The 144,179-nt window shown below is 48.4% G+C and overlaps 3 protein-coding genes across 5 annotated transcripts in view; 1 reads left to right on the top strand and 2 right to left on the bottom strand.

Annotated features, from left to right (window-relative positions):
* Positions 1 to 7,979, bottom strand: part of SPHK2 (sphingosine kinase 2) — a 79,359-nt gene extending 71,380 nt beyond the window's left edge. Inside the window, exon 1 of the mRNA XM_075328641.1 lies at positions 7,806 to 7,979. The gene's annotated coding sequence lies outside the window, so the exon portion shown is untranslated. The remainder of the gene's footprint in view (positions 1 to 7,805) is intronic.
* A 31,983-nt stretch (positions 7,980 to 39,962) lies between these two features.
* LOC142256376 (uncharacterized) lies at positions 39,963 to 100,353 on the bottom strand. 3 transcript variants are annotated; one of them, XM_075328018.1, is made up of 3 exons: positions 42,460 to 46,726; positions 42,272 to 42,362; positions 41,413 to 41,493 (listed from the first exon to the last, which is right to left on the bottom strand). In XM_075328018.1, exons 1-2 carry the CDS (start codon positions 44,726 to 44,728, stop codon positions 42,289 to 42,291), a joined length of 2,343 nt encoding a protein of 780 aa, XP_075184133.1. In that variant the 5' UTR covers positions 44,729 to 46,726; the 3' UTR covers positions 41,413 to 41,493; positions 42,272 to 42,288. The 3 variants fall into 3 exon arrangements, with proteins under 3 accessions (XP_075184132.1, XP_075184133.1, XP_075184131.1); XM_075328017.1 differs by having other exon boundaries at positions 39,963 to 41,493; positions 42,272 to 46,726; XM_075328016.1 differs by adding an exon at positions 100,269 to 100,353 and having other exon boundaries at positions 41,438 to 46,234.
* A 60-nt stretch (positions 100,354 to 100,413) lies between these two features.
* RPL18 (ribosomal protein L18) lies at positions 100,414 to 110,155 on the top strand. The gene is made up of 7 exons (XM_075327572.1): positions 100,414 to 100,515; positions 102,629 to 102,715; positions 102,808 to 102,915; positions 104,457 to 104,555; positions 106,043 to 106,166; positions 109,528 to 109,597; positions 110,028 to 110,155. Exons 1-7 carry the CDS (start codon positions 100,513 to 100,515, stop codon positions 110,101 to 110,103), a joined length of 567 nt encoding a protein of 188 aa, XP_075183687.1. The 5' UTR covers positions 100,414 to 100,512; the 3' UTR covers positions 110,104 to 110,155.
* The last annotated feature ends 34,024 nt before the right edge of the window (positions 110,156 to 144,179 follow it).

Raw genomic sequence — 144,179 nt, 5'->3', positions numbered from 1 at the left:
CCCTCTCTCCCATAGTCTGTACACAGTATCCCCCTCTCTCCATAGTCTGTACACAGTATCCCCCCTCTCTCCCATAGTCTGTACACAGTATCCCCCTCTCTCCCACTAGTCCTGTACACAGTATCCCCCTCTCTCCCATAGTCTGTACACAGTATCCCCCTCTCTCCCATAGTCTGTACACAGTATCCCCCTCTCTCCATAAGTCTGTACACAGTATCCCCCTCTCTCCCATAGTCTGTACACAGTATCCCCCTCTCTCCCATAGTCTGTACACAGTATCCCCCTCTCTCCCATAGTCTGTACACAGTATCCCCCTCTCTCCATAGTCTGTACACAGTATCCCCCTCTCTCTCCATAGTCTGTACACAGTATCCCCCTCTCTCCCATAGTCTGTACACAGTATTCCCCCTCTCTCCCATAGTCTGTACACAGTATTCCCCCTCTCTCCCATAGTCTGTACACAGTATTCCCCCTCTCTCCCATAGTCTGTACACAGTATCTCCCCTCTCTCCCATAGTCTGTACACAGTATTCCCCTCTCTCCCATAGTCCTGTACACAGTATTCCCCTCTTCTCCATAGTCTGTACACAGTATTCCCCTCTCTCCCATAGTCTGTACACAGTATTCCCCTCTCTCCCATAGTCTGTACACGTATTCCCCCTCTCTCCCATAGTCTGTACACAGTATTCCCCTCTCTCCCATAGTCTGTACACAGTATTCCCCTCTCTCCCATAGTCTGTACACAGTATTCCCCTCTCTCCCATAGTCTGTACACAGTATTCCCCTCTCTCCCATAGTCTGTACACAGTATTCCCCTCTCTCCATAGTCTGTACACAGTATTCCCCTCTCTCCCATAGTCTGTACACAGTATTCCCCTCTCTCCCATAGTCTGTACACCAGTATTCCCCTCTCTCCCATAGTCTGTACACAGTATTCCCCCTCTCTCCCATAGTCTGTACACAGTATTCCCCTCTCTCCCATAGTCTGTACACAGTATTCCCCTCTCTCCCATGAGTCTGGTACAGCTAGGTACTTCCCCTCATAGTCTGTACACAGTATTCCCCTCTCTCCCATAGTCTGTACACAGTATTCCCCTCTCTCCCATAGTCTGTACACAGTATTCCCCTCTCTCCCATAGTCTGTACACAGTATTCCCCTCTCTCCCATAGTCTGTACACAGTATTCCCCTCTCTCCCATAGTCTGTACACAGTATTCCCCTCTCTCCCATAGTCTGTACACAGTATTCCCCTCTCTCCCATAGTCTGTACACAGTATTCCCCTCTCTCCCATAGTCTGTACACAGTATTCCCCTCTCTCCCATAGTCTGTACACAGTATTCCCCTCTCTCCCATAGTCTGTACACAGTATTCCCCTCTCTCCCATAGTCTGTACACAGTATTCCCCTCTCTCCCATAGTCTGTACACAGTATTCCCCTCTCTCCCATAGTCTTTACACAGTATTCCCCTCTCTCCCATAGTCTGTACACAGTATTCCCCTCTCTCCCATAGTCTGTACACAGTATTCCCCTCTCTCCCATAGTCTGTACACAGTATTCCCCTCTCTCCCATAGTCTGTACACAGTATTCCCCTCTCTCCCATAGTCTGTACACAGTATTCCCCTCTCTCCCATAGTCTGTACACAGTATTCCCCTCTCTCCCATAGTCTGTACACAGTATTCCTCTCCTCCTCCGCAAGCCTGTACACAGTATTCCCTCTCCTCCGCTAGCCTGTACACAGTATTCCCTCTCCTCCGCAGCCTGTACACAGTATTCCTCTCCTCCGCAGCCTGTACACAGTATTCCTCTCCTCCGCAGCCTGTACACAGTATTCCTCTCCTCCTCCGCAGCCTGTACACAGTATTCCTCTCCTCCTCCGCAGCCTGTACACAGTATTCCTCTCCTCCTCCGCAGCCTGTACACAGTATTCCTCTCCTCCTCCGCAGCCTGTACACAGTATTCCTCTCCTCCTCCGCAGCCTGTACACAGTATTCCTCTCCTCCTCCGCAGCCTGTACACAGTATTCCTCTCCTCCTCCGCAGCCTGTACACAGTATTCCTCTCCTCCTCCGCAGCCTGTACACAGTATTCCCGTCTCCCATAGTCTGTACACAGTATTCCTCTCCCTCCTCCGCAGCCTGTACACAGTATTCCCGTCTCCCATAGTCTGTACACAGTATTCCTCTCCTCCGCAGCCCGTACACAGTATTCCCGTCTCCCATAGTCTGTACACAGTATTCCTCTCCTCCGCAGCCCGTACACAGTATTCCCGTCTCCCATAGTCTGTACACAGTATTCCTCTCCTCCGCAGCCCGTACACAGTATTCCCCTCTCTCCCATAGTCTGTACACAGTATTCCTCTCCTCCTCCGCAGCCTGTACACAGTATTCCCGTCTCCCATAGTCTGTACACAGTATTCCTCTCCTCCGCAGCCCGTACACAGTATTCCCGTCTCCCATAGTCTGTACACAGTATTCCTCTCCTCCGCAGCCCGTACACAGTATTCCCGTCTCCCATAGTCTGTACACAGTATTCCTCTCCTCCGCAGCCCGTACACAGTATTCCCCTCTCTCCCATAGTCTGTACACAGTATTCCTCTCCTCCGCAGCCTGTACACAGTATTCCTCTCCTCCGCAGCCTGTACACAGTATTCCTCTCCTCCGCAGCCTGTACACAGTATTCCCCCCTCTCCCATAGTCTGTACACAGTATTCCTCTCCTCCGCAGCCTGTACACAGTATTCCCCTCTCCCATAGTCTGTACACAGTATTCCCCTCTCCCATAGTCTGTACACAGTATTCCTCTCCTCCTCCGCAGCCTGTACACAGTATTCCCCTCTCTCCCATAGTCTGTACACAGTATTCCTCCCTCCGCAGCCTGTACACAGTATTCCTCCCTCCGCAGCCTGTACACAGTATTCCCCTCTCTCCCATAGTCTGTACACAGTATTCCTCCCTCCGCAGCCTGTACACAGTATTCCTCCCTCTGCAGCCTGTACACAGTATTCCTCCCTCCGCAGCCTGTACACAGTATTCCCCTCTCTCCCATAGTCTGTACACAGTATTCCCCTCTCTCCCATAGTCTGTACACAGTATTCCTCCCTCCGCAGCCTGTACACAGTATTCCTCCCTCCGCAGCCTGTACACAGTATTCCTCCCTCCGCAGCCTGTACACAGTATTCCTCCCTCCGCAGCCTGTACACAGTATTCCCCCCTCCGCAGCCTGTACACAGTATTCCTCCCTCCGCAGCCTGTACACAGTATTCCCCTCTCTCCCATAGTCTGTACACAGTATTCCTCCCTCCGCAGCCTGTACACAGTATTCCTCTCCTCCTCCGCAGCCTGTACACAGTATTCCTCCCTCCGCAGCCTGTACACAGTATTCCCCTCTCTCCCATAGTCTGTACACAGTATTCCTCCCTCCGCAGCCTGTACACAGTATTCCTCTCCTCCTCCGCAGTCTGTACACAGTATTCCTCTCCTCCTCCGCAGTCTGTACACAGTATTCCTCCCTCCGCAGCCTGTACACAGTATTCCTCTCCTCCTCCGCAGTCTGTACACAGTATTCCTCTCCTCCTCCGCAGTCTGTACACAGTATTCCTCTCCTCCTCCGCAGTCTGTACACAGTATTCCTCTCCTCCTCCGCAGTCTGTACACAGTATTCCTCTCCTCCTCCGCAGTCTGTACACAGTATTCCTCTCCTCCTCCGCAGTCTGTACACAGTATTCCTCTCCTCCTCCGCAGTCTGTACACAGTATTCCTCTCCTCCTCCGCAGCCTGTACACAGTATTCCTCTCCTCCTCCGCAGTCTGTACACAGTATTCCTCTCCTCCTCCGCAGCCTGTACACAGTATTCCTCTCCTCCTCCGCAGCCTGTACACAGTATTCCTCTCCTCCGCAGCCTGTACACAGTATTCCTCTCCTCCGCAGCCTGTACACAGTATTCCTCTCCTCCGCAGCCTGTACACAGTATTCCTCTCCTCCGCAGCCTGTACACAGTATTCCTCTCCTCCGCAGCCTGTACACAGTATTCCTCTCCTCCGCAGCCTGTACACAGTATTCCTCTCCTCCGCAGCCTGTACACAATATTCCTCTCCTCCTCAGTAGCCTGTACACAGTATTCCTCTCCTCCTCCGCAGCCCGTACACAGTATTCCTCTCCTCCGCAGCCTGTACACAGTATTCCTCTCCTCCTCCGCAGCCTGTACACAGTATTCCTCTCCTCCGCAGCCCGTACACAGTATTCCTCTCCTCCGCAGCCCGTACACTACACAGTATTCCTCTCCTCCTCCGCAGCCTGTACACAGTATTCCCCTCTCTCCCATAGTCTGTACACAGTATTCCTCTCCTCCTCCGCAGCCTGTACACAGTATTCCCGTCTCCCATAGTCTGTACACAGTATTCCTCTCCTCCGCAGCCCGTACACAGTATTCCCGTCTCCCATAGTCTGTACACAGTATTCCTCTCCTCCGCAGCCCGTACACAGTATTCCCGTCTCCCATAGTCTGTACACAGTATTCCTCTCCTCCGCAGCCCGTACACAGTATTCCCCTCTCTCCCATAGTCTGTACACAGTATTCCTCTCCTCCGCAGCCTGTACACAGTATTCTTCTCCTCCGCAGCCTGTACACAGTATTCCTCTCCTCCGCAGCCTGTACACAGTATTCCCCCCTCTCCCATAGTCTGTACACAGTATTCCCCTCTCCCATAGTCTGTACACAGTATTCCTCTCCTCCTCCGCAGCCTGTACACAGTATTCCCCTCTCTCCCATAGTCTGTACACAGTATTCCTCCCTCCGCAGCCTGTACACAGTATTCCTCCCTCCGCAGCCTGTACACAGTATTCCCCTCTCTCCCATAGTCTGTACACAGTATTCCTCCCTCCGCAGCCTGTACACAGTATTCCTCCCTCCGCAGCCTGTACACAGTATTCCTCCCTCCGCAGCCTGTACACAGTATTCCCCTCTCTCCCATAGTCTGTACACAGTATTCCCCTCTCTCCCATAGTCTGTACACAGTATTCCCCTCTCTCCCATAGTCTGTACACAGTATTCCCCTCTCTCCCATAGTCTGTACACAGTATTCCTCCCTCCGCAGCCTGTACACAGTATTCCTCCCTCCGCAGCCTGTACACAGTATTCCTCCCTCCGCAGCCTGTACACAGTATTCCTCCCTCCGCAGCCTGTACACAGTATTCCCCCCTCCGCAGCCTGTACACAGTATTCCCCCCTCCGCAGCCTGTACACAGTATTCCCCTCTCTCCCATAGTCTGTACACAGTATTCCTCCCTCCGCAGCCTGTACACAGTATTCCTCTCCTCCTCCGCAGCCTGTACACAGTATTCCTCCCTCCGCAGCCTGTACACAGTATTCCCCTCTCTCCCATAGTCTGTACACAGTATTCCTCCCTCCGCAGCCTGTACACAGTATTCCTCTCCTCCTCCGCAGTCTGTACACAGTATTCCTCTCCTCCTCCGCAGCCTGTACACAGTATTCCTCTCCTCCTCCGCAGCCTGTACACAGTATTCCTCCCTCCGCAGCCTGTACACAGTATTCCCCTCTCTCCCATAGTCTGTACACAGTATTCCTCCCTCCGCAGCCTGTACACAGTATTCCTCTCCTCCTCCGCAGTCTGTACACAGTATTCCTCTCCTCCTCCGCAGTCTGTACACAGTATTCCTCTCCTCCTCCGCAGTCTGTACACAGTATTCCTCTCCTCCTCCGCAGTCTGTACACAGTATTCCTCTCCTCCTCCGCAGTCTGTACACAGTATTCCTCTCCTCCTCCGCAGTCTGTACACAGTATTCCTCTCCTCCTCCGCAGCCTGTACACAGTATTCCTCTCCTCCGCAGCCTGTACACAGTATTCCTCTCCTCCGCAGCCTGTACACAGTATTCCTCTCCTCCGCAGCCTGTACACAGTATTCCTCTCCTCCGCAGTCTGTACACAGTATTCCTCTCCTCCGCAGTCTGTACACAGTATTCCTCTCCTCCTCCGCAGCCTGTACACAGTATTCCTCCCCTCTGCAGCCTGTACACAGTATTCCTCTCCTCCGCAGCCTGTACACAGTATTCCTCTCCTCCGCAGCCTGTACACAGTATTCCTCTCCTCCGCAGCCTGTACACAGTATTCCCCTCTCTCCCATAGTCTGTACACAGTATTCCTCTCCTCCGCAGTCTGTACACAGTATTCCTCTCCTCCTCCGCAGCCTGTACACAGTATTCCCCTCTCCCATAGTCTGTACACAGTATTCCCCTCTCCCATAGTCTGTACACAGTATTCCTCTCCTCCGCAGCCTGTACACAGTATTCCCCTCTCTCCCATAGTCTGTACACAGTATTCCTCTCCTCCGCAGCCTGTACACAGTATTCCCCTCTCTCCCATAGTCTGTACACAGTATTCCTCTCCTCCGCAGTCTGTACACAGTATTCCTCTCCTCCTCCGCAGCCTGTACACAGTATTCCCCTCTCCCATAGTCTGTACACAGTATTCCCCTCTCCCATAGTCTGTACACAGTATTCCTCTCCTCCGCAGCCTGTACACAGTATTCCCCTCTCTCCCATAGCCCGTACACAGTATTCCTCTCCTCCGCAGCCTGTACACAGTATTCCCCTCTCTCCCATAGTCTGTACACAGTATTCCTCTCCTCCGCAGCCTGTACACAGTATTCCCCTCTCTCCCATAGTCTGTACACAGTATTCCCCTCTCTCCCATAGTCTGTACACAGTATTCCCCTCTCTCCCATAGTCTGTACACAGTATTCCCCTCTCTCCCATAGTCTGTACACAGTATTCCCCTCTCTCCCATAGTCTGTACACAGTATTCCCCTCTCTCCCATAGTCTGTACACAGTATTCCCCTCTCTCCCATAGTCTGTACACAGTATTCCCCTCTCTCCCATAGTCTGTACACAGTATTCCCCTCTCTCCCATAGTCTGTACACAGTATTCCCCTCTCTCCCATAGTCTGTACACAGTATTCCCCTCTCTCCCATAGTCTGTACACAGTATTCCCCTCTCTCCCATAGTCTGTACACAGTATTCCTCTCCTCCGCAGCCTGTACACAGTATTCCCCTCTCTCCCATAGTCTGTACACAGTATTCCCCTCTCTCCCATAGTCTGTACACAGTATTCCCCTCTCTCCCATAGTCTGTACACAGTATTCCCCTCTCTCCCATAGCCTGTACACAGTATTCCCCTCTCTCCCATAGTCTGTACACAGTATTCCTCTCCTCCGCAGCCTGTACACAGTATTCCCCTCTCTCCCATAGTCTGTACACAGTATTCCCCTCTCTCCCATAGTCTGTACACAGTATTCCCCTCTCTCCCATAGTCTGTACACAGTATTCCCCTCTCTCCCATAGTCTGTACACAGTATTCCCCTCTCTCCCATAGTCTGTACACAGTATTCCCCTCTCTCCCATAGTCTGTACACAGTATTCCCCTCTCTCCCATAGTCTGTACACAGTATTCCCCTCTCCCATAGTCTGTACACAGTATTCCCCTCTCCCATAGTCTGTACACAGTATTCCCCTCTCTCCCATAGTCTGTACACAGTATTCCCCTCTCTCCCATAGTCTGTACACAGTATTCCCCTCTCTCCCATAGTCTGTACACAGTATTCCCCTCTCTCCCATAGTCTGTACACAGTATTCCCCTCTCTCCCTTAGCCTGTACACAGTATTCCTCTCCTCCGCAGCCTGTACACAGTATTCCTCTCCTCCTCCGCAGCCTGTACACAGTATTCCCCTCTCTCCCATAGCCTGTACACAGTATTCCTCCCCTCTGCAGCCCGCACACACAGTACTCACCCAGCTGTGACCCTGCAGCGCAGACACCTCGGCACATCAGACGGAGCCGCTCGTTACACGCTGCGGATTACACGCCATGTGACTGAGCACAAAGCCCGCACTGTCCGGACTCCTGGGGCCGCCTCCGGCTCACACTACTTTGACTCAGCTTCTACTCAAACAGGAAGTGGTAAGAGAAGCCGAACTCTTCTGAATGGGCGGAGTCAGTGGTGACGTCACGGCCATATGATTAGTCACGTGAAGAAGTTGTGAGTGGCGCTGGATTGTGTTGCCGCACGTGGTCGCACTCGTGGTCTGGTCAGTGCCGGCACAGACTCTGCCGGTATTGCAGCTGTGTGCAGAGTACTGCGGCTGGACATTCTGGAACTTGTAGTGTAGCTGGAGCAGACCTCTGCTGTTGTGTTACCCTGGAGTGTGCCATATGGGGAGTCTTGTGTCCTACATAAACTGGGGTTATTCATCCCTGCCCTTTACAGCTAGTGTACACCAGTGATATGTGCCTTGTTTACAGTGCAGCGCTCCAGATCCTTCTCATGTGAGGAAAGAGGCTCTGCAGCAGCTGAGCTGAAAAAGCGAGTTTAAAGTGTCCACTTTAGCCCTTTAAAGGGAGTCTGCCTCCTGTATAATCCCTATTAACCTGCAGATTTGGGGTTAATCTGCAGGATAAAAGCATTCTGAACTCGCTCGGTGCTTGCACATTAAGGGTATGTGCGCACGTTGCTTTTTACCTGCTTTTTACCTGCTTTTTTGTTGCTTTTTCTTCTGCGCTGTTTAATGCCAAAATGGATGTGTTCTTCTATTCAAGCAAAGTCTATGGGAATTTGGGTTTCTTGTTCACACTATGTTGTTCAAAATGCTGCCTTTTTGAGGCAGAACTTTGGTCAAAAACTCAGCTTTTCAAAGAAGCAACATGTCAATTGTTTTTGCCATTTGGGTTTTGCACTGCAAAGCTGAGTTTTTGCCCAAATTTCTGCCACAAAAAGGCAGCATTTTGAACAACATAGTGTGAACAAGAAACCCAAATTCCCATAGACTTTGCTTGAATAGAAGAACACATCCATTTTGGCATTAAAGAGCGCAGAAGAAAAAGCAGCAAAAAAGCAGGTAAAAAGCAACGTGCGCACATACCCTAAACCCCACTGACTGACAGACGCTCCGTATTAGAACTAGTCAGTGCGGAGGGGCTGTTACTGCTCTTCATACACAGAGCGGTGACTGAACCCGCGCCGGTGCCTCCCCTGTGACTGAAACCTGAATGCTGCTGGGAGGATTAAAGTTAATTTCCTCCGGGCCGTGGGGTTCGATGTGGAGGCAGCGGCCAGGTTCAGAACACTATTAGCCTGCAGATTAACCCTATATCTGCAGGTAAATAGTGCTTTTACAGCTGACAGGTTCCCTATAAAAATGTCCCATTTTAATGTACAAGTCTGCAGTTATTTTGTCAGTCTATGTGACTGCAGCTCTGTGAACCCTCACGTCACTCGCACTGTGTGCTGCGAGAATTCTCCGGTTTCTTGCCTTCTTCGAGAAGCCATACCTATCTTTATAATTGTAATGGATCCATGTAAACCCTATGACACACAGATGGTATCTCATGTGTTATGATCTGGTCACCATGGATGATCACAAAAATCCCATCAGCAGAACAAACACAAGAGTAGTTGGAACCTGAGCTGACCACAATCCCCTATCTGTCAGACCACACTAGAAATAGCCGTGGAGCGTTCCTAAACACACCTAGACACCACGTCACAGCCGGAGAAATTTACTACACCTCACAGATAGAAGTGAGGAAACCTATCTTGCCTCAGAGTAGTCCCCAAAGAAATAGCAAGTCCCCAACATATAAAGCCAATGGTCATGTAAGAAAACACAATACACAGATAGGAAATACAGTGGAACCTCGCTTAACGAGTAACCCAGTTAGCGAGTATTTAGCTGAACGAGCAAAGCTTGCTGTAAATTTGTAACTCGGTTTACGAGAAAGCTTTGCCATATGAGCAAAATACTCACCGCACGCACTTCCGGTTCTGTACATCCACCACTCTCTGACACGCTCTTGCAGCCCACACAAACACACACAAGCACGCACAAACACACACACAAACAAACACGCACACACACATATTATGCTCACCTTACCTTCCATTCCCTTGTCGGCTTCCTGGAACTTCTAGTTCGCCCGTACAGGATGTGTATCGGGTAACCATCACGACCGATGCCGGGCCATCCGCTCCTAGCGCGCTGATGTCAAAGGCAGGAGCTGCTTGCCTCTGATTGGCCAGCGCGCTGCCTTTGAGTAGCAGCTGACAAGGGAAAGTCCACCCTCGTCGCGAGGCTTACCGATACACATCCTGTAGCGGTGAACTACTAAAACCATGAGGCTGGCGATGGAACGGAAGGTACACATATGCTCACCTTACCTTCCATTCCATTGCCTGATGTTTTTTTTTCATGGACCCATAGACTTGTATTGGTCTATAATTCAAATGAAAATCGGACATGTGACGAACAGCCGGGGGGTCACTCAGAAATCCCCCGTGCTGACCACCAATGTCACGATCGGGGGGTAACAAGCGAAAGTCACACCCCTCCTTTATACCTCCCGACCGACAGACAGAGCACGTGACGCGCTCTCTAGCGCCCCTCTTATAGTCAGGCCAATTATGGAATTGCCCGACAATAAGCAAGGAGGCCGCTATTCTACTTATGCCGATTATTGAAGGGTTCCCGGTGAGAGTAGGGTATATATTCCCCCAACCTCCGCGGACGGAATATATAAAAACCTCTCCAAAGCTCACTGGCTGCCCCACAATGATCCTTGGCACAAACTCGCTGCCACCCACCGATTCACAGTAACTATTAAGCTGAACACACATACATGGGATTCAAGATCGAGATAACAGAACAGCCCAAGATTAATTATATAATTTAATCAGCCTAAGGCACACTAGAAACTACAATATATACAATAGGGGTTCTACAGAATATACAGTTTTGTCAGAGTACAGTTACAGATAAAGCATGGTTTACAAACAGGCATACAGTTCAAGCAGGTACCTTGTGCGTCTGGCCACAGGGGGGCACCGTAGACCAGGTTTCCAGGATCTCCCTCACAGGTCTTTCCCGACCGGGCCCCCGAGCAAAGAACAAGCTAAAATGTCCGAACTGTGGTTATCAATCTGGTCAAAAACCCTGTCCCCTCCTACCTTAGTGACCTCAGAGGGAGCACTGCTCCACCCCTGGCTGGAGTCAGGATAATATACAAAAAGGGGATATTGGCCATAACTTTGCCTGGGAACGTCGTAGGCGGGCGCCAATGCTCTCATCGTGACAGTTATGAATTTAGCTGCAGAACGAGAGGACTCATGGCTTGTCTGCTAGTTCCCCACTGGCCGATATCACGCCTGGGGTATTTCCCAAGGTCCCACTCCCATAAAAAAGGTGTGCCAGCATCGTCCGCATGCGGAAACACCATTTTTATGGTTGCCATATTTATTGGAAATATGGCTCACGAGATATTAACCATATTTTACCGGAGTCGTTCTGTCTGGTGGCTTCCATAGCCTTATAATGAGATACAAACTCCTGTTACAGGGTCACGGCATGGGGTCATCCTGTGTCCATTGTTCACAGCTCATCTAATCTCCATATCACAGGAGATGGCCTTCTGCTGGGTAAGGCTATGTGCGCACAGTGCGTTTTTCGCGGCGTTTTTACGCGTTTTTCGGGTGCGTTTTTGGCCTCAAAACTGCAGGACTTTGCTTCCCCAGCAAATTCTATGAGTTTTAATTTTTGCTGTCCGCACACATCTGTTTTTTTCAGCTGCGTTTTTGTGGTGCCACAAAAACGCAGCATGTCAATTATTCCCGCGTTTTTCACTGCGCTTTTCATCCATTGAGTTCAATGGGATGTTGAAAGACGCAATGAGAAACGCAAATAGCTGCGTTTTGGTGCGTTTCTAAGACCAAAAACGCAGCTATAAACGCAGGAGGTGGGTAGTAAAGTGACGTGTACAGGAAGAGGATTCCTTCTGTCAGTATATACAGAAGCGTGAATCCTCCCGGTACCGTTACCGCCACTTCCACCTCCCGTCCTGTGCATGTATGCTGCCGTGCGGCGCCATGTACAGGCAGGAGGTGGAAGCAGCTGCGAAAACAAAAGTTAACAGTAGAAAAAAAAAAAAAAGTTATACTCACCTGTCTGCAGACTCCCGGTGCCATGCCCGCTCCCATCTCCTCTCACGGTATCGCCGCTCCGGCTGTGTGCAGACGGCCGGGAAACCTCCGATGGATGCAGGACCTGGCGATGGATCACCTGATGCAGTCACCTGACGCATCAGGTGATCGTAAGTATCGCGGTGACGCGGGCGCCCGGCCGGTATCAGCGGATGCGTCAGGAGACTTCATCCCTGATTACCGGCAGCTGCTGCAGCGATCGGACGGGATCAGACTCCCGCCCCATCGCTGCAGGAGCTGCCGGTAATCAGCACATAAGTGAGTATTATTTTTTTTATTTTTTTTTGCACCGATGCATCAGCTGATTGTATAATCGGCTTTTATACAATCAGCTGATGTGTGATGGGATTCAGGCACTTGATCCTGACACATCATCTGATCGCTTTGCCTTCCAGCAAACCGATCAGATGATATTGGATCCTGACTGGACGGCGCGGGACCCTGACCCAGGATTACTGCGGAGGGGGGGTTCTTTATTTCAATAAAGATGGAGTCACTAATTGTGTTGTGTTTTATTTCTAATAAAAATATTTTTCTGTGTTGTGTTTTTTTTATCTTTACTAGAAATTCATGGTGGCCATGTCTAATATTGGCGTGACACCATGAATTTCGGGCTTAGGGCTAGCTGATAATATACAGCTAGCCCTAACTCCATCATTACCTAGCTAGCCACCCGGCATCAGGGCAGCTGGAAGAGTTGGATACAGCGCCAGAAGATGGCGCTTCTATGAAAGCGCCATTTTCTGGGGTGGCTGCGGGACTGCAATTCACAGCAGGGGTGCCCAGAAAGCATGGGCACCCTGCACTGTGGATTCCAATCCCCAGCTGCCTAGTTGTACCCGGCTGGACTCAAAAATTGGGCGAAGCTCACGTCATTTTTTTTTTTAAATTATTTCATGAAATTCATGAAATAATTTAAAAAAAAAGGGCTTCCCTATATTTTTGGTTCCCAGCCGGGTACAAATAGGCAGCTGGGGGTTGGGGGCAGCCCGTACCTGCCTGCTGTACCCGGCTAGCATACAAAAATATGGCGAAGCCCACGTCATTTTTTTTGTTTGGGGGGGCAAAGAAATCCTGCATACAGTCCTGGAAGGAGGATGCTGAGCCTTGTAGTTCGACAGCTGCTGTCTGCTCTCCTGCATACACTATTGGATGGAGGATGCTGAGCCTTGTAGGTCTGCTCCCCCTGACTCTCCCTCAAGCATACAGTCCTGGATGGAGCATGCTGAGCCTTGTAGTTCTGCAGCTGCTGTCTGCTCTCCTGCATACACTATTGGATGGAGTATGCTGAGCCTTGTAGTTCTGCAGCTGTCTGCTCTTCTGCATACACTAGTGGAGAATGAAGAACACATTGATGAAGGAAATAACATCAGACCTTTTTTTTTTGTTTACTGATAAAAAACGCATAAAGACGCAGTGAGCAAAAACGCAGCAAAACGCAGCAAAAAAACGCACCAAATCGTGGCAAAACGCGTGCGTTTTTTGCCGCGTTTTTTTGACGCGGGTGCGTTTTTGTGCGGTTTTAGCGGCCAAAAACGCACAAAAACGCAGCGTCAAAAAAACGCAGTGTGCGCACATAGCCTTAGTGGAACACAGACCAGTTCCTCTGACACCTATCTGCTAAACAAACCAGTTATCCCTGTGGTAGCTTTTCTGATTAAAGGAGCTGTGTGACAGGAAAGGGGGGGTGACACCAGGAGAGGGCTTACAGACATGACTTGAATATCATGATTTATCGTCATATCTCCGGATTTACCTCACACCTCCCCCCTTTTGAGGGCGCTAGGGGGCAGCACACTCCGGTGTTCCCCCGTGCGCCCGTCCGTGACCTCTCCTTGTCGGGACAGTCCGTCTGCGTTACCGTGGTCACGGCCCCTTTTGAGGCGAATGGTGAAGTTGTACTGCTGGAGCGCAAGGCTCCATCGCAACAATCTCCCATTCGTCCCAGAGACGGTGTGTAACCAGCTGAGGGGATTGTGGTCTGTCTCCACGATGAAGTGGCGCCCGTATAGATAGGGTTGCAGACGCTGCAGAGCCCACACTAAGGCTAGGCATTCCTTTTCCATCGTGGAATAGGCCACTTCCCTTCGCAACAGCTTCCTGCTCAGGTACAAGACTGGGTGCTCTTGGCTCGCAGAGTCCACCTGGCTGAGCACCGCACCGTGGCCGAAGTCACTTGCGTCGGTCTGTACTACAAACGACCGCGTGAAGTCGGCTGCCTGTAGCACGGGCGGGCTGGACAGGGCGTCCTTTAGGGCCCGGAAGGCTGTCTCGCAGTCCACTGTCCAATCGACTGCAGAGGGCAGCTTCTTCTTGGTGAGGTCCGTCAGGAGCTTCGCCAGTCTACTATAGTGTGGAACAAACCTCTTATAGTACCTGGCGGTCCCCAAGAAGGACATCACCTGCTTCTTGGTCCTGGGGGTGGGCCAGGATGCGATGGCCTCCCCTTTCTCAGGTTCTGGCTTCAGAGCTCCCCCGCCTACCCGGTGTCCCAGGTACTGGACCTCGCTCATGGCCAGCTGACACTTTCCCGGCTTGATGGTCAAACCTGCCTGGTGGATCCGCCTGAGCACCTGTGCTAGATGCTCTAGGTGATCCTCCCAGGTGGGGCTGAAGACGGCAATGTCTTCCAGGTACGCGGCCGCGTACCCTTCAAGTCCCTTGAGCAGGGTGTTGACCATCCGCTGGAAAGTGGCATGGGCATTCTTCATTCCGAATGGCATCACCGTGGACTCGTACAGTCCAAATGGGGTAATAAAGGCAGAGCGTTCCCTGGCCTTGCGAGTCAGGGGGATCTGCCAATATCCCCGGCTCAGATCCATGATGGTCAGGTATTGAGCCCCGGCCAACTGATCAAGCAGGTCATCGATGCGTGGCTTTGGGTACTGTGATAACACGCTCGGGCTTCTCCCTTCCAGCTAAACCATACAAACATCAAGCACTGCTCCAACTCACAAGTGTCTTCTACACAGACAGGCTTACTGTGTTGCCCAGATGGAGACCCTCCCCCAACTACTCAGACTCCTTTTACATCAGTCCTTCACCTCCCATTAATCCATTAGCAGCCAGGTGATCCTGACCAGGCTAAGTCACCTAGGACCGATACCGGGGTGAGATATACCTGCCCTCATTCACTAATCCCACATGAGTCTCACAGTACGCATCGGCGACCGTAACAGCATTGAGCCCCCTGTAGTCCACGCAGAACCGAGTGGTTCGGTCCTTCTTAGGGACGAGGACTACAGGCGAGGCCCGAGCGCTGTTGGATGCCTGGATCACCCCCAGCTTCAGCATCTCGTCAATCTCCTGGCGCATGTGTTGCTGCACCTCCAGGGAGACTCGATATGCTGAACGCCGGATCGGGGGATGATCCCCAGTGTCCACGTGATGGACGGCCATCTCAGTCCTTCCGGGCTGGTTGATAAACAACCCCCGGAAGGGGTGTAGGGTGGCCCACAGCTGGGACCGTTGGTCCTCCAAAAGCTGGGGGCCAACCTCCACATCCTCAATGGGCCCACCTGCCCTAACCTGGGCTGGCATATTCAAGAGGGTTTCCGCCTCTCCCTCCTCGGGCAGGTTGCATACGGGGAGTGCACATGCCTCCCGCTCCTGATGTGCCTTCATCATGTTCACATGGAAGGGCTTCCGCCTTCCACGGGCAGGGTCCAGGGTGACCAGGTACGTTACAGGGTTGAGCTGCTGGTACACGAGGTATAGGCCTTCCCAGGCTGCTTGAAGCTTGTCCTGTGGTACGGGGACCAGTACCCACACCTTTTGACCCACTTGGTAGATCCTCTTACAAGCGTTCTGGTCGTACCAACGCTTCTGATCGGCCTGGGCTTGAGCCATATTGTCGTGTACTAGCTGCGTCAAGGCCTGCATTTTGTCCCGGAAGCGCACGACATACTCAATAACCGACACTCCAGGGGTGGCCACATCACCTTCCCAAACCTCTTTCACCAGAGCCAGGGGGCCCCGCACACGTCGCCCGTACAGGAGCTCAAAAGGTGAGAATCCCGTTGAGGCCTGTGGAACCTCCCAGTAAGCAAATAACAGGTGTGGAAGATACCGCTCCCAGTCACGCTCATGGGAGTCGACCAACATCTTAAGTATCTGCTTTAAGGTGCCATTGAACCGCTCGCACAGGCCATTAGTCTGTGGATGGTACGGGCTGGCCACCAGATGTTACACCTGGACTTGCTTACAGAGGGCCTCCATCAGCTGTGACATGAATTGGGTCCCCCGGTCAGTGAGCATTTCCTGGGGAAAACCCACTCGGGAGAAAATCTCCAGCAATGCGGTGGCCACCTTGTCAGCCCGAATGGATGACAAGGCCACTGCTTCAGGGTACCGGGTGGCATAGTCCACTACCGTCAGTATGAAGCGTTTCCCGGAGCTGCTGGGGATGGCCAGCGGGCCGACCAGATCCACAGCCACCCTCCTGAAAGGCTCATCGATGATGGGCAAAGATACCAGTGGGGTTTTGGGGCATGGCCCCGCCTTCCCCACTCTCTGACAGATGTCACACGAACGGCAGTAGGCAACCACATCGGCCCCCATTTTTGGCCAGTAGAAATGCTGGTTTAACCTGGCCTTGGTCTTAGCGATCCCTAGGTGTCCAGCCATCGGAATCTCATGCGCGATCCGCAACAACTCCATCCGGAACGGATAGGGTGCCACCAACTGTCAGTCCCTGGGCCACGCCTCCGGTGAACCCTGCTGGACTGTGACCCGGTACAGCCGTCCTTGGTCCCAGACCACTCGCTCCGGGTCCGAGTCCAAGGGAGGCTGTGCCGCCTGCTCCTTAAGAGCTTTCAGGCTGTCGTCAGCTTGTAACGCTGCCTGAAACCCCTGACTAGATGTGGCCAGAATCGACGAGACTGTCACATCTTCGGTCAGTACCCCGGGACCTGTGTCCTGGCCTCCGTCTGACTCGGCTGCCACTTGGTCAGAAGGGGAAGAGCTATCGGATCTCCGGGAGGCCCCTTGGCTTCCAGCACTCCCACTGCGGGTGACAGCGGCCACAGCCGCTGCGACAGAGGGTCGTGCCTGCTCCTCCTCCGTTCCTGACCAAGTCGCCGGTTTAAGCAGACCTACCTGGCTTCCTGACACCCCGGTTGTGGGGGAACCCTGCACCGAGATCTTACCTGGGAGTACTTCCGCTCCTGGACCGGCCCCAATCTCACCTGCCCGTTCCCCCCCTGCAGCAACAGAACCCCGCTGTGAAATCTCTGGGGACATTTGCTGTGGTAGTCCCCACCCCACACACTGGTTCTCCCCCTGCAGCACCCTGCTCTCTGCTTATCCTTGCAGAGGGCAACAGATCCCAGCTCACTGGCTGACCCCTTGTAGAGGCATTGTCACACCCCTCTCCAACCCCCTCCCCTGTCACAGCTGCAGCTGTGTCTGTGTCTATGGTGTCTGTGCAAGCAGAAAAATCAGAGTTCACTCCCTCCTCCCTTACATTATTCATAGATAACACATTAACATTGTCAGGAGGCATGTCGGTACTGGCTGAAAGATCAGCCCTTGGGGGGGCCCAAACTGGGAGGTTATCTGCCCCAAATCTGTCCCAAGTAACACGTTTGCGGGGATCCGATCAGTTACCCCCACCTCCCTCACCCCTCGTCCTGCGCCCCAATCCAAATAAAGGCTGGCGACTGACAGCGCCGGGTCAATGCCTCCAATCCCGGAGACAGCGAGGGTTTTTCCAGGTACCAAGTCTTGGGGGGGACACCATCTCAGGCCGTACCAGAGTCACCTCAGCGGCGCAGTCTCGCAGTCCCATGGTCACAGATCGGCCGACGGTGACAGGTTGGAAGTTGGCCAGGGACCTTCCACCACCCCCACCCACACAATACACCTTGGGCGGCCCGGGCCGGGGCCTTGGGACGCTGAGGGCACGTGGCCTTGAAGTGTCCTGGTTGATTGCACTGGTGGCAGTGCCTTGGTTCTGCCACGGGCCTGGAGAGGGGCGTTGAGGGGGAGACCCCCTGCAGTCTAGGGGCAGGTGGGGCAGTCGCAGCATTCATCTTACCAGCTCTCCAGGTGCTGCTGGCGGCCGCTCTCCTGGCCTCCGGGGCCTGATTGTTGGTGTAGTCATCTGCCAGGGCAGCTGTAGCCGCGGACCCCTTTGGCTTCTGGTCTCGGATGAACTGGCGGAGATCCTCAGGGCAGTTCCACAAGAGTTGCTCCGTGATGAACAAGTGCAGGATCTCCGGTCCGGTGGTAAGCTGCAGGCCTTGGGTACAGTGGTCGGCAGCTCGGGTCCCTTCTGTAGGCTCCGGAACTTCTTGCGGTAGGACTCCAGAGTGAGGTTGTACTGTTGGATCAGGGCCCGCTTGATGGTGTCGTAACCCTGATCTGCCTCAGCAGGCAAGTCCCCAAGGATATCCAGGGCCTTACCCCTTAAACGGGGGGTCAGGTATTTGGCCCACTGATCCTTGTCCAGATGGTGCTGCACTCAAGTCCGTTCAAAAGCAGTCAGGAAAGAGTCCAAGTCTCCATCCTTCTCCAGCACTGGGAAGTCCTCAACACGGACCTTTGGAAGTTTGGTGTCTTGAAGGTCACGTGTGGCTGATGAGGGCCAGAGCTGAGCTAGCCGCAGCTGGTGGTCATGCTCTGCCTGTTGCCGTCGCTCTTCACGCACTGCTTGCCGCTCCGCAGCTTCATGCTCTGCCTCCCGCTCTCGCTCTGCGGCCTCACGCGCTGCTTTGCGCTCTACCATGAGGTCCTGGTAGCCCTCCCGGTCTCCGGCCTGGAGTAGAGCCATAGCCAGTTGTAGCAAGGGATCCGAGCCTGCCAGGCTCGGTGGATTGGCAGGTTGGTGATCTGCGGCACGCCGCAGAGCCTGGTGATTCACTGTCCCTTTTGGAGCGGAGGACTGGCATCTGGCTCCCTGAGGACATTTGGGTGAGTTGCTCCTCATCTTGTCCGGAAGTGCCAGGTTGTGCGATGTCCTCTGCAGAGCTGTTCTCTGGCGTCAGGCTCTTGGAGGGCTTGTGGACAACCTCCTCATCATCTCTGGCCTGAGCATCGGCCATTCCTGGTGTTATCAGCCATTCTTGCAGACTTTGGTCACTGACACAGAACTGCCACCTGATGCGCCCACACACCTTACAGTATATGCACTCTGACACTAGTGTTGGTCTGGTCTGAAGACCCCAGCAGCCACAGCTGCTACTGGCAGTCTTTAGTGTCTGGGAGTATGGGTCTCACACTCACACTATTATCTCGATCCCACCGCTGCCACCAATATGTGACGAACAGCCGGGGGGGTCACTCTGAAATCCCCCGTGCTGGCCACCAATGTCACGATCGGGGGGTAACAAGTGGGAGTCACACCCCTCCTTTATACCTCATGACCGACAGACAGAGCACGTGATGCGCTCTCTAGCGCCCCTCTTATAGTCAGGCCAATTATGGAATTGCCCGACAATAAGCAAGGAGGCCGCTATTCTACTTATGCCGATTATTGAAGGGTTCCCGGTGAGAGTAGGGTATATATTCCCCCGACCTCCGCGGACGGAATATATAAAAACCTCTCCAAATCTCACTGGCTGCCCTACAATGATCCTTGTTGCCACCAACCGATTCACGGTAACTATTAAGCCGAACACACAGACGTGGGATTTAAGATCGAGATAACAGAACAGCCCAAGATTAATTATATAATTTAATCAGCCTAAGGCACACTAGAAACTACAATATATACAATAGGGGTTCTACAGAATATACAGTTTTGTCAGAGTACAGTTACAGATAAAGCATGGTTTACAAACAGGCATACAGTTCAAGCAGTTACCTTGTGCGTCTGGCCACAGGGGGGCGCCGTAGACCAGGTTTCCAGGATCTCCCTCACAGGTCTTTCCCGACCAGGCCCCCGAGCAAAGAACAAGCACTTTGCACACTACGACATCGCAGCTGCGATGTCGGTGGGGTCAAATTGAAAGTAACGCACATCCGGCATCGCATGCGACATCGTAGTGTGTAAAGCCTAGATGATACAATTAACGAGCGCAAAAGCGTCGTTATCGTATCATCGGTGTAGCGTCAGCGTAATCCATAATTACGCTGACGCAACGGTCCGATGTTGTTCCTCGCACCTGCGGCAGCACACATCGCTGTGTGAGAAGCCGCAGGAGCGAGGATTATCTCCTACCGGCGTCACCGCGGCTCCCGTAGGATATGCGGAAGGAAGGAGGTGGGTGGGAGGTTTACATCCTCCACTCCTATTGGCCGCCTGCCGTGTGACGTCGCAGTGACGCCGCACGACCCGCCCCCTTAATAAGGAGGCGGGTCGCCGGCCAGAGCGACGTCGCAGGGCGGGTGAGTCCATGTGAAGCTGCCGTAGCGAAAATTTTCGCTACGGCAGCTATCACAAGGATATCGCAGCTGCGACAGGGGCGGGGACTATCGCGCTCGGCATCGCATTGCGGCATGCATCTGCATTGCGATGTCGCAGCGTGCAAAGTACCCCTGGCTTCTACACTTTCTCTCTGCTGACATTCCCACCATCATCATGGGTGACTTCAACATCCCCACTGACACTCGCCAACAAGCTGCTTCCAAACTACTCTCCCTTGCTTCGTCTTTTGGCTTAACTCAGTGGTCCACCTCTGCCACCCACAAAGATGGACACACACTAGACCTTATCTTCACCCGCCTCTGTCCCCTTTCTGACTTCACAACTTCCCCCCTCCCCCTATCTGACCACCATCTTCTGACCTTTTCAGCCCTGTCCTCCTCACCTACCCCCCCTGTCCAGCACCTAGCACATCCCCGCAGAAACCTTGCACACCTCAACATGCACACCCTCGCCGACTCTATCCTCCCACTGTCCTCCATATCGTCCCTCCACAACACAGACAGCGCCACCACTTTCTACAACACCACCCTCACATCAGCTATTGATTCAGTCGTTCCCCTTGTGCATGGCAGAGTGAGACGAATCAATAGACAGCCCTGGCACAACAGCCTCACTAAAAAACTTCGGCAAAGGTCTAGGGCTGCAGAGCGGCGGTGGAAGAAAACGCACTCCCAGGAAGACTTCACCACATTCAAAAATGCAATTCACACATTTCGTTCAGTCCTCACCTCCGCTAAACACGATTACTTCAGAAACCTCATATCCTCTCTAACACACAACCCCAAACAGTTATTCAACACTTTCAACTCCCTCCTTCGCCCACCACTGCCCCCTCCAACCTCCCTCATTTCTGCAGAAGACTTTGCCACCTATTTCCAAGAAAAAATCGCCCTAATAAGGCAAGTCTTCTCTGCTCAGCCACCACAACCCCTTCATGTAACTGACCACTGCCCCTCTCCCATAAACTTCCTCCCCACCATCACCGAAGGAGAGCTTGCACGTCTTCTCTCAAAAGCGCACCTCACCACCTGCGCACTTGACCCCATGCCATCCCACCTCCTTCCCAACCTCACCACCATCCTTATTCCAGCCTTAACCCACCTCTTCAACCTATCTTTAACGACTGGAACCTTCCCCTCTGCCTTTAAACATGCAACAGTCACACCTATCCTAAAGAAACCTTCCCTCGATCCAACCTCTACTACCAGCTATCGCCCCATATCACTACTCCCACTTGCCTCAAAACTCCTGGAACAGCATGTCCATGCTGAACTTTCCTCCCACCTCTCCTCTAACGCTCTCTTTGACAACCTACAGTCCGGCTTCCGTCCACATCACTCTACCGAAACTGCCCTGACTAAAATCACAAATGACTTGCTTACTGCCAAAGCGAACAAGCACTTCTCTATACTCCTACTTCTAGACCTGTCCTCAGCCTTCGATACCGTTGACCACTCCCTCCTATTACAGACCCTCTCTTCCCTTGGTGTCCGAGATCTTGCCCTCTCTTGGATCTCTTCATACCTCTCAAATCGCACTTTCAGTGTCTCCCACTCTCACACAACCTCTTCATCCCACCATCTCTCTGTTGGCGTCCCTCAAGGCTCTGTCCTAGGACCCTTACTTTTCTCTATCTACACCTTTGGCCTGGGACAACTCATAAAGTCCCATGGCTTCCAATACCACCTATATGCCGATGACACCCAGATCTACCTCTCTGGTCCAGATGCCACATCTCTGCTGTCCAAAATCCCGAAATGTCTATCTGCTATATCCTCCTTCTTCTCCTCTCGCTTCCTAAAGCTCAATGTGGCCAAAACTGAACTAATCATATTTCCTCCGTCTCACCTACACTCTCCACCTGATCTATCTACTACAATAAATAACACCATGCTCTCGCCAGTACCCAAAGTTCGCTGCCTCGGAGTGACCTTTGACTCTGCCTTGTCCTTCATACCACACATCCAATCCCTCACCACCTCCTGCCGTCTTCAACTCAAAATATTTCCAGAATCCGCCCTTTCCTCAATTTGCAATCTACTAAAATGCTAGTGCATGCCCTCATAATCTCCCGCCTCGACTACTGTAACATCCTCCTCTGTGGCCTCCCTGCCGACACGCTCGCCCCTCTCCAGTCCATCCTTAACTCTGCTGCCCGACTTATCCACCTCTCTCCTCCTCTCTCATTCGCTCCTCACGCAACCGACTCCAAGACTTCTCCCGAGCATCCCCAGTCTCCTGGAACTCGCTGCCTCAACACGTCAGACTATCCCCTACCCTTGCAAACTTCAAACGGAAACTAAAAACGCACCTGTTCAGAAATGCCTACAATCTACAATGAACTCGGTGCCGCCCGACCACCATGCGGAGCTGCCGCCCGACCACCGTGCGGAGCTGCCGCCCGACCACCGTGCGGAGCTGCCGCCCGACCACCGTGCGGAGCTGCCGCCCGACCACCGTGCGGAGCTGCCGCCTGACCTACACCCCACCTATTGTCTCCTCCCCATAATCCTATAGAATGTAAGCCCGCAAGGGTAGGGCCCTCTTCCCTCTGTACTAGTCTGTCTACTGTAACTTGTATACGTATTTTGTATGTAACCCCCTTCTCATGTACAGCACCATGGAATTAATGGTGCTCTATAAATAAATAATAATAATAATAATAATAATAATAATAATAATGAGATACAAACTCCTGTTACAGGGTCACGGCAGGGGGTCATCCTGTGTCCATTGTTCACAGCTCATCTAATCTCCATATCACAGGAGATGGCCTTCTGCTGGGTGAGTGGAACACAGACCAGTTCCTCTGACACCTATCTGCTAAGCAAACCAGTTATCCCTGTGGTAGCTTTTCTGATTGAAGGAGCTGTGTGATAGGAAAGGGGTGGTGACACTAGGAGAGGGCTTACTGACATGACTTGAATATCATGATTTATCGTCATATCTCCGGATTTACCTCACAGGACATGTCTCTATATTTTGGTGCCGATCACTTGGACTTGAAATATACAGACGTAAACAGCAGAACAGTGTCATGCCGTGCTCGGCTTTGTACTTGCTGAGTGTTATGGCAGCATGGGACTCTGTTCACACTGCAGAGTCTATCAAGCAATCCGAGTGTATCCTAGTTATAATGTGCGGGATCCTGTTTCTCGTTGCTGAATATCACTCAGCTTTGCTTCAGCAATACCGGTCCTTTTGTGGTGATCCAGAGCCTGGTGATCTGTCATGTGCTTTCCTGTGTGGTGTAAAAATATTCCTGTTAGTTTATTTCCTCCCTGTGTATATTTCTTCCTTGGCACTTATTGTCTCTCCCCTGTGGCTGATTGCAGAGTGTATGTGTTTGGATTGTTTCCCCTGTCTCTGCTATTTGTGGGGTTTGCTACTCCGGTCCTGGCTCTCTCCTGGGGTGGAGGAAAGGGGCTGTTAGATCAGGATTCAGACAGGAGTTAGGGTACCTTCACACTTTAGCGATGCAGCAGCGATCCGACCAGCGATCTGACCTGGTCAGGATCGCTGCTGCATCGCTACATGGTCGCTGGTGAGCTGTCAAACAGGCAGATCTCACCAGCGACCAGTGAACAGCCCCCAGCCAGCAGCGACGTGCAAGCGACGCTGCGCTTGCATGGAGCCGCCGTCTGGAAGCTGCGGAGACTGGTAACTAAGGTAAACATCGGGTATGGTTACCCGATGTTTACATTAGTTACCAGCGCACACCGCTTAGCTGTGTGTGCAGGGAGCAGGGAGCCGCGCACACTGAGCGCTGGCTCCTTGCTCTCCTAGCTACAGTACATTACTAGCTACTAGCTGCATTACACATCGGGTTAATTAACCCGATGTGTAATGCAGCTACATGTGCGGAGAGCAGGGAGCCGCGCACACTGCTTAGCGCTGGCTCCTTGCTCTCCTAGCTACAGTACACATCGGGTTAATTAACCCGATGTGTACAACAGCTACATGTGCAGAGAGCCGGAGCCGGCAGCACAGGCAGCGTGAGAGCGGCTGGTAACTAAGGTAAATATCGGGTAACCACCTTGGTTACCTGATGTTTATCTTGGTTACAGCTTACCACAGCTGCCAGACGCCGGCTCCTGCTCCCTGCTAGCTTCATTTGTCGCTCTCTCGCTGTCACACACAGCGATCTGTGTGTCACAGTGGGAGAGCGCCTTTGAAGAAAATGAACCAGGGCTGTGTGTAACGAGCAGCGATCTCGCAGCAGGGGCCAGATCGCTGCTCAGTGTCACACACAGCGAGATCGCTAATGAGGTCACTGCTGCGTCACAAAAAGCGTGACTCAGCAGCGATCTCGGCAGCGAGCTCGCTGTGTGTGAAGCACCCCTTAGAGTTATGCTGGCGGACTAGACTTTGCTACCATTAAGCCAGGGATGAAGGCCAGCTTAGAGGTACCTGCTTCAGTTACCCTAACACTCCCGTGACACACAGACCATAATGCATGTGAGAGGTATCCTTAAAAATCACAGAACTCACATGCAGCGTTGGATACCACGCTTCACGCCATCCTGTGCCTCCAGTTCACTCCACTAATGTGCAACTAAGGAAGGTCCGTAGTGGACCGAAAACATTATTTATTTCATGCACATTGAATAAACTTGCATCACTTTCAAGTTCGGGAGTGCCTTGTTTAATTACATTGTAAAATAGACACATGTCCATCAAATTCAACACAGGTAGGGGAGATATAGGGAGCGGGTAAAATTGCAACTATAATGCAAGAACCAATCTGTCGTAAAAAAGGATATTTTCCCTCCCATTTAGAAGAAGAAATTTATACATTTAGGGCTCATGCGCACCTGGCGTTTTTTTTTGCGTTTCTGCAGCGCTTTAAGCTGCAGCGTCACATTGTCAAAATGCATGCGTTCTGCTTCCCCAGCAAAGTCTATGAGAATCATGCAAAATTCGTGCGCACAATGCTTTTTTAAACGCAGTGTTTTGAGTGTCAGAAATTTGACAAAATCTCTGCGTTTAAAAGAGCAGCATGCCAATTCTTTTGTTTGTTTTGGCAGAGTTCTACACCGATTGAAATCAATGAGTTGTAGAAAAACGCTACCAAAATGTTAAGCACTGCGTTTGCACTGCATTTTTGTTGCGATACGCATGTTTATTTGACATAACAAACGCAGGTCTTTCGGTCTGTCTCTCTCTCTGTCGGTCGGTCTCTCTCTGTCTCTCTCTGTCTCTATCTCTCTCTCTGTCGATGTTGGTCTCTCCCTCTCCCCCCCCTCTCTCATACTCACCGATCCCCGATCACCAGCACAGCGCTGCATGGCGTTCACACTGTGGCAGCTTCTCCTCTTTTGAAAATGCCGGCCGCTCATTATTCCATCTCGTATTCCCTGCTTCCCTGCCTGCTGGCGCCTATGATTGGTTACAGTCAGACACGCCCCCACGCTGAGTGACAGCTGACTCACTGCAACCAATCACAGCCGCCGGTGGGCATGTCTATATCATGCAGTAAGAAAAATAAATAATTAAAATAAAACAACGTGTGGTCCCCCCCAATTTTGATACCAGCCAGGGTAAAGCCACACGGCTGAAGGCTGGTATTCTCAGGATGGGGAGCTCCACGTTATGGGGAGCCCCTCAGCCTAACAATATCAGCCAACGAGATCCCAGGTAGGACGGACCTCATTTTCAATATTTCCTCCTATACCTTGTCCCCCCTCGAATCACAGGTTTTACAAAAAGGTTTAACCTTTTGTCCTACTCCTCACCTTGATACATTCAAATTGGAACAGGAATTAAACAAATTTTATAGGTCGGTAAGACTTAAGGTACACTTTAGTTAGCTTCCCTCTGATCGTGATATTGCACTTTCGGATACCCGTGATATCAAAAAATTCTCCTTTAGTGATCTCAATCTTACTATGCCAAGCAGTTTCATGCCACCTAAGACTTATCACCCTGCAGAGACATTTGTCTCTCTTGTCAAATCGGATATTGACAATTTCATTAACACTGTTAAAAATGGTGATTTACACATTAAAAATAATCTTACTCCAGGTGAAACCCAGGCCTTAAAGTCCCTTAGGAACAATACTTCTATCATAATCAAACCAGCCGACAAGGGCGGAGCCCTTGTAGTGATGGATAAAAATTATTACATTTCTGAAATTATGTCACAGTTGGCAGATACGTCCACATACATGCCTATTCCCCATGATCCCACTAATGACATCAAACAAATTATTTTGGAGAAGATCCATCACTACTCATCTTTAGGCGTTATAGACGCCAAATTAGCCACCTATCTAAATAAGATTAGTCCGGTTGTTCCTGTTCTTTACACCTTACCTAAGGTGCATAAAAATTTGTGGCATCCACCTGGACGTCCCATTGTGGCGTCTATAGATTCCCTGTTATCTCCTTTGGCTATAACTCTTGATCACATTTTGTCACCCTTAGTGACCAAGACTCCTTCATACCTTCGTGATACAGGTGACTTTCTACATCAATTACGCTCTTTGGGGCCACTTCCTCCTAATTCTTTTCTCGTTACTCTTGATGTGAACTCTTTATATACATCTATTGATCATGTATTAGGCATGGAAGCTGTTACTTGGTTTCTTGATCACTATAGTGAATTTTCTCCGATACAGAAGGGATTCTGTGTAGACCTATTGAATATAGTGCTTACCAAAAATTATTTCCTGTTCCGTGACCAATTTTATTTCCAGAAGAAAGGCACGGCCATGGGCTCAAATGTCGCGCCACCGTACGCGAACATCTATATGACGCATTTTGAGTCCATGTTCGTCCACACTCACCCTTCATTTCGAGATCATGTCCTTATGTACAAACGATATATAGACGATATTTTCATTATCTTTACAGGTTCCCAGACACAGTTTAACGACTTTTTTGAGTATCTTAATACACGAGTACAAGGTCTATCCTTCACTCAGCATATTGATCATTCCTCCATCAACTTTCTGGATACTCTTATACAGATCGATTCCAGGGGTATTGTCACATCTGATTTGTATACAAAACCTACCGATCGTAATAGTTTGCTCTATTACACGAGTAGCCATCCACGTCACCTTAAAAATTCTTTACCTGTTTCTCAATATAAAAGAGTATCTAGGATAGTTACATCGCATACTCAACGTCAGATTAGACATGATGAGATGACACATAAATTTTTACAACGTGGTTATCCCCTACCTGTCGTTCATTCTGCCTTACAACAGAGTTTACAAATTACACATAAGTCTAAAAGAGATGGTCCATTTATTTCTTTTGTGAATACATTTCATCCCTTTCATAATATTATCAAGAAAATTATATCAAAACATTGGCAGGTTTTATCAAGATCATATCCTCAGATACCGGAGTTTTCCTCTTTACCTTTATTCAGCTATAAACGCTCCTCCAATCTTCGTGACTTATTGGTCAGGGCTGATATAGGGTCTACGGCCCTCAAGTCCCGTCAGACATTTCTAGCTACCCCCAAACAGGGGAATTTTCCTTGTCTCCATTGTCCCCACTGTTCCAATGTTATTAAAGGCAACCAATTCACACATCCCCGTACTGGCAAAGTTTTTCACATTAAGGAATTTTATACTTGTGACACTTTATACGTTGTCTATTTAATCAAATGTCCATGCGGTCTCGGGTATCTTGGTGAGACTACCCAACATATCCGAGACCGTATAGGAAAACATAAGTCCACTATCAGGTGCAAGCTGACTATGTTGCCTATTCCATTCCATTTCATTCAGTGTGGACACTCGATTTCACAATTGAGGTATCAAGTTTTGGAGCACGTTCCCATGTTGAGACGGGGGGGAGATAGGGTTAAAAAATTAAAAGAAAGGGAATCCTTTTGGATCCATATGCTCAATACCCTCTCTCCTCACGGTCTCAACAGGGAATATGAGAATTACTGACTAGGAGGTATGAGGTCCGTTCTGCCTGATGACCCTATTTTCTTATGATTTTTCTAAAGTGTTATTGTTGGAGGAATCGGGGTGCGCATGCATATGGACTCATGCATGATAATAAATATTGGAGTCAAAATCTCTGTAAGGGTTAAGTTTGTGCATGGGCCCATTCGTATGTGCACTCTGATATATGCACATGTTATGTATATCATATGTGTATGTATTTACATACTTTACATTAGTAGATGCCGGTTCTTTCTATATTTTTTCTGGTTTCTATATTACATCCTGCCATCTTTCTTGTTTTCTTACAGACACGCACTTAATAGCGTCTCGCCTGGAGTCTCAAGGTGTCTGAGCGCTTGTAATTACAAAAAATGCCTCTGCGCATGCGCGTACTTCCGGACTCTTCTGCGCACGCGTGGCGTGCGTCTCACCCTGCGTTCCACGACATAGGAATGATTACCACGACTGCGCATGCGCGCACTTCCGGATTCTTCTGCGCACGCGTGGCGTGCGTCTCATCATGCGTTTCACGATGCAGGAAATGATTACCATGACCCGCCCCTCTTCCACATATAAACCCCTCTCACGGCTATATGGTTCCTCATTCACCGCTGATCACCAGCTGCACAGGTAATGCATGGCGTCTGTTTTCACCCTTTGGTATGTTTCTATGGGACTTTATCTTTGTGACTTTATCTTGTGGTTCCTTGTGCCTCACTTTAGTGAGATGTTCTAACAGTTCTTTTTCCTTTCCCTTATATATAGCGATTTTTCCACTTTATCACTGCCCCACTGGGATATAGCAGTCATTCCCTCTTTCTTCCCTAATTGAGGTAATACTTATGTAATGATTGATCTGTTTATATGGATGTGGTTTTCAATCCTTAAGACCTTATCATTTGTCCCATAGATATACCTTCTACCTATATTGTCAAATATTGAATGTTCTCATATATGGAGCCATAAAATACTGTGAGCTCTCATTAGGTATGTTATATACTGTCATTACTAGACTTTGATTTAGATTCCATTTCCAATTTCATATTTGGTTGCTTTCTCGTTCTTTCCTTAGATATACTGTACACAAGTAACATTGAGGTTCTTCCTAAAATAGAGCTTTTTTTCATCTATTAGGTAAAATAAATTTTCCTTCTTCAATTTTTTTGGTGTCACATGCGATTACCAATATATGTATATATGTATGAGAATATATATGTTTATGGTACTGACGTATATTTTTACTTTTATTGAAATTTTCAGTCTATGAAGAAGGCATTAACCGAAACGTTGTTTAATTAATGGATATGCAATAAAGAACCAAAAATTTCTTTCATCACAAATGAGTGCCGGAGTTTTTTGATTATCTAACAATATCAGCCAGCAGCCGCCCGGAATTGCCGCATCCATTAGATGCGACAGTCCCAAGACTCTACCCGGCTCATGCCGAATTGCCCTGGTGCGGTGGAAATCGGGGTAATAAGGAGTTAATGGCTGCAGCCCATAGCTGCCACTAAGTCCTAAGTTAATCATGGCAGGCGTCTCCCCGAGATACCTACCATGATTAACCTGTAAGTTAAAGAAAATAAACACATACACCCGAAAAAATCCTTTATTTGTAATAAAAGACAAAAAAATACCCTCTTTCACCACTTTATTAATCCCCAAATACCCCTCCAGGTCCGACGTAATCCACATGAAATCCCACAACGCTTTTAGCTCTGCTACATGAAGCTGACAGCGAGTGGCCACAGACCATGACCGCTCTCTGTCAGCTCCACGCAGCAACTGAAGTGAGTCGCGCGATCAGCGATGACGTCACTCAGGTTACCCGCGGCCACCGCTCTCAGGTGGAGGACTCCAACTGATGGCACCGCTAATCGCGCTGCTCACTTCAGTCACTCAGGGGATTTGCAGGCACAGGGGAGTCCTTCACCTGTGATCGCAAATCAGGCTGCGACACAGAGAGAAAGAGAGCCACCCGATGTCAGTGAACTCGGGTGAGGCTCTGACGTCACTGCTGCGGACTCCTGTGTCCTGGCACTGACCTCGGAGGTTCATCTGAGTTCATGATAGCACACAGAGACAGATCCGCGGGATGACAATGAAGTCGGGTGAAGTCCATCCGAGTTCATTCTCATCACCCGGCTCTGTCTGTGTCTGCTGTCAGCGGGCATGTAGGAGAGCTGAATTGCCGGGAGACCGCACGGACAAAAAATGCATCCAAAACGCAGGTAAAATGCATGCAAAATGCATCCAAAATACTTGCGTTTTGGATGCATTCTTTTTGTCAACACGCAGCGTCAAGTCTGTCAGAGGGTGCATTTATTTCTGCACTGGTCATTACGCAACGTGCGCATGAGCCCTTAAAGTGAACCTGTAGTTTCCGATAATAGTATTAATTTACACTTCAATAGCGTTATGCAGGTGCCCAGCTGCAGAGCAGAAAGTGCGGCTCCAGGGAGAAAATGAACTTTGTTTCTCTTAGGAGTTGCAGGCTTTCAGTCATGTAGCCACAAAAGGCCAAGAAGTACCAAGAACTGCATGTAAACAGTCCTAGGAGTGCGTGACTGATAGGTGAGCATCTTAGGTTTTTGTTTTTTTTTTAATCCAATCAATTTTTATTGTAGGAAGTTACATTACAAAAAGGAGAAATTCAGGTATCATTGGCAATAATACACAAAGAAAACATCGCTGTAACATGTGGTAGTATCACCTTTGATTATGATTCACATTTCCTGTCACACCACCACCAATCATGTCTGATGCAAGTTGCAACTTTTTTTAGGTTAATCAATACCCAATACGTATAGAGTCGACCTACCAATTTACTCTTTAATCCTCAAATCGAGGGATCCAAACAACCAGAACCAGAGAGTAAGAAAGGAAGATAAGAAAAGGGAGGGGAGAGAGAGGTGGGGGAGATGGGGAGAACCATGGATGGTTGCAAGGAAGCAACCAGGGAGGGGGAGGGGGGAGGGAGGGAATTGGATGGCGTTTCGGGGTAGCCCGAGCAGTAACAACAACAGAGATTTAAACACCTTGAATATTGACATGTGGTATGGGTGAACTCCCTGCGTAACACTCTCTTTGAACCTATTTGACCCATTTTTAATTATCAACAGTTTGCCCTGGAGACAGATGCCTGACAGGGGATGCATATACAGAGTTTAGCCACGTGTCCCAAATCTGAAGTTTTTTGTTTTTGGCGCGGATGGAGTGAGCCAGACAGAACTCGTATTGGCATTGGAGATTAATTCGGTTATATAGTTCAACTAATGTAGGCGTCTTTGGGGATTTCCAGTGCAAACTTATGCAATATCTGGCAGCTACTAGAATGTGAACTAATAAACCCCTGGATTCCCAAGAGAACTCCTCTATACCCACGTTTAGCACTGCCAGACCTGGATTCGGATTAATAGGATTGCCTGTCAGCTCACCCATCAGGCCAAACACCTCCAACCAGAACGAGAAAACCTTGGGACAAGCCCACCAGCAGTGACCAAGAGTACCCCTTTGGAGGCAGCCCTTCCAACAATGTGGCGAATAATTTGGGAGGAACTGTGCTAAGTTGGCTGGGGACCGATACCATCGCAGGTGTACTTTTTTCAGTTGCTCCAGATGATTTATACACTTGGAATATTTTTGGATATTTGCTGATGCCGTGTGCCAGTTTGAAGGAGAGGTAGAGACACTCAACTCCACGTCCCATTTATTCATATAAGGAGATTTTTGCTCTTCGGGGGGGTTATTGAGCCATTTGTATGTCGAGGAGATACCTTTGGATTTAATTATCTTTTTAAATACCAAAGCCTTTGTTGTAGGTAACAGAGGATTCGACTTTGGAGGAAATTTAGAGGCCAGAAAATGACTAATTTGGATGTGTTGATAGAAACAGCCCTTTAAAGAGGGGTGTTCCCGTACTATTTCATTAAAGGGGTTAGCACCCAAATCAGAGTATAGATCCGCCAGCACTGTAATGCCCGATCCCTCCCACCTGGCCAGATTCAAAAAGGGGATTTGAGATTCCAACGACTTGAGGGAAATCTCTGAAAGAGGAATCTGAATCTTATGAATCAAGTCATTTCGCCAGACCTCCAGGGAGGCTGACATGGTGGGAACACACGGGGAGAACCGTGAACGGCTCAAATATTCTGCTTCCATCATTCTTCTGACCGAGCCCTGGCGGGACAGGAAATTTTCAATCTGAGCCCATCTATGTGAATTACCTGGACGCCACCATTCCTTTAGTGATTCAATTAGTAAGGCTTTATAATATGCCGATATGTTTGGGGTGCCCAATCCCCCTAAGTCATATGAGGGGTATAACACTTTACCTGCGACCCTAGCCCTTTTATTACCCCAGACAAATTTGTTAGTCAACGATTGAAGTTTCATCAGGGTTTTGTGAGAAATTTTGATGGGAAGGCATCTGAGCACATACAATATTTTGGGTAAGAAAACCATTTTAAAGGACTGTATCCTGGCCATCCAGGACAATGCTATTTTTTCATACCTTCCCAATTCCTTTTCTAAATTTTGGATCAGAGGTTCCAAATTTTCTTTAATTAACATCTGCGATGGTGTCAGCTTAATACCCAAATAAGGTATCCCCCTGTCGCACCATTTGAATTGAAAGGCCCCCTCCAGCGCACTCCTGGCCTCCGCCGGTACATTAAACGGCAGTATCAAAGACTTTGCCGCATTAAGCTTATAATACGACACTTTAGAAAAGTTTGATAATGTGTTCACCACTGCTGGAATCGACACTGCAAGGTTAGAACAGGAAATTATCACATCGTCTGCGTATAAACCAAGTTTATGTTCAAATTCCCCAACTCTTATACCAGAAATGGCTATGTTTTTTCGTATAGCTTCCGCCAGAGGTTCTACCACTAAAGCAAAAATAGCGGGAGACAATGGACACCCCTGGCGGGTGCCATTACTTATTTGAAATTTAGATGACAGAAACCCCGATGCCAACACTGACGCATTTGGGTAAGAGTAGAGGGCTAGAATGGATGACTTGATTTTCCCCAAGAACCCGAATTTTGTTAGAACTCTCTCCAGGTATCCCCAGTGCACACTGTCAAAGGCTTTTTCAGCATCAAGAGACAGGAATGCACTGGGTTCACCCGATATCTCCACCAGTCCAATCAAGTCAAGCATCCATCTGGTGCCATCCTTAGATTGCCTGCCTGTCACAAACCCAACTTGGTCTGGAGCCACTAAGGTCGGGATCACTTTATGAAGTCTATCTGCCACTAGTTTGGCATAAATTTTAACATCACAATTTAGGAGTGAAATGGGCCTAAAATTACCCGGGGTGTCTGCAGGTTTCCCTGGCTTGGGTAGCGTGATAATAATCGCTTCTAAGTTGTCTGGGGAAATTGACCCTTTATTTTGCCAAAAATTGAAGGTTTTTGACATAAAGGGGGACAGAGTGGATGTAAATTGTTTGTAATATTCGTATGGCAGCCCATCGGGGCCCGGGGCAGAGTTAGACTTAGTCATTTTGATGGCACCTAGGATTTCATGTGTAGTAAAGGGAAGATTAAGTTCCTCTAATTGCTCATCTGAGACCCGGGGAAGATCCAGGGTGTCTAGGAAACCCTGTATATCCACTTGAGTCGGCTGTGACGTATTGGAATCATATTTTAGATTATACAGGGCCTCATAGTATTTCGCAAATGCTTCTGCTATTTCAATGGGATGTCTAGTGATTGTTCCGTTCGGGTCCCTCAGGAATTCTATTTTAGATTGGATCTCACGTTATTTCGTCCTTCTTGCCAATAAGGACCCCGCTCTATCCCCCATAGCATAAAATGTCGATCTATTTTTTTTAAGATTATGTTCGTATTTTTGCAGGAGTAGGGATCGTAGTTGGAATCTATGGGTTACAATTTCTTTAGTCAAGTTAGGGGTTGCTTTGGCTTTATTCAGGGATTCAAGGTGATGAATACAGGTTAATATATATTTAATATCTGCGTCTTTTTGCCTTTTTTGGATGGAGGCTATTTTTATGAGCTGCCCTCTGACTACTGCTTTATGAGCAGCCCACAGGGTCTCGTCAGAAATTTCCCCATTATTATTAAGTTTAAAATATTCTGTTAACACTGACTCTACTTCATCATGTACCTTCTGCCTACCAAGCAAGCTGGTATTCAGTCTCCACCTAGGGGAATTTTGAACATTAAAGCTACCGTGAACAGACAAAGAGATCGGCGCATGATCTGTCCAAGTAATTAAACCAATATCAGCTGCCACACAATTACTTATAGATTTGCTGTCGACCAAAAAAAAATCAATTCTACTGTATGAGCGGTGCCTGGAAGAGAAGAATGTATAGTCTCTTTCTGATGCGTGCAAATATCTCCAGATGTCATGAAAATGGAATTCATTGATGAGATGCTTAAGTTCCTTAGCATGTGGGATGCTGGTGTTGGAGCAGTCCATGGAGCGTATTACAGGTATATTAAAGTCTCCACAGATGATTTCCGCCCCTGTGGCAGTATCTTTGAATGCTTGGAAAAATTTCCTAGCAAAGGTCAATTGTGATGAATTTGGGGAGTAGACCGTTGCCAAGGTATAAGGGACGCTGTTGATATAAGAAGACAAAATAATATATCTTCCATCCGCTCCATAACTGACATTTATCAATTTAAAGGCCACTGAGTTCTTTATTAAAATGGCCACTCCTCCTCTTTTTTTTGAGTCATTAGCAAAAAAGGTGTGTTGGAAGCTTGGATGAAGTAGCCGTTTATTATCTGTGGAAAGAAGGTGGGTCTCCTGAATGCACGCTATATCACAGTTAGATGCCTTCACCTCTCTCCACATCATTGACCTTTTTGCTGGGGAGTTGAGTCCGTTCACATTAATAGACAATATCTTAATTCTCATATTGGAGCCGCAGGGGGGGGTTTGAATACCTAGGAACGCCATCAGGGATGAGAGGGGCTAGACCAGCAAGGAATTGAGAGAAATTTCCAGAAAAAAATAAGGAACATTTGAGAGAAGAGGAACAAAAACAAAAAAATTCCAACAACACCGGTTTGCCCCGAGTAGGGTGCCCGGTGTATAACCGCTCGCCATAGGCGAGAACATCAGGGGGGCTACGTGACATCCCGTGTCACAGGAGCAGGGGCAGCAGGTGCCATAAGCAGGAAGTAGTCCCAGCTAAGCTACTGACCATTCAGGGTTAATCCTGTCTGGAGGGCCTCTATGATTCTCCTGCCCACCAGGGTTTGGTGGGTGGGCTATTCCCCAGTCATCCAGCAATTTGCCCAGCTGAGAAGGAGTATGACATATGTGAGTGCCTCCATCTTTGAAAATTATCATCTTCACCGGAAACCCCCACTTGTACTTGATGTCTTGATCTCTAAGGAGTTTAGAAAGGTGGGCAAATTCTCTTCTTTTATTAAGAGTTGCAGCAGAAAGATCTGGGAAGATTTTTAGTCCCATGAAAGTGTCTGGCAGGGCTGGACTTCCTCTCAGTGTGTGAAGCACAGCTTCTTTTGTTTTATAGAAATGAAGTCTAGCCAGGACATCTTTAGGCAAAGCTGGATCTATGCCTTTGGATTTAGGGACTCTATGAATCCTGTCCACTATCAGGTCTCTGGTGTCCCATCCAGGCAGTATAAGCTGCAGAAACTTGTGGAAGTATTCCTGGAGGTCTTTATCTGCTACTGATGAGGGAATCCCTCTGATTTTTAGGTTATTTCTTCGGGATCTGTCCTCTATATCACTGATTTTAAGTTTTAGTGCCTCCACCTCCTTTTCCAAAGCTGTGTTAGCATCTATCAGGTTGTTAGGTGATGTTGCAAGTTCAGCCATTTTAGTTTCTACATGCTCTGTGCGATCACCCAGAGACCTGATCTCTTCCTTCAGCTCTCTTACTATTTCTCTGAGATCAGCCTGCAGGGAAGTCCTCAGCGTTTTCAGTAGAGATTGCATTGTTTCCTCTGTCAGAGGAATGCCTGTGCAGCCTCTCAAGCAGCCTGTATCTCCTTGTGAGGAGTGGGAAGAAGCTGAGTGGGAAGCCAGCGCCATATTGCTTGGTGAGGAGAGATCCCTATCCCGGGGGTAGAAGTCTGTCAGTTTGGCTGGAGTGCCAGTTTTTTTAGGTCTCCCCTTAGGCATAGCTGGGGGCTGGGGTTACTCACACCTCCTGTAGCTGGTAATCCTGTTATCTGTGAGCTGATAAGAGCCGGTTTATCCTGCTGTCAGCACAGAGCTCTCCTGCAAGCAGCCATCGCCATCAGCGTGCAGGCCACGCCCCCCCCGCATCTTAGGTTTTATGTAACGTTTACTGTTAATTTAATTGTAACTTTTATATCAGAACTCGCACATTTTCCTGCTAATCTGTGGGTAATTCACAGTAAAATTCACAAAAATTGGTCATTCTTGCAAATTTGGATTTCACCATTGAGCTCGATTGAGACATTTCAGGATAAAATTGGACTGAATTCACAAAGGAAAGTGACATCTGCAGATTAAAGAATCCGAAGCCAAGTCAGTTTCCACATAGATAGTATCTGCTACATGTGGATGAGTGAGCAGGGTTATAAAGAAACAAACCGCCCCTTCACAAGTCACTGCTCGGAGGCACCGGTGGCACGGGAGCACTGAAGGAAAGCAATTTCTAAATTTAAAAGCTTTTTATTTCCTGACATCCTGCACAGTGAAGGGATTTTCCAAAAAGCACTCAGATCTCAGAAAACTCCTTCTAAAAAGAATTACCCAATGTTATACCTTTTGTCTCCTCTACATCCCTGTATAATGATTTGTGATAAGCTGTAACTACTGTCACTGTTATCTGTAGAATGGAAATGTCCCCTCATAAAATAGGATATAGAAAACAGAAGTACAGTACAGCTGAAATGGCACTGCTCAATAATTACCATGGGCTTGCAATAAACAACTTATTTTTCTTCATATTAAAGAGAATCTGTCATCAGAGAAGCATGGTGTAGGGTCAGAGACCCTGATTCCAGCGATGTGTCACTTACTGGACTGCTTGGTGCAGTTTTTATAGAATCCCTGTTTTCTCTTCTGCAGATGTGGTAGTGGTCAGAATGTTGAGCTCCGTATAACCCCTCCTGCACCACTGATTGGCAGCTTCCAGTGTACACTGTACATGTTCAGCTAGCTGTCAATCAGTGGTGGGGGAGGGGTTACACACATTAGCTGGATAGGGCTGAAAGTGAGACCAAGACTATAGAGATAAGCAAACCTGAGGTTCGATATTCACAGTTTGGGTTTGGAAGCTGACTACTAGAGTTGAGCGCGGTTCGTGGTTCGAGGTTCTCCAGTTCTAGGCTCGAGTGATTTTGGGGGCTGTTCTAGATAGAACTAGAACTCGAGCTTTTTGCTAAAGCTCGATAGTTCTAGATACGTTCGAGAACGGTTCTAGCAGCAAAAAGCAGGGCTTTTTACAGCTACAGTGTGCAGGAGCCATCGCTGGCAGCCTGCCAGAAGCTGGTAACCAAGATAAACATCGGGTATCCAAGCAAAGCGCTTTGGTTAGTAACCCAATGTTTATCCTAGTTACAAGCAGGAAGCCCACACTTCCCCGCTCAGCTCGCTCCGCCCCCTCCTGCACGCGGCATGTACACATACATACACTCACTCACACGTCCCCAGCCATGCAGTCCACGACACTGACGTCCTCCTGGCACTCTGCACACATGGTGCCGCTCGGCTTACCTGCGGTGATGAAGTCCCGACCTCAGCGCTGTCACTGTCCTCCATGGCCGCCGCTTGTCACATCACCTTCTCTCGCTTCCGACCCAAGACTGACTAGCGGTGACGTCACGGGCCTCTCGCGATACTTGGCTGTGAAGGCGGCGGTCATTGAACTCAGTGACAGGTGCTGTCGGCAGTGCAGGAGATCAGCACAGGTAATGTACCTCGCTGACAGCAGCACTTGTCATGCCCTGCAGTGACCTGGGCTGACCCATTGATGTTAGCTCAGGTCACTGCACTGCTCTCCCAGCTAATTGGAACATCCTGCTCTGCATTGACTGGGACAGTGTGGATCGTCATGGCAACCCCTTGGATTATACCAGACCTGGTTTTGTTTGTCTTTCTATTAAATTGGTTAAAGAGGGAATGTATTGGGGAGTATTTTTTCAAATAAAAATGTGTTTGTCGTCTATTTTTTTTTATTACTGACTGGGTTGGTGATGTCGGGTATCTGATAGACGCCTGACCTCACCAACCCCAGGGCTTGATGCCAGGTGACATTACACATCTGGTATTAACCCCATATATTACCTCGTTTGCCACCGCACCAGGGCGCGGGATGAGCTGGGGCAAAGCACCAGGATTGGCACATCTAATGGATGCGCCACTTCTGGGGCGGCTGCGTCCTGCTATTTTTAGGCTGGGTAGAGTCCAATAACCATGGACCTCCCTAGTCTGAGAATATCAGACCCCAGCTGTCTGCTTTACCTTGGCCGGTGATCCAATTTTGGGGGGACCCCTACGTGGTTTTTTTTTAAAATTTAATTTAAAATAACAGCGTGGGGTGCCCTCAGTTTTGGATTACCAGCCAAGGTGAGGTTGCCAGCTGTGGTCTGCAGGCTGCAGCCGTCTGCTTTAACCTAGCTGGCTACAAAAATAGGGGGAACCCTACGTCATTTTTTTTTTTTCATTTTTTTGGCTAAATACAAAGCTAAGCACCCCTTAGTGCCACATGAAAGGCACCAAAGGGTGCAAAATTACAAAATGCAGGAGAGTGGGACATTATGTTTGCCACATTGGGGTTTTTTTTGCCTTCCTCTGGATCAACATGTTAGGCTACGGGTTGAACTAGATGGACTTAGAGTCTCCCTTCAACCTTAAAAACTAAAACTATGATACTATGTGTCTTTCTGCCATTATAATGACAGAAAAGACTGATATGAAGTGTATAAGCACAAGAAAATCACCAGAGCGCTCTACGCTGTGAAAAGCAGTAGAAAATGGCACTGGAGTGAACATGTGACCGCCTCATGTAGGATGAAGCTATGGATCCTGGGTAAATTTATGCATTTACCCTCCTTCAGTTTTTTTGCAGTACACAAAAAAAACGGAAGGCACATGGATGACAAACAGATGACATACGGACCGTCTACGGAACGGAAACGGATGCCACACGGATGCACCCGTGAAAAAAAACGGACTGTTTTTGCAGACTGCAAAAATGGATCGGTCGTGTTAATGTAGCCTTATTCTGATCTGCCGTTTATAAACAGCAGGCAGAAATAAGTGAATAACGCCCCCCGGCGTCAGAAAATCTCCGGGGTTTCAGGGCTAGCTCAGACCCTGGAGATCCTGATTCAGGACGGTGTTTCCGGTACCCGCTCACGTGATCACAGGTATACACCGTACACCGATGATCACGTTACAGTAAATGACAGCGCCGGTAAAAAATTATTTATCTCCCATCTGGCATGAACAAACATGATAAATCTCCTCCCCGGTCCCCCGGTGTCGCCAAAGTGCCCCCCCTGCTGCCCTCCCAGAAATTCAAGATGGCTGCGCGCACAGCAGCGCGCCGGCCGCATTCACCCTACTCCTCTGATTTCTGTCGCATGTGCCTTGACACATGCGACAGAAAACTCCTCCCCAGGCCCTGCCAGGTCACCAAAACCACCATTAATTGAATAAGATCCATAGTATCATGAATTTTAATATCTCTGAACCATGATCCCAAAATCTACATTGAAGCCTACAAATGATCATTGGTTATCAGTAAACCCATAAATAACAATCCAATTGGACACGTCTTTATCTGAAAAATTGTATATAAATCTTTATTATCAAAATTAATTTTTGTGAGGGCACACAATATGGATAGACAGTGTTGTTAAAAACATGTGTAAACCACCATATTAAAAACCAACAGGGCAGTGTGGTCAGTAAGTAATATCATTCAAATGAAGCATAATACAGCGGTCATGGTTAAACATCACAGGCTCAATTGTCCCCAAAGGGATAGTGATCAATGCATTACAATTTGTATAACAGCTTAAGATGGTGTTCCCCAGGTCACATACACTGGGAAACTTCAATCCATAAAGCACAAATGTCACGTCTGCAAATAATCCTGACAACCAGCAAAATAGTGCAATTTATTGGCAACATATATAGAGGTAGTCAATATTTAACCTCATTATTATAGATAATGTGATCATTTTTATCAGCCAAAATTGCAAACATAGTTGCGGGTAGTCATAAATCAAACATGATTATAGATATTACATCCAAAAGGGGGACATGCTTGCAGTTAATGAAAGTACATCTAGTTAATGCACATAAATGTAGTTAGATAGCACAGCCAGATACATCAATCCATATATGCAACCACGGCTATAACAGATTTCTAGCAGTCAATCAAGAATACACAATTGTATGTCAGAATTATAAATAGCATCATATGCCATGGAGTTTATCATAGACATTGAGCCAGGAAATAATATAGGCGTAAGCCCAGGATTTAGAAAAACCTTAGAGTGTTTGTCTGAAGATACAGACCCGCTGTAGCCATGGTACCAATCCCGACCACACTGCCCTGCACCTCGACGCGTTTCGCAGGAAAGCTTCGTCCAGGAGGTGCAGAGGCAGTGGGGAAGGCACTTTTTAAGGACACCAGAATATGACGCACCTGTGTGCATCGGCGCACGCCATCCGGCCAGGCCACCATCACCACGGCTCCCGGCGTCCCGGAAGCCAGACCGCGCATGCGCGCGCGGAGTGGATCCGATAGGACGCCAGGAGTCACGGGGAGGGAAGGACAGACCCGAACAGCGCGCGCACCACAGTGCTGCTACTACGGCCATATCATGTAAGGGCAACCTGAGGGCAAACCCTCTCCAATGGGTAAATATTGTCAGTATAGTGCATTAGTCCACACAGGAGAGCACAACTGTACAATAACAGACATCATGCAATGTATATAAATATATATGATGTAAAGCATGGTTATTGTACCAATTTTCTAAGGAACTATTTTTGCAGATTTTTGTACATATTATAGAGTCCTCACACCCTGTCTACAACAGCGCAGACAAATGCAAATACATAAACACCAATGCGACAAATGACATTAATAAATCATCTTTGCTTGATCTCAGATGTCCTTGAGCATATTCATTTATGAATTGATATTTGTGCCAATCCACACAGCCCTGTAAATTAAGAAATATAAAAAACACACATTAAAAACAGTGCTGGAGACAAATCACCGCAGTCATTGTTATATACAGCGGAGAGCTACAGGAAAGGTCTGAAACTGATAGCATCATTTAACCCTTTCGGTTTGATTGTATCCAAAAGGGTAATCCACTTGGCCTCTTTCTGAGCAAGTAGGTTTTTGAAATTGCCTCCTCTCGTCCCTGGATATACCTTATCAATTCCCCTAAATTTCAGGAGTCTCCAGTTATTCGCATGAAATTCCCTAAAATGCTTAGGGATATTTTTAAGGGCTTCCACATCTTCCCTACTGACGGCTTTGCTGGCATTCTTGATATCTCTTATGTGTTCCATAATCCTCACTCTGAGTTCTCTAGATGTCAGCCCCACGTATATGAGCCCACATGGGCATATAGCCCAATAGATGACTCCTGTCGTGCGACAGTTTATGTAATGTAGGATCCTATACGTGGTGCTGCCATCATTGTTAGAGAAGTCACTAACCCTCATAAGCTGTGAACAAGCGCCACAATCGCCACAAGGGTAAGACCCCCATCTTGGGCCCTTTATACTGCCCAAAAAGTTATTAGGAGGGGGGACATAGTGGCTGCGGACAACTAAATCCTTGATGGTTTTGGATTTTTTGGGGGTTATAGCTGGTCTGGGTGTTAAGACACCAGCTAGATCGTTATCTGACAGCAGGATAGGCCAGTATTTGTTAATGATATTCGTCATTTCACGCCATTGGGCGTGGTATGGGGTGATATATCTTACCTTATGATCTTGTTCTCTTATTGCCGTTTTAAGAAGCTGGGATCGTGGAGTTTCTTTTGCCCGTGTATAGCCCTTATGTATGGAGTCCTCCCTGTAATGACGGGAACGAAAACGCCGTTTTAGGTCATTTGCTTGATGTTCAAACAACGTGTTAGTTGAGCAAATACGTTTAGCACGTAGGAACTGACCTATTGGGACAGCTTTGATGGTTTGTGCCGGATGTGAGGACCTCGCACTCAACAAGGAATTGACAGCAGTTCCTTTCCGATGAACGTCTGTTATCAGCATGCCGTCACATCCTTTTGATACTTTGACATCCAGGTATTCAATACTTTCGCTGCTGAAATTAAAAGTAAGTCCGATGTTTAGCCTATTGTTATTAAGTCCATCCATGAACTGTTTTAGCTGTTGGATCTCCCCCTCCCAAATCATAAATACATCATCTATAAAACGCAGCCACATGTGGACTGCGCCAGTTGGACCAGACGGAAATTCAATGGACCGCTCCCACCATCCAAGAAAGAGGTTAGCATACGAGGGCGCACAAGACGCCCCCATTGCGGTCCCCCTCTCCTGGAGGTAGTAGCGGTCCTTGAATAAAAAATAATTGTGGGTTAACACAAATTTTAAAAGTAAGAGGAGGAGATCCACTAGCTGTTGGTCCATGTCTGTCATTCTCAAATAAAACTCAGCTGCACGAAGTCCATCCTGATGCGCTATAGAAGTATATAGCGATTGGACATCAGCGGTGACCATGACCATGTCGGCTTCCATGGTCAGATCTTCTAGCCTGTTCAAGAATTCCGTGGAGTCCCTTATGTAAGAAGGCAAAGTACACACACTGATCTTAAGGTAGTGATCTAGGAATCTACATATTGGCTCACACAAGCTATTATTTCCCGATACTATAGGTCTTCCGGGAGGTTGTTCTATACTTTTGTGTATCTTAGGTAAGAAGTATATTGTGGGAGTCACCGGATGTTCTTGTATAAGACCCTCAAAGACTGATTTGGGAATAATCCCCTCATCATAAGCCTTCTGGAGTATGGCCAAAAGCTCAATGCTAAATTTAGTTGTTGGATTCCCCTCAAGTTTAGTATAGCAGGCTTTATCATGTAGTTGTTTATAGGCCTCCTGCTCATAAGCTTTTGTGGACCAAATAACCACGTTTCCACCCTTGTCTGCCTGCTTAATCACTATATCCTTCATCAATTGTAGTTCTTTTAATGCTTGTCTCTGATGGCTACTTAAATTGTCATGAGTTCTTTTTGATGGTAGAGATCTAAATTCTTGAACTACCATCTTGACAAATAGCTCTATAGTGGGGCAGGCCGACAAGGGTGGAAAGGTGGTTGATTTCTTTTTAGTGTACGAGGGGAATCTTGTAAGATCAGTTGAGCTTTGTTCTGCCAAAAGGGACTCCAGAATCTTAATTGCCTCCTGTTCCTCCCTAGAAAATCCAGTCAGATTACCCGTATCCTTTTTCGCAAAGTATTTTTTAAGCAGAAGTTTGCGTCCAAACAGCTGGATGTCCTTTATTCCCGTGAACAGATCGAAATTGGCCACGGGAGAAAAGGACAACCCCAGCTGCAGCACCTCAAGCTGGGCCCCAGTCAGAATTTTATCTGTTAAATTTATTACCTTTAGGGTATCCTTGGCATGGGGACCATCTTTCCTCCAATTTTCCTGATTATGTCTGGTTTTATAGGAGTTTCTGGTTTCCACGCCTCCTCGATAGGGTACCTGCCCATGGGCCTCGCGGTTTGAAATTTTTGAGCTGCCAGCACTTTCTGCTGATGAGACTGATTCTGCCAGGGACTGATTAGAAGACCTATGGTTAACCGGACGTCGACCATTCCTTTCATGATACCATTTGAAGACCGTGTTGTTTCTATAATCTGTTAGGTCTCGTTGAAATTTGCGCGCTTTCTTGGTCTTAATATCAGTTTCCCACTGTTTAAATTCTTCCTCCAACTCAATATCGAATTGAGCCAGTGATTCCTTGGATAATTTTTGTTTTATTTCAAGATTGAGCATTTCTATGTCCTTCTCCAGCTCATCAAGGCGTTTTTTGTCATGACCTATTAGAAGTTCAATCATCGTACGTGAGCACATCCTGCATGCTTCTTCCCACCTTTCTTTAAAATTCTCATCTTCAACTGGGAAGGCCGGAAACACCTGGACCCGGAGCCCCCTAGGTGTTATATCCTTACTCAGGTATTGCTCCAAAGAGGCCTTGTTCCACCAGGTTTTCGTTCTTTTAAGCAAGTAGGATTTTAATTTAACCTGTAGCTCTCTGCACTGCATAGAAGGTGACTGTACCGCTGTCTCTCCAGCACTGCCGAACACGTCTGCCAACTGTGTAGCCCAATTAGCATCTCTGCTGCGATAGTCCATTGCTAGACCTAAATTCACCAAAAAAATCAACAAAACCACCATTAATTGAATAAGATCCATAGTATCATGAATTTTAATATCTCTGAACCATGATCCCAAAATCTACATTGAAGCCTACAAATGATCATTGGTTATCAGTAAACCCATAAATAACAATCCAATTGGACACGTCTTTATCTGAAAAATTGTATATAAATCTTTATTATCAAAATTAATTTTTGTGAGGGCACACAATATGGATAGACAGTGTTGTTAAAAACATGTGTAAACCACCATATTAAAAACCAACAGGGCAGTGTGGTCAGTAAGTAATATCATTCAAATGAAGCATAATACAGCGGTCATGGTTAAACATCACAGGCTCAATTGTCCCCAAAGGGATAGTGATCAATGCATTACAATTTGTATAACAGCTTAAGATGGTGTTCCCCAGGTCACATACACTGGGAAACTTCAATCCATAAAGCACAAATGTCACGTCTGCAAATAATCCTGACAACCAGCAAAATAGTGCAATTTATTGGCAACATATATAGAGGTAGTCAATATTTAACCTCATTATTATAGATAATGTGATCATTTTTATCAGCCAAAATTGCAAACATAGTTGCGGGTAGTCATAGATCAAACATGATTTTACATCCAAAAGGGGGACATGCTTGCAGTTAATGAAAGTACATCTAGTTAATGCACATAAATGTAGTTAGATAGTACAGCCAGATACATCAATCCATATATGCAACCACGGCTATAACAGATTTCTAGCAGTCAATCAAGAATACACAATTGTATGTCAGAATTATAAATAGCATCATATGCCATGGAGTTTATCATAGACATTGAGCCAGGAAATAATATAGGCGTAAGCCCAGGATTTAGAAAAACCTTAGAGTGTTTGTCTGAAGATACAGACCCGCTGTAGCCATGGTACCAATCCCGACCACACTGCCCTGCACCTCGACGCGTTTCGCAGGAAAGCTTCGTCCAGGAGGTGCAGAGGCAGTGGGGAAGGCACTTTTTAAGGACACCAGAATATGACGCACCTGTGTGCATCGGCGCACGCCATCCGGCCAGGCCACCATCACCACGGCTCCCGGCGTCCCGGAAGCCAGACCGCGCATGCGCGCGCGGAGTGGATCCGATAGGACGCCAGGAGTCACGGGGAGGGAAGGACAGACCCGAACAGCGCGCGCACCACAGTGCTGCTACTACGGCCATATCATGTAAGGGCAACCTGAGGGCAAACCCTCTCCAATGGGTAAATATTGTCAGTATAGTGCATTAGTCCACACAGGAGAGCACAACTGTACAATAACAGACATCATGCAATGTATATAAATATATATGATGTAAAGCATGGTTATTGTACCAATTTTCTAAGGAACTATATTTGCAGATTTTTGTACATATTATAGAGTCCTCACACCCTGTCTACAACAGCGCAGACAAATGCAAATACATAAACACCAATGCGACAAATGACATTAATAAATCATCTTTGCTTGATCTCAGATGTCCTTGAGCATATTCATTTATGAATTGATATTTGTGCCAATCCACACAGCCCTGTAAATTAAGAAATATAAAAAACACACATTAAAAACAGTGCTGGAGACAAATCACCGCAGTCATTGTTATATACAGCGGAGAGCTACAGGAAAGGTCTGAAACTGATAGCATCATTTAACCCTTTCGGTTTGATTGTATCCAAAAGGGTAATCCACTTGGCCTCTTTCTGAGCAAGTAGGTTTTTGAAATTGCCTCCTCTCGTCCCTGGATATACCTTATCAATTCCCCTAAATTTCAGGAGTCTCCAGTTATTCGCATGAAATTCCCTAAAATGCTTAGGGATATTTTTAAGGGCTTCCACATCTTCCCTACTGACGGCTTTGCTGGCATTCTTGATATCTCTTATGTGTTCCATAATCCTCACTCTGAGTTCTCTAGATGTCAGCCCCACGTATATGAGCCCACATGGGCATATAGCCCAATAGATGACTCCTGTCGTGCGACAGTTTATGTAATGTAGGATCCTATACGTGGTGCTGCCATCATTGTTAGAGAAGTCACTAACCCTCATAAGCTGTGAACAAGCGCCACAATCGCCACAAGGGTAATACCCCCATCTTGGGCCCTTTATACTGCCCAAAAAGTTATTAGGAGGGGGGACATAGTGGCTGCGGACAACTAAATCCTTGATGGTTTTGGATTTTTTGGGGGTTATAGCTGGTCTGGGTGTTAAGACACCAGCTAGATCGTTATCTGACAGCAGGATAGGCCAGTATTTGTTAATGATATTCGTCATTTCACGCCATTGGGCGTGGTATGGGGTGATATATCTTACCTTATGATCTTGTTCTCTTATTGCCGTTTTAAGAAAACGGCCGCATTCACCCTACTCCTCTGATTTCTGTCGCATGTGCCTTGACACATGCGACAGAAAACTCCTCCCCAGGCCCTGCCAGGTCACCGCCTATAACCCCACCGGTGTTCCCCGGTGTCCCACGGTACCTGTGCAGCGTTGATCCCCCCACGGCCCTCTCCTTCACAATAGACGCTGCCGCATGCACAGAGCGGCTGTCAGCTCAGCTTCCTGTGTTCAGACACAGTGAGTGGTGGTTATGCATCTGTAAGCTAAATGGGTGGCACGGTGGCTCAGTGGTTAGCACGGCAGTCTTGCAGCGCTGAGGTCCTGGGTTCAATTCTCACCAAGGACACCATCTGCAAGGAGTGTGTATGTTCTCCCCGTGTTTGCGTGGGTTTCCTCCGGGTACTCCGGTTTCCTCCCACACTCCAAAGACATACAGCGCTATGGAATTAATAATGCTATATAAATGAATAAATTATTATTATTACTGCAATGCCCTGCTCATGAGGTAAGGAACATAATTGATCAGGAGAGCTATATACTACATTTCCAAATGGAGGGATTTGCTTTTATAGTTTCCCTGCTGAGCGACTACCAAACATGAGAGTCCATTATACGCCACAAGAAAACACATCTAAATAGCGAGCTCTGTTGTTAAGTATTCATTCAGCTGGATAACTGGACTTAAAGGGGTATTCCATCTCCAAGATCCTATCCCCAATATATAGTAGGTGGAATAGCAATAATATCAGCAAATACCAATATTTGGAAATGTAGAATAGTTCTCCTGATTAGGCATGCCCTTACTTCATGAGCAGGGCATTGCAGCTTTGGTAGCAACCATTACGACATGGACTCTGCTGCTGTGGACCCGGAGAGAGTGAGTGCAGATTCATTGCACCCACACTCCTCACATGAAGGGTCTGCACTCCTAGAAAATGGGGGATACGTTCCCTGAGTGTCTCCCCCCCATATTCTAGACGGTCCAGAGTCGTCGTGGGACCCCTTTATTTTTTTTCTTACAATAAATTGGTGAAAGAGGAAATGTTTTGGGGACTGTTTTTTCAAATAAATTTCTTTTGTCGATTTTTTTTTTTGTTAGTACTGACAGTTTATGATGTTGGGTATCTAATAGACGCCATGACATCACAAACTGCTGGGCTTGATGTCAGGTGACCTTACAGCTAGTATCAACCCGATTTATTACCCCGTTTGCCACTCCACCAGGGCACGGGATGAGCTGGGGTGAAGCGCCAGGATTGGCGCATCTAGTGGATGCGCCACGTCTGGGGTGCCTGCGGCCTGCTATTTTTAGGCTGTGAAGGCCCAATAACTATGGATCTTCCCACCCTGAGAATACCAGACTACAGCTGTCCGCTTTACCTTGGCTGGTGATCCAATTTGGGGGGGACCCTACTTTTTTTGTGTAATTATTAATATTTATAAAATAATTATAAAAAAAGAGCCTGGGGGGACCTCCACATTGGATCCCCAACCACGGTAAAGCTGCCAGCTGTGGTTTTCAGGCTACAGCCGTCTGCTTTACCCTAGCTGGCTATCAAAAATGGGGGGACCCAACATCATTTTTTTCAGTTTACCTCATCCTCACTACAATCCTGAAGTGCAGTTTCTTCAAATTCATTTAAAGGCACTTGGAACGCTGAAATTGCTGCCTGAACTTGACTGCAGGTAAACTCCTATTGGAACACTTGATGAGCTGGGGCACCTCATGCTCACTACAATCCTGAAGTGCAGTTTCTTCAAAATCATTTAAAGGCACTTGGAACGCTGAAATTGCTGCTTATAATTTAAGCCTCTATTAAAAACCTTTTTGCTTATGGATTGAAAAAAACTCTCCAGGTATCTGAAAAATCATATTGCAGTGATAGTTTCAATTGGCATTAAATATCATATGCCTTGAAGCATCACTTAATATGCTAGATTTAATAATTGCTCTACTACCGGCCGGGGTACTGCAACCAGACACCTGGTATCTGTTTGCTGCACTATCAATTACTTATTCTTTATTTTTACTTTTATTTTTATTTCTACCATATGTGGTTTATTCTTCTTTCTTTTTCCTTGTTCTATTGTGTGAATTGTTTTGAATAAATTTGTGTCTAAAACAAGGATAGCAATAAAAAGTATAAAATATTAATAAAAAAACCTCTTATCAGCGCTGGTTTATTGGGGATTTTTTATTTTAAAAAATCTCAATTAAAATTCATTTCTGATTCCAGGCAAATTAAAGGGGATTTTTTGCCTACAAACCTAGCTGCAGATTTAATGGTTATTGGGGTCAAGCGCTAACAGTTGTCTGTAGACTACTTGGTATATCCATCCAGGACTGTATGCAGAAGTTTTTTGCCCACCAAAAAAATGACGTGGGCTTCGCCATATTTTTGTATGCTAGCCAGGTACAGCAGGCAGCCACGGGCTGCCTCCAACCCCCAGTTGCCTATTTGTACCCGGCTGGGAACCAAAAATATAGGGAAGCCCGTTTTTTTTAATTATTTCACTTATTTCATGAAATAATTAAAAAACAAATGACGTGGGCTTCGCCCCATTTTTGTGTCCAGCCAGGTACAACTAGGCAGCTGGGGATTGGAATCCGCAGCACAGGTTAGCCCGAGGTTTCTGGGCGCCTCTGCTGCGAATTGCAGTCCGCAGCCGCCCCAGAAAATGGCGCTCTCATAGAAGCGCCATCATCTGGCGCTGTATCCAACTCTTCCAACAGCCCCGGAACCGGGTGGCTTGTTGGGTAATCATGAGTTAATACTGGCTTTGTTTTACTAGCCAGTATTAAGCCAGAGATTCTTAATGTCAGGCACCTTTGACCCTGCCATTAAGAATCTCCAATAAAGGGTTAAAAAAAAACACCACACAGAGAAAAAATACTTTAATAGAAATAAATACACAGACACATTAGAGACTCCATCTTTATTACCCCCTGTCAGCCCTCCACGATCCATAGTCTTCTGTCTTTCTCGTTCAACAAATGCAGCTCTGCTACATCACTGCTGCATGGCGGAAGACGCTGCTTCCCGTGCAGAAATCACTCTGTGAAGGCTGCACGGGAACCAGCGTGCAGCCTTCACTCCGTGAGTGATTAGTGCTGCTGGCTGTCAGCGGTAACACTGACAGACGCGTTACCATAGCAACGGTGCTCCCGGAGCCGCGGTTAGCGGTGACGTCACCGCTAACTGCGTTGCTATGGCAACGGTGATCTCCGTTAATGACCGGCTGTGTCAGCCGGTCCCTAACGGAACGGGGAGTCGACCGTGTGCTAGAGCATGTCGCCGGTACACGGCGATACACAAATGTGCACCGTGTACCGGAGAGATGCACTCGCAGGTCCTACATGACGCGTCATAGTCATGTGACCAGTCTGTAGCCAATGAGATAATAGCCACATGACTGGTCACATGGCTATTTTGACGTCACGATAGGTCCTGCATCACTGCTGGCAGTGCTGGTCACCGGGAGGATTCAGCGATCATCGGATGGAATAGCGGCAGGAGACAGAGTGTAGGAGGGATCGCGGGGACCGGTAAGTGTTATGGCAATGTTTATTAACTGTTTGTGTACATTTATCATGCATTTTTATGTGTTTGTGATTGCCTCCCATTATATCCTATAGGTTCGAGTTTGGTTCGTCGAACCGAACTCGAACGGAACCTCCGTTCGACGAACCGAACTCGAGCCGAACCACGACCGGTTCGCTCATCTCTACTGACTACCAAAAAAAAACCCAACAAAGTTTCGGTTTGCAGTTCGCGTGAGGTACGAATGCAAACCACTCAAGTGTGCAGCGCTGTGCTTGAGTGTGAATGATACTCAGCCCTGTACGAGCCACGTTCACTGTTTGATCGGCACACAATGGGGGTAAAATCAGCGTGATCAGATGCAGTGTGCACACAAAATAAAAATGAAAAACCCTGCCCACCCGCTCCCAGAAGTGATCTGTTTATGGCCGGCTGCATGTGCGTGGAGACACGAGCTACCCAATTACTGACTTCCACTGAGGTTCGGGTCACAAACCGAACGTTATCTAAGGTTCAACTGTACCCTCCAAACTGAACCCTCAAAGGTTGGCTCATCTCTAGCTGCCACCAATGGACTCAGGAACATTGGAAACGTTGTATGGAGTGACGTGTGTGTCATTGTATTCTTGATGTGGCTGTAAATTTGAATAAAGAGGTGTATTCACATTCAGTCTGCAGAATGCACATTTGTCAGATGTTTTTGCCATATCCTGCTGATTAAAATTTATTTACATGAGTTCTTGTGGTTTTGGTACAATTAAAGAACAGCAAAAACAGGACAGAAAAATGCCTTATTAAAAAATATTTCCTTTATTGTTCCAATCATCACACTTCAGGACTGTTTATGGCTCTCTAGCTTGTAGAATAAACTTTAAGAATAAATACAGTATGTTATATACAGAAAAACCATAAATAGTGCAAAATGGATTAGATAATATTCGTTGCAGGCATTCTAGGCATTGAAGGGGTGGTTCACTAGTTAATTTTCATAAGCACATCGATATGTTGAGAAACAAGGTTTCTCTCAAATGCCTTGTGTTGCCAATACTGTCTGTGAGCGGTGCTGTGAGGGCCGGGGAGGACTGGTAGGCCCAGGAGGTGGATCCACTGGACCGAGCACCCCACCTGGAGGGCAGGGTACACGGTAGCTGGAGCACTAACGTGGCAGGAACGGGTGCAGATATCAGGAAGCAAAGACAGCACCAGGTCACTAAGGTCACAGCGTACTTTAAGGCAGTAATAGGAAACAGGAACAAAGACCTGAGCACTTAGCTCACAAGACAAGGCATAGAAACACAAGCGATGATCAGGCACCGCCCACATGGAGAGGCCAGTCTTATATACTCAGCATGAGCGGGAATGGCAGGCGTGACCGGTGGACGCATGGACTGGACCAGTGAGGAAGGAGCGGTGGTGCGACACAGGTGTGACTGGCTCAGTGGTTACGGAGCGGTGCCTGGATGGTGAGACCGGCTTAGTAGGTAAGGAGCGCTGCTGGGACACCGGGAGCGTGACAGTACCCCCCCCTTGAAGCCCCCCTCTCCTCTGCCGAGACATGAAGGCACACCGAAGAGGGGCAGCAACGTACTTCCAACCAGGACCGGGCCTCAGGACCGCAATCCACCCAATCGATCAGGAAGGACTGCTTACCTCGGACCGTTTTCATGGCCACTATGTCCCGTATCGGGGAACCCATGTCAGCGGCAAGGGAGGCAACGGAAAGGGAAGGACAGTCAAAAGCAGGACTGGAATCTTGGACGACCGGATCCGACCGGATCGGGCGTCTCGGACCGGGTATCAGCGATAGTCTCATCCTCAGTAGCCGCTGGACTCAAAGTCTCATCTCTAGAAGGCGGTGAAATCAAAGTCTCATCTCCAGAAGATGGTGGAATCAAGGTCTCGGATGCCTGGGGCGGTGGAACGTCACTGGATAGCGTAGTCTCTTCTTCAGGATCCTGCAGCTTGACTGAGTCAAGTGCTAGGGGCTGAGGAACAGGCTGCAAGCAGGTTCCGTGGCACAAGGGACTCCAGCGGGTAATCGCGCCAGAGCGCCAACCAATAACAGGGTCATGGAGTTTCAGCCAGGGCAGGCCCAACAGGAGCTCAGGAGCCATCCTCGGGATCACATAGAAGGCGATGGTCTCTGTATGCGAAGTGCCAACCTGGAGGTTCACGGGCTCGGTGGTAAACCGGACAGGTTCGTAGAGCGGTTTGCTGTCCACTGAGGCGAACCAGAGAGGCTTCTTCAGCGGGGTGACAGAGACCTGGTATTTGTCTACCGTGGCCTGGTGAATAAAGTTGCCTGCTGCCCCGGAATCGATGTGGGCCTCTGCCGAAAACCGGGTCCCCTCTGTAGTCACCTGAACTGTCTGTTTACCTGGGACTGAAGGGATTCCGGTGGCAAGGGTGGCAGTTCCCACCATCCCTTGGACCTGAGGTCTACCTGGTTTCTCCGGGCAAGTTCGAAGCATATGTGACCCGTCTCCACAATAGAAGCACAGGCCCCGGGCGAGCCGTTCTGCATGGCATTGCTTGGCTTGGGTCAGACGGTCCACTTGCATGGGTTCTGGTGACGATTCGCGGAAAGGCAGGGACGAGGGTGCGGTAGGTTTCTGTGGGGGCAAGACGTGGCGAGGTGGTCGCTTCTCCCGGACTACCTCTTTGGTACGCTCCTGAAAACGGAGGTCAATCCGGGTGGCCAGGGAAATCAAAGCGTCCAAGGTTCGTGGAACATCACGGCCGGCTCGTTCGTCTTTGATGCGGCCAGAGAGACCCTCCCAAAAGGCCGCCGTTAAGGCCTCATTGTTCCAGGCCAGGTCCGAAGCGAGCGTGCGGAACTGGATGGCGTATTGGCCGACGGTCAGGGTCCCTTGGCGTTGTCGGAGAAGCGAAGAGGTCACTGCGGTAGTTCGTCCGGGCTCATCGAAGGTACTTCGGAAAGCTTGCAGGAACTCCTGGATGTCGGTGATCATCGGGTCCTCATTTTCCCTCAGGGGGTTAATCCAGGCCAGGGCTTCGCCTTCCAGGTGTGACATCAGGAACGCCACCTTGGCCTGGTCTGAGGCAAACAAGTGCGGGAGCAACTGGAAGTGCAGGGAGCACTGGTTCAGGAAACCGCGGCAGGACTTGGAATCCCCTGCATAGCGAGGCGGAGCAGCAAGGCGAAGTTGCGAGGCTCTGGAGGAACCTGGTTCAGACCTGGAGACTGGTTGCTGCGTGGACGAGGCGGCGGTCTGCAGCGTATGCAACCGGTGGTCCACGGACGTCATGAACTTCAGCATCCGGTTCAGGGTTCCACGCTGTTGCGCCAGCTCCTGGCGCAGCTCAGCCAGCTCTGATTTCTGTGTCTCAGCGGGATCCATGGCCTGTGCTCCAGCGGGATCCAGGCCTGATCATACTGTGAGGGCCGGAGAGGACTGGTAGGCCCAGGAGGTGGATCCACTGGACCGAGCACCCCACCTGGAGGGCAGGGTACACGGTAGCTGGAGCACTAACGTGGCAGGAACAGGTGCAGATATCAGGAAGCAAAGACAGCACCAGGTCCCTAAGGTCACAGCGTACTTTAAGGCAGTAATAGGAAACAGGAACAAAGACCTGAGCACTTAGCTCACAAGACAAGGCATAGAAACACAAGCGATGATCAGGCGCCGCCCACATGGAGAGGTCAGTCTTATATACTCAGCACAGCCTCAGGTCATTTCCTGTTGCAGCAGTGCTGGGGCTATAAGACCAGGTGAGTGGACGCGGCCCGTTCCTATATAGAACATTAGTCAGAATCAGACTCCTGAGACCAGGAACAGGACTCTGGGGAGCATGAGCAGGAATGGCAGGCGTGACCGGTGGACGCATGGAATGGACCAGTGAGGAAGGAGCGGTGGTGCGACGCAGGTGTGACTGGCTCAGTGGTTACGGAGCGGTGCCTGGATGGTGAGACCGGCTTAGTAGGTAAGGAGCGCTGCTGGGACACTGGGAGCGTGACAGGTGCTATTACAGTCCGCTCTAGCCCATTGCGTGACCCACGAGCTCCGTGACCTCTGACATACGGTGATATCAAGTCACCTTCCAGTTGACCTGACACCACCAAGGTCGGCCCCAGTCTTGATGAGTGATTGGGCTGTGGTCGGCGTTTCACCGCTCATCACAGCTCAGCATCTCCCTGCTCTGTCCTCCTTCACTGCACAGCACCGCAAGCAGGAGCGATGCTGGCTGTGATTAGCAGTGAAACTCCACCCACAGCCCAGTCACTCACTCAGACTGGGGACAGGCACGGTGATGTCAGGTCAACTGGAAGTTGATGTGACATCACTGGATCTCACAGGTCCTGGAGCCCAGGGTCACACGATGGGAAAGAGCGGACTACAATAGTGCCGCTCACAGGCACTATTGGCAACACAAGGTATTAAAGAGAAACCTTGTTTCTCAACATAATATCGATGTGCCTATGAAAATTAACTAGTGAAACACCTCTATAATTACCATAGAAAATGTAGCAGTTTTACACTGAACAAAACATAAATGTAACACCTTTGTTTTTGCTTCCATTTTTCAAAATCTAAGACTTTTTCTATGAACACAAAAGGCCTATTTCTCTCAAATATTGTTCACAAATCTGTCTAAATGTGTCTAAATCTGAGACCCCCTTTATATGTCCGTCAAAAAGACATACGTTGCACGGTCTGTGGTATTGATACGTATGTGTGTGCATGTGTCCGTTTTGTGTGTTCAGTGTGTGTTGTCCCTGTGCTATCCATGTGACATCCGGAATAGCACATGTGTGGCGCCCCAGGACCTGGTCGCCACAACAGCATTGCCCCTCCAAAGGGTTAATGCTGAGCCTGGAGGTAATTGGGAGGTCTATTGGCCAGTAAGTTTAACATCCAACGCAGTTCCTCCCTCAGGCCAGCAGGGGAAGCTCTAAACCTGGAATTCCAGGGAGCATTCCTTAAGCCTAACCTGAGGGAGGGGTTAGAGTTCAGTCTGTAGAGAGAAGTCAGAGCAAGCAGACGCCGAGTAGTGCTGTCCTGTGGAACTGGGGCCTAGAGCTGGAGCAGCTTGGCCCAGTGAAACAGGGGGAGCAGAGAGGCACAGAAGAGATTCGGACATCGGAGTCTGTGGCCACAAGGGCCTAAAATACTCCCTGGTAGCCGAATCCGAAGGGCAGGAGAGCTGCAAGCACCTGGCCCATAAACAGCCCGAAGGTACAGCTGCATCATCAGGGCCCGGTGTGGACTCCAGCAGAGAAGCACCGGAGAGGGTCTGTGCAGCCTGCCACAGAGGGAAAGGGACGTACCACCGGTCCCAGCAGAAAGAGGGCCATTGCTAAATCCAGAGAGCAGGGTCCTATCACAGTAAGAAAAGGAACAGGAGTAGGCCTCATACTCATCTGGCCAAAACGACATCTCAGTTACTTCCAGGCCGGCCGGAGCCCTCTACCACCTGTAATGGTCTCCCAGGACTAACCGTTTGTGAAGTAAAAGAGGAGAAGGTAAAGAGACTGTTGTTTATGCCTGTTTCTTTCATTGCCTGTCGGCCCTGCACCGTGTTATCCACACAACACCATAGACTCTCACGAGCACCAACAGTGTCCCCGGGGCACCGCTCCACCTGTGGGGAGCAGTATCACCATTGCTGCCATATCATCACCCCGGAGGCCTCACACAGCAGCGCGGCTTAATAGCCGCATACCACAGGTGGCGTCACGAACACAAACCCCAAGTCACCAGCCATATTTAACTGACACCCACCAGGGCCACGGAGTCGGGCCCCGCCACCACTGACTACCTCCGGACTAGTCCGACCCGGCACCGGGTGTCCCATAGCCCTGGGGTGGGCGAGTCACATGGACAGCGTATACTTCTATACTCATCTTCCCCCGCGTTGCGGTCTCCAGCACTGCCACAGCTTCTGGTTCCGCGGTGCAGTGAACATTCATGAGCATAATGATCGGGCCTGGAAGCAACAGCAGCGACAGACAGCAGTGCTGGAGACAGGTGAGTGTAGAATATCATTTTATTTCAATGACACGTGTTTTCTCCAGTACGTGTCACACGGTTCACATCAGTGTGCGGGTCGTGTGACATCATTGCTGATAGAGATACACGGACATGCAAGTGCGCCACACGGACATGCGGTTTGTGAGAAAACAGATGTGTGCACAGATCCATTGATTTTAATGGGTCTGCATATGTCAGTGTCTCCGCTACGTATGAAAACGGACGTCATACATACTGGAATCACGGATGTGTGAAGGGGCCTTAGGGAGCACTTCTACTTTGCTGAAATCCATCCACCTTACAGGTATGCCTTAGGCGGGCCACACTAAAAGGCCTCTCTAAATTGTGCTGTGTGATAAAACTGCACAATGTCACAGATGTTGCAAGTTTAGAGTGAGCGTGCAATTGGCATGCTGATTGCAGGAATGTCCACCAGAGCTGTTGCTCGTAAATTGAATGTTCCTTTCTCTACCATAGGCCGTCTCCAAAGGTGTTCCAGATAATTTCGCAGTATATAAATCCAAGCAGCCTAATAACTGTAGACGATGTGTTGCCCAGCCCAGGACCTCAACATCCAGCATCTTCACCTCCAAGATTATCTGAGACCATCTAGCTGGACAGCTGCTGCACCAATCAGTGCATAACCAAAGAATTTCTACACAAACTGTCAGGAACCGTCTCAGGGAAGCTCATCGTCCTCATTGAGGTCTCCACCTGACTGTAGCTCATCGTCATAACCGACTTGAGTGGGCAAATGCTCACATTCAATGGCATCTGGCACGTTGGAGAGGTTTTCTCTTCACAGATGAATCCTGGTTTACACTGTACAGAGCACAGTGTGGTGGCATCATGTGGGTGAGCAGTTTGCTGATGTCAACATTGTGAATGGAGTGGTCCATGGTGGTGGTGGGGTTATGGTATGGGCAGGGGTATCTTATGGACAATGTACACAAGTGCATTTTATTTGTACCATGTTGAATGCACAGAGATACCGTGACGAGATCCTGAGGGCCATTGTTGTACCATTCATCCACAACCATTAACTTATGTTGCATCTTTGAGATTAGTTCATGAAAAATGTCAGCAAAAACAAAAATGTTGTGTTTATATTTTTTGTTCAGTGTACAATGCCTTTATTTAGCCCCTTAAAGAGGACTAACCAGAAGCATTTTTCTATATGAAGTAAAGGCAGTGCCATACAGGCACTAATGCGGGCGTCACACGGGACGATAAATCGTGCGATCGCATAAGCGATCGTACCCGCCCCCGTCGTTTGTGCGTCACGGGCAATTAGTTGCCCGTGGCGCACAAAGTCGTTAACCCCCAGTCACACGTACTTATCTCCCGGGCGACGTCACTGTGGGCGGCGAACATCCTCTTCCTGAAGGGGGAGGGATGTTCGGCGTCACAGCGACGGCACACGGCAGCCGGCCAATAGAAGCGGAGGGGCAGAGATGAGCGGGACGTAAACATCCCGCCCACGTCCTTCTCCCGCATTGCCGGCGGGATGCAGGTAAGCTGTGTTCGTCGCTTCCGGGGTGTCACACGGAGCGATGTGTGCTGCCACGGGAGCGACGAACAACCGGAACACAGAAGGAGGAACGAGATTATGAAAATGAACGCCGTGTCAACAATGAACGAGAAGGTGAGTATTTCTGCTCGTTCATAGGTGTCACACGGTACGATATCTCTGACGATGCCGGATGTGCGTCACTAACGACATGACCCCGACGACATATAGCCAGATATATCGTACCGTGTGACGCCCGCGTAAGATGCTGAACCCAGGCATAACTGTTTAGAAAAAGCAGAAGCTTGTTGATTAAATATCTTTAATCATAGTTGCAGAAATTCACTACACTTTGATTGATGTGTGCAACATGGATGGGTCTTTCTGGGTCGGGTCCTCGCGTTTATTCCTCCTCCACCGACGTCCTCTGTCATGCCTCCTTTTCTTTATTTGAATTTTGCACCACACCACTATTGCTGTTCTTGGCAGCACGGTGCGATATTCAAATAAAGAAAAGGGGGCATGCTGGAACACGGCACTGCACCGAAACGCGCGTTAGGGTCGTGGCACTGCTCCCTGACAAAGATAATATAATTGTCTTTGACCATGACTTATCTCTGCACTTTATAAAATTATTTTGCTGCTTTAATGTGCACTGATTCACTTTGTTACTGGTCAGCACTGGATTTTTGACCAAAATATGTGTATTGTGGTTCTGCAGCCCTTGTTGTTTCCTTCACTTTATGCACTAGTCACTTATTTGTGATGACATTTTTTACTGCAGCGTTAGCTACCTTGTCGTCATCCATAATATAATTTTCCACACACAATGCATCTGATAATGTTATTGTTATTATTCTATTGTAAAGGCAGCATTTCTTGCATTACTTGCATCTTTACAAGCACTGAATTATATATCATTGGGAATTTGAATTTTCCCTGCATCTTGTGAGCAGTGGCACCTTGTGGCCATTTGCAAAATAATTTTTCTCTTTCTGTAAATTTAATAATTCAATAAATTCAATTTTATATTTATTTAGGTCTCCAGTGCACATTCTTTCATATACAGTTAGGTCCAGAAATATTTGGACAGTGACACAAGTTTTGTTATTTTAGCTGTTTACAAAAACATGTTCAGAAATACAATTATATATATATAATATGGGCTGAAAGTGCACACTCCCAGCTGCAATATGAGAGTTTTCACATCCAAATCGGAGAAAGGGTTTAGGAATCATAGCTCTGTAATGCATAGCCTCCTCTTTTTCAAGGGACCAAAAGTAATTGGACAAGGGACTCTAAGGGCTGCAATTAACTCTGTAGGCGTCTCCCTCGTTAACCTGTAATCAATGAAGTAGTTAAAAGGTCTGGGGTTGATTACAGGTGTGTGGTTTTGCATTTGGAAGCTCTTGCTGTGACCAGACAACATGCGGTCTAAGGAACTCTCAATTGAGGTGAAGCAGAACATCCTGAGGCTGAAAAAAAAGAAAAAATCCATCAGAGAGATAGCAGACATGCTTGGAGTAGCAAAATCAACAGTCGGGTACATTCTGAGAAAAAAGGAATTGACTGGTGAGCTTGGGAACTCAAAAAGGCCTGGGCGTCCACGGATGACAACAGTGGTGGATGATCGCAGCATACTTTCTTTGGTGAAGAAGAACCCGTTCACAACATCAACTGAAGTCCAGAACACTCTCAGTGAAGTAGGTGTATCTGTCTCTAAGTCAACAGTAAAGAGAAGACTCCATGAAAGTAAATACAAAGGGTTCACATCTAGATGCAAACCATTCATCAATTCCAAAAATAGACAGGCCAGAGTTAAATTTGCTGAAAAACACCTCATGAAGCCAGCTCAGTTCTGGAAAAGTATTCTATGGACAGATGAGACAAAGATCAACCTGTACCAGAATGATGGGAAGAAAAAAGTTTGGAGAACAAAGGGAACGGCACATGATCCAAGGCACACCACATCCTCTGTAAAACATGGTGGAGGCAACGTGATGGTATGGGCATGCATGGCTTTCAATGGCACTGGGTCACTTGTGTTATTGATGACATAACAGCAGACAAGAGTAGCCGGATGAATTCTGAAGTGTACCGGGATATACTTTCAGCCCAGATTCAGCCAAATGCCGCAAAGTTGATCGGACGGCGCTTCATAGTACAGATGGACAATGACCCCAAGCATACAGCCAAAGCTACCCAGGAGTTCATGAGTGCAAAAACGTGGAACATTCTGCAATGGCCAAGTCAATCACCAGATCTTAACCCAATTGAGCATGCATTTCACTTGCTTAAATCCAGACTTAAGACGGAAAGACCCACAAACAAGCAAGACCTGAAGGCTGCGGCTGTAATGGCCTGGCAAAGCATTAAGAAGGAGGAAACCCAGCATTTGGTGATGTCCATGGGTTCCAGACTTAAGGCAGTGATTGCCTCCAAAGGATTCACAACAAAATATTGAAAATAAAAATATTTTGTTTGGGTTTGGTTTATTTGTCCAATTACTTTTGACCTCCTAAAATGTGGAGTGTTTGTAAAGAAATGTGTACAATTCCTACAATTTCTATCAGATATTTTTGTTCAAACCTTCAAATTAAACGTTACAATCTGCACTTGAATTCTGTTGTAGAGGTTTCATTTCAAATCCAATGTGGTGGCATGCAGAGCCCAACTCGCGAAAATTGTGTCACTGTCCAAATATTTCTGGACCTAACTGTAGGTTCTCATCTTTTTTACATGTTGCATACATCAATCAAAGTGCAGTGGATTTCTGCAACTCCGATTAAAGATATTTAATCAACCAAGCATCACATCTTTCTACTACAGGTATTCCTGAATTCAGCATCTTAGTGCCAGTATGGCAATGCCTTTACCTGCTGATTGCTGCTCTTTAATGATGAACACAGCACGTCATGCGCAGGTGTCATTTCCCGCACCATGACATGCTATGTGCATCATGGCTTTCAACTGTCACTGCATGTAAATACACAGTGACAGTTCCGTTGCGATAGCTGTCATTGACAACTGAGGCACGGGAAGAGGTGTGGGCACCCATGTTGGTGGTCCCTGCACTCAGATCGCTGTGATTGGTCAGTCAATCTGACTGATGGATCACACCATGATCGTGCAGAGAAAAGCTGAACATCTGCAGGAGCTCAGCACAGCTGATAGACTATCTCCTGCAGTAACAGCTATGGACGGTGAGCGCCCCTCCATCGGTCCCCTCTTGATGAAATCACGGGGAGCCAATGGTTGTCATGACACCCAGAGGTCAAACAATGCCCTCCTGGTGTGCCATGTATTTTGGCCTGTTAGGCGAGATTACGCTGACAGGCAGCAGTGTAACTAGAGTTCAATGGGCCCTGGTACAAAATTTGGACCTGAGCAACCCTCACCCCTTCAGCTTTCTCATGCTCTGCTATCCATCTTCTCCTTTAGTACACGGCTTTTCCATGCTCTGCTATACATTTTTCCCTCAGCACCCGGCTTTCCCATGCTCTGCTATACATCTTTCCCTCAACTCCTGGCTTTCTCATTAGCTGTAAGCCATACTCATCAACATTAACAGAAATAAACACTTGAAATAGATCACTCTGTTTGCAATGACGCTATATAATATATGCGTCATATATCAAGGTGATGCACTGTCCCCATTGCTGTTCTGCATTGCCTTGAACGCACTTAGTCAGATAGTTACTGGCTACAGATACAAGTTCAAGAGTGTAAGTATCATCATCCACCTCTACATGGATGACAGCTAGCTGTATGCAAAAAATGAACCAGATATTGAGTCACTGATCCATCTGACAAGGATCTACAGGGAAGACCTTGGGATGTCCTTCGGACTGCAGAATTGTGGATGGATGGTTATAAAGAGAGGAAACGTCGTCAAGACTGATGTAGTGGAATTACCAGTAGGGCACATAGCAGACATAAAGACCAGCTACAATGACCTTGGCATCCCACAGGGCTATGGTAACTATGATGAAGAGACAAGGAAAGCCACAACCTTCAAATACCATCAAAGGGGAAGACAGATCCTGAAGAGCCATCTCAATGGAAAGAATAAAAGCTGTGCCATCAATATTCTCAATAATTTAGAATATCAATAAAAAGTTAATTTATTTCAGTAATTCAATACAAGAAGGTAAACACATGTATTATATAAAGTCATTACACACAGAGGGATCTATTTCAAGTGTTTATTTCTGTTAAAGGGAACCTGTCACCAGATTTGGGGCCTATAAGCTGTGGCCACCACCACTGAGCTCTTTTTTTACAGCATTCTAACATGTGTGTAGAACATAAACACTTTAGAATACTCACCTAAAAGGTCGCCCCGGTGCAGACTGGTCAGATGGGTGTCTCCGGGACCAATGCCTCCTCTTTCAGCCTTGTTGGTCCTCCTTCTGAAGCCGGCGTGCATGACGCATCATACGTCTTGCACACAGGCCGGTATTGAGGTCCTGTGCAGGCACACTACAATACTTTGATCTGCCCTGAGTAGAGCAGATCAAAGTGCGCCTGTGCAGGACCTCAGTGGCGGGGAGTGTGTATGACGTAGGACGCGTCATGCATGCCAGTTTCAGAAGAAGGAGAACAAAGACGACCGAAAGAGGAGGCGCTGGTACTGAAGAACGGAGACACCCATCTGACCAGTCTGCACCGGTGCGACCTTCTAGGTGAGTATTTATAAAGTGTTTTTTATGTTCTATAGAGTGGCCTGGGCTCTTATATACTGCATTCTAACATGCTGTATAAAAGAGCTCAGTGGTGGTGGCCACAGCTTATAGGCCCCAAATCTGGTGACAGGTTCCCTTTAATGTTGATGATTATGGCTTACAGCCAATGAAAACCCAAAAGTCATTATGTCAGAAAATTAGATTATTCTATAAGACCAACTGAAAAAATGATTTTAAACTCAGAAATGTTGGCGCCTACTGAAAAGTCTGTATAGTAAATGCCTCAATACTTGGTCAGTGCTCCTTTTGCATAAATTACTGCATCAATGCGGCAATGTGGCATGGAGGCGATCAGCCTGTGGTACTGCTGAGGTGTTATGGAAGCCCAGGTTGCTTTGATAGCAGCCTTCAGCTTGTCTGCATTGTTGGGTCTGGTGTCTCATCTTCTTCTTGACAATACCCCATAGATTATCTGTGGGGTTTAGGTCAGACAAGTTTGCTGGCCAATCAAGCACAGTGATACTGTGGTTATTAAATCAGGTATTGGTACTTTTGACAGTGTGGACAGGTGCCAAGTCCTGCTGAAAAATGAAATTTACATCTCCAAAAACCTTGTCAGGGAAGCATGAAGTGTTATAAAATTTCCTGGTAGATGGCTGTGCTGACTTTGGTCTTGATAAAACACAGTGGACCTACACCAGCAGATGACATGGCTCCCCAAACCATCACTGATTGTAGAAACTTCACACTAGACCTCCAGCAGCTTGGATTGTGTAACTCTCCACTCTTCCTCCAGACTCTGGGACCTTGATTTCCAAATGAAATGCAAATTTACTTTTATCTGGAAACAACACCTTGGAGCACTGAGCAATAGTCCAGTTCATTTTCTCCTTGGCCCAGGTAAGACGCTTCTGGCGTTGTCTATTGGTCATGAGTGGCTTGAAACAAGGAAAGCGATACTTGTAGCCCATGTCCTGGATACGTCTGTGTGTGGTGGCTCTTGAAGCACTGACCCCAGCAGCAGTCCACCCCTTGTGAATCTCCCCCAAATTTTTGAATGGCCTTTTCTTAATAATCCTATCAAGGCTGTGGTTATCTCGATTGCTTTAGCATCTTTTTCTACCACACTTTTTCCTTCCACTCACCTTTCCATTAATATGCTTGGATACAGCACTCTGTGAACAGAAAGCTTCTTTAGCAATGACCTTTTGTGGCTTACTCTCCTTGTGGAGTGTGTCAATGACTGCCTTCTGGACATCTGTCAAGTCAGCAGTCTTCCTCATGATTGTGTAGCCTACAGAAAGAGACTAAAGGCCACTTTACACACAGAGATAAATCTTTGGCAGATCTGTGGTTGCAGTGAAATTGTGGACAATCAGTGCCAGGTTTGTGGCTGTGTACAAATGGAACAATATGTCCATGATTTCACTGCAACCACAGATTTGCCAAAGATTTATCTCTGTGTGTAAAGTGGCCTTAAGGGGCCATTTTAAATGCTTAGGAAGCCTTTGCAAGTGTTTTTTGGTAATTATTCTAATTTTCTGAGATAATGACTTTTGGGTTTTCATTGGCTGTAAGCCATAATCATGAACATTAACAGAAATAAACACTTGAAATATATCACTGTTTCTAATAACTCTATATAATATGTTTCCCTTTTTGTATTGACTTACGGAAATAAATTAACTTTTTGATGATATTCTGGGAAAGTCTTCACTGAATGCAGATTTTACCTCAGAATTGAGAATTTTCATATTGACTGATCAGTTCTGGCAGATAAAGAAGCAAATTTGTCTGATAAGATGTATTACAAATTTCCTTATTTTCCTGTGTACTTTTGATTTATGAAATAAGAAAAGACAGTTATGCTTTAAGCCTGCTTAGCTTCTGCTTGTCACAGTAAGGGCACGTCCGCACAATTCAATCCAATATCATATCACAATGCACAGACTGGCAGCGGCTCTCCAGTCCTGACCCAAGTGTGACCGCTTCATATATTTCTTGGGCTCTAGTCAGGAGGGCTGCGAGTCCGTGCATTGTGATCCAACATCAACCTGAATTGAACTGACATGTGAAAGAGCCCAAACTGTGACAAGCAGCTTATATAAGGAAGGAGCAAAAATGTGAGGCATAATGGAAAATTATGATTGGCAGTAAATTACTTAATTTGCATAAGTATAAGTGAATTCTGTGGATATCACTGCATATCTAGTAAATTAATCCAACAAATCAGTAGCCTGTAAAGAATTTGGAAATTATATTGTGCCAAAATAAAGAATAAAATACATTTTTAAAATATGCACAGTATGTTAAGCTCATGATGTGTCCTCTATCCTGAAAACACATCATGTGGGCTTTCTTTATTCAATAATTCCATACCTTTCTTATTTAGAGATTTTTTTCCTACTTGTGGTTGTTAAATCACCAGCATTCCAGTGTGTTTTTTTAAACTGCTGAAGTAGTGCTTTTAATTTAAAGTCCCTGCCCCCAGCAATATACTCATCCTCTGACGTTTTCACCTTTTTTCGGCATCATACTATCCTGGCGGAAAGTCAGAAATTACATTACAAGCTTCCAAAACAATGAAGAAAAAACAAAAAGCAGCACCAAATGTGCACTACAGCACTAAACATTCCAAACTGTACTTATTTTAAAATTTTTTGAGATTTTTGGCAAAAAATTGCAATTTCTTGAGCTGCTTCGCCACGTCACGGCAAATCTCATTTGAAGCAGTCCTACACTAAAATATTTTTATAAAATGTGCCATACGGCCTCACATATGAATAGTAGAACTGCTCTCAGCAGCACTCACCTGGTCTATTTCAATCCCGTACCCATGACTGAGTCATGGCTGTGGGCGGGACAGGTCCAAGCAAATGCTGCATGAAGTAAATAGCTTGTGGACAAAGCCTGATGACTTAATGTGAACAGTCACCAACCGCCAAAATCCAGACAGATGGAATACATCCCAAATTGGGGTGCAAAGCAAGGTGGAGGTCAACCACCGACCAATTCAATGAAGAAAAAACAAAAAGCAGCACCAAATGTGCACTACAGCACTAAACATTCCAAACTGTACTTATTTTAAAATTTTTTGAGATTTTTGGCAAAAAATTGCAATTTCTTGAGCTGCTTCGCCACGTCACGGCAAATCTCATTTGAAGCAGTCCTACACTAAAATATTTTTATAAAATGTGCCATACGGCCTCACATATGAATAGTAGAACTGCTCTCAGCAGCACTCACCTGGTCTATTTCAATCCCGTACCCATGACTGAGTCATGGCTGTGGGCGGGACAGGTCCAAGCAAATGCTGCATGAAGTAAATAGCCTGTGGACAAAGCCTGATGACTTAATGTGAACAGTCACCAACCGCCAAAATCCAGACAGATGGAATACATCCCAAATTGGGGTGCAAAGCAAGGTGGAGGTCAACCACCGACCAATTCAATGAAGAAAAAACAAAAAGCAGCACCAAATGTGCACTACAGCACTAAACATTCCAAACTGTACTTATTTTAAAATTTTTTGAGATTTTTGGCAAAAAATTGCAATTTCTTGAGCTGCTTCGCCACGTCACGGCAAATCTCATTTGAAGCAGTCCTACACTAAAATATTTTTATAAAATGTGCCATACGGCCTCACATATGAATAGTAGAACTGCTCTCAGCAGCACTCACCTGGTCTATTTCAATCCCGTACCCATGACTGAGTCATGGCTGTGGGCGGGACAGGTCCAAGCAAATGCTGCATGAAGTAAATAGCCTGTGGACAAAGCCTGATGACTTAATGTGAACAGTCACCAACCGCCAAAATCCAGACAGATGGAATACATCCCAAATTGGGGTGCAAAGCAAGGTGGAGGTCAACCACCGACCAATTCAATGAAGAAAAAACAAAAAGCAGCACCAAATGTGCACTACAGCACTAAACATTCCAAACTGTACTTATTTTAAAATTTTTTGAGATTTTTGGCAAAAAATTGCAATTTCTTGAGCTGCTTCGCCACGTCACGGCAAATCTCATTTGAAGCAGTCCTACACTAAAATATTTTTATAAAATGTGCCATACGGCCTCACATATGAATAGTAGAACTGCTCTCAGCAGCACTCACCTGGTCTATTTCAATCCCGTACCCATGACTGAGTCATGGCTGTGGGCGGGACAGGTCCAAGCAAATGCTGCATGAAGTAAATAGCCTGTGGACAAAGCCTGATGACTTAATGTGAACAGTCACCAACCGCCAAAATCCAGACAGATGGAATACATCCCAAATTGGGGTGCAAAGCAAGGTGGAGGTCAACCACCGACCAATTCAATGAAGAAAAAACAAAAAGCAGCACCAAATGTGCACTACAGCACTAAACATTCCAAACTGTACTTATTTTAAAAATTTTTGAGATTTTTGGCAAAAAATTGCAATTTCTTGAGCTGCTTCGCCACGTCACGGCAAATCTCATTTGAAGCAGTCCTACACTAAAATATTTTTATAAAATGTGCCATACGGCCTCACATATGAATAGTAGAACTGCTCTCAGCAGCACTCACCTGGTCTATTTCAATCCCGTACCCATGACTGAGTCATGGCTGTGGGCGGGACAGGTCCAAGCAAATGCTGCATGAAGTAAATAGCCTGTGGACAAAGCCTGATGACTTAATGTGAACAGTCACCAACCGCCAAAATCCAGACAGATGGAATACATCCCAAATTGGGGTGCAAAGCAAGGTGGAGGTCAACCACCGACCAATTCAATGAAGAAAAAACAAAAAGCAGCACCAAATGTGCACTACAGCACTAAACATTCCAAACTGTACTTATTTTAAAATTTTTTGAGATTTTTGGCAAAAAATTGCAATTTCTTGAGCTGCTTCGCCACGTCACGGCAAATCTCATTTGAAGCAGTCCTACACTAAAATATTTTTATAAAATGTGCCATACGGCCTCACATATGAATAGTAGAACTGCTCTCAGCAGCACTCACCTGGTCTATTTCAATCCCGTACCCATGACTGAGTCATGGCTGTGGGCGGGACAGGTCCAAGCAAATGCTGCATGAAGTAAATAGCCTGTGGACAAAGCCTGATGACTTAATGTGAACAGTCACCAACCGCCAAAATCCAGACAGATGGAATACATCCCAAATTGGGGTGCAAAGCAAGGTGGAGGTCAACCACCGACCAATTCAATGAAGAAAAAACAAAAAGCAGCACCAAATGTGCACTACAGCACTAAACATTCCAAACTGTACTTATTTTAAAATTTTTTGAGATTTTTGGCAAAAAATTGCAATTTCTTGAGCTGCTTCGCCACGTCACGGCAAATCTCATTTGAAGCAGTCCTACACTAAAATATTTTTATAAAATGTGCCATACGGCCTCACATATGAATAGTAGAACTGCTCTCAGCAGCACTCACCTGGTCTATTTCAATCCCGTACCCATGACTGAGTCATGGCTGTGGGCGGGACAGGTCCAAGCAAATGCTGCATGAAGTAAATAGCCTGTGGACAAAGCCTGATGACTTAATGTGAACAGTCACCAACCGCCAAAATCCAGACAGATGGAATACATCCCAAATTGGGGTGCAAAGCAAGGTGGAGGTCAACCACCGACCAATTCAATGAAGAAAAAACAAAAAGCAGCACCAAATGTGCACTACAGCACTAAACATTCCAAACTGTACTTATTTTAAAATTTTTTGAGATTTTTGGCAAAAAATTGCAATTTCTTGAGCTGCTTCGCCACGTCACGGCAAATCTCATTTGAAGCAGTCCTACACTAAAATATTTTTATAAAATGTGCCATACGGCCTCACATATGAATAGTAGAACTGCTCTCAGCAGCACTCACCTGGTCTATTTCAATCCCGTACCCATGACTGAGTCATGGCTGTGGGCGGGACAGGTCCAAGCAAATGCTGCATGAAGTAAATAGCCTGTGGACAAAGCCTGATGACTTAATGTGAACAGTCACCAACCGCCAAAATCCAGACAGATGGAATACATCCCAAATTGGGGTGCAAAGCAAGGTGGAGGTCAACCACCGACCAATTCAATGAAGAAAAAACAAAAAGCAGCACCAAATGTGCACTACAGCACTAAACATTCCAAACTGTACTTATTTTAAAATTTTTTGAGATTTTTGGCAAAAAATTGCAATTTCTTGAGCTGCTTCGCCACGTCACGGCAAATCTCATTTGAAGCAGTCCTACACTAAAATATTTTTATAAAATGTGCCATACGGCCTCACATATGAATAGTAGAACTGCTCTCAGCAGCACTCACCTGGTCTATTTCAATCCCGTACCCATGACTGAGTCATGGCTGTGGGCGGGACAGGTCCAAGCAAATGCTGCATGAAGTAAATAGCCTGTGGACAAAGCCTGATGACTTAATGTGAACAGTCACCAACCGCCAAAATCCAGACAGATGGAATACATCCCAAATTGGGGTGCAAAGCAAGGTGGAGGTCAACCACCGACCAATTCAATGAAGAAAAAACAAAAAGCAGCACCAAATGTGCACTACAGCACTAAACATTCCAAACTGTACTTATTTTAAAATTTTTTGAGATTTTTGGCAAAAAATTGCAATTTCTTGAGCTGCTTCGCCACGTCACGGCAAATCTTGCTATGCACCCCAATTTGGGATGTATTCCATCTGTCTGGATTTTGGCGGTTGGTGACTGTTCACATTAAGTCATCAGGCTTTGTCCACAGGCTATTTACTTCATGCAGCATTTGCTTGGACCTGTCCCGCCCAGAGCCATGACACAGTCATGGGTACGGGATTGAAATAGACCAGGTGAGTGCTGCTAAGAGCAGTTCTACTATTCATATGTGAGGCCGTATGGCACATTTTATAAAAATATTTTAGTGTAGGACTGCTTCAAATGAGATTTGCCGTGACGTGGCGAAGCAGCTCAAGAAATTGCAATTTTTTGCCAAAAATCTCAAAATTTTTAAAATAAGTACAGTTTGGAATGTTTGGTGCCGCAGTGCACATTTGGTGCTGGCTTTTTGTTTTTTCTTCATTGAATTGGTCGGTGGTTGACCTCCACCTTGCTATGCACCCCAATTTGGGATGTATTCCATCTGTCTGGATTTTGGCGGTTGGTGACTGTTCACATTAAGTCATCAGGCTTTGTCCACAGGCTATTTACTTCATGCAGCATTTGCTTGGACCTGTCCCGCCCAGAGCCATGACTCAGTCATGGGTACGGGATTGAAATAGACCAGGTGAGTGCTGCTAAGAGCAGTTCTACTATTCATATGTGAGGCCGTATGGCACATTTTATAAAAATATTTTAGTGTAGGACTGCTTCAAATGAGATTTGCCGTGACGTGGCGAAGCAGCTCAAGAAATTGCAATTTTTTGCCAAAAATCTCAAAATTTTTAAAATAAGTACAGTTTGGAATGTTTGGTGCCGCAGTGCACATTTGGTGCTGGCTTTTTGTTTTTTCTTCATTGAATTGGTCGGTGGTTGACCTCCACCTTGCTATGCACCCCAATTTGGGATGTATTCCATCTGTCTGGATTTTGGCGGTTGGTGACTGTTCACATTAAGTCATCAGGCTTTGTCCACAGGCTATTTACTTCATGCAGCATTTGCTTGGACCTGTCCCGCCCAGAGCCATGACTCAGTCATGGGTACGGGATTGAAATAGACCAGGTGAGTGCTGCTAAGAGCAGTTCTACTATTCATATGTGAGGCCGTATGGCACATTTTATAAAAATATTTTAGTGTAGGACTGCTTCAAATGAGATTTGCCGTGACGTGGCGAAGCAGCTCAAGAAGTTGCAATTTTTTGCCAAAAATCTCAAAATTTTTAAAATAAGTACAGTTTGGAATGTTTGGTGCCGCAGTGCACATTTGGTGCTGGCTTTTTGTTTTTTCTTCATTGAATTGGTCGGTGGTTGACCTCCACCTTGCTATGCACCCCAATTTGGGATGTATTCCATCTGTCTGGATTTTGGCGGTTGGTGACTGTTCACATTAAGTCATCAGGCTTTGTCCACAGGCTATTTACTTCATGCAGCATTTGCTTGGACCTGTCCCGCCCAGAGCCATGACTCAGTCATGGGTACGGGATTGAAATAGACCAGGTGAGTGCTGCTAAGAGCAGTTCTACTATTCATATGTGAGGCCGTATGGCACATTTTATAAAAATATTTTAGTGTAGGACTGCTTCAAATGAGATTTGCCGTGACGTGGCGAAGCAGCTCAAGAAATTGCAATTTTTTGCCAAAAATCTCAAAATTTTTAAAATAAGTACAGTTTGGAATGTTTGGTGCCGCAGTGCACATTTGGTGCTGGCTTTTTGTTTTTTCTTCATTGAATTGGTCGGTGGTTGACCTCCACCTTGCTATGCACCCCAATTTGGGATGTATTCCATCTGTCTGGATTTTGGCGGTTGGTGACTGTTCACATTAAGTCATCAGGCTTTGTCCACAGGCTATTTACTTCATGCAGCATTTGCTTGGACCTGTCCCGCCCAGAGCCATGACTCAGTCATGGGTACGGGATTGAAATAGACCAGGTGAGTGCTGCTAAGAGCAGTTCTACTATTCATATGTGAGGCCGTATGGCACATTTTATAAAAATATTTTAGTGTAGGACTGCTTCAAATGAGATTTGCCGTGACGTGGCGAAGCAGCTCAAGAAATTGCAATTTTTTGCCAAAAATCTCAAAATTTTTAAAATAAGTACAGTTTGGAATGTTTGGTGCCGCAGTGCACATTTGGTGCTGGCTTTTTGTTTTTTCTTCATTGAATTGGTCGGTGGTTGACCTCCACCTTGCTATGCACCCCAATTTGGGATGTATTCCATCTGTCTGGATTTTGGCGGTTGGTGACTGTTCACATTAAGTCATCAGGCTTTGTCCACAGGCTATTTACTTCATGCAGCATTTGCTTGGACCTGTCCCGCCCAGAGCCATGACTCAGTCATGGGTACGGGATTGAAATAGACCAGGTGAGTGCTGCTAAGAGCAGTTCTACTATTCATATGTGAGGCCGTATGGCACATTTTATAAAAATATTTTAGTGTAGGACTGCTTCAAATGAGATTTGCCGTGACGTGGCGAAGCAGCTCAAGAAATTGCAATTTTTTGCCAAAAATCTCAAAATTTTTAAAATAAGTACAGTTTGGAATGTTTGGTGCCGCAGTGCACATTTGGTGCTGGCTTTTTGTTTTTTCTTCATTGAATTGGTCGGTGGTTGACCTCCACCTTGCTATGCACCCCAATTTGGGATGTATTCCATCTGTCTGGATTTTGGCGGTTGGTGACTGTTCACATTAAGTCATCAGGCTTTGTCCACAGGCTATTTACTTCATGCAGCATTTGCTTGGACCTGTCCCGCCCAGAGCCATGACTCAGTCATGGGTACGGGATTGAAATAGACCAGGTGAGTGCTGCTGAGAGCAGTTCTACTATTCATATGTGAGGCCGTATGGCACATTTTATAAAAATATTTTAGTGTAGGACTGCTTCAAATGAGATTTGCCGTGACGTGGCGAAGCAGCTCAAGAAATTGCAATTTTTTGCCAAAAATCTCAAAATTTTTAAAATAAGTACAGTTTGGAATGTTTGGTGCCGCAGTGCACATTTGGTGCTGGCTTTTTGTTTTTTCTTCATTGAATTGGTCGGTGGTTGACCTCCACCTTGCTATGCACCCCAATTTGGGATGTATTCCATCTGTCTGGATTTTGGCGGTTGGTGACTGTTCACATTAAGTCATCAGGCTTTGTCCACAGGCTATTTACTTCATGCAGCATTTGCTTGGACCTGTCCCGCCCAGAGCCATGACTCAGTCATGGGTACGGGATTGAAATAGACCAGGTGAGTGCTGCTAAGAGCAGTTCTACTATTCATATGTGAGGCCGTATGGCACATTTTATAAAAATATTTTAGTGTAGGACTGCTTCAAATGAGATTTGCCGTGACGTGGCGAAGCAGCTCAAGAAATTGCAATTTTTTGCCAAAAATCTCAAAATTTTTAAAATAAGTACAGTTTGGAATGTTTGGTGCCGCAGTGCACATTTGGTGCTGGCTTTTTGTTTTTTCTTCATTGAATTGGTCGGTGGTTGACCTCCACCTTGCTATGCACCCCAATTTGGGATGTATTCCATCTGTCTGGATTTTGGCGGTTGGTGACTGTTCACATTAAGTCATCAGGCTTTGTCCACAGGCTATTTACTTCATGCAGCATTTGCTTGGACCTGTCCCGCCCAGAGCCATGACTCAGTCATGGGTACGGGATTGAAATAGACCAGGTGAGTGCTGCTAAGAGCAGTTCTACTATTCATATGTGAGGCCGTATGGCACATTTTATAAAAATATTTTAGTGTAGGACTGCTTCAAATGAGATTTGCCGTGACGTGGCGAAGCAGCTCAAGAAATTGCAATTTTTTGCCAAAAATCTCAAAATTTTTAAAATAAGTACAGTTTGGAATGTTTGGTGCCGCAGTGCACATTTGGTGCTGGCTTTTTGTTTTTTCTTCATTGAATTGGTCGGTGGTTGACCTCCACCTTGCTATGCACCCCAATTTGGGATGTATTCCATCTGTCTGGATTTTGGCGGTTGGTGACTGTTCACATTAAGTCATCAGGCTTTGTCCACAGGCTATTTACTTCATGCAGCATTTGCTTGGACCTGTCCCGCCCAGAGCCATGACTCAGTCATGGGTACGGGATTGAAATAGACCAGGTGAGTGCTGCTAAGAGCAGTTCTACTATTCATATGTGAGGCCGTATGGCACATTTTATAAAAATATTTTAGTGTAGGACTGCTTCAAATGAGATTTGCCGTGACGTGGCGAAGCAGCTCAAGAAGTTGCAATTTTTTGCCAAAAATCTCAAAATTTTTAAAATAAGTACAGTTTGGAATGTTTGGTGCCGCAGTGCACATTTGGTGCTGGCTTTTTGTTTTTTCTTCATTGAATTGGTCGGTGGTTGACCTCCACCTTGCTATGCACCCCAATTTGGGATGTATTCCATCTGTCTGGATTTTGGCGGTTGGTGACTGTTCACATTAAGTCATCAGGCTTTGTCCACAGGCTATTTACTTCATGCAGCATTTGCTTGGACCTGTCCCGCCCAGAGCCATGACTCAGTCATGGGTACGGGATTGAAATAGACCAGGTGAGTGCTGCTAAGAGCAGTTCTACTATTCATATGTGAGGCCGTATGGCACATTTTATAAAAATATTTTAGTGTAGGACTGCTTCAAATGAGATTTGCCGTGACGTGGCGAAGCAGCTCAAGAAATTGCAATTTTTTGCCAAAAATCTCAAAATTTTTAAAATAAGTACAGTTTGGAATGTTTGGTGCCGCAGTGCACATTTGGTGCTGGCTTTTTGTTTTTTCTTCATTGAATTGGTCGGTGGTTGACCTCCACCTTGCTATGCACCCCAATTTGGGATGTATTCCATCTGTCTGGATTTTGGCGGTTGGTGACTGTTCACATTAAGTCATCAGGCTTTGTCCACAGGCTATTTACTTCATGCAGCATTTGCTTGGACCTGTCCCGCCCAGAGCCATGACTCAGTCATGGGTACGGGATTGAAATAGACCAGGTGAGTGCTGCTAAGAGCAGTTCTACTATTCATATGTGAGGCCGTATGGCACATTTTATAAAAATATTTTAGTGTAGGACTGCTTCAAATGAGATTTGCCGTGACGTGGCGAAGCAGCTCAAGAAATTGCAATTTTTTGCCAAAAATCTCAAAATTTTTAAAATAAGTACAGTTTGGAATGTTTGGTGCCGCAGTGCACATTTGGTGCTGGCTTTTTGTTTTTTCTTCATTGAATTGGTCGGTGGTTGACCTCCACCTTGCTATGCACCCCAATTTGGGATGTATTCCATCTGTCTGGATTTTGGCGGTTGGTGACTGTTCACATTAAGTCATCAGGCTTTGTCCACAGGCTATTTACTTCATGCAGCATTTGCTTGGACCTGTCCCGCCCAGAGCCATGACTCAGTCATGGGTACGGGATTGAAATAGACCAGGTGAGTGCTGCTAAGAGCAGTTCTACTATTCATATGTGAGGCCGTATGGCACATTTTATAAAAATATTTTAGTGTAGGACTGCTTCAAATGAGATTTGCCGTGACGTGGCGAAGCAGCTCAAGAAATTGCAATTTTTTGCCAAAAATCTCAAAATTTTTAAAATAAGTACAGTTTGGAATGTTTGGTGCCGCAGTGCACATTTGGTGCTGGCTTTTTGTTTTTTCTTCATTGAATTGGTCGGTGGTTGACCTCCACCTTGCTATGCACCCCAATTTGGGATGTATTCCATCTGTCTGGATTTTGGCGGTTGGTGACTGTTCACATTAAGTCATCAGGCTTTGTCCACAGGCTATTTACTTCATGCAGCATTTGCTTGGACCTGTCCCGCCCAGAGCCATGACTCAGTCATGGGTACGGGATTGAAATAGACCAGGTGAGTGCTGCTGAGAGCAGTTCTACTATTCATATGTGAGGCCGTATGGCACATTTTATAAAAATATTTTAGTGTAGGACTGCTTCAAATGAGATTTGCCGTGACGTGGCGAAGCAGCTCAAGAAATTGCAATTTTTTGCCAAAAATCTCAAAATTTTTAAAATAAGTACAGTTTGGAATGTTTGGTGCCGCAGTGCACATTTGGTGCTGGCTTTTTGTTTTTTCTTCATTGAATTGGTCGGTGGTTGACCTCCACCTTGCTATGCACCCCAATTTGGGATGTATTCCATCTGTCTGGATTTTGGCGGTTGGTGACTGTTCACATTAAGTCATCAGGCTTTGTCCACAGGCTATTTACTTCATGCAGCATTTGCTTGGACCTGTCCCGCCCAGAGCCATGACTCAGTCATGGGTACGGGATTGAAATAGACCAGGTGAGTGCTGCTAAGAGCAGTTCTACTATTCATATGTGAGGCCGTATGGCACATTTTATAAAAATATTTTAGTGTAGGACTGCTTCAAATGAGATTTGCCGTGACGTGGCGAAGCAGCTCAAGAAATTGCAATTTTTTGCCAAAAATCTCAAAATTTTTAAAATAAGTACAGTTTGGAATGTTTGGTGCCGCAGTGCACATTTGGTGCTGGCTTTTTGTTTTTTCTTCATTGAATTGGTCGGTGGTTGACCTCCACCTTGCTATGCACCCCAATTTGGGATGTATTCCATCTGTCTGGATTTTGGCGGTTGGTGACTGTTCACATTAAGTCATCAGGCTTTGTCCACAGGCTATTTACTTCATGCAGCATTTGCTTGGACCTGTCCCGCCCAGAGCCATGACTCAGTCATGGGTACGGGATTGAAATAGACCAGGTGAGTGCTGCTAAGAGCAGTTCTACTATTCATATGTGAGGCCGTATGGCACATTTTATAAAAATATTTTAGTGTAGGACTGCTTCAAATGAGATTTGCCGTGACGTGGCGAAGCAGCTCAAGAAATTGCAATTTTTTGCCAAAAATCTCAAAATTTTTAAAATAAGTACAGTTTGGAATGTTTGGTGCCGCAGTGCACATTTGGTGCTGGCTTTTTGTTTTTTCTTCATTGAATTGGTCGGTGGTTGACCTCCACCTTGCTATGCACCCCAATTTGGGATGTATTCCATCTGTCTGGATTTTGGCGGTTGGTGACTGTTCACATTAAGTCATCAGGCTTTGTCCACAGGCTATTTACTTCATGCAGCATTTGCTTGGACCTGTCCCGCCCAGAGCCATGACTCAGTCATGGGTACGGGATTGAAATAGACCAGGTGAGTGCTGCTAAGAGCAGTTCTACTATTCATATGTGAGGCCGTATGGCACATTTTATAAAAATATTTTAGTGTAGGACTGCTTCAAATGAGATTTGCCGTGACGTGGCGAAGCAGCTCAAGAAATTGCAATTTTTTGCCAAAAATCTCAAAATTTTTAAAATAAGTACAGTTTGGAATGTTTGGTGCCGCAGTGCACATTTGGTGCTGGCTTTTTGTTTTTTCTTCATTGAATTGGTCGGTGGTTGACCTCCACCTTGCTATGCACCCCAATTTGGGATGTATTCCATCTGTCTGGATTTTGGCGGTTGGTGACTGTTCACATTAAGTCATCAGGCTTTGTCCACAGGCTATTTACTTCATGCAGCATTTGCTTGGACCTGTCCCGCCCAGAGCCATGACTCAGTCATGGGTACGGGATTGAAATAGACCAGGTGAGTGCTGCTAAGAGCAGTTCTACTATTCATATGTGAGGCCGTATGGCACATTTTATAAAAATATTTTAGTGTAGGACTGCTTCAAATGAGATTTGCCGTGACGTGGCGAAGCAGCTCAAGAAATTGCAATTTTTTGCCAAAAATCTCAAATTTTTTAAAATAAGTACAGTTTGGAATGTTTGGTGCCGCAGTGCACATTTGGTGCTGGCTTTTTGTTTTTTCTTCATTGAATTGGTCGGTGGTTGACCTCCACCTTGCTATGCACCCCAATTTGGGATGTATTCCATCTGTCTGGATTTTGGCGGTTGGTGACTGTTCACATTAAGTCATCAGGCTTTGTCCACAGGCTATTTACTTCATGCAGCATTTGCTTGGACCTGTCCCGCCCAGAGCCATGACTCAGTCATGGGTACGGGATTGAAATAGACCAGGTGAGTGCTGCTAAGAGCAGTTCTACTATTCATATGTGAGGCCGTATGGCACATTTTATAAAAATATTTTAGTGTAGGACTGCTTCAAATGAGATTTGCCGTGACGTGGCGAAGCAGCTCAAGAAATTGCAATTTTTTGCCAAAAATCTCAAAATTTTTAAAATAAGTACAGTTTGGAATGTTTGGTGCCGCAGTGCACATTTGGTGCTGGCTTTTTGTTTTTTCTTCATTGAATTGGTCGGTGGTTGACCTCCACCTTGCTATGCACCCCAATTTGGGATGTATTCCATCTGTCTGGATTTTGGCGGTTGGTGACTGTTCACATTAAGTCATCAGGCTTTGTCCACAGGCTATTTACTTCATGCAGCATTTGCTTGGACCTGTCCCGCCCAGAGCCATGACTCAGTCATGGGTACGGGATTGAAATAGACCAGGTGAGTGCTGCTAAGAGCAGTTCTACTATTCATATGTGAGGCCGTATGGCACATTTTATAAAAATATTTTAGTGTAGGACTGCTTCAAATGAGATTTGCCGTGACGTGGCGAAGCAGCTCAAGAAATTGCAATTTTTTGCCAAAAATCTCAAAATTTTTAAAATAAGTACAGTTTGGAATGTTTGGTGCCGCAGTGCACATTTGGTGCTGGCTTTTTGTTTTTTCTTCATTGAATTGGTCGGTGGTTGACCTCCACCTTGCTATGCACCCCAATTTGGGATGTATTCCATCTGTCTGGATTTTGGCGGTTGGTGACTGTTCACATTAAGTCATCAGGCTTTGTCCACAGGCTATTTACTTCATGCAGCATTTGCTTGGACCTGTCCCGCCCAGAGCCATGACTCAGTCATGGGTACGGGATTGAAATAGACCAGGTGAGTGCTGCTAAGAGCAGTTCTACTATTCATATGTGAGGCCGTATGGCACATTTTATAAAAATATTTTAGTGTAGGACTGCTTCAAATGAGATTTGCCGTGACGTGGCGAAGCAGCTCAAGAAATTGCAATTTTTTGCCAAAAATCTCAAAATTTTTAAAATAAGTACAGTTTGGAATGTTTGGTGCCGCAGTGCACATTTGGTGCTGGCTTTTTGTTTTTTCTTCATTGAATTGGTCGGTGGTTGACCTCCACCTTGCTATGCACCCCAATTTGGGATGTATTCCATCTGTCTGGATTTTGGCGGTTGGTGACTGTTCACATTAAGTCATCAGGCTTTGTCCACAGGCTATTTACTTCATGCAGCATTTGCTTGGACCTGTCCCGCCCAGAGCCATGACTCAGTCATGGGTACGGGATTGAAATAGACCAGGTGAGTGCTGCTAAGAGCAGTTCTACTATTCATATGTGAGGCCGTATGGCACATTTTATAAAAATATTTTAGTGTAGGACTGCTTCAAATGAGATTTGCCGTGACGTGGCGAAGCAGCTCAAGAAATTGCAATTTTTTGCCAAAAATCTCAAAATTTTTAAAATAAGTACAGTTTGGAATGTTTGGTGCCGCAGTGCACATTTGGTGCTGGCTTTTTGTTTTTTCTTCATTGAATTGGTCGGTGGTTGACCTCCACCTTGCTATGCACCCCAATTTGGGAAGTATTCCATCTGTCTGGATTTTGGCGGTTGGTGACTGTTCACATTAAGTCATCAGGCTTTGTCCACAGGCTATTTACTTCATGCAGCATTTGCTTGGACCTGTCCCGCCCAGAGCCATGACTCAGTCATGGGTACGGGATTGAAATAGACCAGGTGAGTGCTGCTAAGAGCAGTTCTACTATTCATATGTGAGGCCGTATGGCACATTTTATAAAAATATTTTAGTGTAGGACTGCTTCAAATGAGATTTGCCGTGACGTGGCGAAGCAGCTCAAGAAATTGCAATTTTTTGCCAAAAATCTCAAAATTTTTAAAATAAGTACAGTTTGGAATGTTTGGTGCCGCAGTGCACATTTGGTGCTGGCTTTTTGTTTTTTCTTCATTGAATTGGTCGGTGGTTGACCTCCACCTTGCTATGCACCCCAATTTGGGATGTATTCCATCTGTCTGGATTTTGGCGGTTGGTGACTGTTCACATTAAGTCATCAGGCTTTGTCCACAGGCTATTTACTTCATGCAGCATTTGCTTGGACCTGTCCCGCCCAGAGCCATGACTCAGTCATGGGTACGGGATTGAAATAGACCAGGTGAGTGCTGCTAAGAGCAGTTCTACTATTCATATGTGAGGCCGTATGGCACATTTTATAAAAATATTTTAGTGTAGGACTGCTTCAAATGAGATTTGCCGTGACGTGGCGAAGCAGCTCAAGAAATTGCAATTTTTTGCCAAAAATCTCAAAATTTTTAAAATAAGTACAGTTTGGAATGTTTGGTGCCGCAGTGCACATTTGGTGCTGGCTTTTTGTTTTTTCTTCATTGAATTGGTCGGTGGTTGACCTCCACCTTGCTATGCACCCCAATTTGGGATGTATTCCATCTGTCTGGATTTTGGCGGTTGGTGACTGTTCACATTAAGTCATCAGGCTTTGTCCACAGGCTATTTACTTCATGCAGCATTTGCTTGGACCTGTCCCGCCCAGAGCCATGACTCAGTCATGGGTACGGGATTGAAATAGACCAGGTGAGTGCTGCTAAGAGCAGTTCTACTATTCATATGTGAGGCCGTATGGCACATTTTATAAAAATATTTTAGTGTAGGACTGCTTCAAATGAGATTTGCCGTGACGTGGCGAAGCAGCTCAAGAAATTGCAATTTTTTGCCAAAAATCTCAAAATTTTTAAAATAAGTACAGTTTGGAATGTTTGGTGCCGCAGTGCACATTTGGTGCTGGCTTTTTGTTTTTTAAGCTTCCAAAACAAGTCTATGAGAGCCAGAATGAGGCTCTCGTAGAGTTGAACTGAGTGGTGCCCTTCGGCGCTCTATGAAATACTGGAGCTGACGGCAGGTCACAAATCATAGGAGATGGACAGGACTGAGTGCTGCGCTCAGCTTTCTCTTTTGGTCCGTGGGTGTTTCTGTGCGCCACCACTGCCCCATTCAAATTGTGGCTGGGAACACCATCCTAGCAATCACACGTGTATGATATCCAGTAGGTGGTGGATACCTGTCTGTTATAGGAAAATCTGTTTAACTATGAGCAACAACCATCCTCACCTGGGATAACGTGAAAGGTAGCACATCCAGAAGGACATCGCCACTGGTGCTGGAATTAATAAAAATTCATACTGTATGTTGAAACCTAGGAATAGAATCAGCTCACCCAGACATCATGGAGACTCCCATAGAAGACAGGTGCACGGTGAAGCCGGCCCCGGTGTGAAACTCCAAGAAGAAGAAAATCCAGCACTCGTGTCCAAAAATTGTATAAAATCTTGCTTTTTTATTTAAGTCATAATAAAATGGAAATGTATCATATCCATAGAGTATAAAAAATCCCCATACAGATGAGATGAGATGTCAGGGGGGTACGCGTTTCGAGCTACATGCTCTTAATCTCAATCCACCTTGATTGAGATTAAGAGCATGTAGCTCGAAACGCGTACCCCCCTGACATCTCATCTCATCTGTATGGGGATTTTTTATACTCTATGGATATGATACATTTCCATTTTATTATGAATTAAATAAAAAAGCAAGATTTTATACAATTTTTGGACACGAGTGCTGGATTTTCTTCTTCTTGTATGTTGAAACCTGTATTTCAAGTATATGTGACTGGGAAACGCTGTGGACTGAGCGAGAACGTCTTAGAAATAATATGTACTTATAACGCCTCCTAGAGGAGAAACAATGAAGCGTTAACTGAATGTGGTGAGGTTTTCTATCATATAGGTTGCAGTGTGTTCATATGGGAGAATATTATACTATTTAGTGTATATATAGCCTACTTAAATTAGTAACTGGTTGCAGAAGATACATGTCTGTATGGTCAAAAGATCTGATTCACACGTTAGTGTTGCATTCTTTTTTTTCACGGATACAGCCAGAGCTGGATTTCTTAAGAGGCCAAAGTAGGCCAAGGCCTATGGCACAGCAGTCATAGGGGCATAGACAGCCATGGCCGAAACTGTTGGCACCCTTTAAATTGTTCCAGAAAATGAAGTATTTCTCCCCCAAAACTATTGCAATTACACATGTTTTGTTATAGAAATGTTCATTTCCTTTGTGTGTATTGGATCAACACAAAAAAAAAGGAAAAAAGCGGAAATGGACATAATTTCACACAAACTCCCAAAAATTGTTGGCACCCTAAACTTAATATTTGGTTGCACACCCTTTGGAATAAATAACTGCAATCAATTGCTTCCTATAACCATCAACAAGCCTCTCACATCTCTCAACTGGGATTTTGGAATCTTCTTTTACAAACTGCTCCAGGTCTCTCATATTTGTGTTCGAATTTTGAAGGCCTCATTCCATTTTTGATAAACAGTATTTGATTTTTATCATTGTCCCATTCCACTTACATGATAGTGAAGTCTGGGGCCCTCACACATACACAGGCCAGTCAAGGTGGAATTTCCAGCCAACCAGAGATGTCCCACCTTCAATTCTGCAAGCACCTTTTCCAGGCCCATTGGAGCACCTCCAATAATGCCTGCCTGGATAGATTCCCTCTACACCTAACAGTCCAGAAGAGGGCGCTGTCATTCTGGGCACGCCTACATAGTAGCAGTCCGAGCATTCCATAAACACCTCCAAAAAACCTCCACTAATAAATTAATAAATAGCGTTCCTATAAAGATTTACACACAAGTGAATCCAAGAGGAAACCGCTAAGCACTCAGATTAATCTACTCCCGAATGGTATCCATACGCCAACCACTTGTTGACCCACAGGTAAATGCAGGATATGAAAAGGTCGACATCCGGAGAAGTAAAATCTTCAACTTTTATTAAGATTCCATGTTAAGATTCATTGTTAAAATAATCCACCTTGGTGACTTATTTTAACATGAAATCTTAATAAAATTTTAAAATTTTTCTTCTCCAGATGCCGACCGTTTCCTTTCCTATAAAGACTTATTTAATGAAAACCAAAAATAATTTCCCTAATTCCTCAGACCAATAAATAAGGTCAATATGACGATAAAAGAAGGAAGGGAAATGAGCAAGATGGGACAATTTAAATAACTACAAAAATTCATTTATTCATATCAAAAGGATATAATAGGAGAAAACAAACGACTGAAAACATAAATAATCAAGGCAAAATCCATGTTAAGAGTTGCAGATACTTGAACAGGAGGCAAAAAAAACCAGAGCCCCTGGAGCTGTGTCTGTGTCGCCCACCTGTAGCGGTCGCCTCAGGGACGTCATTCCACCTTCTGGGACGCCACAGGGGCTCCACTTGATTACCGCTGGCCACAGGTATGTCAGGTTTATATACATAGGAGTCGTGACGCCACTCACGGTTTGCGGTCAGGGTTATGGGTGACCGCCACTGCAGATTTAACGAGCGTCTGGGGCTGATGGAGTCTGCAGTCCGATGGTGTGGCCTTCCATGAGTGATGCAGGCCTCAGGGGCTCAGGTGTGTGGAACAACAGGTCCCAGAATAACTCAGTCTCAGTCAAAGATGTCTTTCAACTTGTTTAGTCACTTTCAGCTGTTTCTGTGAGGTAACCCGGGCGATGCTGAGATATACCAGGTGGAACCAGGAACTCTTTCAGGCTGGTCTAAGGGTAACCATTAACTCGCCTTTCTAGCACTTCTTGTTTCGGATAACCCCTGACTTGAAGTACCGTGGGATTCATCTAGGGAAGTCGCTACTGCCTTTTCTCCCCTTTTTGGCCCGTTTGCTGATAGCGTGGACCAAGGAAGATGACTCCAGGCTCGATCCTCCTTATGGCCCCCTCGTTGCTGCTGATGCTCGGACTCTAGTTGGTTGGTGTGGGACTTGTGGTTCCCCTCACCGGCAGGTTTAGCAGATCAATTAAATGGACATCTGCTCTAGGGACCTGTTCCCCATGCATGCCTAGCCACCAGGAGTCTCCGTACACGACCAGCTGACTTTCTCAGCGTCTTTCTGTCCAACTACTGGTGACCGTTCTCCCCCGCTAACGGCTACTACACGTGCAGGGTCTGACTAGCGTGTCTGCGCACCTGCTCGCTCCTTCCTTCTGCGCTCCCCGCTTCAGACCGGCTCTTCTACTATTACTTTCCTGACAGCTACTGCTACCTTAGCTTTCAGCCCCTCCCCTCACCACTAGCTGAGATATGGAGGCCACGCCCCCTCTTGGGTCTGTCGAAGGGTCTCTTCTACAGTATGGGAGACCTGGTTGCTATGTGTCTGTGCGTACACACCCTATTTCAGCCTTTAGAATTACCTGGAAGTACTGACCCAGCATGGGTGCAGTACTCAGTCGTGCCTTACCAGGTCAGGGGCGCTACATTCCCCCATGGTTATCAACAGCACGTCCGTGGGATGCAAAGACAAGAAAATTTTTAAATACAACTTTTCCCACACAGGGGAGTCATTTACATTTAAAACATGCCAGGTACCATTCCACCACCACCCACAAGTCCTGGTCCCACCCAGCAACTTCCAGGAGGCAGGTCACCGGTCCCTTCGGGCCAGCTCTATCCCAAACCTTTCCTCCAATCTTCCTCTCCTGAGGAGGGTGGTGTAGGGTAGGCCCCATACACAGGCGTACCAGCTTCTGTGTGGTGGAGAGCAGGCCCCATAAACAGGCATGCTCCCTGGTCGTGCAGAGCCAGGCCCCATAAACAGGCGTGCTCTGAGGTGGTGCAGAGCCATGCCCCATAAACAGGCGTGCTCTGAGGGTTGGTACCACTGAGGTAACTTTTTACAATGCGAGAGTTTGTGGCTATAGCCAGTTCAAAGCCTGTGGTCCATTTTTAAAGTGCACGTAACCTAGTGCTAAAACAAATAAATACGCAAACAGTTCACACAAAAGTTCTTGTGGGCACATTCTTAAACTTTTAGGTGTTGCTTAACTGGTAACAAACATTCTCTGAAAACTCTTTTGACTTTCTTTTTTCTGAAGAATTTAAATGGACTTCCGTCTCCCAGGACCAGTGCTTGGCACTTCAGTGCACTGATCCTTGGAGGTTGTGTCTTGGGCGTCCCCTGGTGGCGATGACTCTGGGGACCTAGTAGAAGCAGTGGGGGTGGAGTCTGAGTGCCCTAAGGTTTCCCTTGGACATTGAACCACGTCCAAGGCAAACAAGCCTCTCTACCCCATATGCCTGGTGCACTCTACCACACCCCCCATGTAGAGATCGCGATCAGGATGACCCCGCTGTAGGTGGGACTGATCATCCCTTCTGCAGACGAAGATGCCTTCTTTAACCCCTGCCTCTACAATAGACCCATACCCCGTGCGGCAGTTGAATTCCTCCACTACCCCATGGTGGAGGGAACCTCTGGCCTAATGCATGGCCTGCTGCAGGGACTGCTTCTCCTGCAGGTCCCTGGCCTCTACTTGCTCTCTCTCTGGGGTGGGCTTCTCAAGGGGGTGTCTGGCTCTCAGACGCCGCTGTCCTCTGCGGGCTGGTCTCCACATTACCATCACCTGGTCATCAGCAAGTAACCAGGTCACATACATGCTGGGGCTATATGCAACCAGATCTTCCTCCCTGGCAGGGGTGCTGCAGCCTCCTCCAATCGTTGGGGGGACAGCAACGTGACCTCAGGGCCTCCCTTTCTCGCAAAGGGTGTTGCAACCTCCTCTGGTCGGGTAGGGAACAGCAGTGATGGCTGTAAGTCCTCTTCTCCCTCCCTGGTGGAGGGTGCTGCGACCTCTTTCGGTCTTTGGGGGAACAGCAGTGCGACCTCAGGGCCTCCCTTTCTCGCAAAGTGTGCTGCGACCTCCTCCGGTCGGGCAAGGAGCAGCTCTGGGGACGAGCCTCCATCAGCCTGGCAGAACGGTGAATCCCTCTCCAGTGGAGAGGGTGCTGTGACCGCTTCTGGTCTGGATCGCGGCTTTGGGATCAGATACGTCTCCACCAGGAGTGCTGGGAACCGAGTATTCAGTTCCCTCTTTAGCTGCAAGAATACTGGGTCTTCTTCAGGTGGGGACGCGGGACTTGGTTCCTCAGTCAGCGACAGGGGCGCTGTGACCATCTCTGGTCGGGCAACTGGGACAGGAGGCGTTGCGGCCTGGTCTGGCCGGGACAGGAGGTGTTGCGGCCTGGTCTGGTCTGGTTGGGACAGGAGGCGTTGCGGCCTGGTCTGGTCTGGCCGCGGGTGTCGCACCGGACGTCACAGCGGGTGTCGCACTGGACGTCACACCGGGTGTCGCACTGGATGTCGCACCGGACGTCGCATCGGGCATCACAACGGACATCACATCAGGCATCGCACCGGGCATCGCACCAGACATTGAACCGGACATCGGACCGGACATCGCATCAGGCATTGCATCGGCCTCTGGCGACAACGCCGGTGGGGTCAGCATACCAGGTGGAACAGCGGCAGTGTGGGACTCACCCAGAGTTGGGCCGGAGATCTCCTGCAGCAGGGTCGCCATTGCTGATGATGACTCTAGCTGGGCGGCACCTCCAGGTGGGCCTCGCTGCACCAACAACCGCAGGTTTCTGATTGCCTCTATCATCTCCTTCGTCCAAGCGGATATCTCTTGTCTGCTCCGCTATGCCATACCGTCGGCAATTCTTCACACTTCTTCCTCCAACTCCTCCGCAGTCATGGGCCTGGTCCAACCCTGCTCTTCCTGGTCACCTGTTGCAGACAAGGAAGAGCAGGGTTGGACCAGGCCCATGACTGCGGAGGAGTTGGAGGAAGAAGTGGGAAGAATTGCCGACGGTATGGCATCCTCTCTCTGTCTCTGCTCATCAGGTCATGCTGCAGTCTTAGTTTTGTTTCTCGTGGTTCTCCTCCCTCTGGAGTGGGACGTCCCCGCAGTCCGGGAACAGATTCGCCCCCATCTTCTCTGGTCACTCTGTCAGAGCGCTCTTCCCACACCGGGGCAGCCATTCCTCTTCGTGGGCGGTCACTTTTTTCTTTTGCGCGGGCTGCAGCTTCTTAATTTGCGCACTTTAACGACCCATGACGTACTGGGTACGTCATGGATCATGTGAGGTTAATCCCCGCCCCCTGCCGTGGGCAGGCGTTTGCAACCCGCGCGCATATCAGCTGTTTTCAACAGCTGACATGTGTGCCTGCTAGTCGCGGGTGGAATCACTTCCACCCGTGGCCATTAACCTCTTACATCTCGCTGCCAAAATCTAGCAACGAGGTGTATATGCGCGCCGCCATGACAGTCACTTACCCCGCCCCCATCGGAGGAAGTCACGTGACATGATCACGTGACTTCCGGTGGTTGCCATCATAGCACAGGGTCATGTGATGACGCCTGTAGCTAACATGAGTCACTTCCTCTCAATGCCGGAATACAGCCGGCATTGAAAGTAAAGCACCAAATCTGCAGTTCTCAGCTCTGTAGCTGTGATCTGCAGATAGGGCAGAGCAATTGGATTGCTGATCGCTATAGCCCCCTAGGGGAACTAGTAAAACAAAAAAAAAAGTTTAAAAAAAGTTTTAAAAAATTAAAAAAAAAAAATAAAAAACCTAAAAGTTCAAATCACTCCCCCCTTTCGCCCCATTGAAAATTAAAGGGTTAAAAAATAAAAATCTACACATATTTGGTATCGCCGCGTTCAGAAATGCCCGATCTATCAAAATATAAAATCAATTAATATGATCAGTAAACGGCGTAGCGCCAAAAAAATTCCAAACACCAAAATTACGTTTTTTGGTCGCCGCAAATTTTGCGCAAAATGCAATAACAGGCGATCAAAACGTAGCATCTGCGCAAAAATGGTACCGTTAAAAACGTCAGGTTGAGACCTAAAAAAATAAGCCGTCACTGAGCCATAGATCCCGAAAAATGAGAACACTACGGGTTTTGGAAAATGGCGCAAAATGTGTGCCACTTTTTTTGGACAAGCTTGTGAATTTTTTTTAACCCCTTAAATACAAGTAAACCTATTCATGTTTGGTGTCTACAAACTCGCACTTACCTGAGGCATCACATAGATACATCAGTTTTACGATATAGTGAACACGGTGAATAAAATATTCCAAAAACTATTGTACGATCACACTTTTTTTTAAATGTTTCCGCACTTGAAATTTTTTTGCCGTTTTCCAGTACACTATATGGTAAAACTTATGGTTTCATTTAAAAGTACAACTCAAAACAAGCCCTCATATGGCAAGATTGATAGAAAAATAAAAAAGTTACGGCTCTCGGAAGACGGGGAGCAAAAAACAAAAACGCAAAAACGGAAAGTGCCCGGGAGCTGAAGGGGTTAACAGTGTCAAAATGGCGGCGGTCCAAATTTTCTGAACGGACCAGTGAGGCGCACTGTCACTTGTCTTAACAGGTCTAGTCCTTATCCTGTTTGTGACACCAGGATGTGTGTCGCCCACCTGTAGCGGTCGCCTCAGGGACGTCACTCCACCTTCTGGGACGCCAGAGGGGCTCCACTTGATTACCGCTGGCCACAGGTATGTCAGGTTTATTTACATAGGAGTCGTGATGCCACTCACGGTTTGCGGTCAGGGATATTGGTGACCGCCACTGCAGATTTAACGAGTGTCTGGGGCTGATGGACTCTGCAGTCTGATGGTGTGGCCTCCCATGAGTGATGCAGGCCCCAGGGGCTCGGGTGTGTGGTACAACAGGTCCCAGAATAACTCAGTCTCAGTCAAAGATGTCTTTCACCTTGTTCACTCACTTTCAGCTGTTTCTGTGAGGTAACCCGGGCGATGCTGAGATATACCAGGTGGAACCAGGAACTCTTTCAGGCTGGTCTAAGGGTAACCGTTAACTTGCCTTCCTAGTGTGGCGCCCTGGACAAGCCAGGTCGTCACAGAGCTACACCAACACACCCTCACACCCTGGCTAGGCACACCGAAATCAAACACACAAATCCTTGTTGCCTCCCTCCAGGGGCTGATGTCCACGCCAGGGGGTGGGCCAGGCGGTTGGTTCCGCCCACCGAGGAGTTCACAGTCCTGGAGGCGGGAAAAGCAGTTCAGTTGAGAGTTCAGTTTTGAAGGGAGAGGAAGTAAAGTGGTAGAGGAGCAGTCTGAAGGCGTCCGGGTGCGTGGCCCGGACGGTACAGCAAGGTTATTATGGGGAGATAAGGTATGCACACCAGTGACTATGTAAGGGGAATACATGAAATAGCAGAAACTGCTGCGTGAATACTGACTTGAAAAATCCAATAGCTATATGTAAGAGTGAAAATGTGAAAATGGAATCTGCATTACTGCCATGAACATATGAATCAAGAGAAATTTAGCTACTGAATTGATCAATGCAATAGAGCCCCAACACTACGCCAAAGTATTTCTCTACGTTGGGGTTCCTAGCTTGTGTGTGTCCTCTCATGCAGTTAAAAAACTTACCGTGTATGGGAAGATGAGACCCAGGCTATTTATGCGTATGATATGGATTGGCAATAGGTGTGGTTGGGGAGGGTTCACAAACGAAAAAATACTAACAAATAGGAATAACGTTTGGAACACCATTCTAAGTCTGAACTGGGTGCAAAAACCTAAAAAACATCACTATGGGGAGATAAGGTATGCACACCAGTGACTATGTAAGGGGAATACATGAAATAGCAGAAACTGCTGTGTGAATACTGACTTGAAAAATTTTTCGTTTGTGAACCCTCCCCAACCACACCTATTGCCAATCCATATCATATGCATAAATAGCCTGGGTCTCAACTTCCCATACACGGTAAGTTTTTTAACTGCATGAGAGGACACACACAAGCTAGGGACCCCAACGTAGAGAAATACTTTGGCGTAGTTTTGGGGCTCTATTGCATTGATCAATTCAGTAGCTAAATTTCTCTTGATTCATATGTTCATGGCAGTAATGCAGATTCCATTTTTCACATTTTCACTTTTACATATAGCTATTGCATTTTTCAAGTCAGTATTCACACAGCAGTTTCTGCTATTTCATGTATTCCCCTTACATAGTCACTGGTGTGCATACCTTATCTCCCCATAGTGATGTTTTTTAGGTTTTTGCACCCAGTTCAGACTTAGAATGGTGTTCCAAACGTTATTCCTATTTGGTACAGCAAGGTTGGCAGACGGTGGTGACCGTCTGCAGGAGGGGCTAATTGGAGCGAACCGTAAGGACCGTGAACGGGCGGTGGCTCGGCGGTACTGGATCGGAGAGCAAAGAGAAGCCAGCACCATCCGGCAGGGCTTACGGACCCCGACCAGGCTAGGAGTCGCCGTTAAACTGGTCAAATCCGTTAGCGAAGGGAACCTCCGGGGTTTCCCAGCAGTCAAGACCCGATTGAAGGCAACAGCTCACACCGTAGAGGGAAACACAGTCACCGCTAAGGCTACAGTTCCCAGGGCCAGAGCCTGCGGGCAAAAGGGGCTCCTTCAGCATCCATCCAAGCTGGGGAGCGGGTTACCGGTGGGAAGCCATTGGAACCGTAACACAACACAGGTGCAGGGAAAGGCAGTCACTATCAACCTACCGGGAGCAGAAACAACCGCAGCCGCTTGTGGGACCCGTCCATCCAGCCGTTTGTTTGACCAGAGACTCCGTGTGAATTACTGGCTGAGTGAGTACCACTGTGCCGTGCGGCACAGCGCTGGCCCCGCGACCCTGCACCTCACCAGGCCCCGTAACCTGCCTGCCATCCATCCCTACCTCCCTCACCGGGCCCCAGGACAACCAACCCCCCTACCCACGGAGGGAAGAACCAACATCCAAGCTGCTCCCTGTCATCGCTCCCGGGATCCCCATCCAGAGCAGCGGTGGTGTCACCAATCTTACCACAACCGTGGGTGGCGTCACGGACAATCAATCCCCAAAACCATTCCCCTTTTCACTCACGGGTGAGGAACGCCGCTCGAGTCCCCGGGATCCGGCCCACCGCTCGAGCCACCACCGAGCAGCAGCAGCCGGACCCGAGCAGTGGGTGAGCGCAGCGTCCCCTCCTCTGCCCGCGACAACTTGGCGTCACGAACAGGATCTTACCTCTCTGCCGTCTGGTAGAGGTGTGCCTTGTGACCGCCGGAGGTGTCCGGCCGAAAATTTGGAGAAGCCGCCATTTTGGGCGCGAAAAGTCCCCGCTCGAGCGTCTTCCCGAGTAGTGGAGGCGCGAAGGCCAAAACCCCGCCCCGATAGAGGAGGAGCCGGAAAAAGACTAAGGGGGACGGATGGCGTCTGGCCGCATGTAGTCCGCGGCTATAAAAGCAGGGACGCCAGGACCCTGCGGCCATCTTTGTGTTCCTGGAAGAAGCCGCCGCAGAGATGTACCAACCGTCCCGCAGCACCGTAGCCCCCGCGCCCGGGACCGCGGCGTGGGTGGAAGTCCGGACCGCCCGGCTACAACAGCGGCTACAGATCCGGGTGCAGCTCCTCTTAGAGGAGTGGGAGGCCGACATGGCGGAGGTGGTAGCGGCCATACGGAGACGCGAGGAGGAGGGAGTTCTGGAAAGGCGGGTAAGTGACCCACGCCCCTGTACCCCTAGCGGGTCAGTCATCGCGGCTGAGGGGCCCGGTCTACGCCCGCTCGCCCTGCTACCTCCCCCGCTACCCATGTTGGCTGCCGCTGCCCCGTCACTAGGCCCACTACTGTCACAACCGGTAGCGGTACCCCGCCAATCTGCCCCGGCAGACCGGTCTGCAACAGAAGTCCGTGACCACCCAGAACCGCTTCCGTGGAAGAAGCCAAAGGCCGAGCCCGTTGGTAAAGCTGAACCGGAGGCACCGCCGACCGGGCCTGACCCCGTACCGACCCCGGCAGCCCGTCTCGCACAGGAGGAGACGGAGGCTCAGCGGGAGAGGATTCCTGTGCCCGTTCCCCACACCTCGGCTGAGGTTGCGCCAGGTCGCCGCTGTGAGGCAGCACCCCAGGCCAAGTCACCGCGGGACCTTCCGCCCAGATTGCCAGTGGTGGGAAGCGTCAAGGAGGTCTCGCGGGGCCCGACCCATGCGCAGGGGCCCGCAGCGGCCCCGTATTGGGACAGGGAACCGACACCGCTGGGCCTGGAGATTGCCGGGAGGGAGAGAAGGAAGGTGGAGCTGGTGGCCCACACGATCCGAGAGGAGAGCCTCCGCCAATCGACCTTCCGTGTCCAGGGCCCGCTCTATGAAGGGCAAGTGAGGAGGTTTGACATCCGTCGGGGCTATGGTTTTATATATGAGCCGGGCCTGGAGGCCGAAGTTTTTGTGGCCCGACGGGACGTCAATGCCCATTTGCCGGAAGATCACCCGGGCCGCAACCTGATGCCGGGAGACTTGGTGCAGTACACCAGGCACTGCGGGGAGAGGGGTTGGTTTGCGCTGGATGCGAAGCTGAGGGGCGGTCAAGAGGCCCGAGTACCAGCCCAGCCCCCTCCTCCGGCCGCCACCGTGGACCTAAAGTGAAGTCAGCGGTCCTCCGCTGCAAGTTGTCCCCTTTGGGACCACCAGTACCGTTTAAAAGCTTTTGAATGATAAGAATGATCAACCGAAGAAGTTCACCTGATTTACAACTGTGATTGAACCGGTCATTGCCGGCAACTGTTGTCCCCGTAGGGACTGTCTGTAACCATGCGTAGAAACTGCTACGGACAAGCCCGAGAACTTGCAGGGCAACCACAAACTCAGTGGCATGTAAATAGAAATGTTTGGCTTGATACCGTTACCGCCTCCGGAGAGGCTGATTTGGAGGATGGGCCTGGAGGAAAGTGATGGCCCAGGCCCGCCACTACCGTAACCGGTGGCGATCCTCCGGGGGTTCAGGGGTTCCCCATGGACGTGGGTCCCCTGAAAGGGACAGAACCCGCTCGGGCAGCCTGGTGATGGACTGGGGTCAAGGGGTGCTGCCCATTTGCTTAGGGGCAGCATCAGGGCCAGGTTGCTTGGGTGGGAGAAGAGCAGAAGCCGTAACCGTTATTTATTAAAAATGTTTGGTAACGTTTAAAAAATGTGCCTCCCGATGTGGGAAGATTGAAAAAATGCTTGTTTTACATGTTTTACCGTTTTTATATCTTTTTTCCAGTTCGTGAAAATAAAACCGGTGATGGACGGGCATCCCGCGGACGGTCTGCATTTTACTAAGGGGGAATGTGGCGCCCTGGACAAGCCAGGTCGTCACAGAGCTACACCAACACACCCTCACACCCCGGCTAGGCACACCGAAGTCAAACACACAAATCCTTGTTGCCTCCCTCCAGGGGCTGATGTCCACACCAGGGGGTGGGCCAGGCGGTTGGTCCCGCCCACCGAGGAGTTCACAGTCCTGGAGGCGGGAAAGCAGTTCAGTTGAGAGTTCAGTTTTGAAGGGAGAGGAAGTAAAGTGGTAGAGGAGCAGTCTGAAGACGTCCGGGTCCGTGGCCCGGACGGTACAGCAAGGTTGGCAGACGGTGGTGACCGTCTGCAGGAGGGGCTAATTGGAGCGAACCGTAAGGACCGTGGACGGGCGGTGGCCCGGCGGTACCGGATCGGAGAGCAAAGAGAAGCCAGCACCATCCGGCAGGGATTACGGACCCCCACCAGGCTAGGAGTCGCCGTTAAACTGGTCAAATCCGTTAGCGAAGGGAACCTCCGGGGTTTCCCAGCAGTTAAGACCCGATTGAAGGCAACAGCTCACACTGTAGAGGGAAACACAGTCACCACCAAGGCTACAGTTCCCAGGGCCAGAGCCTGCGGGCAAAAGGAGCTCCTTCAGCATCCATCCAAGCTGGGGAGCGGGTTACCGGTGGGAAGCCATTGGAACCGTAACACAACACAGGTGCAGGGAAAGGCAGTCACCATCAACCTACCGGGAGCAGAAACAACCTCAGCCGCCTGTGGGACCCGTCCATCCAGCCGTTTGTTTGACCAGAGACTCCGTGTGAATTACTGGCTGAGTGAGTACCACCGTGCCGTGCGGCACAGCGCTGCCCCCGCGACCCTGCACCTCACCAGGCCCCGTAACCCGCCTGCCATCCATCCCTACCTCCCTCACCGGGCCCCGGGACAACCAACCCCCCTACCCACGGAGGGAAGAACCAACATCCAAGCTTCTCCCTGTCATCGCTCCCGGGCTCCCCGTCCAGAGCAGCGGTGGTGTCACCAATCTCACCACAACCGTGGGTGGCGTCACGGACAATCAATCCCCAAAACCATTCCCCTTTTCACTCACGGGCGAGGAATGCCGCTCGAGTCCCCGGGATCCAGCCCACCGCTTGAGCCACCACCGAGCAGCAGCAGCAGCCGGACCCGAGCAGTGGGTGAGCGCAGCGTCCCCTCCTCCGCCCGCGACACTAGCACTTCTTGTTTCGGATAACCCCTGACTTGAAGTACCGTGGGATTCATCCAGGAAAGTCGCTACTGCCTTTTCTCCCCTTTTTGGCCCGTTTTCTGGCAGCGTGGACCAAGGAAGATGGCTCCAGGCTCGATCCACCTTATGGGCCCCCTCGTTGCTGCTGATGCTCGGACGCTAGTTGGTTGGTGTGGGACTTGTGGTTCCCCTCACTGGCAGGTTTAGCAGATCAATTAAATGGACATCTACTCTAGGGACCTGTTCCCCGTACTTGCCTAGCCACCAGGAGTCTCCGTACACGACCAGCTGACTTCCTCAGCGCTTTACTCGACCAGCTGACTTCCTCAGTGTCTTTCTGTCCAACTACTGGTGACCGTTCTCCCCCGCTAACGGCTACTACACATGCAGGGTCTGACTAGCGTGTCCGCGTGCCTGCTCGCTCCTTCCTTCTGCGCTCCCCGCTTTAGATTGGCTCTTCTACTCTTACTTTCCTGACAGCCACTGCCACCTTAGTTTCCAGCCCCTCCCCTCACCACTAGCTGAGATGTGGAGGCCACGCCCCCTCTTGGTTCTGACCAAGGGTCCCCTCTAGAGTGTGGGAGACCTGGTTGCTATGTGTCTGTGCATACACACCCTATTTCAGCCTTTAGAATTACCTTGAAGTACTGACCCAGCATGGGTGCAGTACTTAGTGGTGCCTGACCAGGTCAGGGGAGCCACATGTCCTTATTGGAGAACAATTAATAGACTATATGTAGAGCTTGAATAAATTAGACCAAGTTATGCAATTTGTTAAGATGGCCATAGACATATAGTAAAGCATTCCATAAATGCCTGCTACATATGGGAGGTCGAGGTAACCCACCCAAACCTATCCTGACTAAAACACCAACCACAGCAGCTGGAATCAAGAAGTTGATAGACAAGAGCCAAGAGAGGTATATCAGTGACTGGATGAATTATATTATTTCCACATAAAAACTGACCATATATTAGAGCCTACAGACAGAATGGGCCCCATATCTGGAGAAACTACCAAAATCCAGAGACCGCCGGATCCAGAGCCAGATCCAGAGCCAATACAGACTCAGAGACCACAGTCTGCTCATTAAATCTGCCCCGGACAGACTGTGCTGACACTGTGACCTGAAGGCCTTAGAAAATTAGGCCCACTTCCTGCTACACTGCAGCAAATAATCAGCAGTGAGGGAAATGCACTTTAGGAAACTGATCACTTACTGGACTTTAGCTCCATAGAGGAGGACAAAACTCTACATCCTGCAGAGGGAAGATAAAAGCTCAGTGGACAAAGTAATGCAATTTGTGAGTGCATGCAATAGACTGCAACAAGCCATGGACTTGTATATTCCACCTACCATAGATGTTCCCCTATCCCTTTGTGATGTTAGTCACTATCCGGGCAAGTTGTGAGGCAGGATAGTCAAATGTTACAGGGTCAGATAGAAGATCACGTTAAAATTAAGGGGATAGACAGAGGCTTAGTTAGGTCACAGTCCGGATTCTTCATACCAGGAAAGTAGCGGAGATGTTACTCTAGCGTTTGCAGAAAATTACTAGAGGCATGCCATCATGCTTGATATCTACCAGAGGACGTTTTGGAGACTGACAAGTCCTTTGCGCACACACCCCAGGAGTATGCTAACACATTACATACAGCATGAACTTAGTCCACAGAAGGATTGGGTGCTTGGGAGGCAGAACGTGTGCTGGATATATTCATATTGGAACAATTTAAGTCCAAGGTCTCAGGTGACTTAAAAGAATGGGAGGCAGATAGAAAAAAAAGTCAGTCTGGATGAGGCTACAAGACTGGCTGGGAGGATCAATTGGCCAAGGGATTGTGCTTTTACAGCGGAAGTGCTGCTCACCGTATCCACTTCTGTCACGAGAAGCCGGGAAACTCCAAAGCCTAGGACTGGTTGGAGAGGCCACCCTAGACAAAGATAACACTTCTTCGTCCCTGACTTTACCCATGCAAATTTCAGGAAGAGAAGCCTGGTTCACGGAGGTGGCATATCTGGATTCCGGCTCAGCAGGGAACATCATGTAGCAGGCCGTAGTAGTTCAACAACAGATTCTTGTTACTCCCCTTCTTAATCCCCTGTGAATTTCTGCAGTTGATGGGAGAGCGCTCTCCAAGTCTGTGCACGTTGTTACTGAGTCTGTGGAACTCCAGATTCACTTTGCATGTGAAGAACATTGTCTTCTATGTGTTACCAGGCCTGGCTTATCTGCTTCTCCTGGGTCTGCCGTGGCTACGGATTTATGAGTCAGTCCTTGACTGGTGCTCTAGAGAAGTGATCCGTTGGGGTCAGTCCTGCCACAAGAACTGTCTCCTCACCATTTAACCTGTCCAGCAAAAACTGTGTCCATCTAGTCTGCCAAGCCTACCCCTTCCCTATTGGTCTTTTGTAGATGTCTTCGACAAGAAGGAGGCTGAGGTCTTACCCCAGCACAAACCATATGACAGTCCTATTGACTTTCTGCTGAGAACCACTCCGCCTAGGGACCGTATCTAGCCGTTGTCAGCAGCTGAAATGCAGACCGTCTGAGTACGTCAAGGAGAACCTTGCTAGAGGATCTGTACGGATGTCCTCCTTCCTGACCAGAGCTGGGTTATTTTTCGTCAAGAAGAAGGATGGTTCTCACCGACGCTGTATTGACTACAATCAATCTGCTCACGATTAAAAACAAATATCCTCTCCTTCTCATACCTGAGCTGTTTGACCGTCTCAGAAGTGCTCAAATCTTCACAAAGCTTGACCTTCCTGGGGCATATAACCTGATTCACATTTGACAGGGTGATGAATAGAAGACCGTCTTTAACACTCAGAATGGTCAGTATGAATACTGTGTCATGCTATTTGGACTCAGCAATGCTCCAGCTGTTTTCCAGGAATTTGTGTATATTTTATGTGACGTCCTGTATACTAGTTTGGTAGTATATCTGGATGATATCCTGATTTTATTGCCTGACCTGTGTACTTATCGGAGAAACTATCGTCTGGTCTTGCAGAGGCAAAGAAAGAACCACCTGTATGCTAAATTTGAGAAGTGTATCTTTGAATGGACCTCTCCTCCCTTCCCTGGCTAGGTTATCTTTGATATGGGGTTGAAGATGGACCCTGAGAAAGTGTCGTCCATTCTCAAATGGCCTCTTCCCATGGGGATTAAAGTTATCCAGCGATTCCTTGGCTTCGCAAATTACTACCAGCAGTCCATTCCTCTTGTCTGCTCAGACTGCTCTTACCTCTGCCAAGACCAAAAAGGGTGAAAATCCTAAGGCAAAGTCACCAGAGGCCGCAGAAGTTATTCTTTCCCTGAAGCAATCCCTCTCCTCTGCTCCAATCCTGTTTAGACTGGAAGTGAAAAAGCAGTTCTTTTTGGAAGTGGATACTTCTCCTTCTGGGGCTGGGGCAGTGCTCATGCTGAAGTATTCCTCTCGGCATATGGTTCCATATGGCTTCTTCTCAAACACTTTCTCGGCTCCTGAATTAAGTTAGTCCATTGGAGATTGTGAGTTGTTGGCTAGCAAGCTTGCCTTGGAGGACTGGTGTTATCTTCTAGAGGGGGCAGTTCATCCTGGGGTGATCTACACCGATAATGAGAATCTGGCATATATGCGCTTGGCATGACGTTTAAAACCCTGTTTTGATTTCCTTCTACATTTCCATAGAATTGAAATTTATTAGAAATTCTTTAAAAAACTTTCATTCCATAAAAACAGGAAAACGCAATGAGAGGAATGAATATCCCAGTTCTCACAAAAGCATTTCGAACCTACTTGTTCTTATTCATTGTATTCATTGTTCCCGCAGGATCTTTCCTCCCGGCTGTCACTGCTGGCTCTTTGCTCTGGGCTATCGATACCAGCTCTTTGCTTTGGAATGTCGCCACTGGCACTTTCCTCTGGGTTGTCACCACAGCCTCTTTCCTCCAGGCTGTTGACATCAGCTCTTTGCCCGGACTGTCGCCATCGCCTCTTTGAACCAGGCGCTCATAAAGCCAGGATGCATACAGGTACAATAATTGAAAAGAGTGGGGACATTTCTGTTACATAATATACCACACCCACAGAAGAGTGATTACTCCAGGGAAAACAACACTCCACAACTAGCCACCCACTAATTTGTATTTCACTAGTTCAATTATAAAACTGATTTTTTTAAACCACAAAAAGGGAAAGGAAGTACATAAAAGGATTAATAAAGACATGGGGGCTGTTTAGCTACCAGGGGAAACTGATGGGTTCCATTTAACCTGTACGGTAAACTCTAAAAAAAAAAAAAAAAGCAGCCACAGGAAGAATGTCCCCTCAGTGTCACCAATCCAAACAAAATGGGTTTTTTTCAGTCACCCCCACTTTGCAGAGAATGAAAGGTGAGTAAAAAGTAGCAGATGTCAATAATAACGACACTTGTTCTAAAAAAAACTGTATCCCACACTGCTTCACCTGTATATGAGTTGTTATGGCTCTCAGGAAATAGAAAAACTTTTATTTTTATTGTTTTTATTCCACTAAAGCAATAAGATATTAAAAGTCTGTATAATTCTTGTATTGCCTTGTGCTGAGCTGACCAACACAATGTAATGTGTAATGTACCAAAAAGACGAAGGCCAGAATACAGATATCTACCGAGCCCCAAAAACCTAATCAATAATTTATTTATATGTACCTCAAAATATAACACAAAAGTAAAACTTGTTCTGCAAATTACCAGCCCTTGTGTGACCCCCATATGCAACCTGAAATAGTGAGAATTGTTCAGTCCTCAGGGTACAAAATATAGGAAAGGTCCAGGAAAGAGATGGGAGAGCAATGGGAAAGGGATGGGAGAGCAATGGCAAAAGGGATGGAAGAGCGATGGGAAAGGGACTGGATAAGGTTGGGAGAGAGATGGTAGAGTGATGGGAGAGGGATGGGAGAATGATGAGAAAGGGATGTGAGAGTGATGGGAAAGGGATAGGAGAGTGATGGGAAAGCAATGTGTGATGAGAAAGGGATGGGAGAGTGATGGGAGAATGATGGGAAAGGGATAGGAGAGTAATAATGGGAGAGGGATAGGAGAGCAATGGGAAAACGACAGGATAGGGATAGGAGAATAATGGGAAAGCAGTGGAAGAGTGATGAGAAACGGATGGAACTGATGGGGGTGTTGGGAAAGCGATGGGAAAGCAATGAGAAAGTGATAGAAAGGGATAAGAAAGCGATAGGAAAGGGGTAAGAGAGTGATGGGAAAGGGATGGGAATGATGAGAAGGCAACGGGAAAGGGATGGGAGAGAGATGGGAAAATTAAGGGAAAGGCATAGGAAAGAGATTGGAATGGCAAGGGAGAGTGATGGGAAAGCAATGGGAGCGTGATGATAAAGGGATGGGAGTGATGGGAAAGGGAATGGAGAGTGATGGGAAAGCGATGGGAGAAAGATGGGAAAAGGATGGGAGAGTGATGGGAAAGTGATGGGAGAACGACGAGAAAGGGATGTGAGAGATGGGAAAGCAATGGGAAAGGGACGCGATAGGGATGGGAGAGGGTTGCGAAAGGGATTGGAGAACGATGAGCAGGCAACGGGAAAGGGATGGGAGAGCGATGGGAAAATGAAGGGAAAGGGATAGGAGAGCGATGGGAACGGGATGGGAGAACGATGGGAAAATGAAGGGAAAGGGATAAGAGAGCGATGGGAACGGGATGGGAGAACGACGAGAAAGGGATATGAGAGATGGGAAAGCAATGAGAAAGTGATAGAAAGGGATAGGAAAGCGATAGGAAAGGGGTAAGAGAGTGATGGGAAAGGGATGGGAATGATGAGAAGGCAACGGGAAAGGGATGGGAGAGAGATGGGAAAATTAAGGGAAAGGCATAGGAAAGAGATTGGAATGGCAAGGGAGAGTGATGGGAAAGCAATGGGAGCGTGATGATAAAGGGATGGGAGTGATGGGAAAGGGAATGGAGAGTGATGGGAAAGCGATGGGAGAAAGATGGGAAAAGGATGGGAGAGTGATGGGAAAGTGATGGGAAAGTGATGGGAGAACGACGAGAAAGGGATGTGAGAGATGGGAAAGCAATGGGAAAGGGACGCGATAGGGATGGGAGAGCGATGCGAAAGGGATTGGAGAACAATGAGCAGGCAACGGGAAAGGGATGGGAGAGCGATGGGAAAATGAAGGGAAAGGGATAGGAGAGCGATGGGAACGGGATGGGAGAACGACGAGAAAGGGATATGAGAGATGGGAAAGCAATGAGAAAGCAACGGGAAAGGGAAGGGCGAGCAATGTAAGAGCCCGGCTTATATTCAGTAGGGGTGGATACATCATTGGGGGCAACCACTGGGCCCAAGAGGTGAGAGGCACAGCCACCTCCAAAGCTGGAGGATGGGGCAGTAAGAGGAGCTGCTAGATTGGAGGGGCCTGTATACTGTCCCTGCACAGTGCCTCCTCTGTCTGTGTATGCCAGAGTTCTGCCTAATTAGAAAAAGCCAATTTATATGAAATAATGCTCATCTATGGAGAAGGCTGCATCTACCATAGCGCAGTACCGGACAATACACGGCACATCGGAAACATGGCAGAAACGACATACATCTGGAGCAACCATAGAGCGGACACAGATACCTTCTACTTCCTGTTTCCGTACAGTTCCTCCAATCATAGAGGTGAGAGGAGAAAATTATCCCTCTGCTGTTTGACTACTTCCTATTTCCGTATACCTAAAGTCCTCCAACCATAGAGGATAGAGGAGAGAACTACCCCTCTGCTGGCTGACTACTTCCTGCCTCCGTGATTTCCCATAAGCCTCCGCAGCTTACGCTCCTCCTTCCTTTCCTCCCGAGAAGCCGCTGGTGCCACAGCCGCCATAATGGTGAGAAGCAGAGTTTGATTATTAATCCGCCTCCATCTGGTTGTTTACAGCTGTTGTCCCGGGCTATTGAGGCGCCATGTGCAGCCTCTTACTGGCGGGATTCGGTCTGGACCAGTATGGAAAAGAAACCGAGTCTGACGTTAGAATAACCGGTTATGTGGCGGCCGTTGTGCCTGCAGGCGGAGTGCTGCTGCCCGTGCCCGCTGTGCCACGACGGAGTGGACACGGGCAGCACCACCCCGAACACATGACACGTCCGCTCAGCCGCCTGGAGCGGAGCCGGGTCCTGTGCCGGTGTCACCGTGTGTGACTTACATGGGGCCGCAGCTCCTGTCATCCCTCTGCGCCCTGCACTGCTACGTGCTCCCATGCTGCCATATAGCTCATCCCCACAGCTACAGCTGTACAGCGCTCAGGAAGTCAGTGTCAGGCTGTGAATGGGGGGACACTAATCGTATGGTCCAGGATTGGGGACGCTCTTCCTGTGGTCCAATATTGGGGACACTGAGGGGGATGCTCTTCCTGTGGTCCAATATTGGGGACACTGAGGGGGATGCTCTTCCTGTGGTCCAATATTGGGGACACTGAGGGGGACGCTCTTCTTGTGGTCCAATATTGGGGACACTGAGGGGGACGCTCTTCCTGTGGTCCAGGATTGGGGACACTGAGGGGGACGCTCTTCCTGCGGTTCAGGATTGGGGACACTGAGGGGGACGCTCTTCCTGCGGTCCAGGATTGGGCACACTGAGGGGGACGCTCTTCCTGTGGTCCAATATTGGGGACACTGAGGGGGATGCTCTTCCTGCGGTCCAGGATTGGGCACACTGAGGGGGACGCTCTTCCTGTGGTCCAATATTGGGGACACTGAGTGGGATGCTCTTCCTGCGGTCCAGGATTGGGCACACTGAGGGGGACGCTCTTCCTATGGTCCAATATTGGGCACACTGAGGGGGACGCTCTTCCTATGGTCCAATATTGGGCACACTGAGGGGGACGCTCTTCCTGTGGTCCAGGATTGGGGACACTGAGGGGGACGCTCTTCCTGTGGTCCAGGATTGGGGACACTGAGGGGGACGCTCTTCCTGCGGTCCAGGATTGGGGACACTGAGGGGGACGCTCTTCCTGCGGTCCAGGATTGGGGACACTGAGGGGGACGCTCTTCCTGCGGTCCAGGATTGGGGACACTGAGGGGGACGCTCTTCCTGCGGTCCAGGATTGGGGACACTGAGGGGGACGCTCTTCCTGCGGGCCAGGATTGGGGACACTGAGGGGGACGCTCTTCCTGCGGGCCAGGATTGGGGACACTGAGGGGGACGCTCTTCCTGCGGGCCAGGATTGGGGACACTGAGGGGGACGCTCTTCCTGCGGGCCAGGATTGGGGACACTCTTCCTGATTGGGGACACTCAGTTTGGATCTAGAAACTAGTTTCTGAGGTCAAAATGTCTTTGGGCCGTTTCACACATCCGGCATTTCGCCGCTTTGCCGGATCCGTTACACTCCAGTACAGTGCAATACAGTACAATCGCATCGCGGCAAGCTCCGGTCACATGACAGTATGTGACCGGAGCTTGCTGCGATGGCATTGTACTGTATTGCACTGGAGTGGTGGTGAAATGCTGGATGTGTGAAACAGGCCTTAAAGATGACGTCTCTTCTTCAATATTGTTTAATATTAAATATTACCCTCATAAAATAACAAACTGAGTTTTACTTGCCCTCTCGGGCCAACAATGTGTCCCCACTGCTCCTCTGGTCTTTCATTAACTGCAGTGCTGGAAATGACGTCACCGCTGCAGCCGATCATTAAGCTCTGTAGATCTGTTGATGAGGAAAAATGCTCGAGTCCCCCATTGACTTCCATTATACTCTGTTCACAAGTTGAGCCCGTCCGAGCGTCCAACTGATCGTAACCAGTACTGAGCATGGTAATGCTCGCTCATCACTAGTGCTGAGTAATGTGAACAGTCCTGTAGAAAACTATGGGATCAGTTCTGACTTCAGTTTCCTTCTGGCCTTTCATTATAGTGCCAGAATGACAAAACTAACACACATAAATAGAGGAGATGCCTTACTGTCTACATAAAGTAATCTTTCTTTCCTACTGTTACACAGGGTATTGATATCCGCCACAACAAGGACCGCAAGGTGCGGCGTAAGGAACCCAAGAGTGAGGATATCTACCTGAGGCTCTTGGTGAAGGTCAGCACTGTGTGTTTGTGCTCGTGTGCGTGTTCTTGCCATCCCCCATTAGCTCGCTCTGTACAATAACGTTACTTTCTCCTCATTTTCAGCTCTATCGTTTCTTGGCTCGTCGTACCAACTCCAGCTTTAACAGAGTGGTACTGAAGCGTCTGTTCATGAGCCGCACCAACCGGCCACCCCTCTCTCTGTCCCGCCTGGTAAGTGAATGGTTGCTTCATCAGATATCGGTGCTTTCGCCTTTTGGGATTTATTCCGTGCTGCCCAATACTGGCGCATGTAATCCCTGCTTATAGATGTATTCAGGAACTCATTATGGGTAACATGGGACAAATTGGCTGTGCACCGATGAAAGGCTCATCCTTTGGCTCCTGCAGGTGAATGCTGAGGGGTGCTTGATTGAACCTCTCCTCCTTACTGCAGTAGCCACATGCATTGTGGTGTCGAGGAATCAGGGCCTCCAGCAGAAGCCAGTATCTGGGTTTTATAAGTTGGTGCCCATGGACTCTCCTTTATCACTTGAATGGTCTGACCGTTAAGCAGAAAAGGGCACTTTTACTCCTGTTACAAAATGGAGCATCAGTGCGCACGTGTGACTTCCGCACCATTCATTCCCTATGGGACTCCCAAGTGCTGCGCTTGGCTTATTCTGGCAGCCCCATAGTTAGGGAATGGACTGGTGGTCAGGCATGCACACTACTGCTTCATTTTGTAATGGGTGCGGTAGTGCCCCATTATGCCGATTGGTGCGCCTCCCAACGGTATTGACCCACAGACCTTCCCTGATCAGTAAGATATCCCCTTTCCTGATGATGGGTGATGACTTGTTTTAAAGGGATTGTCCATTAAAAAAAACAGAATGAAAGCTCTCCTTACTGTCTTACCACTGCCCATGCTCCTTGTTGCTTTAGTTTATACTGCGGTGCGATAACTTGTCCATAGTGACTGCTATCACTGACTGCAGTGATCGGTTGCAGCCCCGGACATGTTGCTACTCTGGTACTGTGATTCTCTGGTGTAAGCTGCAGCACTATGGCATGTGTAACAGAACGGTGTTTGTGTTTTAACTGCAGAAAGCTTATTTTAATAGGAGGTTAACAGCTAGACAACAAATTCTGTAAGAAGCCTTTTGGCAGTGGCTTAAAGGGGTTGTCTAGCACAATGAAGAGCCTTTATATGGATCCATCTTGCCTGCACTTTTAGATTACTACTATTCCTTGATTATCCCCAGTGTAGTGTTGGTCTTAATTAGCCAGGTTATGTCACTGCGCTCTTCGGCTCCTCGGTACTTCAACTGACGTCATATTCAGATGTCCATGTCCGCAGTGACGTCCGCTGTCCCCTCATCTGCTGAGCATATGCCGAGAGGCTCTCTGTATACCGAGTGTTCATGGAGGCGTTCACTCGTGATTTGCACAGAATGGGGGTAATCAGTGTAAATGGCACATTAAAGTGCAGGCTGTAGAAAGCCTCGCCATTGTGCTTGACAACCCTTATAACTGGCGAATGGAGCAGTTTCTGAACATGTGATAAGGGATATGTAGAATGATTGTCTAGAACTTTATTATTTATTTTACTCATGCTTTTTTCTTATGTTTTATGTTTGACAAGCAAGGGGTAAAAAAAAATTGAGCATATTTATGTACAAAATAACTGCTTAGTAACCAGAGGACAGACCAAGGTCCGTGAGGATTGAGTTGCTTTTATTTCTCAACCATTAATGAAATCTATTTCTTTACAGATTCGCAAAATGAAGCTCCCTGGACGTGATGGCAAAACAGCGGTTGTGGTCGGAAGCATCACTGACGATGTCCGGATTCAGAATATCCCCAAACTGAAGGTACAGCGTTCTCTCTACCAGGGTATTCTACTGACAGGTTACAGCGTGGTCAGGTCACCAGTCCAAAATTAAACCCTATATGACCCAGTTTCAGAAGAATTTGAGCTGCTGGCAGTGGTGTCCGCAGTGCCCAGACTGGGACTGGCAAATGGCACTTTAGGTTGTATTTGTCGTCATTATTGCTGTGTTAGTGTAAAGACCTGCGGGCGTCTTCAAGGGAAGCACTAAGGTTATGTGCCCACGGGGCTCTGTATATGCGGATTTTTCTTCAGCTAAATCCGCAGCATTCCCCCGGAATCCGCACCTTTTCATAGGTGCGGATTTCGTTGCGGATTTTGTGAGTGTTTTTTTTTTTTTTTGTGTTTTTTTGTTTTTTTTACATTCAATTGAATAGGCAAAATCCGCAGGTAAATCCGCAACAATAATTGACATGCTGCAGATTTTTCTGCACGGAAATCCGCATGATTTCCGCTGCGGAAAAATCCGCAGTGTGGGCACAGCATTTCCCAAATGTCATAGAAATTGCTGGGGAGTAGCTGTGCTGCAGATTTCTGAAAAATCCGCTGCATTTCCGCGAGAAATCTGCGGCAAAATCCGCGCATTTTTCGCAGCGTGGGCACATGACCTAAATGTTTGGCCATGCCAAGATGCACCGTACGCCTGCACCCATCTGGAGCAGTTCTGTGCAGAGTCCCTTTAAATATACTTTATATTGTACAGTTTTAGCTGTCCTATGAATGTAGAAATGACCCTTTATTCTGCTTTGTGCTGCTTCATAGCTCTTGAGTGACTGCTTTAACCCTTTTTTCTACTGGGTGTGGGTGTATGGAGCAGACCCAGGAGCAGGGTTTTTTGAACCTTTTTGCTTTGTGGTAAAAAACAATTTTTGTATAACCCTGTCCACAACACTGGCAGGTTTCTGCCTATGCACGGTGTACACAGAAAGCATTCAATCAGTATTATGAGCAGGTTATACAAGGCTCATAGAAGTGGAGGACTATATGACAACTGGTACACTAGTCATGTAATGATCTTCTGATAAAACAGTGATTTTATCAAAACTACAGCACACAGCCCAGTAAATGAGATATTGCTGGACTTGGGTCTGACCTGTTGCTATTTCACATGAATGCTTGTTGTATAATGTCAGTATGCGTAAGAAGTAGCAATGAACTGTTCAAGACTGGAGAGGTTTGTATAACTCACTAATTAGTTTATAAAGGTACATTAGAAACATGCAGCATGATCTGCAGCAGGAATCTGAAGCGTATGCTCAGGCCTGTGCTGTGGATTAGCCCGATGGGTGTAGATAACCATGTTTTCTGGGTAGACTATGGCTTGACTGACCTGGCCCTAGATCACACACTGGATAGAAGTCACCTACTTCATAATGAAACAAAGGTCTTGGAGAAGTCAAGAAATTGAAACCATGTGTCTCAGGAGGTTAAAGAACAATTTCACACCAGGACTTTCTTTATTCCACCTAGGTTTGTGCTCTTAGAGTGACCAGCGGGGCTCGTAGCCGAATCCATAAAGCAGGAGGCCAAATCTTTACTTTCGACCAACTGGCACTCGCCGCCCCTAAAGGCCAGAACACTGTACTCCTGTCAGGTAAGTAAGAAATGTCATTAACATCAGTGTCCTTTAGTTAGTTGGAGCAGTGCTGTTCTTTACATTGGGAGGTGAATGATGGCGCGGCGCCGGCACAATCCACCTGTTCGTTAGCATAAGACACGAGCCCTCATCCTGAAGTTAAAAAAATGTATACTCCTGTGCGAGTTTACCCTTACAGAAAGGTTCTCCGTTCTGCCTCATTGCAATGGACTCCAACTCAACATTACCATGCATAAATTATGTGCTCAGCCTTTATCTGGGACCTTGGAGTGGAAAGGCCGACTTTTTTTTTTTATCTTTAAATTCCCACATGTTCCTGTAGAATTTGGATGGCCCAATTGATTTTCAAATCCTGCTTCCCCTTGTGATATTTATATTTTAGGCATGTTAACCAATTGCTTTCCGGTTCCTCTGCTGTTGAGTCCAATAACAGTGCCTTGTCGGATATATTTTTTTTTTTTCTTCCTTTATATATACAGTGGGTACGGAAAGTATTAAGACCCCTTTAAATTTTTCACTCTGCAGCCATTTGGTATTTTTTTTTCCTCATTAATGTACCCTCTGCACCCCATCTTGACAGAAAAAAAATCCAGAAACGTAGAAATTTTTGAAAATTTATTAAACAAGTAAAACTAAAATATCACATGGTCATAAGTATTCAGACTCTTTGCTCAGACACTCATATTTAAGTCACATGCTGTCCATTTCCTTGTGATCCTTCTTGAGATGGTTCTACTTCTGCATTCGAGTCCAGCTGTGTTTAATTAAACTGATAAGACTTGATTTGGCAAGGCACGCACCTGTCTATATAAGACCTCACAACGCATGTCAGACCAAATGAGAATCCTGAGGTCAAAGGAACTGCCCAAGGTGCTCAGAGACAGAATTGGGGCAAGGCACAGATCTGGCCAAGGTTACAAAGAATTTCTACAGTACTCAAGTTTCCTAAGAGAAGAGTGGCCTCCATAATACTTAAATGGAAGAAGTTTGGGACAACCAGAACTCTTCCTAGACCTGGCCGTCCAGCCAAACTGCGCAATCGTGGGAGAAGAGCCTTGGTGAGGGAGGTAAAGAAGTACCCCAAGATCACTGTGGCTGAGCTCCAGAGATGCAGTAAGGAGATAAGAGAAAGTTCCACAAAGTCAACTATCACAGCAGCCCTCCACCAGTCGGGCCTTTATGGCAGAGTGTCCCGACGGAAGCCTCTCCTCAGTGCAAGGCATTAAAGCCCGCATAGTTTGCATAAAAACACATAAAGGACTCCCAGACTATGAGAAATAAGATTCTTTGGTCTGATGAGATGAAGATAGAACTTTTTGGTGGTAATTCTAAGTGGTATGTGTGGAAGAAAACCAGGCACTGCTCATCACCTGCGCAATACAATCCCAACAGTGAAACGTGGTGGTGGCAGCATCATGCTATGGGGGGGATTTTTCAGCTGCAGGGGCAGGACAACTGGTTGCAATCGAAGGAAAGATTATTGTGGCCAAGTACAGAGATATCCAGGAAGAAAACCTCTTCCACAGTGCTCTTGGTTGAAGGTTCACCTTCCAACAAGACAATGACCCCAAGTACACAGCTAAAACAGAGGAGTGGCTTCGGAATAACTGTGAACATTCTTGATCAGCCCAGCTAGAGCCCTGACCTAAACCCAATTGAGCATCTCTGGAGAGACCTGAAAATGGCTGTCCACCAACGTTCACCATCCAACCTGACGGAACTGGAGAGGATCTACAAGGAAGAATGGCAGAGGATCCCCAAATCCAGGTGTGGAAAACTTGTTGCATCATTCCCAAGAAGACTCATGGCTGTACTTGCTCAAAAGGGTGTTTCTACTCAATACTGACCAAAGGGTCTGAATACTTATGACCATGTGATATTTCAGTTTTTCTTGTTTAATAAATTTGCAAAAATGTAAACAAAGAAACAGAGTGAAAAATTTAAAGGGGTGTGAATGCTTTCTGTACCCATTGTATAGAAGAACCATCAAACAAATGGGCTTGTCTGCTGTGAGCAGTATCAAATGCCAAAACGGCATTTAGTCTAATTTCAACACAATTAGTGTTATAAACAATACATTATCTGGCTGCTTCCACTTCTAAATTAGTTACTTAACGAGTAACCCTCTTAACGAGAATTTCGCTTAACAAGCAAAGCTTTCTGTAAATTTGTAACCCGATTTACGAGAAAGCTTTGCTGTACGAGCGAAATCCTCACCGCGCACACTTCCGGTTTCGTCCATCCACCACACTCTGACCCGCACTTGCAGTCCATACAAACACGCACATGTACGCACAAACGCACGCACACACATACAGTATTATGCTCACCTTACCTTCTGTTCCACCGCCGGTCTCATGGTTCTTGTAGTTCCCGGGTACATCGCGAGGTCCTCGCGGCGAACTAAAAGACCCAGGAGGCTTGCGATGAAACGGAAGGTAGGGTGAGCATATAATATAACATATGTTTACCTTTCGTTTCATCGCCGGCCTCCTGGGTGCTGTAGTGCGCCGCTGCGCTCCAGTCCACGCTGTGTATCTGCATCCATAGCGACAAGGGAGGAACTTCCTGTCACCGCTAATGAAAGGCAGAGCGCTGGCCAATCGGAGGCAAGCGGCTCTGCCTTTGATGTCAGCGCTCTGGCCGGGAAGTTCCTGCCTTGTCGTTATGGTAACGTGTTACACAGCCCGGCCCCGTACCAGAGAACAGCAAGTCCCAGGAGACCGGCGATGGAACGGAAGGTAAGGTGAGCATATGTGCGTGTGTGTTTGTGTGTAATGATAGAATAGGGGACCAGGATGGGACATTTTAGAAGTTGTGGAACGGATCGTCAGCATTGCAATGATTTCCTATGGGAAATCTTGCTCTGCTGAACGAGTAACTTGGTTAACAAGCACAGTCCCAGAACGGATTGTTCTTGTTAAGCAAGGCTCTACTGTATAGCCCAGATCTTGCCAGACATCCCCCTTCTTGAGTCTTACTTCCCCCCCCCCCCCCCTCTCCCCCAACAACTTAGGTGGGATCTGTAGTGGTCAGCAGGAAATGATGATCATGCAGTTGCTGGGATTTATCTACCTCACTAATCAGTATAGGAAGCATTACAATAAATAATTGCTAAATTCCATATTATTATGGCCAGACATGAGTGTGTTGCTATTGTATAAAACGCATCTTGTGATGCCATCCAGCCCATAATTTCCATAACTAATACTAAGGGTAAAGATGTGCTCAGGAGCTAGACAGATCAATGTCTGATCCTGAACTCTAGATTGCCTCGAAAGCAGAACTGATTCTCCACAATTCGGTTATTGATGCCTCTTGTCATAACAGCCAAAAACCTGTTTTTCATCTTTATTAGGCCCCCGTAAGGCACGTGAGGTGTACAGACACTTTGGAAAGGCTCCTGGTACCCCACACAGTCACACCAAGTAAGTTGACAACTCTATTTCTCTCATAGTTGTGACTACTAAAGTCCACCTTACTTTAGGGGTTGCACCCTCACTTTCTTCAGCCTCTCCTACACTGGGACACACTTAGTCTCATTTATAGGATGTGTACCTTACTTTGTGTGTAGGGTAATTGGTAAACTTCATGTATTAAGATGTCTACTTATAATCAGTAGTTTAAAGGTTTTGTTGGAAAGAAACCTGTACTAAAAAAAGCCGCTGTTCAGCAACTGCACCTAGCACTTGTCTGAGCCTAATGGTCATCATGGCTATTGTGGTTATTGCATGTGTACATGGGGTAATCATCCCTACAGAAGTAGTTGTAGCAGTTGGGGTGATGCATAGCTCTGCATACATGGCTTTATTACATTTAGAGGTTTTATTTGTCCTCATAATTCTCTCTTCCTTCTAGGCCCTACGTTCGCTCTAAGGGCAGAAAGTTTGAACGTGCCAGAGGACGCAGAGCCAGCAGAGGTTACAAGAACTAAATTTGCTGTCAATGCTTTGTACACAATAAAGATGTTCTGTCTTTACAAAAAAGGTTTTATTTGTGGTCTCAATTGATATCAGCCTAAGGCTAGGTTCACACACTGCGTTTTTTTTGACGCTGCGTTTTTGCGGCAAAAACCGCACAAACGCACCCGTGTCAAAAAAAGCGGCAAAAAACGCACGCGTTTTTGACGCAATTTGGTGCGTTTTTTGCTGCGTTTTTGCTCACTGCGTCTTTATGCGTTTTTCTTTGTCGTTCCATTGGGAGACCCAGACAATTGGGTGTATAGCTTCTGCCTCCGGAGGCCACACAAAGTATTACACTTAAAAGTGTAAAGCCCCTCCCCTTCTGCCTATACACCCCCCCCGTGCATCACGGGCTCCTCAGTTTTTATGCTTTGTGCGAAGGAGGCAGACATGCACGCATAGCTCCACAATTTAGTCAGCAGCAGCTGCTGACTATATCGGATGGAAGAAAAGAGGGCCCATAACAGGGCCCCCGGCATGCTCCCTTCTCACCCCACTCTGGTCGGCGGTGCTGTTAAGGTTGAGGTACCCATTGCGGGTACATAGGCAGGAGCCACATGCCGTTTTCCTTCCCCATCCCTTAAGGGCTCTGGGTGAAGTGGGATCCTAATCGGTCTCCAGGCACTGGGACCGTGCTCCCTCCGCAGCCCCTGGGGAATCTGCTGGACAGGAGCTGGGTATCGCCAGGGACAAGGCCCTGCTACTGTGAGGTACTCTGTGTCCCCTTGGGGACAGCGCATGGAGCGCTTGTGTCATACACGCTGCAGCACTGCTGGGTGTGTTAGTGCGCCGGGACTACCGCGCTGACCGCGCTTGTTTGCCGGCCGCGCTTATAACTTTAGTCCCCGGCTTCTGCGGCCTAGTACCGCATATTCCCGCCCCCGGGCCTGCCAGTCAGGGGAAGGGAGGGACGCTGCACTGGACGTCAGCGCTGAGGGCTGGAGCATACTTTGTATCCTCCTCCCCCCTCACTGAGCACCGTGGGGCACCAGATTCCCGCACTTTCTAGGGCACGCCCACGGCCCCCTCCTCCTCACAGAACGCCGGCAGCCATTCCTGTCAGCACTTCTGAAGCTGGAGAGGAGAGACAACACGGCTCTGGGAGGCCCAGGCAGGGAATCTGGTGGTCACACAACCGCTTTGGGCGGTCGGTAAGCCGCACCTGTTTCTAGGTGCTGATCCCCCTGGGTGCCGAAGTGTGTGTATATATATATATATAGATGCTTATATGCTATACAGTTACTCTGTACGGTCGTACTGTTGGTTTTTGGCTATATACCCTCCCGGATTGTACTCAGAGGAGACAACAGCATGTCGTCCGCAAAAAGCAAGGGTGCCATAGCACAGGCTTACTTTGCAACCTGTACCTCATGTGCGGCTATACTACCGGCAGGTTCCACCTACCCTCATTGTGTGCAATGCTTGGCCCCTGTGGCACTTACTCAGCCGGAGCCTCTGCCACTGGTGGCCCAAGTGGAACCACCTGCTACCACTGTCCAGGTGACAGGGACGGAGTTTGCAGTATTCGCTGACAAACTTTCTGAGACTATGGATAAATGGTCTGCTAAGATACTAGAAGCCTTGCAGTCCAGGCCGGTGACACAGGCCCCGGGCACTGTTGAATCATTGACCCCAGGCCCCCCTCGGTTGGAGCAGCAAAGTGCTCCTGGGGTGACTCATAGGTCCCAAGGTGAGGTCTGTGACACGGACTGCAGTCCCAGACCGCCTAAGCGGGCTCGCTGGGAGCTTCCCTCGACTTCATCACAGTGCTCAGGGTCGCAGCAGGAGGACTCTCTAGAGGATGAAGCGGAGGTGGCAGATCAGGATTCTGATCCTGAAGCCGCTCTCAACCTAGATACACCAGAAGGAGACGCCATAGTGAATGACCTTATAGCGTCCATCAATCAGGTGTTGGATCTTTCTCCCCCAGCTCCTCCAATTGAGGAGTCAGCTTCTCAGCAGGAGAAATTCCGTTTTAGGTTTCCCAAGCGTACAATGAGTACGTTTCTGGATCACTCCGACTTCAGAGAGGCAGTCCAGAAACACCGAGCTTGTCCAGATAAGCGCTTTTCTAAGCGCCTTAAGGACACACGTTATCCCTTCCCCCCTGACGTTGTCAAGGGTTGGGCTCAGTGTCCCAAGGTGGATCCTCCAGTCTCCAGACTGGCGGCTAGATCCATAGTTGCAGTGGAAGATGGGGCTTCACTCAAAGATGCCACTGACAGACAGATGGAGCTCTGGTTGAAATCCATCTATGAGGCTATCGGCGCGTCCTTTGCTCCAGCATTCGCAGCCGTATGGGCACTCCAAGCTATCTCAGCTTGTCACTCGCAGATTAATGCAGTCACACGTGCCTCTGCTCCGCAGGTGGTGTCCTTAACCTCTCAGGCGTCGGCGTTTGCGTCCTGCGCCATTAATGCTGTCCTGGACTCTGCGAGCCGTACGGCAGTAGCATCCGCCAATTCGGTGGCAGTCCGCAGGGCCATGTGGCTACGTGAATGGAAGGCAGACTCTGCTTCCAAAAAGTTCTTAACCGGTTTGCCATTTTCTGGCGACCGCCTGTTTGGTGAGCGATTGGATGAAATCATTAAACAATCCAAGGGAAAGGACTCATCCTTACCCCAGTCCAAACCAAATAGACCTCAACAACGGAAGGTACAATCGAGGTTTCGGTCCTTTCGGCCCGCGGGCAGGTCTCAATTCTCCTCGTCCAACAGGCCACAGAAGGGTCAGACGAACTCCGATTCATGGCGGTCTAAGTCACGTCCTAAAAAGACCGCCGGAGGAACCGCTCCCAAAGCGGCCTCCTCATGACTTTCGGCCTCTTCACACCGCATCCTCGGTCGGTGGCAGGCTCTCCCGCTTTTGTGACGCCTGGCTGCCACAGGTACAAGACCGTTGGGTGAGAGACATTCTGTCTCACGGTTACAGGATAGAGTTCAGCTCTCGTCCTCTGACTCGATTCTTCAGAACATCTCCGCCCCCCGAGCGAGCCGATGCTCTTCTTCAGGCGGTGTGCACTCTGAAGGCAGAAGGAGTGGTGATCCCTGTTCCTCTTCAGCAACAGGGTCACGGTTTTTACTCCAACTTGTTTGTGGTGCTAAAAAAGGACGGATCTTTCCGTCCTGTTCTGGACCTAAAACTGCTCAACAAACACGTAAAAACCAGGCGGTTCCGGATGGAATCGCTCCGCTCCGTCATCGCCTCAATGTCCCAAGGAGATTTCCTAGCATCAATCGACATCAAAGATGCTTATCTCCACGTACCGATTGCACCAGAGCAATCAGCGCTTCCTGCGTTTCGCCATAGGGGACGAACACCTTCAGTTCGTGGCACTGCCTTTCGGCCTGGCGACAGCACCACGGGTCTTCACCAAGGTCATGGCAACAGTGGTAGCAGTCCTACACTCTCAGGGACACTCGGTGATCCCTTACTTAGACGATCTGCTTGTCAAGGCACCCTCTCGAGTGGCATGCCAACACAGCCTGGACATTGCTCTGGAGACTCTCCAGAGATTCGGGTGGATCATCAATTTCCCAAAGTCAAATCTGACACCGGCCCAATCACTGACATATCTCGGCATGGAGTTTCATACTCTCTCAGCGATAGTGAAGCTTCCGCTGGACAAACAGCGTTCACTACAGACAGGGGTGCAATCTCTCCTTCAAGGCCAGTCACACCCCTTGAGGCGCCTCATGCACTTCCTAGGGAAGATGGAGGCAGTTCCTTTTGCGCAGTTTCATCTGCGTCCACTTCAATGGGACATTCTCCGCAAGTGGGACAGGAAGTCGACGTCCCTCGACAGGAACGTCTCCCTTTCTCAGGCAGCCAAAGCCTCCCTTCGGTGGTGGCTTCTTCCCACTTCATTGTCGAAGGGGAAATCCTTCCTACCCCCATCCTGGGCGGTGGTCACGACGGACGCGAGTCTGTCAGGGTGGGGAGCGGGCTTTCTCCACCACAGAGCCCAGGGTACCTGGACTCAGCCAGAGTCCTCCCTTCAGATCAATGTTCTGGAGATAAGGGCAGTGTATCTTGCCCTAAAGGCGTTCCAGCCGTGGCTGGAAGGCAAGCAGATCCGAATTCAGTCGGACAACTCCACAGCGGTGGCATACATCAACCACCAAGGCGGAACACGCAGTCGGCAAGCCTTCCAGGAAGTCCGGCGGATTCTGCTGTGGGTGGAAGCCACAGCATCCACCATATCCGTAGTTCACATCCCGGGCGTAGAAAACTGGGAAGCAGACTTTCTCAGTCGCCAGGGCATGGATGCAGGGGAATGGTCCCTTCACCCGGACGTGTTTCAAGAGATCTGTTGCCGCTGGGGGATGCCGGACGTCGACCTAATGGCGTCCCGGCACAACCACAAGGTCCCGGCATTCATGGCACGGTCTCAAGATCACAGAGCTCTGGCGGCAGACGCATTAGTTCAGGATTGGTTGCAGTTTCAACTGCCTTATGTGTTTCCTCCTCTGGCACTGTTGCCCAGAGTGTTACGCAAGATCAGGGCCGACTGCCGCCGCGCCATCCTCGTCGCTCCAGACTGGCCGAGGAGGTCGTGGTACCCGGATCTGTGGCATCTCACGGTGGGCCAACCGTGGGCACTACCAGACCGACCAGACTTGCTGTCTCAAGGGCCGTTTTTCCATCTGAATTCTGCGGCCCTCAACCTGACTGTGTGGCCATTGAGTCCTGGATCCTAGCGTCTTCAGGGTTATCTCAAAAGGTCATTGCCACTATGAGACAGGCCAGGAAACCAACGTCCGCCAAGATCTACCACAGGACGTGGAGGATCTTCTTATCCTGGTGCTCTGATCAGGGTTTTACTCCCTGGCCATTTGCCTTTCCCACTTTTCTTTCCTTCCTTCAATCCGGATTAGAAAAGGGTTTGTCGCTTGGCTCCCTTAAGGGACAAGTCTCAGCGCTCTGTGTTTTTTCAGAAGCGCCTAGCCAGACTTCCAAAGGTACGCACGTTCCTGCAGGGGGTTTGTCACATAGTCCCTCCTTACAAGCGTCCGTTAGAACCCTGGGATCTGAACAGGGTGCTGATGGCTCTTCAGAAACCACTCTTCGAGCCAATGAAGGATATTTCTCTTTCACGCCTTTCGCAGAAAGTGGTCTTCTTAGTAGCAGTCACATCACTTCGGAGAGTGTCTGAGCTAGCAGCGCTGTCATGCAAAGCTCCTTTCCTGGTGTTTCACCAGGACAAGGTGGTTCTGCGTCCGGTTCCGGAATTTCTCCCTAAGGTGGTATCCCCCTTTCATCTCAATCAGGATATCTCCTTACCTTCTTTTTGTCCACATCCAGTTCACCAATGTGAAAAGGATTTGCACTTGTTAGATCTGGTGAGAGCACTCAGACTCTACATTTCTTCGTCGCTCCATTGGGAGACCCAGACGATTGGGTGTATAGCTACTGCCTCCGGAGGCCACACAAAGCATTACACTAAAAAGTGTAAGGCCCCTCCCCTTCTGGCTATACACCCCCAGTGGGATCACTGGCTCACCAGTTTTCGGCTTTGTGCGAAGGAGGTCAGACATCCACGCATAGCTCCACTGTTTAGTCAGCAGTAGCTGCTGACTATATCGGATGGAAGAAAAGTGGGCCCATATGGGGCCCCCAGCATGCTCCCTTCTCACCCCACTGGTGGTTTGTAAGGTTGAGGTACCTATTGCTGGTACGGCGGCTGGAGCCCACATGCTGTTTTCCTTCCCCATCCCCCTGAGGGGCTCTGAGGAAGTGGGATCTTACCGGCCCCAAAGCCCTGAGGCCGGGCTCCATCCACAGACCCATTGAACCTGCTGGATGTGGAGCGGGAGTGCCGTTCAGGGACATGGCCCTGCACCATTCAGGTACTCTGTGTCCCCGTACACACAGGCACAGCACACTCCAGACTTGCTGGGTGTGCTAGTGCGCCGGGGACAGTAAAGGGTTACAGTCACTGCAGCCTAGCTGAGTGACTTTATTTATTGGGAACTACCGCGCCGGACGCTCCGGGAGCGGCGGCGCGGGTGGGACTTGTAGTGCGCCGGGGACTTAGCGCCGACCGCGCTTTTACGGCGGCGGCGCTCATAAATCCAGTCCCCGGCTTTTGCGGCCTAGCTCAGCTTCGTTCCCGCCCCCACCCTGTCAATCAGGGTAGGGGAGAGACGCTGTACAATCAGCAGCGCTGAGGGCTGGAGCCTTATTTACATGCTCCAGCCCTCTCACTAGACACTGTGGGACGCCGGTTTCCCGCTCTGACTTGGGGCACGCCCACGGCCCGCCCCTACTCACACGAGCTGGAGAAGGACGCCGGCAGCCATTCCTGCAGCCCGAGCTGAGAGAACGGACTCTGGGCAACCAACAGGAATAGGGCGACCACACACCCGCTTATAGGCGGGCGGTAAGCGGCACCTGGGGTGCTGACACTAAATACCGCAGTTTGTCTATTTGTATTTAAGTACACTGCATAGGTCGCTATTTCGGGCTATATGCCCTCTTAGATGGCGACACATCAGCAGCAGAAAAGCATGGGTGCTACGGCACAGGCTTTCTATGCTGCTTGTATTGCACGTACTGAAGTGTTCATGTGTATTTATGCTTGTATGCTATACACTGCACTGTACGGTCACTAGTCTTGGCTATATTCGCCATAGAATGGCTAGACTACAGCAGCAGAAAAGCAAGGGTGCTGAGGCACAGGTTTTTTTCTATGCTGCTTGTATTGCAGGGGTTGCAGTGTTCATTTGTACTTATGCTTGTATGCTATACATTGCACTGTATGGTCGCTATTCTGGGCTATATTCCCCTAGATGGCTAGTCTACAGCAGCAGAAAAGCAGGCTTTCTATGCTGCTTGTATTGCATGTGCTACAGTGTTCATTTGTACTTTATACTTGTATGATATACATTGCACTGTACGGTCGCCATTCTTGGCTCTATAAGTCGGCAGCAGCATATAAGCAACACAGGCTTTCGATGCTGTTTTTGCTGCATGTGATACTGTTCCACGGCACTGCTCCCCATTGGGTGCAATGCTCCCCTGTAGCACTTGGTCAGCCGGGGTCTCTACTTGACGTGGCCAAAAGAACCACCTCTCAACCCTGTCCAAGGACAGGGACGGAGTTGCAATGGGATAGAGACTTGCAGTCCGGACAGGCCATGGGCAATCTGGATCATTGCTCCCTGGCCACCCTCACTTGGATTAAAAATCGGTGCTCCGGGGGGGTCCCAGGAGGCTCTCTGTATGATGAGGTAGACGTAGCTCATCAGGACTTTGATCCTGACACCGCTCTCACTCCGGATACACCGGATGGCGACGCCATAAGGAATGATCCTATAGCGTCCATCAATGGAATGTTGGATCTTTTCTCCCTCAGCTCCCCCAGCGGAGGAGTCAGCTTCACAGCAGGAGAAGTCCCATTTCAAGCTCAAACGTATATTGAGTATTGTTCTGGCCACGCTGACTGCAGAGAAGCAGTCCAGGAACACCACGCTTCCCAGATAAGCGTTTTCTCCAAACGTATTAAGGATACACGTTATCACTTTCCCCCTGACGTGGTCAGGCGTTGGACCCAGGGTCCAAAGGTGGATTCTCCAATCTCCAGGCTTGCGGCTAGAGCCATAGTTGCAGTGGAGATGGGACTTCACTTACAGATGCCATTGACAGACAGATGGACTCTGGTTGAAATCTGTCTGTGAGGCTATCGGCGTGTCGGTTGCTCCGGCATTCACAGCCGTATGGGCACCCTAAGCTTTTCAGCTGTTCTTGCGCAGCTGGTCTTGAGCACAAGTACATCTGTGCCGCAGGGGCGTCCGTAACCTCGCAATGTCTGCATTGCGACTTACCCTATTAATGCTGTCCTGGAAGGACAGCCGAGGTTTCGGTCCTTCCCAGGCTCGGGCAGGTCCCAATGGTCCTCGTCCAAAAGGGCTGAAAAGCCTCAGAGGGGCTCAGCTGCCGGCCGGGCTCAATCACGCCCAAGGAAGGCAGCCGGAGGAACCGCTACCAAGGCGGTCTCCTCATGACTCTCAGCTCTCTCATCTTTCTGCATCCGCGGTTGATGGCAGACTCGCTCGCCTTTGGCGACATTTAGCTGCCACAGGTCACAGACCGGTGGGTGAGGGACAGTGTGCCCACGTGCACAGGACAGAGTTCTGTTCTCGTCCTCCGACTCGATTCTTCAGAACGTCCCCACCTCCCCACCGAGCAGATGCTTTTCTGCAGGCAGAAGGAGTGGTAATCCCGGTTCCTCTTCAGGAACAAGACACGGTTTTCCTCCAATCTGGTTGTGGTGCCAAACAAGGATAGCTCTTTCCGTTCCGTTCTGGACCTAAAACTGCTTAACAAGCACGTGGAGGCCAGGCGGTTCCGGATCATACCCTCCGCTCCGTCATTGCCTCAATGTCTCAAGGAAATTTCCTAGCATCAATAGACATCTAAGATGCTTATCTCCACGTGCCGATTGCTACAGAGCACCAATGTTTTTCTACATTTCGTGATAGGAAACGACCAGCTTCAGTTCGTAGCTCTGCCATTCGGGCTGGCGACAGCCCCACGGGTGTTCGCCAAGGTCATGACGGCAGTGGTAGCAGTCTTGCACTCACAGGGACACTCTGTGATCCCTTACTTGGACGATATACTGGTCAAGGCACCCTCTCAAGAGGCATGCCAACTCAGCCTGAATGTTGCGCTGGAGACTCTCCAGACGTTCGGGTGGATCATCAACTTCTCAAAGTCAAACCTGTCACGACCCAATCACTAACGTATCTTGGCATGGAGTTTCATACCCTCTCAGCGGTAGTGAAGCTTCCGCTGGACAAGCAGCGGTCACTACAGACTGGGGTGCAGACTCTCCTTCAAGGTCAGTCGCACTTCTTAAGACGCCTCATGCACTTCCTCGGGAAGATAGTGGTGGCAATGGAGGCGGTTCCGTTTGCGCAGTTTCATCTGCGTTCACTTCAATGGGACATTCTCCGCCAATGAGACGGGAAGTCAACATCCCTGTACAGGAAAGTATCCCTTTCACAGACGGCAAGGACTCTCTGCAATGGTGGCTTCTTCCCACCTCATTATCACAGGGAAGATCCTTCCTACCACCGTCTTGGGCGGTGGTCACGACAGACGCGAGTCTGTCAGGGTGGGGAGCGTTTTTCTCCACCACAGGGCTCAGGGTCCGTGGACTCAGCAGGAGTCCACCCTTCAGATCAATGTTCTGGTAATCAGAGCAGTGTATCTTGCCCTACTAGCCTTCCAGCAGTGGCTGGAAGGAAAGCAGATCCGAATTCAATCGGACAACTCCACAGCGGTGGCATACATCTATCACCAAGGGGGGACACGCAGTCGGCAAGCCTTCCAGGAAGTCCGGCGGATTCTGATGTGGGTGGATGCCACGGCCTCCACCATATCCGCAGTTCACATCCCCGGCGTAGAAAACTGGGAGGCAGACTTCCTCAGTCGCCAGGGCATGGACGCAGGGGCATGGTCCCTTCACCCGGACGTGTTTCAGGAAATCTGTCGCCGCTGGGGAAGGCCGGACGTCGACCTAATGGCGTCCCGGCACAACAACAAGGTCCCAACCTTCATGGCACGGTCTCGCGATCAAAGAGCGCTGGCGGCAGACGCCCTAGCGCAAGATTGGTCGCAGTTCCGGCTCCCTTATGTGTTTCCACCTCTGGCACCCTTGCCCAGAGTGCTACGCAAGATCAGATCTGATTGCAGCCGCGTCATACTCGTCGCCCCAGACTGGCCGAGGAGGGCGTGGTATCCGGATCTGTGGCAGCTCACGGTCGGCCAACCGTGGGCACTACCAGACCGACCAGACTTACTGTCCCAAGGGCCGTTTTTCCATCGGAATTCTGCGGCCCTGAACCTGACTGTGTGGCCATTGAGTCCTGGATCCTAGCGTCTTCAGGATTATTCCACGGGGTCGTTGCCACCATGAGACAGGCTAGGAAGCCCACGTCCGCTAAGAACCACAGAACGTGGAGGATATTCTTATCCTGGTGCTCTGCTCAGGGAGTGTCTCCCTGGCCATTTGCATTGCCTACCTTTCTTTCTTTCCTGCTATCTGGGTTAGAAAAAGGTTTGGCGCTCGGCTCCCTTAAAGGTCAGGTATCGGCGCTATCCGTCTTTTTTCAGAGGCGTTTGGCACGCCTTCATATGGTGCGCACGTTCCTACAGGGGGTTTGCCATATCGTTCCCCCGTGCAAGCGGCCGTTAGATCCATGGGATCTGAACAGGGTACTGGTTGCCCTCCAGAAGCCGCCCTTCGAGCCTCTGAGGGAGGTTTCACTTTCTAGACTATCGCAGAAAGTGGCTTTTCTGGTAGCGATCACATCTCTTCGGAGAGTGTCTGAGCTGGCAGCGCTGTCATCCAAGACTCCCTTCCTGGTCTTCCACCAGGACAAGGTAGTGCTGCGCCCCATTCAGGAGTTTCTCCCGAAGGTGGTATCCTCTTTTCATCTTAATCAGGATATCTCCTTGCCTTCGTTTTGTCCTCATGCAGTTCATCGGTATGAGAAGGATTTACATTTGTTAGATCTGGTGAGAGCACTCAGAATCTACATTTCCCGCACGGCGCCCTTGCGCCGTTCGGATGCACTCTTTGTCCTTGTCGCTGGTCAGCGCAAAGGGTCGCAGGCTTCTAAAGCCACCCTGGCTCGATGGACCAAAGAACCAATTCTTGAAGCCTACCGTTCTGCTGGGCTTCCGGTTCCTTCAGGGCTGAAGGCCCATTCTACCAGAGCCGTGGGTGCATCCTGGGCATTACGACACCAGGCTACGGCTCAACAGGTGTGCCAGGCAGCTACCTGGTCGAGTCTGCACACTTTCACCAAACATTATCAGGTGCATACCTATGCTTCGGCGGACGCCAGCCTAGGTAGAAGAGTCCTGCAGGCGGCAGTTGCCTCCTCGTAGGGGAGGTCTGTCTTGCAGCTCTAACATGAGGTATTTCTTTACCCACCCAGGGACAGCTTTTGGACGTCCCAATCGTCTGGGTCTCCCAATGGAGCGACGAAGAAGAAGGGAATTTTGTTACTTACCGTAAATTCCTTTTCTTCTAGCTCCTATTGGGAGACCCAGCACCCGCCCTGTTGTCCTTCGGGATTTTTGGGTTGTTTCGGGTACACATGTTGCTCATGTTGAACGGTTTTTCAGTTCTCCGATGTTACTCGGAGTGAATTTGTTTAAACCAGTTATTGGCTTTCCTCCTTCTTGCTTTTGCACTAAAACTGGTGAGCCAGTGATCCCACTGGGGGTGTATAGCCAGAAGGGGAGGGGCCTTACACTTTTTAGTGTAATGCTTTGTGTGGCCTCCGGAGGCAGTAGCTATACACCCAATCGTCTGGGTCTCCCAATAGGAGCTAGAAGAAAAGGAATTTACGGTAAGTAACAAAATTCCCTTCTTCCCGTGCGGCGCCCCTGCGCCGCTCGGATGCACTCTTTGTCCTTGTCGCTGGCCAGCGTAAAGGGTCACAGGCTTCCAGATCAACCCTGGCTCGGTGGATCAAGGAACCAATTCTCGAAGCCTACCGTTCTTCTGGGCTTCCGGTTCCCTCAGGGCTGAAGGCCCATTCTACCAGAGCCGTGGGTGCGTCCTGGGCTTTGCGGCACCAGGCTACGGCTCAGCAGGTGTGTCAGGCGGCTACCTGGTCGAGCCTGCACACTTTCACGAAACACTATCAGGTGCATACCTATGCTTCGGCAGATGCCAGCCTAGGTAGGCGAGTCCTTCAGGCGGCGGTTGCCCACCTGTAGGAAGGGGCCGTTTTACGGCTCTATTACGAGGTATTATTTTACCCACCCAGGGACTGCTTTTGGACGTCCCAATTGTCTGGGTCTCCCAATGGAGCGACAAAGAAGAAGGGAATTTTGTTTACTTACCGTAAATTCCTTTTCTTCTAGCTCCAATTGGGAGACCCAGCACCCGCCCCTGTTCCCTTCGGGCTGTTGTTCTTTGTGTACACATGTTGTTCATGTTGAATGGTTTTCAGTTTTCCGAACTTCCTTCGGATTGAATTTACTTTAGACCAATTTATAAGTTTCCTCCTTCCTGCTTTTGCACCAAAACTGAGGAGCCCGTGATGCACGGGGGGGTGTATAGGCAGAAGGGGAGGGGCTTTACACTTTTAAGTGTAATACTTTGTGTGGCCTCCGGAGGCAGAAGCTATACACCCAATTGTCTGGGTCTCCCAATTGGAGCTAGAAGAAAAGGAATTTACGGTAAGTAAACAAAATTCCCTTCTTTTATCAGTGAACAAAAAAAAGGTCTGATGTCATTTCCTTCTTCAATATGTTCTTCATTCTCCAATAGTGTATGCAGGAGAGCAGACAGCTGCAGAACTACAAGGCTCAGCATACTCCATCCAATAGTGTATGCAGGAGAGCAGACTGTAGCTGCAGAACTACAAGGCTCAGCATGCTCCATCCAGGACTGTATGCTGGAGGGAGAGTCGGGGGAGCAGACCTACAAGGCTCAGCATCCTCCATCCAATAGTGTATGCAGGAGAGCAGACAGCAGCTGTCGAACTACAAGGGTCAGCATCCTCCTTCCAGGACTGTATGCAGGATTTCTTTGTCCCCCCAAACAAAAAAAATGATGTGGGCTTCGCCATATTTTTGTATGCTAGCCGGGTACAGCAGGCAGGTATGGCTGCCCCCAACCCCCAGCTGCCTATTTGTACCCGGCTGGGAACCAAAAATATAGAGAAGCCCTTTTTTTTTTTTTTTTTTTTTTTAATTCATGAATTTCATGAAATAATTAATTAAAAAAAAAAAAATAACGTGAGCTTCGCCTAATTTTGTGTCCAGCCGGGTACAACTAGGCAGCTGGGGATTGGAATCCACAGTGCAGGGTGCCCATGCTTTCTGGGCACCCCCGCTGCGAATTGCAGTCCACAGCCACCCCAGAAAATGGCGCTTTCATAGAAGCGCTATCTTCTGGTGCTGTATCCAACACTTCCAGCTGCCCTGATGCCGGGTGGCTCACTGGGTAATAATGGGGTTAGGGCTAGCTGTATATTATCAGCTGGCCCTAAGCCCGAAATTCATGGTGTCACGCCAATATTAGACATGGCCACCATGAATTTCTAGTAAAGATCAAAAAAAAAAACACAACACACAGAAATATTTTTATTAGAAATAAAACACAACATAATTAGTGACTCCATCTTTATTGAAATAAAGAACCCCCTCCGCAGTAATCCTGGGTCAAGGGTCCCGCGCCGTCCAATCCGGATCCAATATCATCTGATCGGTTTGCTGGAAGGCAAAGCGATCAGATGATGTGTCAGGATCAAGTGCCTGAATCCCATCACACATCAGCTGATTGTATAAACGGCTTATATACAATCAGCAGATGCATCGGTGCAAAAAAAAAATACTTATGTGCTGATTACCGGCAGCTCCTGGAGCGATTGGAGGAGTCTGATCCCGTCCGATCGCTGCAGGAGCTGCCGGTTACCAGGGATGAAGTCTCCTGACGCATCCGCTGATAGGTTAAACCAGCCCGGCGCTGGCGTCAGCCCGAGGCTTACGATCAGCTGACGCGTCAGGTGACTGCATCAGGTGATCCATCACCAGGTCCTGCATCCTGCAGGCATACGTACCCGGGGAGACTGCACACACCCGGAGCGGCGGTACCGGGAGGAGGAGCTGGGTGTGGGCATGGCACCGGGACCCTGCAGACAGGTGAGCATGACTTTTTTTTTTTTCCTACTGTTCACTTTTGATTTCGCAGCCGCTTCCCACTCCTGCCCTTACATGATGCCGCACGGCAGCATACATTCACAGGACTGGAGGTGGAAGCGGCGGTGACGGTACCGGGAGGATTCACGCTTCTGTGTTTACTGACAGAAGGAATCCTCTTCCTGTACATGTCACTTTACTACCCACCTCCTGCGTTTATAGCTGCGTTTTTGGTCTTAGAAACGCACTAAAACGCACCTATTTGCGTTTCTCATTGCGTCTTTCAACATCCCATTGCACTCAATGGATGAAAAGCGCAGTGAAAAACGCGGGAATAATTGACATGCTGCGTTTTTGTGGCACCACAAAAACGCAGCTGAAAAAAAACGCTTTGTGCAGACAGCAAAAATGAAAACTCAGACTTTGCTGGGGAAGCAAAGTCATGCAGTTTTCTGAGCAAAAACGCCGCGAAAAACGCACTGTGTGAACTTACCCTAACATATCCTACATATAATATGTGCCCCTGATCCGTAACAGCAGGGCGTGTTCTGAAAGAATTATCAGGTTTAACAATATCAACTGCAAACATTAAATCTTGCCTTATGAGGCTGGTGTACTTACTTTGAAAATTCATCATTGAATGGCTGTTAATCTTGATTTTTAAATGAGCTAAATAGGTAATGAGCTATTAATTCCATGTCAGTCTCTGTCCACCTACCCAGCCTGACAGCTGCAGCTTGTACTGAGCAGATTAAGATCACAGCAGGGAAGAGGAACACTGAGGAGCTCAGTCAGGATAATTAAGTGGGATTAGCTGTATAGCCATTTCTAAATTGGGATCATATTGTTTTTCTTTTTTTTTTTTTTTTTTCTTGCCCTCTTTCCTGCAGAAATTTATTGATCGATTTGTTTTAAAACTAAGAATCTGGCTCACTGAACCATTACACTTAGTCTCTAAAGTCCTGTTCACATATTTTGTACTGTTAGGTATTGGAACTGGAAAATGTGAATAAAACATAGGCAAGTGTTTGTTTTTTTTTTTTTGTTTTTTTTTTAATAGAATAAGTATACTTATTACAACTATTGAGCTGAGTACAGTCCAAAAAAGACCGCAAGTTTCTTGCACTCCTTGGTAGAGATGAGCGGCCCCATGGAAGTTTGGTTCAGCGGGTGCAGACAGATTTTCGATAAAGGTCTGTTTGGGACTCTGACTTGACCTGAACCCCAATAGAAGTCAATAACTGGGCCGTACGGGTCTCTGCCCACATGCAGCCAGCCATAAACAGATCACTTCCGGGGCAGGTTTTTTTTCTTTCCATATTGATTTGTTGCACACTACCTCCGATCATGCTGTTCAAATACTGTAAGCGGCTCGCACTGGGCCGAGCGTACCAAAGCACAGCGATGCTAGTGGTTTGCATATGTAAAGTACCCAAACTCTGTTTTTTTGGGAAATGTTTGGAACGAACACTGAACCTAGAGTTCGCTCATCTCTACTCTTGGGGACTGCAGCAGTCACACAGTAGCTATTTCTTTGTCGCTCCATTGGGAGACCCAGACAATTGGGTGTATAGCTACTGCCTCCGGAGGCCACACAAAGTATTACACTTTAAAAAGTGTAACCCCTCCCCTCTGCCTATACACCCCCCCGTGCATCACGGGCTCCTCAGTTTTTATGCTTTGTGTTGGAGGCACACATTCACTCATGCTCCCATTTTAGTCAGCAGCAGCTGCCGATTATATCGGATGGAAGAAAAGAGGGCCCATAACAGGGCCCCCGGCATGCTCCCTTCTCACCCCACTGAGTCGGCGGTGTTGTTAAGGTTGAGGTACTCATTGCGGGTACACAGGCTGGAGCCACATGCCGTTTTCCTTCCCCATCCCTTAGGCGCTCTGGGAGAAGTGGGATCCTATCCGGTCATCCAGGCACTGGGACCGGGCTCCCTCCGCAGCCCCTGGGGGAATCTGACGGACAGGAGACTGAGTATCATCAGGGACAGGGCCCTGCATCTACAGGTACTCTGTGCCCCTTTGGGGATGGTGCATGGAGCACTTTGGCCTCAGATGCTGCAGTGACTGCGGTGTTGGTATGAGACCGGGACTACCGCGCTGACCGCGCCTGCTTGCCGGCCGCGGTTTTAACTTTAGTCCCCGGCTTTTGCGGCCTAGTGCCTTAAACTCCCGCCCCCGGGCCTGTCAGTCAGGGGTAAGGGCGGGACGGTCGGTCTGACGCCGACAGTGAGGGCTGGAGCACACTTAGCTGTCCTCCTCCCCCCTCACTAATCACTCTGGGGCACCAGTTTCCCGCACTTTTTTAGTTACGCCCACGGCTCCCTCCTCCCCTGTGAACGCCGACAGCCATGTTTTAAGCACATTCTGCCGGTGGAGGACTTCTGGCTGCAGCCCTGGAAGGCCAGAGGCAGGGAATCTGGTGGCCACACACCGCTTGAGCGGTCGGTGCTGGTCCCCCTAGAGTGCCGAACTGTGTGTATATATATATATATATATATATATATATATATATATATTTGTATACTTTTTCTCGGTTCGGCTGTACTGTTAGCTTGTGGCTATATATCCCTCAGGGATCACTCTCCTGGGAGACAACAGCATGGAGCAAGTGTGCCAAGACACAGGGTTATTTTGCAACCTGTACCTCTTGTGCGGCTATGCTACCTGCAGGTTCCACCTACCCTCATTGTGAGCAATGCTCGGGCCCGGTGGCACTCGCTCAGCCGGAGCCTGGGGCACTGGCGGTACCCTCGGCCCAGGTAGAATCGCCGGCTTTCCCCGTCCAGGTGGCAGGGACAGAGTTTGCAGTTTTAGCTGAGAAACTCTCTGAGTCACTGTCACAATCCATGGCTCAGTCTATGAACAAATGGTCTGCTAAGATACTAGAAGCCTTGCAGTCCAGACCGGCCCTTACACAGGCCCCGGGCACTGCGGGATTGCCCCCAGGCCCCTCTCGGTCTGCGACGAAGCGTGCTCCTGGGGTGGCCTCTAGTTATTACGTGGAGGACTCCGGCACAGACCGCAGTCCCAGACCGGCTAAGCGGGCTCGCTTAGAATCTTCCCCGACTTCATCACACTGTTCGGGGTCTCAGCTTGAGGACTCTCTAGAGGATGAGGCGGAGGTCGCAGCCCAGGACTCTGATCCTGACGTTGCTCTCAATCTTGATACACCTGAAGGGGACGCCATAGTAAATGACCTTATAGCGTCCATCAACGAGGTGCTAGATCTTTCTCCCCCACTCCACCTATAGAGGAGTAGGCCTCACAGCAGGAGAAGCACCAGTTTAGGTTTCCCAAACGTACTCGGAGTGCTTTCTTCGATCACTCTAACTTCAGAGATGCTGTCCAGAAGCACAGGGCTTTTCCGGACAAGCGCTTTACTAAACGCCTTAATGACACACGTTACCCCTTCCCCTCTGACGTAGTTAAGGGTTGGGCTCAATGTCCCAAGGTGGATCCTCCAGTCTCTAGACTGGCGGCTAGATCCGTAGTATCAGTGGCAGATGGTTCATCGCTCAAGGATGACACTGACAGGCAAATAGAGCTCATGATGAAATCCATCTATGAAGCCATAGGCGCGTTCTTTGCCCCAGCCTTTGCAGCAGTGTGGGCACTCCAGGCTATCTCAACTTGTCGGTCTGAGATTAATGCGGTCACCCGTACCTCCGCTCCGCTCGACTAGCCGTACAGCGGAAGCATCCGCCAATTCGGTGGCAGTCAGCAGGGCCATATGGCTACGCGAATGGAAGGCAGACTCTGCTTCCAAGAAGTTCTTGACCGGTTTGCTTTTTTTCTGGCAACAGATTGTTGGGCGAGCAATTGGATCCAAGGGAAAGGACTCGTCCTTACCCCAGCCAAAACCAAAGAGACCTCAGCAACGAAAAATTCAAGCGAGGTTTCGGTCCTTTCGGCCCTCAGCCAGATCCCAATCCTCATCGTCCAACAGGCCACAGAAGAGCCAGAGAAACTCTTCTGCATGTCGGTCTAAGTCATGTCCAAGGACCGCCGGAGGCACCGACTCCGAGGCGGCCTCCTCATGACTTTCGGCCTCCCCAAACCGCATCCTCGGTCGGTGGCAGGCTCTCACGCTTTTGCGTCGCCTGGTGGCCACATGTCCAAGACCGATGGGTGAGAGACATTCTGTCTCACGGTTACAGGATAGAGTTCAGCTCTCGTCCTCCGACTCGTTTCTTTCAGAACATCTCCGCCCCCCGAGCGAACCGTTGCACTTTTTCAGGCGGTGGACACTCTGAAGACAGAAGGAGTTGTGATCCCCGTTCCCCTTCAGGAACGTGGTCGCGATTTTTACTCCAACCTGTTCGTGGTGCCAACAAAAAAGGACGGTTCATTCCGTCCCGTTTTGGACCTCAAATTGCTCAACAGACTTGTGAGAACCAGGCGGTTTCGCATGGAATCCCTCCGCTCTGTCATCGCTTCGATGTCTCAAGGAAACTTCCTAGCATCAATCGACATCAGGGATGCCTATCTCCATGTGCCGTTCGCTCCAGAGCATCAACGCTTCCTGCGTTTCGCCATTGGACGAACACCTTCAGTTGTGGCACTGCCTTTCGGCCTGGCGACAGCCCCACGGGTCTTCACCAAGGTCAAGGCATCCGTTGTGGCAGTCCTACACTCTCAGGGCCACTCGGTGATCCCGTACTTAGACGATCTCCTAGTCAAGGCACCCTCCCGGGTGGCATGTCAACACAGTCTGACCGTTGCTCTGGAGACTCTCCAGAGGTTCGGGTGGATCAGCAATTTCCCAAAGTCAAAATGGAATCCGACCCAATCACTGAATTGCCTCGGGATGGAGTTTCATACTCTCTCAGCGATAGTCAAGCTACCGCTGGACAAACAGCGTTCGCTGCAAACAGGGGTGCAATCTCTCCTTCGGGCCCAGTCACACCCCTTCAGGCGCCTCATGCACTTCCTGGGGAAGATGGTGGCAGCAATGGCAGTTCCCTTTGCGCAGTTTCATCTGCGTCCACTCCAATGGGACATTCTCCGCAAATGGGACAAGAGGTCAACATCCTTAGATAGGAACGTCTCTCTTTCTCTGGCAGCCAAGACCTCTCTTCAGTGGTGGCTTCTTCCCTCTTCTCTGGCGAAGGGAAAATCTTCCTGCCCCCATCCTGGGCTGTGGTCACGACGGACGCGAGTCTGTCAGGGTGGGAAGCGGTTGTTCTCCACCACAGGGCTCAGGGAACCTGGACTCCGACAGAGTCCTCCCTTCAGATCAATGGTCTGGAGATAAGGGCAGTGTATCTAGCCCTAAAGGCGTTCCTCTGGCAATTCTGCCCAGAGTGTTGCGCAAGATCAGGTCCGGCTGCCGCCACGCCATCCTCGTCGCTCCAGACTGGCCGAGGAGGTCGTGGTTCCCGGACCTGTGGCACCTCACGGTGGGTCAACCGTGGGCGCTCCCAGGCAGACCAGACTTGCTGTCTCAAGGGCCATTTTTTCCATCTGAATTCTGCGGCCCTCAACCTGACTGTGTGGCCATTGAGTCCCGGCTCCTAGCGTCCTCAGGGTTATCTCAAGAGGTCATTACCACTATGAGACAGGGCAGGAAACCAACGTCAGCCAAGATCTATCACAGGACTTGGAGGATCTCCTTAGCCTGGTGCCCTGATAAGGGGTTTACCTCCCTGGCCGTTTACCTTACCCACGTCTCATTCCTTCCTTCAATCCGGAAGGGACAAGGGTTTGTCTCTCGGCTCTCTCAAGGGACAAGTATCGGCGCTTTCCGTGTTTTTTCAAAAGCGTCTAGCCAGGTTCCGCAGTTCCGCACGTTCCTGCAGGGAGTTTGCCACATAGTCCCACCTTACAAGCGGCCGCTGGAACCCTGGGATCTCAACAGGGTTCTACGGGATCTTAAGAGACCACCTTTGAGCCGCTGCGGGATGTCTCTCTATCACGTCTTTCGCAGAAGGTGGCATTTCTAGTGGCAGTTACATCACTCCAAAGAGTGTCAGAGCTTGCAGCGTTATCATGCAAAGCCCCTTCCTGGTATTTCACCAGGATAAGGTGGTTCTGCGTCCGGTCCCGGACTTTCTCCCTAAGGGGTGTCCCCTTTTTCATCTCAATCAGGAGATCTCCTTACCTTCTTTTTGCCCTCATCCAATTCACCAATGTGAAAAGGATTTGCATATGTTAGATCTAGTGAGAGCAATCCGGATCTACGTGTCTCGCACGGCGCCACTGCGCCGTTCTGATGCGCTCTTTGTTCTTGTCGCTGGCCAGCGTAAGAGTTCGCAGGCTTCCAAGTCAACCTTGGCTCGGTGGATCAAGGAACCGATGGTTGAAGCCTACCGTTCTTCAGGGCTTCCGATTCCTTCAGGGCTGAAAGCCCATTCTACCAGAGCCGTAGGGACGTCTTGGGCATTGAGACACTGGGCTTCGGCTCAGCAGGTGTGTCAGGCGGCTATCTGGTCTAGTCTGCACACTTTCACGAAACACTATCAGGTGCATACCTATGCTTCGGCGGATGCCAGTCTAGGTAGGCGAGTCCTTCAGGCGGCGGTTCCCTCCTGTAAGAGGAGGGCCGTTGTCGGCTCTTTTTATCGGGGTATTCCTTTACCCACCCAGGGACTGCTTTTGGACGTCCCAATTGTCTGGGTCTCCAATGGAGCGACAAAGAAGAAGGGAATTTTGTTTACTTACCGTAAATTCCTTTTCTTCTAGCTCCTATTGGGAGACCCAGCACCCGCCCCTGTTCCCTTCGGGCTGTTTATTTTTTTGTGTACACATGTTGTTCATGTTGAATTGTTCTTTTGGTTCATGGTTTTCAGTTCTCCGAACATCCTTCGGATTGAATTTACCTTAGACCAATTTATAAGTTTCCTCCTTCCTGCTTTTGCACCAAAACTGAGGAGCCCGTGATGCACGGGGGGGTGTATAGGCAGAGGGGAGGGGTTACACTTTTTAAAGTGTAATACTTTGTGTGGCCTCCGGAGGCAGTAGCTATACACCCAATTGTCTGGGTCTCCCAATAGGAGCTAGAAGAAAAGGAATTTACGGTAAGTAAACAAAATTCCCTTCTTAACGCAGAGTAAATAGTGTCTGAATGATTTGATTAGCAGGACTCTGTGTGCAGCTCTGCTGTTGATTTAGCCAGGCTCACACAAAGTTGCTGCATAATGCATCGGTGATGCTGCACTAGTCACAGATGATGTGATCTAGGTGGCAGTTCTTGAAGATTTCATCCACCAGGGACCAACATGGGCACATTACTACAGAATGGGGACATTACTAAAAGATGAGGACCAGGATAGAAATGACTACAGAATGTTGGCCAAAATTACTATATGGTGGTAATTGTAAAATATGAATAAAATGTAAAAAAAAATATCAATTTTTTTTTCCCCCCCACAAAGTATTTTTCATATATATAAACTGAAAAAAAGGGCACATTTATTATAAGAGTGAAAAATGTTAAAAAAAATGTGATCCAAAGGTGTATAGCAAAAAAATGCGATCACTAAAAATGTCACTGGGTTCAGTAGAGAATGCGGCCCCTCAAATTTTTCCCTTCACCACGACAGCGCCACCAGAGAGAGAGGTCCACCCATCTTAGGAAAGGAAACCACTGAAATAAAAGGGCGGCTCCTCTCGCCTCAGTTTTGGTTTCCTGTCCCAAGATGGGAGACCCTGAAGAGCTGTGGTACTGCCACAGTGAAGGATGGCGTTCCCGGGGTGCGGCGGTTTTCTCTGAGGCATCCTGGAAGACGGGATATCTCTACCACCCCCACCCCCCCACTAATCCCCCCCCCCCCCCCATGTGTTCGTGCACTTACCTACTTGGCATCCGATGACTGGCCCTGCAGCAAGTGTGTCGTGATGGATCAGCGGTGTTCCTGTGTCGGCGCCTGATGGCTGTCCCTGCAGGGTTCACCGCTCCATCTCCCGCCTGTGTCCCTGTTTTGGCCCCCGGTGGCTGGCCCTGCATATGGGAGCGAGGCAGTGCAGTGATTCCTCTGCGGTCAGGTTCCGGGTCTGGCGGTGACGTCATCGGGTACAGGAAGTTGCCTCTGCGCATGCGCGGTGGACTCAAAGATGGCGCTGCCCACCGCTTCTCAGCCTCCAGTGCATAAAGGGAAGCTGGAGGCACTCCACGGTGCTCACCCTCCAGAACCAGTATGGAGGAGCCTAGGGAAGGATCCCTGGAGCGTGAGCTTACTGACAAGCGTCCGCAGAAGCAGGTAGCTCACCGTGGAAGTTGTGGTGGTCTCTCCAGTGGTGGACGACTCGACAAGAGATCCTCACCTCCACGCAGGAGTCCCAAGAGACCTGCTTGTTCACCTGACCCGGTACCGTATGGCCAGCTGTGGGTGATTGTTGATTGTTTGGGATTACCTATTCCCATTAATAGGGCTTCCCTTCTTCTGCTTCCTCTATTCTTAGGACAAACCTAGGAAAATGTCAGAGAAGATTATTCTTATTAAAAGAGAGAGTTACTGGATATTCAGATTGGGTACCTTACACCCTGAGGGTCTTAATATGACTATTGAGAATGTAGCCAAACATTGAATTGATTTAATGAATTCTGTTGCCCGGGTTTGGGAGAAAAAAAAGAAAAAGGGATTCATAGCACCTATTGTGCTGGAAAAATGATTCACAGCACCCATTGTGCTGACATATGCACCCAGTGGTTGAGGATCAATAGATATTTCTGTCAATTCTGGAAAAGTGATTCACAGCACCCATTGTACTGGCATATGCACCCAGGGGTTGAGACTCTAAGCATTTAACAATTGAATCGGAACCTTTATTGTGCTGGCATATGCATGATTCTAGTGTTCGGATTCTGTAAAAGTGATTCACAGCACCTATTGTGCTGGAAAAATTATTCACAGCACCTATTGTGCTGGCATATGCACCCAGTGGTTGAGATTTAATAGACATTTTTGTCAGATCTGGAAAAGCGGTTCACAGCACCTATTGTGCTGGCATATGCACCCAGTGGTTGAGATTCAATAGACATTTAATAATGCAATCGGAACCTTCATTGTGCTGGCACATGTATGATTCCACTGCTCGGATTCTGGAAAAATGATTCACAGCACCTATTGTGCTGGATATGCACCCAGTTTTGAGATTCAATAGCTATTTCTGTCAGTTCTGGAAAAGCAGTTCACAGCACCTGTTGTGCTGGAAAAGCAGTTCACAGCACCTATTGTGCTGGAAAAGTGATTCACAACACCTATTGTGGTGGCATATGCACCCAGTGGTTGAGATTAAATAGACATTTAACGCAATTTTAAAAATAAGAATATCCATTCCCTAATTTATAAAATTAAATTCTTGATCTACCCACACTGACATACATTATAACAATATTATTACATGTTAGTAGTGCAGGCATACTCAGATCATTTTTTTGAAAAGTTCTCATGATTTTATGTATTAAGTTTTAGGAGTTAATATATGATTTATATGATTATATTATCACATGTGTTTTTAAATAATGTTTTTATGGCAAAGAGTCTTTTTGAAAAATCCTTTTTAAATATCTTTTATTAGCTTTTATATTATTGTTGAAGGGTTGGTTGTGATACATTAAGGGTTAACATTTCAATTAATTTGGTGCTGACCAATGGAATCGCACCTGTCCCTTTAAATAGTACTCTCCACATTCCGTTTTTTATATCCACCTGATGAAGATATTGTGTATATCGAAACGCGTTGTGGCTGATAAAAAACAATAAATTCTAAAAAAAATTAATCTAATACTGTGGCCTCCTTAGCGCTCTATCAGACCGTGCTTCTATACTTTACATTAGAGAAGATTAAACACACAGATTGTGCCTTATGTAGATCCCCGCTCCCCTCTGACTACCTAAAGAAATTATGTAAAATCTGTATTCAGAAGACGATTGCTGAGGAAGCGCCGGACATTGCATCTAGTCTCAAGGAAGTCATTAGAGCAGAGGTCAGGGAGTCCCTGAAGGGGTTTTCTCTACCTCCCATTTCTGGCACCTCCAGGAAAACCAGAGTGCAGGATCGGAAGTTGGGAGAAGCCTCAGACTCTGCGTCCGGTTCCTCCTCCTCCTCCTCCTCCTCAGCTCCAGGTTTATCTTCCGAGGACGATGGGGGCAGGCCTTGTTTTCCTGCTGCTGAAGTTAATCACCTGGTAAAGGCAGTCAGAGCTACAATGGGCCTGGTGGAGACTAAAGGGCGCTTTACATGCAGCGTCATCGCTAGCGATGTCGCTCGTGAAAGCACCCGCCCCCGTCGTTTGTGCGTCACGGGCAAATCGCTGCCCGTGGCGCACAATATCGCTAATACCCGTCACACGGACTTACCTTCCAAGCGATGTCGCTGTGGCCGGCGAACAGCCTCTTTTCTAAGGGGGCGGTTTGTGCGACGTCACACGGCAGGCATCCAATAAAAGCAGAGGGGCTGAGAGCAGCCGCATGAAAGACATGCCCACCTCGTTGCCGGAGGACACAGGTACGGTGGTGTTCGTCGTTCCTGGGGTGTCACACGTAGCGATGTGTGCTGCCTCAGGAACGACATTTGGGAAATGGACGACGTGTCAACAATCAACGATTTGGGAAGTATTTTGCTTAGTTAGAGGTCGCTCGTACGTGTCACACGCAACAACATCGCTAGCGAGGCCGGATGTGCGTCACGAATTCCGTGACGCCAACGACATCTCGTTAGCGATGTCGTTGCGTGTAACTGGGCCTTAAGGATCCTGAATCTGTTGAGGATCTAATATTCAGAGCACTGGAACACCAGCGGTGGCGCTCCTTTCCTGTCCATGAGAAGGTTAGGAGACTGATAGCGGACCAGTAGGAGAAGCCAGAGAGGAGAGCTTACCCTCCGTCCCTGTTTAACCCTAGAACGCATACCTGGGGCCTCGCAGGCCTGCTAGGTAATTTGTTTTCTATGGTAGATTGTTATGCTTGCACGTTCTAGGGTTAAAAAGAAATATCCCTTCCAGGTGTCTGATTGTTCCTTTGTGGGACCATTGCCCTAAAATAGATGTGGCGGTGGCTAAGACGGCAAAACAGTCTTCCCTGCCGTTTGAGGACCTGGGTTCCTTGAAGGCCCACTGGACAGAAAGGCAGATACTTATCCCCGCTCTGCTTGGAAGACGGCTGCCGGAGCCCTTTGTCCCGCAGCGGCCGGTACCTGTGTTGCTCAGTCCCTGATGGTCTGGTTGCAGTAGCTGGAGGACCAAATTACAGAGAAGGCCCCGCAGGATCAGATCCTCGCTAACACCCCTCGTGCCAAGGGAGCTGCTGCTTTTTTGGCTGACGCTTCGGCAGATACCCTCCGTTTATCTGCCAAATCTGCGGCTTTGTCCAACTCGGCTCGTCGATCAGTCTGGTTGAAGGGATGGCTGGAATTCGAAGTCGAAACTATGTGCTCTGCATTGAGAGGGTGTCTATCTCTTTGGTAAGCCGCTTGACAAGATCCTTGTGAAGGCGCGACATGTGAAGAAAGGGTTTCCCACTCTTTCCTCTGCCCCCTTTAGGCACCGCACCTTCTGGAGGAAGGGATTCGGTAAGGGTAAGCAACCCGCATCCAAGGTGGGGTGGAGAGACAACAAGAGGAAGAGATCTGGCTTCATGTTCAGACCTCCTACGGACGGTAAGAAGCCAGTCCGGTGATTCCTCTGTTCCAGTGGGAGGTAGACTCCTCCTTCTACCCTGTATGGCGCATCATCTCGTCCAGTTCTTGGATTCTTGGGATTATTAATGATGGGTTACAACTACAATTCCATTCGACCCCTCGGGGGTCATTAATAATTACATCACTCGGCAGGTCAACAGAAAAACAACTTGCGTTGCAGCAGGAGGTGGAGGACCTCCTCAGAAAATCTGTCCTGGTATAGTTCCAGCTGAAGAAGAAGGCTCCGGGTTTTATTCTCCGTTGTTCCTGGTAGGAAAGACCGATGGATCTTTCCGGACGATTATCAACAGCGACGTCTCAACAAACATTTGGTGTATCATCACTTCAAAATGGAGTCTGTGAATTCGGCCATAAAACTACTGTTTCCCGGATGTTTCATGGCGGTTCTGGATCTCCGGGACGCATATTATCATATTCCAATTCATGCTTCCCATCAGAAGTTCCTCAGGGTGGCCCTTCAGATTAGGGGTGTACTGCGACACTTCCAGTTCAGAGCGCTTTCCTTCGGGTTGGCGATGGCCCCGAGGGTCTTTACAAAGGTGGTAGCAGAGATGATGGCCCACATGCACGAAAAAGGGATCCTCATCATCCCGTACCTGGATGATTTTTTAATAGTGGGGACTTCAGAGTCAGACTGCAGGTCCCATGTCTTGGCAGTGATCTCCATCCTACGGACATTGGGTTGGATTGTGAATCTGGAAAAGTCAAGACTAGAACCCTACACAAGTCAGATTTTTTTGGGCCTCACTCTGGATTCTCGCTCTCAGCTCTGCCTCCTTCCTCGGGAGAAAGTGTCGTCACTCAGTACACGAGTCTCTTCGGTCATCTCGAACCCTGTTCTCAGGCTCCGAGAGGCCATGTCGTTACTGGGCTCCCTAGTAGCTTGTATCCCGGCAGTCCCCTGGGCACAGTGGCACACCTGGGTTCTGCAGGACGAAGTGTTGAGGGCGCAGAGGTTATTGGGAGGGTGTTTGGACAGGCACATCACCCGTTCTTCCCACACGCTTCATTCCCTCCGATGGTGGGTGCGGATCCGGAATCTGTCAGCTGGGGTTCCCTGGTCACTTCCACTTTCAGATGTCATCACTACCTATGCCAGCGCACTGCGTTGGGGGGCTCATCTACGAGGCCGGGCGGTGCAGGGTGCCTGGAGTCCTCTAGAAAGTCTGTGCTCCTCGAACGCCAGGGAAATGCGCGCCATTGGGAAGGGTTTGCACGCTCTTCTTCCTCACCTAGCGGGTATGCACGTCAGAGACTTTTCAGACAACAGAGTGGCAGTCTCCTATATCAACCATCAGGGGGGCACTCGGTCTTCTTCCCTGATGGGGTTAGCAAACACTATTTTTTCACTAGCCCAAAGCCACCTTTGCTCCCTTATGGCACTTCATATTCGGGGGCAGACAATGTCATAGCCGACTTCCTGAGCAGGCATCAAGTATGCCAAGGGGAGTGGTGTCTACACAAGGTTTTTCGCCTGATTGTACGTCTTTGGGGGTGCCCGAGGGCAGACCTCTTTGCCACCACGTCCAACAGGCAGGTACATCAGTTCTGTTTCCTCAACCCCCTCGACAGACCCTGGGGGTAGACGCATTTCAGGTTTCATGGGGAGAAGGTTTGTTGTATGCCTTCCCGCCCCTGATATTGCTTCTAACAGTCCTCAAGAAGGTCAAGGAGGACAAAGCCAGATTACTTCTCATAGCTCCCTTCTGGCCCAGAAGGGTCTGGTTTTACTGGCTCCAGAGGATGTCAGTGTCGGACCCTTGGATCCTCCCGGAGAGGCCAGATCTCCTCTCCCAGGGCCCTCTGCTTCACTCTCAGGTTTCAGGGCTTCATTTGACGGCCTGGAATTTGAGAGGAGATTGGTAGAGGGTCACGGGTTCTCTTCTGGATTGATTTCCACCCTCTTGCATAGTCGAAAACCGGCTACTACTAGGATCTACGCAAGGGTGTGGAAAACGTTTCTCTCCTCCGGTGCCAGTCCTGGTGGGGAACCCCCGGTGGGAGCTGTTCTGGAATTTCTCCAGAAGGGTGTTGACTTGGGGGTTGTCTGTTAGCACCTTGAAAGTCCAGGTCTCGGCGTTGGCAGCGCTTTATAATTCTGACCTCGCAGGCAATATATGGGTTAGAAGATTCATCTCCTCCTGCCAGCGGGACAGACCGGTCCCCCGTCTCAGTTTCCCTCCTTTGGATCTCAATTTGGTTTTAGATTCCTTGACGGGACCCCCCCCTTTGAACCTCTGGCCCAATGTACTATAAAGACCCTGACTCTGAAGTTTGCTTTACTGGGTGCCCTTACGTCTGCCAGACGAGTTAGTGATCTCCAGGCCTTTTCGGTATGCCCCCCTTATACTCAGTTATTTGAGGATAGAGTCCTCCTTCACACCAACCCCGCCTATTTACGCAAGGTAGCTAGGTCTTTTCATCGCTATCAGGAAATTGTCCTACCTTCCTTCTGCCCGACACCTAAGAATCCCAAGGAGGAAAGGCTGCACATATTAGATGGTACCAGGGTGCTTAGACATTACATTGAGGTCACCAAACTTTGGAGGCAGTCCCAAAACTTATTTCTTTGCTTTCGGGGGCCTAGGAAGGGATGCACAGCGTCCAAGGGCACGATAGCTAGATGGGTTAAGGAGGCTATTAAGGCAGCTTATGTAGCCCAGGATAGGCCTGTCCCACAGGGTATTACAGCTCATTCCACCCGGGCTGTGGCAACCTCCTGGGCCGAGCGAGCAGATGTGCCTCTGGATCTCATATGTAAGGCTGCAACCTGGTCCTCTCCTACGACCTTTTTTAATCACTATCATTTGGATTTGTCGACCACGTTGGATTTGACCTTTGGTAGAAGGGTGCTTGAGGCTGTGCTCCCTCGCTGATGTTGTTATCTTCCGAATCTCTCTGGTGGCGCTGTCGTGGTGAAGGGACAAATCTTAAATTGCTTGCCAGTAATGATTTTTTCCAGAAGCCACGACAGCGCCACTGCTTCCCTCCACTTTTTCTTCACCAATGGTGTTCTTGGTTTCCATGGTCAGTCATGTAATAGTGTGCTGTTGTTGTTATTGTGTTTACCTGTTTTCTGGTGTTCCTCTCTGTGCTCTGTAACCAAACTGAGGCGAGAGAGAGGAGCCGCGCTTTTATTTCAGTGATTTCCTGTCCTAAGAAGGGCGGACCTATCTCTCTAGTGGCGCTGTCGTGGCTTCTGGAAAAAATCATTACCGGTAAGTAATTTAAGATTTTTGTTTTCTATGTGCGGCCCATATACGCAGCTGAGTTTGAGACCCCTGATCTAGGGTATGTGGCATGTTGTGTATTTTCACTGTGTTCTCGAGCTCAGGAAAATCAAGCACCTTCGCATAAGAAATTGACATGCTGCAAATATGAAACCCTCTCCACAGGTGAGTGAGGACAGGAGATTTCTATTAATCCATCCATTGTGTGTGTACTGTACAATGCAGCAAATATTAATACTAATCATGGGCATGTACCCTCTGTTCTCCTTATTCTAATATCGCTCTGTACTACCCACCATCACTTCTGTGTTAGATTAATATGTTCATGTGAACCTAGCTTTTTTTTTTCATCTACGTGACCTCTGTTTTTATACATCCAGTATTTGCAAATCAAATTAATACAATTACCGTATTTTTCGGACCATAAGACGCACTTTTTTTCCCCCAAATGTTGGGGGAAAGTTGGGGGGGTGCGTCTTATGGTCTGACTGTGGCTGCGGGGAATGAGGTGCTGCGGTGGAGCGGGTCATCAGGGGCACGAGCAGGCTGTAGCAGCCTGCTGTGACCACGTGGGCCTGCTCATTACATATGCACGCCCATCCTCCCGCCCATCTCTCAGCGCAGAAGCCGGCGCTGACAGGTGGGCAGGAGGACGAGCGGGGACGCGCGCATAGTAAAGAGCCGGCCCACATGATCACCCCTGGCAATTACAGCCTGGAGTGATCATGTGCGGCTGTATTCACTGCCCCCCGCGCGTCATCATCAGCGCGGGGTGCAGTGAATCAGTGCACTCACCCGGCCCCGTGTGTGGAGCCGTCCCCCTGCAGCACGCGATGTCTTCCTGTCTGTGCCGGTCAGGTGATCTGTGCTGGTCAGCTGATCGGCACAGACAGGAAGACATCGCGTGCTGCAGGGGAACGGCTCCACACACACACAGGTCAGTGGTGCAGAGAGGAAGATGATCGGTGCTGCAGGGAGTGAGGAAAAGGAGAGTATAAACGTTTGTGTTTTTTTTCCGCTGTGCTATAGGATACAGGCCATATACCAGGATGGCATATGAGCACAATGGGAGTATATGAGCAGGATGGATGGGGGGTATATGAACAGGATGGGAGTATATGAGCAGGATGGATGGGGGGTATATGAACAGGATGGGAGTATATGAGCAGGATGGATGGGGGTATATGAACAGGATGGGGGTATATGAGCAGGATGGATGGGGGGGGTATATGAACAGGATGGGGGTATATGAACAGGATGGATGGGGGGGGTATATGAACAGGATGGATGGGGGGGGTATATGAACAGGATGGATGGGGGGGTATATGAACAGGATGGATGGGGGGGGTATATGAACAGGATGGATGGGGGGGTATATGAACAGGATGGGAGTATATGAGCAGGATGGATGGGGAGGTATATGAACAGGATGGGGGTATATGAGCAGGATGGATGGAGGGTATATGAGCAGGATGGATGGAGGGTATATCAATAGGATGGGGGTATATGAGCAGGATCATATACAAGGCAGGAGGATCATTACCAGGATGGGGTACCTTAGTAAAGAATTTGGGGACATTACCCCCCATAACAGTGTCAGCAGCAGATCCTCGCCCCATAACAGTGTGTCATGACCACATTTTTTTGCTTAGTTTTATTTTCCTATTTTCCTCCTCTAAAACCAGGGTGCGTCTTATAGTCCGAAAAATATGGTAATCCATTTTTTTTTTACATGAAAAGAAAAACATTTGTGTTAATATATTTCTAAAAGGGTGATTTTACACTGGACAAGGGAGAGAAAAGAAAGTGGGCAATAGAAGGAGAAAGTGCAGGATACAAGACAACACCTTAGAAAAACATAGCTGACTATTCAGCCTATATTACTGAGAGGGACACTCCTGCAAGAGGAAAAAAGCCTGACGTTTGGATCAAGCTGCATTTGGGGGGGTGGGGGGGGCTCTGAAAATGAAGTTTGTGGATTGAAACTTAGAATGATTTTATTACATCAAGTTAACCTCTCGCGTGCCTTTAATGTCTGTATTAAGCCACCTTATAAATTAGATTATGAACTGAACTACAGTGTTCATTGCTCCTATGCAGACAACACGTGAACAGTAGTGCACATTCTATAGACAAAAGGATTTGAAATACTTATAAAAGAAACAGGATAAAGTAAAACTAGTGATGAGCAAGCACTATCACGCTGGGGTAGTCTTAACTAGTGATGAGTGAGTACTTCCATGCTATGTAATCGTAACGAGTGATGAGCGGGCACTACCATGCACGGGTGCTCAGTTCTCGTAACTAGTGATGAGTGAGCACTACCATGCTCAGGTGCTCTGTACTTACACCCATCTGAGCATACAACTGCTGGTTGTAAAACAAGTACCAGAGTATAATTAATGTCAATAGGAAACAAGCATTTTTCAGTGAAATCTTAAGAAAAAAAAAATGCTCAAGTCCCCCATTGACTTCCATTATACTCTGGTATGTCTGTCGTACCCATTTTGAGCATTCAACTGCTGGTTACAACTTACAAGTACCGAGTACGGTAGTGCTCACTCATCACTAGTTCCGAGTACCAAGCACCCGAGCAAGGTAGTGCTCACTCATCACAGTTACAAGTACTGAGCACTGGAACATGGTAGTGCTCGCTCATTACTAGTTATGAGTACCAAGCAACCGAACATGGTAGTGCTCGCTCATTACTAGTTATGAGTACCAAGCAACCGAACATGGTAGTGCTCGCTCATTACTAGTTAAAAGTACCGAGCATGGTAGTTTCCCTTCATCACTAGTTACAAGTACCAAGCACCCGAGCATGGCAGTAATCAAAACCCATAAACAGAATGACTGACAGTCCAAAAAAAGCACAGGCGCTCTGTGTCTCCTGCTGTGGCCAAACGTTTAGGTGTGCCTCCCCACCTGCTTCTTTACCCTCCATCTCTGCCCCCAGCCACGATCCCTTGATTGACAGCTCTGGCTTCATAGAGGCAGAGATAGATGGGGGAAAACAAGCAGATGCAAACGTATACCTAAATGATTAGCCCCCGGTATGATACACAAGTGCCTGTGCTTGGCTTGAACAGTCCTGTGTGGACGTAGCCCTTTTATGGTTTCATTGAGATGTCCTTTGTTTGTGCATATGAGTTGTACCTGTGATTTTCAGACAAAATTTACTAGGTAGAATTTCTATGTCCGATATTGATCCAAGTGTTGGATCACACTCTGCAATGCAAGTATATATATATATATATATATATATATATATATATATATATATATTCTACAAATTGCTAGATGAGAGAAGGCAGAGACTTTTTTTTCCCCAACTTGATGATACTCTGATAACAAAATCACTGAAACTGGGACCATCTTCTCATACATGAAGAAAAAAAAAAAGAAAACAATGATGTCTGAGCACTAAAAGTGGGGGAAAAAAAAATGAAATAAAATGTAACCCATCCGTTACCTTAAACAAAGTGTATTGTAACTACATATTTTACACAGGAGTTTTGGGTTTAAAAAAAAAAAAGAATATAAAATGTAAAAATTTCTGGCCGACAGTCCTGTGATTGCTGCGGCCTCTTCAGCCGGGTTGCAGGCTGGTTCTTAAAGGGACAGTATCGCCTTTTTTTTATTTTTGTATTAAAAATAGTGATTCTGAAATCAAGTATTTCTAATACAAAATGAAAATCGTAGCTTATTTACGTTTTCTGTTATTCTAATTTTACTGTATGCACTGGGGGCCATGTTGGATTTGCTGTGTGTGTAACGACAGTTACACACTCCTTTATGGCAGCCCCTGTGCATAGAGAATAGTGGTCGCTATCCGACCCTATGTTTAACGTTACAGTGGGCGTATGCTGTGACCTGGACGCGCCCCCTGGGCTGTCCAGATCACAGCAGAGGGAGGAGTTCAGCCGCCATCATCGTGGAGCTCACAGCGTATGCTGTTTGCTCCACTTCACCCCTGTCAACCGCCGGGATCGGGATGTGTGAGTACAGGCCGCCTCCCCTCCCCTGCCCCCGTTACCGATGACACCGCCTCCCTCCGCTCTCCCCAGCCCCCGCTACTGCTACCGCTAGTGCCGCCCCTCGCCGTTCCAGTCTCCGCTGACACCCCATCCCTTCGCTCTCCTCAGTCCCCGCTAGTGCCGCCACTCCCCCTCGCCGTTCCCGTCTCCGCTGACACCCCATCCCTTCGCTCTCGTCAGCCCCCGCTAGTGCCGCCCCTCCCCCCACCGTTACCGTCTCCGATGACACTTCCTCCCTCCGCTCTCCCCAGCCACCGCTCTGCTCGCCGCTGCTGTGTATGTGTGTGCCCTTGCCCCACTGCATGCGAGTATCGCCGCTGATGCTGTCTGCACGGCTGTGTATTAGCCTCTCCTGTTTCATACTATCTGCTGAGCCGTGTATCTAATCCTCTCTTGGGTGATACACAGCTCAGCAGACCGCATCACCCAGGACAGGATTAGATACACGGCCGTGCACACAGCATCACCCAGGACAGGATTAGATACACAGCTCATCAGACAGTATCTAATCCTGTCCTGGGTGATGCTGTCTGATGAGCTGTGTATCTAATCCTGTCCTGGGTGATACTGTCTTGCTGAGCTGTGTATCTAATCCTGTCCTGGGTGATGCTGTGTGCACGGCCGTGTATCTAATCCTGTCCTGGGTGATGCGGTCTGCACGGCCGTGTATCTAATCCTATCCTGTGTGATACTGTCTGCTGAGCCGTGTATCTAATCCTAGCCTGGGTGATACTGTCTGCTGAGCCTTGTATCTAATCCTAGCCTGTGTGATACTGTCTGCTGAGCCGTGTATCTAATCCTAGCCTGGGTGATACTGTCTGCTGAGCTGTGTATCTAATCCTCTCCTGTGTGATACTGTCTGCAGAGCCGTGTATCTAATCCTGTCCTGTGTGATACTCCAGCTGTCCTTGGTGACACTTTAGGGGTGCTTCACACACAGCGAGCTCGCTGCCGAGATCGCTGCTGAGTCACGTTTTTTGTGACGCAGCAGTGACCTCATTAGCGATCTCGCTGTGTGTGACACTGAGCAGCGATCTGGCCCCTGCTGTGAGATCGCTGCTCGTTACACACAGCCCTGGTTCGTTTTCTTCAAAGGCGCTCTCCCGCTGTGACACACAGATCGCTGTGTGTGACAGCGAGAGAGCGACGAAATGAAGCGAGCAGGGAGCAGGAGCCGGCATCTGGCAGCTGCGGTAAGCTGTAACCAAGATAAACATCGGGTAACCAAGGTGGTTACCCGATATTTACCTTAGTTACCAGCCTCCGCAGCTCTCACGCTGCCTGTGCTGCCGGCTCCGGCTCTCTGCACATGTAGCTGCATTACACATCGGGTTAATTAACCCGATGTGTACTGTAGCTAGGAGAGCAAAGCTAAGCGGTGTGCGCTGGTAACTAATGTAAACATCGGGTAACCATACCCGATGTTTACCTTAGTTACCAGTGTCCGCAGCTTCCAGACGC

This window comes from Anomaloglossus baeobatrachus, chromosome 11 (genome assembly GCF_048569485.1).
Source record: "Anomaloglossus baeobatrachus isolate aAnoBae1 chromosome 11, aAnoBae1.hap1, whole genome shotgun sequence".
Lineage (NCBI taxonomy): Eukaryota > Metazoa > Chordata > Amphibia > Anura > Aromobatidae > Anomaloglossus > Anomaloglossus baeobatrachus.
Note: the sequence above shows the minus strand (reverse complement) of the source record. Positions and strands in the feature narration are given on the sequence as shown.

Coding starts and splice junctions, on each gene's coding strand:
- LOC142256376 (XM_075328016.1), bottom strand. CDS start 44,728: ATGGATCTTATTCAATTAATGGTGGTTTTGTTGATTTTTTTGGTGAAT.
- RPL18 (XM_075327572.1), top strand. Junction 104,556..106,042: donor AGAATATCCCCAAACTGAAG/GTACAGCGTTCT, acceptor TATTCCACCTAG/GTTTGTGCTCTTAGAGTGAC. Junction 109,598..110,027: donor ACCCCACACAGTCACACCAA/GTAAGTTGACAA, acceptor TCTTCCTTCTAG/GCCCTACGTTCGCTCTAAGG.